At 33.2% G+C, this 144,179-nt stretch overlaps 2 pseudogenes; both read left to right on the top strand.

Annotated features, from left to right (window-relative positions):
- The first annotated feature begins 68,231 nt into the window (after positions 1 to 68,231).
- Positions 68,232 to 111,919, top strand: LOC149565654 (wax ester synthase/diacylglycerol acyltransferase 5-like; annotated as a pseudogene).
- Positions 111,920 to 131,003: 19,084 nt separating this feature from the next.
- On the top strand, positions 131,004 to 132,386 carry LOC149565653 (isoleucine--tRNA ligase, chloroplastic/mitochondrial pseudogene; annotated as a pseudogene).
- The last annotated feature ends 11,793 nt before the right edge of the window (positions 132,387 to 144,179 follow it).

Below are 144,179 nucleotides of genomic sequence, written 5' to 3'. Positions count from 1 at the left end.
CTATTTGAATGCTTCTCTATATTGAAAAATGGATTAAAATGTTCCTAAATCTATTGGAATGTGTAGTTCAATTACTTAACTTTGATTTTGATCTCATTTGGAGTTTAGTCATGGGTTGTAATGAGAGAAACAATGGATTTTCAAAAATATGCATACAAATAAAAAAGAAACAAGTCTATCATTTGTCATTTAATAATGTACAAGGTGAAATGATGCATATATACCCACTTATTCAATGATAGCCATGTTTAATCTCCACCTAATTTATCCTTATTCTAATAAATATAGAAAAATAGATTAACCATTCCCAACCTTCTCTACAAGTGGCATTACAATAGCCAAAAATAAATCACAATGTGCCCGCACAAAAACAAATGAATATATACAACTATTTGTTTAGAGATAATATCATCTAAAGTAGGTAGGTAGGTAGTCATTCTTTCTCTTCAAAATAGATAAAGAAGGAATGATATATGTCTATTCATTTTTCCATTTCCATTCCATCCAAATAAATACTTAATTCCTTTATTGAAAAATGATGCACAAAAAAATCCATGCATGTATTCATCTATTTACAACATTCATAGTGTATATTTTTTTATTGCTAAACAAGTAATGGAAAAATGGCAAATAAGTATTGATCTATTCAATATAGATCCTAGAAATAATCATTTTTCCCACTCTATCAAGCAAATAAGTAGTAAAAATAGTCAAACAAATGCACATGTTCATTCTTTCATTTGCACAAATGATCATCTGAGAGAACTTATTTTTTCCTTTATTCAAACATGGGTAGCTTAATGTAAATAAAAAGTAATCATATCTCAAACAAGATCACCACAAATCACCTCTTATTTCTTTGCTCATTCATAGGAAAGATCATCCAAAATTTGGTAAACTAGCATAAAAAAGAATCCACTATTCAACATCACATCTAGAATCAACAAATAAAAAGAAATATATCTCAATTATTCAGCTCACATACAAAAATATAAGATGTATATTCATTGACAAAGAAGATCATCTAGGTTGGATATCCCTACTTTTATGAAATTAATGCCATTAATGGAAAAATTATTAAAAAAATATATCCATGAATGTAAACTAGAACATGTACCTTGTAACACATGTCCTTCAGTGAAGTGGGCTATCTCAGCTATATAAGGACTGTAAGATGATCAATGAAAAAAATACACCTATTTCAACCTAAAATATGAAGGAAATAGTGTTCTTAAATAATACATGTGATAAAATATAACAAAAATGGTTCCATACCTACAAAGTGACATCATTTCCCATCTTCTAGTGCATGTCATTTTTCCCCTTGCATCCAAAATAAGATTCTACCACTTTGAATCAAGAATGCACATTTAGATGCATTCCATATGCATGGAAAATAGGTGTATCTGAAAAAATGCACCACATTTACATTTATTTAATATGTCTATTAACTTTTTAGAATTATAGCCCATTTTAAATGTTAGAAGTCTAGCTTATATGGCTGATAGAATGTCCTTAGCAAGCCAACACATAGAATATCTTGATTTTCTTGCACGTTGAGCACATTATTGTCACCTATAAGAGTCAGAGTTACAATGTCCATGATGGTTTGTAAATTCAAACTTGTTTCATTTTTCAACTACACTTGATGTCATATGTAGATGAATTGATATTGCATATTGAACTATGGCCTCATTCTCCATTGTCTAAAACTAAGAGATTGACATGGTTAGTTTTAATGCAGCCATAGGTTCATTTTGACCTTCAATTAGTTTCAAGAATAAATTAATATTAACTACTAATCAAGTCCAACCATGTGAAGGTGGAAGCTCATTTGGCCCCACCCCCCTTCCACCCAAGGATTAAAACATCAAATACATTCATGAATTATCACATGATAACATTCATTAACACATAAGATTCATTAGAATGTGAACATAAACATTCAATAACACATAACTAAAACACTGAGACACAAACATCACTCATTATCAAATTAGTTACATAATTGAGAATTATTTCTTTTTTGCTCCTTCCCTTTGTTGTTGCAGAGGAATATCCTATTGGAAATATGATTGAAAAGATCATTATTCAAAAAGGGAGATTGTTGCAAAGAGGGAGATTGATGATATAAAGAATGTTTTCAATCATTTTTTTGTCACTAATGTCAAACTTGCTATTTGCTAGAATGAAAATTGCTTATAAGATCCAAGTAATATCACTTAGTTGATTGATGAAGAGGATCTAATCAATAAGGTGTAACAAAAGTACCTAAGGGAAAGGTTGAGTTATGGTTTTGAAATGAAGTACAAGGATTAGTTAAGACAATGTTGAAATAATGTATTAATAATACACTTGAAGATACAAAGGTTGGTTACACTTAGAAATTCTAGAAGAATGAGTTGTAACAAAGTTGTCTACAAAGCTTGACTAGGTTCATTAGAGGGTACCGAGCAAGCTAGTTCATGTCGAGCATAATATCAGTAAGTGCAGACCAAATAAAAAATCTAGTGTGTGTCGAGTGAAATAGAAGGTGTTGAGTAAGTAATAGGTGTCGAGCATCAAAAAACCTTAGTTGATGTCAAGTGAATCTACAGTAGGTGCTGAGCATCAATAAAACATAGTTGGTGCCGAGTAACATAGTATGTGTAGAAGATCAAAATTTCAATAGTGTCGAGTTGCTACATTATTTGAAAAGTCCAAGATTCACCAGATCTGAGTCAACAAGTTGGTTACCTTGAATTTTGTAAATGGAAGATAAGGATGATGAGCTAGTGGCACAAAATTTTAGGTAAACCATTTTTGGGAAAATTTAGAAGGATTCTTCATGATGTTCCTAGAAGAAACAAGATAAGGGGTAGATTCATTGAATCCTACCTAATCTATTCAAACTAAAATTAAAATAAGGAATATTAGAGAGGGAAAAGTATTTCAAACTTATATTTAAGGAGTTACAAGTCAAGAAGCAAGAGTTATTGAGTTGCCAAGTTGTTGAAGTGGTTGGAAGGATGTTAAGGTGAAGGCATTGAGAAGGAAGAACAAAGTATACAGACTCTGCTTTGATAAGTGGCCATATAGGAGACTGAACTAGTACATTGAGCATGGAGACTCAAGAAGATGAAGCTTGAAAGGAGGACAAGTTGTTAGAGCTACAAAGATTGAAAGCTAAGAAAATTTGAGGGCTAAACTAAGATCTAAAATTTGCAAGTTAAGTTGTGAGTTGTATCAAATCAAAAGCCCTTGTTGTTACTCTAGCAATTGTATCAATTATGGTAAAATCCTATGGACTTAAGTTCGTTTAATAGCCATTTGTAAATCCTTTAATAGGTGGTATTCCAAGTGAATGTTCTAAAGTCCCCTAACTAGGCCCACTTCTAATAGGGTGGTTGAAATCCTTTAACCAGGTCACATTTAATAGTGTGTTGTAGCCTTTGATAGGGAAGGCCTTTCATAGGGCATCCCTTCACAAGAGTGAGAATTGAGTAGCATGTTACTGGTGGCTTTCCCAAATTAGGTTTCCACATAAATCACTATGTTATGTGTTGATCTTTCATGTCTTATTCTTGCATGTTGATTTTATAGTAACTTACTAAGATAAATGTTTAGCTTGGATTTATGATTAGTTTAATTGGGCTCATTATACTTGGTGAAAAAGCTCTCTCATGACATTTGGACCTTGAATAACTGATTCACCCCCCCTCTTAGTTATTCTAAAGAATTTCTAACAATTGGTATCATAGTCATCTACTGATTTAGATTAAAAGTACTAGAAGTAGGAAGATCAAGATGTCCAAGAGAGAAGTTCCCAAGCTTAATAGAGATAACTTCGCTACATGGAAAATTTTAATGAAGTTATATCTTGGATCAATAGGTGATCATGTCAAAACCTTAGTTGAAGTGGAACATGTTGATCCAGCTAGAGTCCCTACTGCAAAAGATTTAAATAAAAAGGAGCACAATCAAGCAATGCTAGAGATTGCCTCTACCATCAACTATGCTGAATTTGATGGCATCAAGGGATGTGACTCTACTTTCAAGATGCAAAAATTCTTGATTGATATCTATGGAGGAGATCAAAATGTCTAAAGAGCAAAAAGAGAAAGCCTCAAAGGAAAATTTGATGACATGAGAATGGAGGAAGGTGATAATAGTGCTCAATATGCCTCTAAAATAAAGGAAGTAGTAAGTGCAATAAGAAGTTTGGGTAGTAACTTAGAAGATGATGCTATTAATAGAAAATTCTTAAGGACCTTTCTCCCCATCTATGCTATTAGAGTTTCAGCCTTCCAAGAGTTAAGATGTATACCGAGAAACAAGCTAACTCTTGAAGGTATAGTGGGAAGACTAACTACATTTGAGTTATCCAACTTTGATAACTACAAACCTAAGAATCTTGAATCTACTTTCAAGGCCAAGATAATGTTGAAAGATACTTAAGAGGTGAAACCAAAGAAGAAGAAAGGAAAGAAAAAAGTTGCATCCAATGACAGCAGCATAGATGAAGAAGATGTGGAACAATTGGAAGCATTACTGGCAAGAAGGTTTCAAAGAGGCAAAGGTAAATTTAAAGGTAAGCTACCTATCATTTGTTTTAATTGCAATGAAGTAGGACATATTGTTGCAAGGTGTGCATAGAAGAAGAACTATAAGGAAGGCAACAAGAACAAGAATAGAAGAGAAGATGATAGTAGAGATTACAAAGATAAAGGCAAAAAGTGCTACGTTGTTGAAGAAGAGGATTCTGATGAAAATGATGATGAGGTAGTCTATGTAGCCATGAAGAATGAATTAGATGAAGATAAGGCAACAACACTGCTAAGTTGTGTGAACAAAAATGATAGGTGGATCATAGACAATGGATGCTCACATCACATGGTAGGAGATAAAAGTAAGTTTATTACCTTTACTCAATATGATGGAAATAGTGTTAGATTTGGAAATGATGCTCCATGTCTAATTAAAGGAAAAAGTTACATTAAGCTTACAAAGAAATTTTCATTTGATAATGTATATTATGTTGAAGGATTGAACTACAATCTACTAAGTCTGTCATAGTTAAGTAATGTTGTTTGCAAAGTAGAATTTCAAAACAAAACTACCAAAATCTATGACATTGATCAAAATTTGATATGAAAAGGAGACTAAACTAGGAGTCATTTATTTTAGCTAGATATGGATAATGCAACCTATCTTATTGTAAAACTTGGTGGTGTGTGGCTATGGAATAAAAGGTTATGTCATGTCAACTTTGATAATCTGACTAGCATCAGGAAAATGTAGAGAGTTAGAGGATTACCTAAACTGAAGAAGCCTAACAATACAATGTGCAAATAGTGTTAGCTAGGAAAGATGACCAAGTCAATTTTCAAAAGCAAAACCTACACTTCCAAAGAAGCATTAGAATTAGTCCATATAGACTTATGTGGCCCAATTGAAGTGCAAAGCTACAAAGGAGATAGATATATAATGTTGTTTGTGGATGACTACTCCAAGATGATGACTGCCATGTTCATAAAGAAAAAATTTGATGCATTTAAAATGTTTAAGTGGTATTTGGCCAAGGTTGAGAAGGAAAGAGGAAAGAGTCTAAAGTGCCTAAGAGCAGATAGAGGAGGAGAGTTCACATCTAAAGAATTTGAGACATTTTGCAATGAAAAAGGAATTAAGAGACAAACATCAGCACCAAGAACTCACCCAAACAATGACATTGCAAAAAGGACGAATAGATCAGTGATAGGCTATGCAAGAACATTAGTGATGGAAAAGAATGTTGCACTAAAGTACTAGAGAGAAGCTATTAGTACTACTATTTACACCCTAAATCTAGTACAAGTCAAGAAAGGTACAAATGCAACACCTTTTGAATTATGGTATGGTCACTCACCTAATGTAGAACACTTCAAAGTATTTGGTTGTAAATTCTATATTCTTAAAGATTTTAGAAATGGCAAGTTTGATGAAAAGAGTGATGAAGGCATATTCCTTGGATATTCCAATAGAAATAAAGCATATAAGTGTTTGAATAAAATAATAAAATTATTGAGAGTGCAAATGTAAATTTTTATGAGCATGTAGAAGTTCAAGTTGATGAGATTAAGAAACCAGAAGAGTAGAGATCCTTTGTATATTTCTATGAAGGAATACTTGCTGAAAAAGAAGCTACCAATCAAGTTGGGAATCAACAACAAGCTTTAGTATTAGCTGAGTCACAACCAATGAATTTCAAGTTGTATTTAGAAGCCAAGTTACAAAATGAAGAAAATGCACATTTTGATTATGAAATTAGTACACATGAAAGAGATGAAGAAATACCTGAAAGAGACATGCATAGTGACTCTAAATCTAAGAGACCAAAAATGGAAAGAAGGAAAGAACCAAGTCTATCCAAGTATGTGAGAAGACATCACCCTATAGAAAAAACCATTGGTGACAAGGAAGCTAGACCAATGACAAGGAATAGACTAAGAAATGAATCATGTCTACTAAGCAAGATTGAACCTAAAATAGTGAAAGATGCACTACAAGATGATGACTGGTATAAATCTATGGAAGAAGAAATTGAGCAGATTGAGAAGAACAAAACCTGGACCTTAGTTCCAAGACCAACTGATAAGAATGTGATTGGTACCAAGTGGGTGTTTAGGAACTTGAGCTAGATGAGAATAGCGAGTTCACAAGAAATAAGGCTAGACTAGTTGGTAAAGGTTATACACAAGAAGAAGGACTGGACTATGGGGAAACATTTTCCCCTGTTGTAAAGATTAAGAACTCTACTTGCATATGCTTCTTACAAAGGTTTCAAAGTCTACCAAATGGATGTAGAGTCTACTTTTCTGAATGGTATACTAGAAGAGGAAGTCTATATAGAAAAACTAGAGGGATTTTTTGATGACAAAGACAAGGATATGGTTTGCAAATTGCATAAAGCACTCAATGATTTGAAAAAAGCACCTAGAGCATGGTATGAGAGACTGCACAAATATCTTGTGAAGATAGGATTTGAGAGAATAGATGACAACAACAATCTATATATCAAGGCAGAAAAAGGTAAAGACATTTTGATATCTGACATCTTTGTTGATGACATAATATTTGGATAAAAAGATGCCCAATGTCAATATTTGGAGAACTAAAATTCTTTGTTGGATTTCAAGTACATCAACTAAAACATGGCATATTTGTGACTCAATCAAAATATATCAAGGAGATACTCAAGACATCTAACCTAGAGGATTCAAAACCAGTCAGTATAGCAATGGTAATAGGACATAAGTAATCCAAGAATGATGAGTTAGATGAGGTAAATCAAACAATGTATAGATCAATGATTAGAAATTTGTAGTATGTTGTGCAAAGTAGACCAAACATTACATTAGTTGTTTGAATAGTGGCAAGATTTTTTGCCAATCCAAGAGAAAATCATCTTATGGTAGTAAAAATAATATTGAGATGCCTAAAAAGAACTGATGACTTTGGATTATATTACAAGAGGACTGAAAAGTTTGAGTTGAAAGCCTATACTGATGCAAATTGGGAAGGAAATATAGATGATAGAAAAAGCATCAATAGAGGAGAACTTTTCTTAGGTAAAAGATTAGTCACTTGGACTAGTGAAAAACAAAGTTGTACCTCACAATCCACAACAAAAGTTGAATATGTTGTTGCTGCTATTAATTGCACCAATATTGCATGAATCAAACATCTGTTGCAAGGTATAAAGGAAGAGATGACTAAACCTATGATACTCTATTGCAATAATACAAGTGCCATCAACATATCAAAGAATCCTATGATGCACGCTAAAACAAAACACATTGCAATTAAGTATCACTATGTAAGAGAATTGGTGAAAGATAAGAAAGTGAGGATGGAATATGTCAGTGGAAAGGAACAATTTTCTAACATATTTACAAAAGCACTACCTAAATATGCATTTGAGTATCTTAGAGGCAAGTCAAGGATGATACCCCTATCCAAGGTTGTTTGAGAAACAACAAAATGGCTCTACATCAAATTAGTTTATTTTTTAAATCTTATAAATTGATGTAGAGGATACTTACTTTAGGTATTACCTAAAGTAATCAAAGTACTAAAATGCCAAACAAGTCACAAGCAAGGTGATAGAGGAAGAAATTGTAGTTTCTGCAAATGCTATACTTGGATGGTAAGATGCTAGAATAATGTATCTTAGGCATTGTTGTCAAAGAGGGAGAAATAGCAAAAGCTAATCAATGCATATAGAGGGAGAAATGGAACATTTAAAGGAACAAAATGCAAGAGAGAGAAATAGTAGTTAAGAGAAAGAGCCAAGAGCAAAATTGACCAAAACAAGATAAGCCATAGAAAAGAGCGAGCCATACAAAAATTGATTAGATATGTACTGGAGAAATAGAAAAAGGAAATAGTAGCTAAGAGGGAGAAGTAGAAACAAAGAAATTAGGATAGTAGATTAGAGAGGGAGTACAACAAAAAGAGAATAAAATGTATCAACAAAGAGGAAGATATGAAAGCTGATAAAATTAGCAATGGTAACACAATTTCTTTTTGGAACTTTGATAACTTGGTTGATTAGTTTCATTTGCCATCAATGCCAAGGAGGGAGATTGTTTGAAATTTGATTGAAAAGATCATTATTGGAAAAGAGAGACTGTTGATATAAAGAATGTTTTCAATCATTGTTTTGTCACTGATATCAAACCTAATATTTGCTAAAATGACAATTTCTTATAAAATCCAAGTACTACCACTTAGTTGATTGACGAAGAGGATTTAATCAATAAGATATAACAAAAGTACCTAAGGAAAAGGTTGAGTTATGATTTTGTGATGAAGTGCAAGGATCAGTTAAGACAATGGTGAAATGATGTATTAATAATACTTTTCAAGATACAAAGGTTGGCTACACTTAGAAATTCTATAAGAATGAGTTGTAACAAAGTTGTTTGCAAAGCTTGACTAGGTTCATTAGTGGGTGCCAAGCAAGCTAGTTCATGCTGAGCAAAATATCATTATGTGTTGAGAAAATGCAAAATTTGGTGTGTGCTAAGTGAAACAAAAGGTGTTGAGTAATCAATAGGTGCCAAGCATAAAAAAAACTTCATTGATGCTAAGAGAATCAATAGTAGGTGCCAAACATTAGTAAAATGTAGTTGGTGCTAGGTAAAAAGGTATGTGTAGAGCATAAAAATTTCAATAGTGTCAAGCTGCTGCATTATTTGAAAAGTCAAAAATTTCCCAGGTCTGAGCTAACAAGTTTGTTACCTTGAAATTTGTAAACCAAATGGATGATAAGGATGATGAGCTGGTGGCATAGAATTTTAGGTAAAATTTTTTTGGGAAAATTCAAAAGGATTCTTCGTGATGTTTCTAGAAGAAACAAGATAAGGGGTAGATTCATTGAATCCTACCTAATTCATTTGAATTGAAATTAAAAGCAAGAAGATTCGAGAGGGAAAAGTATTTCAGACTTCTATTTAAGGAGTTACAGGTCAAGAAGCAAGAGTTGCTAAGTCGCCAAGTAGTTGAAGTGGTTGGAAGGATGTTAAGGTAAAGGCATTGAGAAGGAAGAATAGAGTACAAAGACTCTACTTCAATAAGTGGCTATATAGGAGATTGCACTAGTACATTGAGCATGGAGACTCAAGGAGAAAAAGCTTGAAAGGAGGACAAGCTATTAGAGCTATAGAGACTGAAAGCTAGGAAAATTTGAGAGCTAAACTAAGATCTAAAATCTGCAAGTCAAGTTGTAAGATGTATCATATCAAAAGCCCTTGTTGTTACTCTTTAGCAATTGTATCAGCTAGGGTAAAATCCTGTGGAATTAGGTTGGTTTAATAGCCATTTGTAAATCCTTTAATAGGGTGGCATTCCAAGTGAATGTTCTAAAGTCCTCTAACCAGGCCCACTTCTAACAGGGTGGTTGAAATCCTTTAACCAGGTCACATTTAACAGTGTGTTGTAGCCTTTAACAGGACAAGCCTTTCACAGGGCATCACTTTAGAAGAGTGAGAATTGAGTAGCATGTTACTAGTGGTTTTTCCACAATTAGGTTTCCACATAAATCACTATGTTATGTGTTGATCTTTCATGTTTTATTCTTGCATGTTGATTTTATAGTAACTTGCTAAGATAAATGTTTAGCTTGGATGTATGATTAGTTTAATTGGGCTCACTATACTTGGTGAAAAAGTTTTATCAGGACATTCGGACCTTGAATAACTAATTCAGCCCCACCTCAATTATTCTAAAGCATTTCTAACATATCCATGTCATCATCAAAAAAAAATTTCACTTGTGGACATGATCTTAATGTCCTTTCCAAAGGTGGGTTCTTTGCAATTACAAATAAAAGGGTTAAATTAAACAAAAATAAGACTTTAAAGACTTTAAAGAACATAAGTGTAGCCCTCTTTACCTTGTCCAACCACATCATATTTCTCGATGACTTGAACCTAAACACACTTATCAAGAACAACCTCTACATCCACTTCAAGTACAATACAAGATGTTTTCTTAATCCCAACACATATTATACTTAAATTTCTATTACTAAACACAATTCAATTTAAAATGTTTACTAGTATTAATAATTCAGAAATCAAAATTCAAATAGAAAATATATATTTTGAGTACCACAATACATATTCAAATCGACACCTCCATAGTGCTCGAATGTTGTATCAAGATTGACAAGTTGCAATCTAGTCTAAATACTTAGTTTATTTATCAATGATATATACATATGAATACAAGAAAAATACTGAGAAATATTAATCATTCATTTTAATACATATTAAATATTCACTTTAAAGTCTTAAATAAATATATAATCATTGTTTTTTATTTTAAAAAAATATAATGACTTTTTTTTTTTGGAACTTAATATCAAATACAATAATTGGTAAAGTATTCAATTTGAAATAAAAATCAATTGAATTATTTACCTGATCGATAGATCCAGAAGAAGAACCCTACCCACTCATTTTTGAAAGTCAGTAAACGATGGTTGTATAGCCTTGTCTGCAGGCTATTTTCTTGTCCTCTTCAAAATGTTTTTGTTAAAAATTTGAGGCCTACATTTTTTCTTGGTATCATGATTTTTTTATAGTGAATTTTATCAAGACCAAATTGTTTACAATTTATAAATATTTTCATATGCTTTTTCATTTACTTATATTTACCATTCATGTAAAAAGTTTTGAATATCCACTCAAGTTGAGCTTGTGCTACCAACTCTTCTATTTTATTTATTTGGCTTCCTTTGATGTGTCAGGAAACCTATGTGAAGTTTGAAATATGTTAGATCGCATAAGTATTAAGAGTAATTAGTATACAATTTCATTCATGAGATTATGACATACCTTCTTTCCTCTGATGGTAGTATTTCTCCATCATTTCTTGCACTTTTCTTAGTGGCATCCTTTTTAAGATTCTCCCACTAAATAGCAGGAATATAGGGGTTGTGCTCATAATAATGGTTGCATTCCATTTGGGTCATATAGTTGTACCTAATATGCTTCAAATCTTGGTCTGTTTCTCAAGAAGCCTAAGTTTTTGAAAGATGTTGGGTCCAAAAAGTGTTTTCATAGAATTAACAAGTTTATCCTTTACCCCTTTAGCTTGTAAATTTCACCTTTCAAGAAAAAAAATTTGTTGGATCCATAAATGAATTGAAGATACCTTTTAATTTACTTGAAGAAATGGATCAAATGAAATATGACCTAGCAATGAAACAAAAATATGATACCTTGTAATAGAGTACAAAATAATAATGGGACTAGTAATTATTTCAAGGGAATGCATGGGAGATTAGTGCATTTGATTATGAATATAAGATTGTATAGTAAGAGAAAGGATAAATACTTAGAGTACCTAGAAATTGGGCTACTCTGTGGAGAAGTCCATCTTCATTTCTCATGAGAAATTGATCACAATTCTTTATTGTTCATGTACATCTAACATGGGTACATCCAAGAATATCATCATCCCCTCCTATATAAAATGAAATATTACAAAATGTCCCCTAGAAAATAATAGCTTGAGTGAAACAAGCACATGAAAAATGAGAGGGAAAAGGATCAATTTAATTACCAATAAACATTGTCATCTCATATGTGGCCATGCTACATTTTTCCAACATTATAGTAGACATCACCTCTATGGTTCTGTTCCTCATAGAAAATAGTGTACTAAATAAAGGATTAAAGTTAGGTACTAAAAAAAAAGTTTGTTAGAGCACATAAAAAAGTATTGTTAGAGCTATTAAAAAATGATCATTCAAGAAAAACACAAGTGTATAATAGAACTTGTCATGTAATTGAAACACCTAAAGTATCCACATATGGGGCATGGCCCTTTAACCTATTATGCATCCTCTATAAAAATAACACATGTGTATTTTATTTAACGACATAAATAAAAGAGAATACTATAAAAAAAATTATTGAACTTTTGTTTTAATTAAAAAATACATTAATACTTAGTCTATAAGTCTGAACTAGGTACATCAACTCATCCTCTTCCACCTGTATTTGAGGAATCTAAGGTTGAATTTATACAAATCAAGTTGTTTCTTGATAATGTATGAAAGACCCTTTGAAATGAAATCATATCATCAATGGCCAATGCATGATTGATAATGAATAGATATTGCTCATCCTGCGGATCCTTGTGGAATGCATTTTCCTTTCCCTTTTCCTAATCAACACTCATTTGTGGGGAAAATAATATTAGTGCTATATTTGAAATCAATCCAAAATATTAGTAAAGAATAAAACATAATAAAAAATGTGCATTAACATATTTGTTGTATCTAATTTGTACAAAAAGAATGAATTTTAACCATTGAGAAGAAGAAGTCCCATGCGAACTATTATCCAAGTGTGTATTTTGTGGTTATTGATCCATATTATAGCCCTGTATTTGAAAAAAAACCATTAAGAGATGTTCAAACAGATGTGTTATTATTCTAAGTTAGCAAAAAAATATAAAATTAATGGTGTGTTGGATTCATTGATTGATGCAGAAGCATCTTGGATTTACTTCGTGACTACTTTGGATTTCACAGAAGGGGGCTCAGTAGTTGCTTTGAAGGATGTTTGGACTAGTGCTTGGCATACATTGGGAGCTCGGCATGGTCTTGGGAGCTTGGCTTTTCTTAAGAATTTGGTGCCTGTTGTAGGTCACGTATCTAATTTTCTATAATGAGCTAGAGAATGAAAATTTTAGGGATGAAAGAGGGCCAAGATTTCTAACTACAATTTAAAGTTTGATTTCTAATTCATTTGGAGCTAGGAGATATCACAATTTTACTAAGACATCAATTTTGGAAATTTAATTGTTGTAGGAGGCCGACTTTGGCATTTAATTTATGTATTTGTATTTAATTTATGTTCTGGGCTGACCTATGGCTTAGATTGGTATAATTAGGGGTTGTGGGGAATTCTTTAGGAATTATTGATCCATCGTGGAGAAGTGGAGGAGCTTGGAAGAGTGAATTTTGAGAAGGGCTAGTAGTTGCAGCTTGGAAAACAAGGAGATTGCTTGGTGGGCTTGTGAGCACAAGTTGAGATCTTCCTTGGAGGTTTCTACCAGAGTGTGGATCTGGAATAGCTAGGGTTTGGGATTAGATCTTGAGGGATCTTGCAGAACTATTACTTGCTTTGTATTTAGCCATAACAAGGAAGGCCTTACAGCTCGGCACATTACATGTAATCAGTTATATTTTATGAATATATTATTGTGATTTGGTATCAAATCTTGTGTTATTGCTTCCTATTATTTTGTTTCTATTGCATAGTTTTATAGGAGGGGGATAGGACATCTCCTTTGGGGATGCTCTTGCCTTGCACTGCATTAGATGGTATCATAGCATAGTCATTCTTGAGTGTGTGGATAGATCACCGAAGTTGAGGTAGTTTGCACTAGGACTTGGGTTGGAGAAGTAGATCTAAGTTGATCTTGATTTAGTGGTGGATTTTCTTTTTGGAGTCCTAGATCTCTTGGTTGTGAGGTGGCAGATTGTGGTTCTGGCTTGCAATTGCAGAGATCTTACAGATGGATTGATGGATGATTGGTCTTGTTGAGGCATGATCATAGAGAATTTTTGGATTACAAATCCATGGTCCTAGACTTGTGATGTGGTTCCTGATTGTTCATGCAAGGTGGTAGGTTGTGATCTGACTTGCAAAAAATTCAAGGTTGTCACAAGGAGCATGGGAAGGATTTGTTGTAGAGGGTTTTTGAAGATCTTGGGAGATGGCTCTGAGAGGATTGGACCTTGAGATGATTGCGAATCTCCATGAGGTAGTGGAGAGGAATTTTTCTAAGATGTTTGCTCAGTTTGAAGCTAGCTTGGATGATCGGTTGTTTGAGATGTCTACTTAGTTTGAAGCTAGCTTGGCTAATTGAGTTAAGGATGAGGTAAGGAAGGAATGGCATAGTGAGGTTGAGTTTGGTTTTGTTGATTAGTTTGTGGAGTCTGATACAAAACTTGTAGAGTAGCTAGAGGTTGTTACTAAGGATATTCCTAACCTTGTTGCTGATGGGACAGAGGTTGGTTTTCATGATCATTTGGTTGAGTCTAATAGAGAAATTGTAGAGCTCTTGGTCATGGATGATCTGGTTACTGTTGGTGGTGAGTTGTGTGTTGTAGAGCATCTTGTTGTGAGCAATGAGATGGTTGGTGTTGAGAGTTTGGCATGTGTTGATGGAGATCTTCATATTGTCCTTGATACGGAGTTTGTTGCTACTGGTGTGGATTCACTAGTTGTTGTTGTGGATGAGGATTTGATGTTGAAGAATTATGTTCAATTTGTTCCTGGGAGTGAGCATACTAATTAGATGGTTGAGATTCTAATGTTTGACAGAATGATGTGGATGTGGATGATTTGCAGATTGGTTTTCTTATCCCTGTTGGAGTGGAAGCCTTTTGTGAAGATGAAGTTGGTTGTTGCTCTTTCTTTGGGCATCAAAGGGTGGGACACACTTTTCTATTTACCTGGGGAGTCTGATGTAGAAGCATCTTGGATTTACTTGGTGACTACTCTGGAGTTCATGGAAGGAGGCTCAGTAGTTGCTTTGAAGGATGTTTGGATTGGTGCTCGACATACACTGGGAGCTCAGCATGGTCTTGGGAGCTTGACTTTTCTTAAGAATATGGTGCCTGTTGTAGGCCATATATCTAATTTTTTACAATGAGCTAGAGGATGAAAATTTTGAGAATGAGAGAGGGCCTAGATTTATAACTACAGTTTGAAGCTCGAGTTCTAATTCATTTGGAGCTAGGAGATATCACAATTTTACTAAGACATCAATTTTGGAAATTTAATTGTTGTAGGAGGCCGACTTTGACATTTAATTTATGTATTTGTATTTAATTTGTGTTCTGGGCTGACCTTGAGAAGGGCTAGTAGCTACAACTTGGAAAAAAAGGAGATTGCTTGGTGGGCTTGCAAGCAAAAGTTGAGATCTTCCTTGGAGGTTTCTACCAGAGTGTGGATTTGGACTAGCTAGGGTTTGGGATTGGATCTTGAGGGATCTTGCAGAACTATTACTTTCTTTGTATTTGGGCATAACCAGGAAGGCTTTACAGCTCGGCACATTGCATGTAATCAGCTATATTTTATGAATATATTATTATGATTTGGTATCAGATCTTGCATTGTTGCTTCTTTTTATTATGTTTCTGTTGCATGGTTTTATAGCAGGGGGCTAGGACATCTCCTTTGGGAACTCTCCTACCTTACACTGCGTCATTGATTGGAGTTGATTTTAAATGTGCATAGTACATACCACCTTGCCCATGATAGTGGATTTTTTGTATCTATGAATTTCAATTTGTAATCAATAAGAATCTCTTTATCTCTGCATATTGATTTTATCACACATACAAATAGGTGATTTCCCTCGTGAGCCTCAAATATGCAATTTTCTTCCTTCTTAGTTGACACAGGTCATGTACTATCTATAAAACTTGCAATATCCCCTCGTGCTTTTGGCCTTCTATCTATGTATATAGCTACTATTTTATGTTTTCCATTGACTTTTTGTTGTATATAATTTTTTGTGAGTGTATACCTGCACATACTTTTTTAATGTCTAACAATCTTTACCCAACTACTGTAAGTATAACAAGGTCTGGCATACTCCATTAATTCAGCAACCTTATTGTAAGAGACCTTTATGTCATCCATAGAAAATTGGCCCAAACCATGTAATGAGGATGGTGTTATGCCATATATCCTCTCTTTAAAACAAAAATCTATGTTAAATAGAGGAAGTTCAAAGGGGACACATTGTTTCCATAGATATTTTTACCTAAAGGGCACATCAAAGTTTCCCTCTCTCTCATGATCATAAGAACATGACCCCACTTGAGCAGGGAAAAATTCCATGCGCTTGTTGAATTTCTTTTTGATCTTTTGACCTCAAGTTGGTCTTCTTGATTTAGACATACTAAATGTATAACTTTCTTCTTCCATCCCTACATTTTCTTCACTTGAGGAAGATAAATATGACAAATAACTATTTTACTATACCTACACTCCACAAAATAAGAGAGATAGTTGAAAAGGATAGAGATATTTTATAAATGGTAAAAGACATTAACCTTTATGGAGTGTACTGACATATACTTGATGATCCATGAGACTATGTGGGATGCTTGTGAAATATTTTTAGGTTTTTACATATGTAAATTAATTATCTTATGTTAGCTAAAAAATTCATGATACATATACTAAAAATTACATTGAATATTAGCATCACATATGAAATATAAACATTAAAAGGTTCATAACAAGTTAATCATATTATTTATTGATCTATAGAGAATTTATTATTGAATAACCTATGAATTGATCACATGACTATACATTTCATTCATGCCATTGATAATCAAACCTCCTTGAATCTTAACTAATCAACACCCCCACCCTTGACTTTGATATTATTACTCATCCATCTCATCATGAGGATCATCATCGTCAATGAAATCATCACCACTACTATTGTGGTTGTCATCATTTTTGTTGTCATCATCATCATCATCCTCATCATCATCATCATCATCATGGTTATGTGTAGGATCATGGTGAACTAAACTATGCTATTAAGTGGCAATAAAAAATCAAAAAATTAGGGTTATGTCAACTTGACGTGCAATTTTCTACTTGTTATTAACTTTATATCAAAAAGTTGAGAGAAAAGAATCTCTAGAAAATTGAATCTAGTTTCTAAACTACTAGGACTTATCTCAAAAAAATAAAAATTGATTGGTCAAAATTTTGAATTTTAGTGGAATATTACAAAATTTCAAAACAAAAATAAGTAGACGTATGTCTGACCACCTTAATCAAAATCAAATGATAATATTTTTTAATAATATTGTAGATATAAGTAGTAGACTTATCCCTAGATGTGACACATATTTTTGGGTATTTTTAATCTAAATAAATAATAATTAATTAATTATTTACTTTAGTATTTTGGGAATAAAAAAATCCTCGTGTCTGACCACCTTAACTAATTCAAAACTCAGCAAAATTCAATTTTTCAGTTTTTCCCTTATAGTAGAAGAAACATAGAATGTGATGTATCTTTTGGATTTAAAAAATGTTGTACAATTTGAAAGTTGTAGTTGTTTTTCAAGCAATGTGTTAGTCAGCACTTTATACACAACTCCATTAGAAAATAAGTAATAATTACTTACTAAACTCATAATTTGACAAACCTTATATTTATGAAAAGATAAGAACATTCTTAAGAAATTCTTTCCATTTCATCAAATTTTGGTGAAGAAAAAGTCATCAGCTACATGTTTGAAGTAAAAATCATAGAAAAATAGGCCAAAAGCACATTTTTAGGACGTTTTATAAAGTTGACCATATAGGTTTGGTACCAAAAGATATTCTAGAACTTATAAAGATATAAATTATTTTCATTTAGTATCAAGGTGGGTGGGAAAAAAGTTGGACTAGATTTTGAAATGGTTTGAGATATTTCAGAACTACAGATTTTTTATATTGCCACTTTTTGGCACACCATGATCCTGCACACACCCTCATCATTATCATCATCACCACCCTCATCCTTATCCTCATCCTCCTCCTCCTCCTCCTGATCATCATCCTGATTAGTAGCAACATTATTTGCATCAAGAGCATCATTGAATAACTCTCAATTATGATCCATGTTTTCCTCTTCCTCAATATCTTCTTCTTCCATTGTATTATAATTTATTTTCATTCCTCTTGGATCATGTATAACAACAAATAACCCACTCAGTTTATGTGAAACCTCTGAGTAAAATACCTTCTCGCATTGGCTTGGAAGAACATAGGGCTCATCCCCAACTAACTCAAACAACATTATATTAGTCATTTGAAATCCATTCTCATTCTTAATAACAATTTTATCGATATCATTTTGATTGAATTATAGTCTATACCATTTGAAGATGAAGATAAATAATTTGAAAGAATTAAAGTCATAGTCAAATATATCAACCAAAGTGTCATGGCATCAATTTTGAGACTCTTGAGGATATAAGTCATTTCTAGATGAAATATTTTCCACCTGGAAGATTGCACTTATCCCAGAATCACACATTCTCCTCATGTCATCAAATTTTTTGATGCAAAATTTATAATCAATGCATAAGATAGCCTTGTGGTGTTCCACCTACAATAATGTCAAACGTGTATAAATGATTACATCATGAGTTAAATATATGGTTGATTAAAAAATTTATAAGTACGTGGAGATCTCTGAAACCACATGCTAAATCTATTTCCTTTTGTGTAACATTGTAATCTCCATTTCAATAAGCTTGTATAGAGAATGAAGACATAGACTCCCATTTGAATCTATTACTAGAATGTTGACATCATTCAATCCATATCGTCATCCAATCTTGATTGTTTGCAATATACAAATATATTGCATCCCACTCCATAGAAACTATACAAAAGTAAATAGAGGACTTACAAAATATTTATTTTGAAGATTAAGAAATAATTAACTACAATAAAATATCATAATTTATTACCTTTCACTTTCATAAAACTATCATTTCCCACCATGTACTCTGCTATGATTTTTTTAATGGAGTTGAGATCCCAAATGCAATATAGATGGGTCTTTGCCATAGTATTAGGAATATATTGAATAACATAGACCATCATTTGGTACACCATCTTTGTCAAACCAAACCCTTCAAAACTTTAAAGTTCCTCTCAACCATCTCCATTGACCTAGGCTATCTAGGCCCACACAATTCAATCTCCTCAACTTGGTGTATGAGGTAGTGTTCTTGTGTGTTGAAAAAAGTTGAAGGAAATCACTTTTTCATTTCACACATTAGTTGACAAATTCATTTCTTCCAATATTTTATATCTTCTTTATAGATTTATTTAGATGAGAACCACCTACAAGGGATTCAAGATATAAAAATATATAAATACAAGATTTTATAATATACTACTTGTTTAATATTATTTTTGATCTATTGAAAAAATATCACTACTCACCTCATGTATTTTCCAAGATGATATATCACTTGTTTGAGATTATTTTTAAAGTACTCTAGGAGCAATTAGGATAGCACAAACTACAATAATTGTCAACTGATTATTTCATTCATTTCTAATGTAATACAATGAAAATTGAATGTGGTTTCACAAATATATTGTAAATACAAATTACTATGATTTACCTTGATGAAGGTATGCCAATCATTCATTTTCAGCCCTGGCCCAATTTCACTTTTCTTTGATATGAGATTGCATATATTTGTAGCTAGTCTAGTAGGAAATCAATTTTTTTTAATAATTTCTTTTATGGCATTACTTTTCTATTATGTTAATAACCAAGTAAAAGCACTTGTATTAATCTATCCTCCATTTCTATTTGATTCAATGATATTTTTCATTGCATGATTGGAATCATGAATATCTCTACACAATTTGGCAAGTTTGTCTTTATCGCACCTTCCATCCAATATTTTCCACAGTGTCTCTATTCCATTCTTTCCAATATGCATAGTATAAAACAAGTGCATAATTTTTAGCTTCTTGTAGTAGGGAAACCTAATAAATTCTCTGGGATATCATTTGAGTCCCTTTGGAAGGTGGTTAGTGATGCTTTGACAACCTTCATGATCATCAATTACATAATTAGCCATAAAAACACAATTGAAATATATATATTTCCAAACATAAACCATTAGGTGGAGTGATACTAATTTGAATTCTATTATATTCCAACTCCCATAGGTGAGGTTTAATTCTTCATGGCATTGATGTAGTCTCATCTTTCCCATTGAAAAGGTATTTTTTGACACTTCGATACTTATGATTTCTATGGAGGAATTGCATATACTCATAAAACACTTTCTTTCATAAACTTTTGGAATAAGAAGATTTTATCTTTGGTCCACACATAGGACATGAAAATATTCTCTTTGTTTAAAGACCTACAAGACAATCATACAATTGGAATAAATATGTTAATTTTTACAATTATAATTATCATGTACAATTAGAATTCACCATAACATAACACATAAATGTGTCAACCCTGGGGCATCATGAATTGTCAAGACGAGAATTGCACGGAATTAAAATTGTATTTATCCAATTGGTCTAGAGATATCATACATAGTGAAACTATTCCATAACACCAACAACTCATCAATAAGAGGTGAAACATATACATTCATATCTTTCACTTAGTACTTACCTAGTTGAATGAAAAATATCAGATAATTATTATGGTTATTTCACTCCAAAACTTATAACTACATGTAGATAGCTATAAAATAGTAAAATACCTATAAGAATCATTCCCGACATGTGCTCCCTCTTTATTAACATCCATGGAGGAAGGTTATTGTTGATAAGAAAAATATACCACACCAAGTAAATAGATCTCATATGTCCAAATGGGTTGACACTATTAATTTCTAGAGAAATCCTGAGATTTTGAGGTTCTTCTTTAAAGTGTGCCCACTTTTCCTTTATGTCCATAAATGTTGAACCATCCATGTACATTTGAATAACCTATTTCATGAATGGTAGTCAATAAATTGTGCCAAGCTACTACACCTAAATAATCATTTAATATGTAGAATAATGGGGATGTAACAAAGAACCTTACAAGGCATCTTTTTTGTTGCTTGATCATCTTGATATCTTCTCGTATGGTATTCAAGGAATTTTTCTACATGTTTGTGTTCTTTATGATAAATAAAAATATCTTTAGGAAAATAATCTATTGCTTGATACTCTATCCCAATATGTTTGATAACTTATCACAGAATTCTTAGTAAGAGTGAGGGGGAACATTTGATGGTGGTAACAAAAACTCACCTATCAATCTAAAAAAAATATAAGTTGTTAGTATAAATAATCTTAATTTTACACATTTCACCTTCTATAGACTATAATGAAACATTTTACAAAGCTTACCATACGTGCCATTTTTATGTTGGATAAACCATTGATAACCTTCAAATTTACCAACAAAAATATAATAGAGAGAAGCGTTGATTGGGTTCCTTCGTAAAGGGTTGTGTTTGCCTTCTCAAGTAGAGGTTATCATGAAAGGTGTCAATGTCATCCTCATCCTAATCATCATCATCATTGTTATGAAAAATAGCAGCAAACACCAGTACAAAATGTGTCATGGATCAATGCATTCATACCATCATCTTCAAATATGTTTTCTGGCGCATGATTGTCATCTTCCATCTGATCATGATCTTTAGGTTCAATACTCACACCTCCAAATTCCTCCATATTTACGCCTCTGTGTTCCTTCAAGATGTAATGGTCCATATCACGTACTACCCTAGAGAGATTGACCTATTTAAAATGGTGATAATCAAACCTCCCTTTAATGTGATAAATAAACCCCCCTTCCATGGTTCATATGTATATTAATTGCAAAATGATTATAACAAAAACCCTACTAGTGGATGATAATCAAACCCCCCTTCAACGCGAAAATTCTCCCTAGAATGTCTCTTATATTTTGATTTTGATTCTTCTTGTATTTAAGCCATTACAACTCTCACAAAGACAATAACATTTTTCATTTCTTTCTCTTTGAAAGTAAGATAACAATCTAGTGATTGTCTCCCTATTTTGATCAAATTCCCTTGTATTATATGACATGATCCTTCTTCGTGGGAATAACTTATTCTTTTGATATATCTATCAATGATAACCATTTCAACATACACATTGACATTAGAGAGAAAACCTCAAAAAAAAATTGGAGACAATGTTCTTAATGTTTATATCTTTGCATATGGTTTTGAAGGAATTTTTTGTTGTAGTTAACGTGTATAACTACTAAAAAATTGGGCATATTATACTTAATGTTTATATTTGCACTATGATTTTGAAGATGGTATAATTATTGAATAAATTAGTCTTTTAGAACCTACATTACATCTAGTAATTATATTAGAAATTTTTGGATTTAATTATTGATCTCAGATAGGTTTTGACAACTAAATGTCAACACACTTAAGCTATTTACTAAGTTCAAGCTGAGCTAGTAATATATGCTAAGTATAATATGTATAGATGTCACATTGTAATAAGTGTCGAGCTAGACAAAAAAAAATCAAGTGCTAAGTCACTCAAGTGCTAAGAAAATAGACAGTGTCGAGCAAGTTCAAATGCCAAGTGAACAATAGATGTTGAGAAAGATCAAGTGCAAAGTCAAACAAAATATAGTGAGTGCTGAGCATCAGTATTATCAAGTGTTGAGTAACATAGAATTGATGTAGAAGTTTGTGAGGGCACAAATAACTATGTAAACCATTTCTATGCCAACTCATGGATAGATCTCAAAGCTTAGAAGATAAAATTGAACCCATTTGATTTCCTATGTCACCAACATGCAACCAATCAAATAATTGGAATGGTTAAGTGGAAAAAAGGATGAATATCAGTCGTAGATTCATACCTAACCCTATGTCACAAAAATATTTTCAAGTAGATCAAAGCCCCATAATTTAGTAATAATTAAGAGACAAAGAGAGAGAAAGGAAGCGAAGAAAAAAAGAGAGAAAGGAGTGAATTGATTTCAATGTGACTTAGAAGGAGAGAATTGCATAATTAGTTAGTAGAATAAAGGATCAACATTACAACATCCACATATCAAATAAATAAGGATAAGATTGGATAGAATAGAGATCTAAATTCAGCAATACAAGATTGTAAGTTGTCAGATCAAACATTCTACTGTACTTTCTAACAATTGTATTAGAAAAATGAAATCCTTTGGACTAAGGTTGACTTAATAGTCATTGTGAAATCCTTTAAGCGGGTTACATTCCAAGTGAATGTTTTGTAAGTCCTTTAACTGGGCACACTTCTAGCATAGTGTTAAAACCCTTTAACAGGGTACGATCTAACAGTCCTTTGTAAGCCTTTAATAGGGTAGGCCTTTCATAGGGTAGACCATGGCTCATGCTCAAACTTTGTAACCTTAACCAGTTACATTATTGTTATAGTAGTAAAATTTGTGGGTTTCATCTCCACCCTAGTTTTACCTTCTCATTTTGGAGGGTTTCTGGGTGATCATATCTAGTGTCAAGTGTTTACATGCATGCTTTTACTTTACATGTTATTTCAATATGTTTTATGCATGTATTTATTGATATTAAAAGTTTTATTGATTAATGTTTAGAACTTTTGATTCACTCACCCTCTCAAAAGTATACTTTCCCATTTGTAAATTCCAATAATTGGTATTAGAGCTAAGTTCTCATTAGGAGAAGCCTTACAACTTAGAGAAAAAATCTTAAGATGGAGATCTACAAACTTGGAAAGATTATAGCGAACCAAGGAATTGAGATCCAACTCATTCTAAATTCATTGGAAGAAGCTAGAGAAGAATTGAGAAAATCCTTAAAGAGAAGGAAAGACATTGCCATTGCAAAAAATGACACATGGTACAAAGAGATTGAAACCACCAATTTCTTTGCAAATGGAGACTCAAATGAGTTTGATGCAACAATAGTAGATCTAATAGAGAAAAAAAATAAAAGCTCAAGCAAAAGAGATCAGAAATCTCAAGATTGAGAAAGAATCACAAGCCATGATGCTATGTGAGGTGATGGAACAAAAGAAGAGATCCATTGAAAACAAGGTCATGATAGAAGATGACAAGAGAAACCTAGCCAATAGACTAGAAGAGAACTCAACTGGGCTTGTCAAAATCTCCAACATGCAATTTGATACCCTAAGTTAGATGATGAATGCTCATCATGAGCTAAATGTCAAAGACATTGAGATCACTACACTAAAGCTATAGAATGAAAAACTACAAAATGATCTAAGAAGAGAGAGAGAGAGAGAGAGAGAGAGATTGCTGAGAGCTTCAATAAACCAAATGAAGCCATCAAATACTTTGAGCAACTATAGAAATCCCCTAGATCCAGAAATGACACATCAGGACTAGGCTATACCAATACTAAAGAAGGAGAATCATCCAAGAATGCTGAAAAAAGAAATGACAAAGGTAAGAAATCCAAACCCACTTGTCACTTTTGTGGTAAGAAAGGACATACTACTAATGTGTGCAGGAGAAAGAATGCAAATCAACATGGAAAATCTAAAAGCATGGGTCATTGTCATAAGTGTGATAAGCAAGGTCATCAAGCACATGAATGCAAGACTAGAGCCATCAAGACACCAAGATTTGAAGGTCAGTGCTACAATTGTAAGAAGTATGGACATAGGGCCTTCGAGTGAAGATCCAAGCCTATGTGGTTACTAAACAAACTAGCAAAGGCAAGAAGTCATGGACACTTCTACAATTGGGACTACAATACTTGGAAGATTTTTTACTACTATCAAGAGTATGGACACATCCCTAAGAAATTCATCAGAACACATTTTAGTGGTAACTATAGCAGATGGTTAAGTCAAACCACATGTTTTAGCTATTTGAAGACTGGTCATATCAGCAAATACTATCCAACACTGTTAAAGGCACCCAATTCTAAGTTCAACAAAGGAAAGGGCAAAGTAGATGTTGAACATATCATAGGAGAGCTGAACAAAACATCGAAGAAGAGAGATGGAAGAAACACATAAAATGGAGTGATCACTTCACCCAATAGGTCAAGTGGTCACACCTCATCAAACTAAGAAAAAAGAGGTATGTGGGACTGATATTTAAATGATTTATCATGCATCAGTTTTTGGATAAGTTAGTGCTGAAAAGGATAAATTAGCATAAATAAAGATGTAAGAAAATAAGGAATATTCAATGTTAAAAGTTCAAGATTTCACACTATTGCCGATTGTGATAGGTCCTCTTTGGGTGCTAAGTGAATGCTAGTATGTGTTGAGTTATTAGACAAAATTAGTTGGAGCCGTGTAAGTAATGGTTTCCAAGTAAAAGTAATGTCAGTAGCTACAAATTAAGGGAAATTCCTATAGATGACGAGTGAATAAGAAATTGCATAAAAGTCAAGTTTGCAACTATATATGCACTATGCATTAAATGTGATACTTTGAAGGGTATAAGGTCAATTTTTGACCATTTTTCATCCTTACAAATTCAAAGCAAGAGTGAGAAGAGAAAAGAAGCAATCCATGAACGAGAGCAAAGTAGTTGCATAGATTCCAACAATGATTTAGCATCATTCCATTGATCTAAGGTATTCTTCACGTGCTAAGTTCCGCTATTTTAAATTTGTTAAAATCCTAGCTTGCAATATGGCTTCTAGCTCAAAGAATGTTAAGGATAAAGAAACCTTTGAGGTTAATTTGGTTAGAAATGAAGTCAGACAACCCAACTTTAAGGCTATACCAAAGATAACATATAAAAATGACCCTTTAGGTGCTTTGTCAATGATTCCACCCAAGGTCATAATAGTGCAAGATGTGAGAAAATGTTACAACTGCAAGGTCAGAGGGATTGGGGATATGGAAATCTATCAAGCTTATGATAAATTATGTGAAAATAGGGCATTGAAATAAGGGTTCAAGATTGTAGAGAAAAAGGGCCTGACTGATGCCCTAGAATTCTCCACTATCTTTAAGATTAAATGGATAAAGATTGTTTTGAGTAGAATACATGATTGTTTCTTATGGTTAGAAGATGGACCTATCAAAATAACCAAGAAAATTGTACATAGGGTTATAGGCTACCCAACCCTAGATTGGCCAAAGACCTTAAGGAGAGATTCTAAAGAAGTAATTGAGAAGAATTCTAGAGCCAAATGTAACAAAAGAGGAATGACTATTGACACAATCACAGACCCTCTTATTGATTTTTCTATTAGGGTCATTTCCCACAAGTTCTATTAATCAAGTAGATTGAATAGTGTTCCTTGTATAGTAGTAGATGTAGGTTACAAAATTGTGAAGAAATATCATACCTATGATCTTGTAGAGCTTGAAATAATGGAAAATCTAGGAGCTATAATAAAATCCAAGAGTGCTCAATGCAAATTTGGTTCAATTTTGGTATGCATATTCTTTTATGTATAGAATGAGTTCCCATCCTTTGGAAAGATAGGATGGAAGGCCAATAGGTCTATAGCTATGTAGATCAATGAGTACATTGAGAAAATGGGAGACAATTTTGAGTCAGTGATGACTAGTTACTTTGAGGACTTCAAGAAGTCCATGAAATAGAGGTTGAGAATTCTTATTTCATTAGTTGAACAATATTATAATGACATCTACTTCGTAGTTGACATTGACTACACATATATTTAGGCTACAGTGCCTAGAGTCAGATGGCTAAGGCCTTTGGGTTATGAAATAAACATTGATGAAGCATCAACAGCCATCACTACACTTCTTGTAGAGGAGGTAGACAAGACATCAAAATTTTTTGGTAATTATGATATTGTTAAGTCCAACATTGAAATGCAGTTGAAAACAACATCAACTCTAAAGAAGAAAGATAAATTGGTAAGGAAGTTGAAAGCCAAATTTGGGGAAGGTGCAAGGAATGACGATGAAGATGATAATGAAGAAGATGAGGAAGAAGAAGAAGAACAAGGTTAAGGACCTCTTTCCCTATCACAAGGCATGGGTGAAGATGTAGAGGAAGAAGGTGCTAAGGAGGAACAAGCTGAGGAAGCACCTTCGAAACCTAAACCAAAGAAGAGAAAGGCCAAAACACAACTGACAACACAACCTGAAAAGAAGAAAGTAGCAAAACCAACCCCTATAAAGCCTACAACCCCAACAACAAGAGCTAGTACCAGGGCGACCATTCAATAGGCTAAGGAGAAAGAAAAGGAAAAGAAGAAGGATACTAAGCAACAAGGTCCTATGTAGAAGAAACCTAGAAGAAAATATATTTCACAACCATAAACTGATGATGAAAGGATCGAGTTCGGGGACACCAACCAGTTCAGAGTGGTAAGTCATGCTTCCAACTCTGATTAGAGAGCATGTGTGAAAATATTAGGGATAATGTAGAATTAACTAGACCAAAAAGTATAGATTTTGGTAAACTAAGTAGAGATGACCAAAATATGCTTGAAGAATCAGTGTATGTCATGATGACAAAATTCAAGAACACACCTCTTGAATTAGACAACAAAATGCCCAAGTAATTGTACACTATTGTTGAGAATAAATGGCATTATTGTTTGAATCTTGAAAAGAAAATAAGGGAATCAAAACTTGCACAAGTAATGCCAAAATTAATAAGACGAAAAATCACCAAATCCAATAAGAAACATGGTAAAAAGAAATCACCTAAATATAGGGCATTTAGCATTTTGCAGAATAACATTGAAGATGTTGTTAATAAATCCACCAAAATGTGGAAGTTGATTTATAGCTTGACTATAGTCAAGAAAGGAGAAGTAGATTCCTTTGAGGGAAGGAATGATGGAGAAAATGAGGACAATGACAAGGAGGAAGAAATATAGCAAGAAAATAAAAGAACAACAGAGGAGAAGACACATAAGAATCATGAAATGACAATAGCTGAGGACATCAAACTGAATAGAGTATGCAAGACACTCAATTTCCACCATTAAGCCCCCCACATGACACACTTGCAGGCATTGTAACTGTGAAACATGTTCTTGACAATTTAGCTTAGAACATCAACCCACTTACTATAGAGGATCTAAAGAATATCCTTGACCAATCCACACTTCAAGCCAAATTGTGTGATAATCTAGTATTGGTCAGTGTGGATGAGCTATAGAAAGTAGTACCTGATATCACTAGGGACAAGGTGAATACATAAGAACTACCTACTATCATCCCTATAGCTACAAGTGGACAACCTCAAGTGAAAACATCAATTGATACATCTACAAAGGTCGACACCATAGTTAAAGTTGTTATGTTTGAACAAAAAACTCAGACTGCCGAGGAAAGAGAGACCACAAATGATCAAGAAGGACAGATAGAGGTATCTGTGCCTGACACACAAGCTCAAGGTGTAACACATATGAGTGTGATTGAACAAGGCAAGCCAGATGATGATAAGGACATTCCAAAGGAAAAGGAGCAAGCAACTATTTAGACATTGGTTAATCTACCAACAACTAGAACTCCTACAAAAGTCCTTCAGAGGTTGAACATTAATGAAATGCCACTTCAGATCTTTGCACCAAGCTTGAGCTCAACAAAGGTTGTAAGAGTACTTCACTATGGAGACACTACATTAGATGAAGAAATAGTTATACCAAAATATGACTATGCAACCATAACACTTGAAAAGATAAACATAATGCAAGAGGCATTAGAAAGAAAGAAGAAACAAGAGATAGCTAGGAATGAGTATAATTTTAAAAAAAGCACTCCATGAGATCAAAGACATAATTTTAGATGCCTTTAGCTTGCAAACACCTAATGAATCCAAGCCTATATTGGAGTAATTATCAAAAATTATGGACTAGGTGACAAATGAAGACTAGGATACAGATGTAAAACTGATCCAATGGTCTAAAATTAATTTTCAAGCCAAGGTAACTCAGAAAATATCCAGTGAGATAACACTATCACAAGTGGAGCTAGCTACTAAAATTGAAAAAGTGAAGAAGGTACTTGAGAACATATTCTCACTGTACACTAGATTATGTAATCCCATAACCTTCACACAAGAAACAAGCCAAAAAATACTAAGTCTAGAAGGAATTTTGAAAATATCTGGCATATAATTGCCAAAAAATCGAGTTTAGAGTGAGAAGCATTTCAATACTGTGCTTTTCACACAAAAGGAAATAGTTGTATTAATAGTAGAAGAGGCTAACACAAGAGCCAAGGTAGTCCAAATTCAAGCCTCCCTAACCTCTGACATGGAAATACTACATAAATAACTAGACCATGCTAAAACTATATTAGAGAAAGATCCCAATCTTTCAACTTTAGATGGCTTAGTTCACCTTGCAACCAAGATAGCCATTCAAATCAAATCTCTAGATGTAGCAATAGAAAATTGAGATGCTACTCTCAAGATTGTAATGGAAGTCAATAAAATTTTTATGGCTAAATATGCAATTAGTGTATAGACCCTTTGATATAAGTGTCAAAAAGGGGGTGATAAACAAAAGGAGGAGATAAAAGCCAAGGCAAGACAATTATGCAAGGGCGAGTCATGTGAAAGGGGAGATAAAGAAAATAGAGAAGAAAAGGAAACAAATGATGAGCAAACAAGCACAAAGAATAGAAACAAAGCATATCAAATAAAGAGTATCTGATTGAAGAACAAAGACAAGAGGAAAATATACTGATAGGAGAAGAGATTTTGAATACAAAAGGCACATCAACTCAGGGGGAGTTACAAAATTTTGAGGTATGCAATCTATTACAAAATTTTGAACAATTTTGAATTTTTGTATATATGTTCAACCATGAATGTATTATACTCAAGGGAGATTAGATTCATCATGTATAGTTAATTTTTTTTGACACTCATGTTAAAGGGGGAGATTGTTGATCTTAGATAGGTTTTGACAATTGAATGTCAACACACTTCAGCTACTTACTAAGTTCACACCGAGCTAGTAATATATGCCGAGTATAATATGTATAGATGCTAAGTTGTAGTAAGTGTTGAGATAAACATAAATAAAGAAAGTGTTGAGTCACTTAAGTGCCAAGAAAATAAACAGTGTCAAAGAAGTTCAAATGTTGAGTGAACAATAGATGGTGAGCAAGATCAAGTGTTGAGTTAGATAGAGTATAGTGAGTGTTGAGCATTAGTATTATCAAGTGCCGAGTAACAAAAAATTGACATAGAAGTTTTTAATAGTGCAAACAACTATGTAAATCATTTTTATGCCAACTCATGGATAGATCTCAAAGCTTATAAGATAAGATTGAATCTAATTGATTTTCTATGTAATCAACATGAAACTAATCAAATAATTGGACTGGTTAAGTGACAAAAAGGATAAATATCAGCTGTAGATTCGTACCTAACCCTAGGTCACAAAAATATTTACAAGAAGATCAAAGCCTCATAATTTAGTAATGATTAAGAGACAAAGAGAGTGAGGAAGAAAATAAAATAAGAGAAAAAGGAGTAAATTGATTTCAAGGTGACTTAGAAGAAGGAGAGAATTGTAGAATCAGCTAGTAGAACATAGGATCAACACTACGACATCTACATATTAGATCAACAAGGATCAGATTAGATAGAATAGTGATCTAAATTTATCAATAAAAGATTGTAAGTTGTCAGATCAAACATTCTATTGTACTTTCTAACAATTGTATTAAAAAAATGAAATCCTTTGGACTAAGGTTGACTTAACAGTCATTATGAAATCCTTTAATAGGGTGACATTCCAAGTGAACATTTTGTAAGTCCTTTTAACTGGGCACACTTCTAGCAAGGTGTTAAAATCCTTTAACAAGGTAGGATCTAATAGTCCTTTGTAAGCCTTTAATAGGGTAGGCCTTTCACAGGGCAAACGATGGCTCATGGTCAAACTTTGTAACCTTAACTAGTTACATTATTGTTGTAGTAGTAAAAGTTGTGGGTGTCATCTTCACCCTAGTTTTACCTTCTCATTTTGGAGGGTTTCTGGGTGATCATATCTAGTGTCAAGTGTTTACATGCATGCTTTTACTTTACATGTTATTTCAATATGTTTCATGCATGTATTGATTGATATTAAAAATATTATTGATTAAAGTGTAGAACTTCTAATACACATCCCCCCCTCAAAAGTATATTTCCCATTTGTAAATTCCAACATTAGTGATCTATCATCTATAATTAAATTCCAAAAATTCATATGAAACTAATAGTTGTTGTGGTTTTAGCAAGACTTGAATATGGTGTTCAATTAAACTTATAAGTGTTTAAAAACTCAAAACAATTATGGGAAAATGCATTCCATGCTACCTCACTCAAATTCATCATTATTCCTTTTCAACATCCTACCTTTTCATTTCATCCCTATTGATCACATTTTCACCCAATGATCCCATTTCACCCCTATAAATATTCTCCATTTATATCTCCATCTACCAAATCAACACAACTCCCCTTTCATATTGATTACATATTTGGACTATCTTTGTCCCATTTATATCCCCTCACACATTTGATCATTTAATAAAATTAACTATGTTCTTAATATTCAACATTATATTCAAAATGCTCGAATTCACTTTATGTTTCATCGAATTGTCATCTTTCTAAATTATTTTTCTAACCTCTTTCCTTTGGACCCACCCCTTTTATCTATTCACCCCATATCCTTTATTCCACCCCCATCCATATCCTTGGGCCTTTGGTTTAAAATGACACCTATTATCACATAATGTATCTCTTGCATGATTTCATTTGATTATTTTCATGTTTTTTTAAAATTCCTAACTGATTTGTATTCTCCATAACACACATTCATGATCATCATAACTTTCCATGTATTGGAAACCCTTTTTTAATGTTAACTAGAACATTATTATGTTTGTAATTGTGTATTTTTACATCACTCTATATGCACGTGGTGCATGCCCTCAAGATTCATCATGTGGTTGTGCATGATTCCTATGCTATATAGAATAATATATTTATCTTTGCCTAAGATGTTACTTTGATAATATTCATTGTTTTCCATCATCAATACCCTTTCTTTCTATTCTAGTGTTTGTCTTTCTTATTCATTTATTTCCATCCTACTTAATCTCATCTAACTTTTGTTAATAGGTCATGTCATAATAGGTGTCATAACCATCATGATACGTCATCATTTAACAACCCTAAAAAATAATAGATTACCCAATCAAAATATTCAAGAAAAATAAATCAACATGTCAAATTCACATCCGTATTTAACTTTATATAAACCATTTTATGCTTATCATTTAGATCTTATAATCTAACATTGTACATCCTTTAAGATAGTACTTCTCTTTGGCATCATTCATAGCCTCCTCTAACTTTCAAGAGACCCCCTATGCACTATTCATCTTCATAGGTCAAGCGAAGGGAACCATCATCTTCAACACATAAACTCTATTCTTTAATAAAACTAAGGAAACTTACCATTTAAACCTCATCATTCCTTTTTTTTTTATTCTTCACTAAAATGACCCAATGCTTCTTGACACCAGTTTTAAGAAAGTGAAATTTAAAACCCACAACATTCATTCAAACACATCTTTAACCCACTTGTCAAACCACATACGTATGATCATTCTTATCCCCACTCCTTGCACACACATAAGTTTGAGAATACTAACTCAAAAGAATATTATCACTCCACCACAACTATTGATTTTAATTCATTGGGCCATTTCTCACTGTAATGTATGAGCACACTCTTAGCACATGCGATCTTCATGCTCATACATGTGTAAGCATGTTTGATCCTTATAAGATTTATCTTCAACTTTCTCACATATTGTTTCATTGATTCATGATTTGATAAATCATCATCTATTGATCAGGAATATTTTATTCTTTTATGAAATTTTTCAAAAGGTAGAGAGAGGATTTTAGAAGCAAGTTAATCTAAATAGCTTATGAGACCTAAGTTGTTCTACTAGGAGATCAAAAGCCTCATCTTTTAAGCATTGTTGGTAACTAAGCTTGAACCAAAGTGTTTCTCTATGTACATGACTTGTCAACTAGTCTACCCTATTTAACAAGCTACAAGGCAAGCTACACTATTGCAATTCCAAACTTAGAAGGAAAATGTATAAAATATATCAAATATTATTCATGTAATAAACATGTACGCTACAAAAAAATAAGAAAATAGAGAAAATTGACTACCTGTTCTTGTTTTCATGTATTGAACTTATGTGGATGGTTATTTATTTTTGCATGTTTTATTACAAGTGAAAGATCTTAGTTGCATATGTGTGGTGAAGGTTAAAAAAAAATGTTTGATTAGATCTAAGTTATATAGTTCACCTTCAACTCTATCAGCTTAGTAGGAGCTCACATAAGCTAGAGAGTGAGCTTACTCAAATAGTGATATTGGGGGTTGAATTCATCTTTGCTATTTTTTTATTTCAACTATTAGTTTTAAAGCTCTATTTGAAGGATGCATTTAAATGCTTTATACTAATAGTAGTGAGTGAGCATATGATATAGATTTCTAGGAAAAGTTTCATACAGACATGAAGAAGATATATTAATTTTAGGAATTAAATTAGATTATTAGTCCATATGATTCTTTCCTCATTTTATTATGAGGATTTTTTCACAACTTTGAATTTGACCTAATATCCTCGACTAGAACTTTACATGGCATAGCATATATATTGTAGGTTTTTATTGAGCAGACATTTTAAAGCTTGAGAGTCAAGATTGTAGTTGTTATTATTTTCCCTTGTATTGTAATAGATTTCCTCGTTATAACAAGTGTGGGAGAGTCTCCCAACTAAAAATATTTTCTAATACATGTTAGTAGATGGAAAGAAAATATATTTTATCCAAAGTAACTTTGACAAAAGACTATGTTGTTGTTAAGTATTACATGGATACTCCTTTTCATATTTAAACATTGAAGTGTAAAAGCTTTTGATATTTTTTGTTAATGATGGAAAATGGATACCACACTTTATTCAAAATGAAAGTGTTATATCTTTATATGATGTTTATCAAGGAAAGGAGAAATAAAAGTTCAATAAAATTTATTTTTTTGTTTTTGTTAGATATGTAAGAATCTATGCAATTATTATAGGTGTTGTTATAATGGGGTGAGTTACAGAGGAAAAAGTACATTGGTTTAAGTTCACATAAACTATGAGAAAGTATAGAAGTCTCTAGGAGATCTCTATTTTAATTTTTAATATCTATTCAACATAAGATTGTACCATTAACAAATTCCTCATTAAGTTTGAGATATAATTCTAAGGTTTGATAATATGTATGTTTCAAATATGTGCGTCATGTGATATATATGCGTACATACATACATACATACATACATACATACATACATATATATATATATATATACACACACACACACACACACACACACATACATATATATTTATATAAATATATATATATATATATATACATATACATATATACATATATATATATATACATATATGTATATATATATATATGTATGTATGTATATATATATATATATATGTGCATATGTATATATGTATATATATGTATATATGTATATATATGTATATATGTATATATGTATATATATGTATATATGTATATATGTATATATGTATATATATGTATATATGTGTATATATGTATATATGTATATATGTGTATATATGTATATATGTATATATGTGTATATATGTATATATGTATATATGTGTATATATGTATATATGTATATATGTGTATATCTATATATATGTATATATGTATATATGTATATATATATGCATTCACTAGAGACTTCAATAAAATTTCTAGAATATAATAATGGATGCTTTAGTTAGGTAAATAGTTCATATAATAAAAAGCCTTTTGTGGCAAAAAATGAGTGAAATTCAAGGCATGACAATATCTTGCAAGTACAAAGCTAGAAGAACTCAACACACATCCATATTATTTTCTCTATAGAAGATTTACAAACTACCCAAAAATGATAAATATTGCTATAGGAAACCACATCCATAATGGATCTAAAAATGGTGTCAAAAGAAAGAAGAGTGGAATGCTAGAAAACAAGAGAAGAAAAGATGTAGAGGAGAGAAGAATATGAGATTTATTCATGTGATGCCACTCATCAATCATGGAAGGTGTAGATGAGCTATTATAGGTTGCAAAAGAAAATGGAGAATATGTTGGGGAGGATCTATACATGAGCTATAGATGAACCCCATACAAACAACATTTTTATTGATTTTGTTCAAGAACTAGAGGTGCTTTTTTCTAAACAACAACCATATAATATAGAAAATAAGCTAGATGAAATACATACAAAGAAAGTCATTGATGATTTTTTTCAAGAATCAAATGTGCTCATAAATGTCACGTCACATTCCAAAGTAGTAAAATACTAAAATAAGAAATTTGAAATGTAAATAAAATACATCATTAATTATGCCCTAAGAAAATGATAATGTGGGGCGGATCTGAGCAACACAAATTGTGGCACCGAACATTTTTAGATCCTCACAAATTCAACCTCTTGGCTCAAGTTCTAGCCAAAAGCAACCTCTTGGCTCAAGTTTTGCACTTCATCCTACTCCCCTTTGTGGTCACAAACACATTTGGAGAAAATGATAAATATTATTTTTATTTTTTTATTTTTTTTATAATCACATGGTCCTCACAATAACTATGGAAATAAATGTATTATGACAATGCCAGGGTTACTTTAAAAAATATACAAATTGCACAAAAATTACACCACTATTAAAATTTGACCGCAAAAGTTGTAGTGGTCATATGAGTTAAGAATGTCCCAATTTAAGAGGTTGAGGATCATCTCAGTCATATCAGCCTACCAGTTGAAGCTAAATGCCAAATCATAAGTATCAATGAAGTTATTGTGGATATTTGTTATAAAATTTTAGTGCAAATTTTTTTGGCTCATTTTTGAAAGCTTAAATGTGTCTAGATGAGCCTAGAAAACATGATAGATGGGCACTTCAACAAATCCAACCTTGTAGATCATAAGTTGGGGATTTTGAAAAGTAGTTATAATAGCCAATCAGACTAACGGTTCAAAATTTATTGCCTTCTGAAGTTGGGTCAACTAAAACTTCTAAAATAAATATCGAAGGTTTATTTGGCCTGCTCTATATGTATTTTTAGAGTTATTCAATCTTGAGGGCTAGGGTTTGATGTCTAGAAAGTTCTTGGGTGGCATATAAATGCCATTTAAGAAATGCCCATAGAATGTCTAGGAAAACTCTAGGTGAGAGTTTGTAGAATTGTGTTGTAAATTATCATAATGAAGGCACCCATGTGGGTTTGCATATTATATTTTAAAATTTTGTAATTCTATATTTGTGGGAATAATAAGAAGCCCATATTTTGTTCTCTCCAATTGTTTTTATTTCTTTGTTCTTTTTGTGTGTTTGTGGTATTAAGGGGTTCATCCTTCACCAATCCCCAAAGTTCCCTAAAGAATATTGAGTTGGACACTTCAAAAGGCCATAACTATGATCTCATGAGAGGTATCAAAGAACTATTTGATGCTTAATAATAGAGTTTTTAATGTCTAAAATAATGTCTATAAGTTGTGGGACATTAAAATTCGTACAATGATCTTGCTTGATGCCAAAACTTCTAGTGAATTTGGTGTAGGAGCACCTAAAGTACAAGAAAATGAGAAATTTAAGATTCATTATTTGAGATATTTAAATATAATTGAGTAATTTATATTGTATTTGGGTAAATTTGTAAAGGCTATGAATCCATTTTGTCAAAAATGTAAAATTTGCATAAAAAATTGTAAAATGCAACATTGAGAAAGTTGCCAACAATACAAAAATAATGTAAAAAGGTATATGCTTGGTCTTGGGGGTAGTTAGGAAGGTTTATAACTATAAAATGGATATAAATACCATTTTATGGTTGAATCAAATCAATATTGGAGAAGAAGAAATACTTTGATACATTTTTTGTGCATTCTATTGTTGTTTTCATTGGTGTTTTAGTTTTAGTGTTATTTCTAGGCCTTGTACAACCCTATACATCTTGAAAACCATGTACTATAGTAATGATAGATATAATGATGAATCCTCCTTCTCATGATTTTGGTTTGGTTCAATTTTATAAAGAAATGAATAAGTTATGAGCATTTTGGTGAAACTGGGTATTTGCATATTTATTATTCTTTGAATATAGTCATGTTATAGCATAAGGTACGGAGATATCTTGGAGACTCAAGACCTATAATAATATTCATTGGAAAGATATATAAACTAGACTCACAAAGGATGAATTATAAATTGAGTTGGTTTCATTTTTTATTTTATTTTGAGAAAGATATCAAATTCCCTAGGTTTTACTTCTGGTTTTTTACAGCAAAATTGGGTCTTGATAAAGAGAGCATAACTTGTAGCTGGGTTGTTAGATTGGGCTCAGATTCGGACATATTTTAGAAGGACTAATTCTACATAATTATTCCAAAGGGTTTGGTAATTAAATGTTAGAAAAAAAAGTTATGAATGATATTCTATGGAATAGAAATCAGACTATGCAAATGGTGAAGTATTGGTAGACTTGTCTTGGAAGAGTTTTGTTTTGTCTCTTGAGATGTCTAACAATGGAATTTACTTAATGTATTTTCAAGGGATAAAAATTTATTCCACTATTTTTATGTTTTTTTTTAGGATGCTCTAAATCAATTTGATATCAGATCTTGAAGATCTTGAGTGTGTGGACAGAGCATCGAGGGAGGCAATTGACACTAGGACCTTAGAGATTTGGCATTTGTTTTGTTGATGAGTTTTGGTTGTAGCATTCTTATCCATAAAATTTTCAGTAAGAAAGTGTGTGTATTGAAGACCTAAGAAGGGGTATTAATATTTTCTCCATCAAGATGAAGCTAGCTAGAAGACGTAAAGAGAGAAACCACTAAGAGAGGGTGGCAGTGTATCTTCCAGGGTCTTGGATGGGTAAGATGGCAATAGGTTGGTAGTTGTGTAGTAGCAAGAGGAATGGTGCATTTATAGAACCTTTGTATTATAGTCATTAATGTTTCATTGATAGGAGTATTTGAGGCAATTTTGAGGGTAGTTCTATGTCCTTAAATGAAGATGTGATGGTGATAGAGGTATGAAGAGAAAAATAATTTGAGTGAAGAAAAATGTGAAGACTTTGGGTCTAATTTTTTTTGCAGGTTATTGGTTCCATGTATCCAAGAGACATGAAAACTTTTCAAGGTTGGGAGTATGGTGCAAGAGCACCTAAAGTACAATAACATGAGAAATTTAAGATTCCTTATTTGAGATATTTATATCTATTTGAGTCAAATATATTTTATTTGGGTCAAGTTGTAAAGGCTATGAAGCCATTTTGTCAAAAATGTAAAAGTTGCATAAAAAGTTGTAAAATGCAACATTGAAAAAGTTGCTAACAATACAAAAATGATGTAAAAAGGTATATGGTTGGTCATGGGGGTAGTTAGGATGGTTTCTAACTATAAAATGAGGTATAATTACCATTATATGGTAAAAAAAAATCAATATTGGAGAAGAGCAAATACTTTGATACATTTTTGGTGCATTCTATTGTTGTTTTCATTGGTGTTTTAGTTTTAGTGTTGTTTCTAGGACTTGTATGGACCTATATAGCCTAGAAACCATGTAATATAGTAATATGTAGATAGAATGATGAATCCTCCTTCTCATGCTTTTGGTTTGGTTCAATTTTATAAAGAAATGAATAAGTTATGAGCATTTTGGTGAAAGTGGGTATTTACAGATTTAAGATTCTCTAAATATAGTCATGTTGCAGCGTGTGGTACAGACATATCTTCGAGACTTAGGACATCTAATAATATCTATTGAAAATATATGTCAACTAAATTTCATTTATAATTTTTTGAATCTTTTTTATTTATATTTGTGAAGATTATGAAAATTTTAGTGAAAACTACTTTTTAAATGCCTTCAATGGTGTTGTGGGCAAATATTTGTGCTTATACATTGATTTAGGCATTGGATAAATTAATTCCTTGCATATTTAGAAACTAGACTCACAAAAAGATAATTTGAAATTGGTTTGGGGTTATTTGAATTTTTTTTGTGAAAGTTATGTGATTCCCTAGGAAAGGGTTATCAGTTTTATTTCTTGTTTATGACAGAGAAAATGAGTCTCAGTGCAGACAATATAATTTGCAATTGGTACATTATATTGTACTAATAATTGGATATGTTTTAAAAGACATCTAAAATTGAAGTAATGAACAATGGAATCAGATATAGAAATCAAGATATGTGAATGGAGAAGAATTGTTATTTTTGTATTAAAACATTTTGTGTTTTGCTTCATGAGATGCCTCTAACAATGGAATTTATTTAATGGATGTTGAAGGGATCAGCATGTATCCTACTAAGAATTTGGTTTTGTATGATGCACTGCATCAAAATCTCATTTCATTAGTCCACCAATGTATAACATTCAAAACATTGATCCTAGCATGAATTCATCTATATTTTTAAATATAGATAGGAATAAAATCCTTGTGATAGTCACATGTCAACCACAAAGTCACTACAAAATTGGTGAATGCCATGCACTGAAGTGTCCCCAAGGTGCACTAAGGACTATTTAGATATGATATTGAAAGGGCCATAGCTTAGAGATCGTCAAGGGTATCAATGAATTTTTAGATGCTAGATGACATGACCATGAAGTTGATTTCTAAAATAACCTCTCACTTCTAGGAGATTTCAATTGGTTTTAATTTGGCACAAAATTCTAGCTTGACACCAAAACTTGTAGTTTTCCTCAATAAATTAGTGTGAAGAATCATAGCTTTCCAATTGTTAACACATCATGATATGAATTCAACTACCCTATTAGATCTTTATGGGTAGGTGAATGCTAATGACACCCCTTTTTCAACTATAGTGTAATGCCCCACCCAGAGATCCTTGGAAGAAGAATAAAAGAAGCACCAATTTTTTTCTAAAGATATGTTACTAAATAATAACATGAAGTAACCAAGTGCAAGAGTGAAGCATCAAAACAAGGTGATAAGAATAGGGAACATGGAAAGACTCACATGTTCACCTACACCAATGGAAGTCTTACAACTACTTCCAAAGATCTCCAAGCTCAAAACCACAACTCGCAAACCAAGACCACACAAATTATGAGAATATAACTAGGGGATGTTCTCTTTCAAACCCAAAGTAAAAGCTCTTAGCATGATCATAAATAAAATTTCATATCCACTAATCATATCATAATTAGGAATCACAAGTAGAGACCCACAATGGTCTTGTAGAAGATAAGGGCTCAATGCTATAACCTCTCATCTATTAAAGACCATGTTGAAAGATAAATGTTGACTCCTAAAATTTGGCTAAGTCTAAAATCTTGAAGCCCTGAAATTTCTTAGAATGTTTATCATAACTCGGAGAGGTCTAGAACCTATCTCAAATGAATCATTAGATTTATTAAAATATATCTTAAGTATAATGAATTAAATTTACTTATACTTAAATGATATATTTTAAACCCCATAGAAAATATATTTTCATCTAGGAAGATCTGCAACCCTAAAGGGTGCCCAAAACACCCTTCAATTCTCAACCAAAAAGTTTGGAGGTACCTCCTATTTGCTCAAGAAGGTTTTTATAAGAAAATAGGTGACACTTTTCTAGTGTCATATGCCATTTCACAATAATACTAGATGATTCTTTTCAGTATCATGCGATACTTCTTACTACTACCAAGCAACACTTTCAGGGACCGCGTGATAAAGTTTACTATTATTGTGTGATAATTTACCAATGTCACATGATATAACTTATAAATATCATGTGATACTTTTTAGTATCATATGATATCTCTCATTAAGGCATGCAATAATTTTTTAGTATTGCCCAATGATGAGGCACTGTCACCTAAGATTGTAAAGAAATAACTCGATGAATAATTAGAAGGGGAAAAAACTTAGAACCTCCACACTCTAGAGTACTAGATCCAAAAAATGAAGGATCAAACACATGAAATATAAGACACCGTGCAAAGAAAAAGAGAATCATCTATCCATCCAATCCATAACATCATATGTAAGAACATCCAGAAGGAAACATCACAATATACATACATGGTTCATAAACCAAACATCATATAAATGAAATCATAATCATCTAAGCACCAACATAACTAAACTCGTGCTTAGTTCCTCCCAACCATAATAGCATCATGAGACCTCAAAGGCCCTATTCATCCCCCAAGAGTAACATCTCAAATATCAACTTGATAATCATAGTTGTGTTATGAGTGTGTTACTACTACAAACATAAATAACAACATAAGAACAAGAATATCTAACATGCTAAACCATCAAAGCATAGATACTCCAACCAGTAGTGAATCACATCATCTAACCATATGCTATAAGATCATTATAAAGGAATATTTCAAATTAAAACTAACATCATCTAAAAATGATATCCAAGCATTCCAATGAAAGCATAAATTACAAAAAAACATACTCCAGAAACCCGAATATACTGAGTGAAACATCAACCATCAATATCAACTAGAAATAAACTATCTCTATACACCAGTCCTCAATAGTAGTATAGGTAGTTACACCTCCCAACCATGTGGAACCTATAGGCTCACTTCCACCATGTTGATGGGGATAATGATCCAACCACAAGAAAACATAGAACAAACATACATGGAAAACACTCATGCTAGACAGTAAGGAGGACAAAACCCAAGATCATGAGATGATGAAAATCCAATAGGTCCTAGTCAAATAATCTATGGGTCAACTATATAGGGTCTAGGTGGAGATTAAGTCACTTGGCATCATGAAGTCCCAAGCTGAATATTGGGCAGAATCAACTCCTCAAGGAGGCCATCACATAGTAAGCTTGGATCACCGTTGGGTACTCATATTTAATTATCTTAGATTCATTATCTATTTTTTAATTTAGTTATCACTTATTTATAGGAGTCCCTCCATTTTCTACCCTACATACCCATGCTCATCACATGATGAGTTCCCATAGGTAATACATATTCCTAATGCAACCCTAATGAAGATAGCTCCATTGCAAACAATGGGGAGATCAGGCCTTGTAAACACCTACCAAATACATGCACACATGATCATGTGTGGGTAGACCAAAAATATGAATATCATAAAAATAAGGGTTGGATGAGAAACAAAAAAAGAACACAAGTATACATAATCACTCAACTAGTCTATATCCAGAAGTATGAGTTCTACACGAATCCAAATGATACAAAAAAACACTGGACATCATGAGTTCACTCAACAGGCCTAAATATTGGGGTACAAATTCTACATGAATCCTAGTGTGCATCAAATAATAGCAACAATTCAATGACATACAAAAATGCTAGGTACAAAATCAATCAATCAAACACATAGTTAAGAGTATGGGTGTGGCATACATCTCAATGCAAACATAAAAATCAAATAATAGTTTGATTGAAATCTTTTAGTTAATCAAATTTGATGACTAACATCATGCCAATAAAATCTAAGAAAACTATGTTACATGCAAATCAAGGTAAAAACCTCAAAAACCCAACATTGATAAAAATCAATGAAAATTAAACCCATTCTACCCTTGGGTGAACGAAACACAAAAATCCAATAAAAATTAGGTTTGAACATCATATGAAAAAATGACCAGCATAATAGTACAAAAACCCAATCCCAAAAAATTGAGAAATGCTCATACTGGCCCAATTGGGTAGATCTAGCACTCAGAATTGGAGGGGAACACTAGCTCACAGCCTCCTAGATAATAGCTACCAAAAAATGAAGCTGAAACAAAGCTCAAATAGTAAAATAGGAGATACCTACCTGACAGCCAAATGTGTAAATATGGAAATCTGAATAGTAAAATAAAAACATCCCGAAAACTCTCGAAAGTCATGGCAATCCAAGGTCTTTTTGAGCTGGATCCAACAAGACCAATCGCATAATGATCCCATGCCATTAGATACTAAAATGAACAAAAAAATATTTTATCTTGAAGAGGATTCATAACTTTCTCTCAAATTCCTATTTCCAAAAGTCAAAAGTGAGGAATAAAATTCCTTGTTGGATATATATTCACTTTTCTAGTGAATAACATATTATAGTTATTAACCAGACCACGTAGTTATACCCTAAATCCACCCAAATGAAAATAGGCTATTCCAAGTAATTGGAATTCAAATATGAAATTTTTTCTAGGAATCACATTAAATAAGATAAAGCTCAAAATTCCCTTTGACCAAAATCACATAATTCCTTAACAACTTTTGAGACAATTGTGAACCTCTAAACGCACAGACACGCTCATGAGTCTAGTCACATGATAGAAATGAGTCTGTATTTACTAAATCACTAGAGGGTTTAATTTAAAAAATTAAATAGGATATGTTGACCATACATGGACAACATTTGCTAAATATGAACAACTGAATCACTAACTCCATGTGTTGGAATCCAACAGGGACAATTTATTTTTAATTATTTAAGAATTTAATAATGGTTGTTTAAACAACATAAAAAGACACTTAAAACATATAAGTACACATGGTCAAATACATGAATAACCACTAATATATGAACCTATTCTAGCGTAGCAAGATAATAATACACTGTGAAATATTTGCACACATCTAAGGGTAATCATGAAACAACCTCATGATACCACATCACTCCTAGTAACCACTGGAACAAACCTTAGTGAAACCATTTAACACATCATAATCTCATTATAAGAATTTTCCTTAGAGAAAAATTCACCCAAGATCAAGGAACTCAAGCACAAGCACAACTGTAGACCAAGAGAGTATGATCAATATGAGAATATATTATCTCAAGCATATCCATACACACTAGGAGTGCCTGTATATAAAGGCCTCTAAGATGCATCTAGAATGTGTCTAGAAAGAACTAGGAGATAAGCATGACAACTAAGCACACATATCCTCCACAATGAGAGGATAAGCATGATGAGGTGTCTCATGTGTATAGATGTTGTAGACACCATGTGCTCAAATAAAGTGCTTACTCATATGTTGTATACACCATGTGCATAATTAGAGTGGTAACTCCTATGTTGTCAACATGAAAACTCACAAGAGTACGCATACTCCTAGGTGACTAATAAATAAATAATAAATAATTCATTAACCTAAGTAAACTTAAGTAAAGTGTAAATAGTAAATACTTATTTACACCAACACCCCCCCTTAAGTGCAACTTAGGGGAATGCCCTTAAGCTTACAAAATCTAGGATGAAATGTATAATGGGTCCTTGCTTCTAGGCTATGTTAGGTACCCATGTACATAATAAAATGCAATTTCTCATAAAGCAAAGAAAGAGGGAAAACCTCATAGGAAAAACCCTCCCCCAAAAAGAGAGATAAAAAAGAAATGATGTATGGATGGATGGAGTAATCAAGACCCCGCCATTAAGACATACAACAAATATATACAAAGGAGAAATATGAGAAGGAGAAGAGAGACAAGATAATCTACCCTACCCCAAAGAAGAGTGCTGACTAGTGATAGATGCTCCAATGTAGAAGTCGATCCAAGAATGCTGAATAGTGTTCCTCCCCTTTGGAAGAAACAATGCCATAGGTACAAATGAGATGCTTCCACTGTGTGTGGAAAGAATTCCATAGATAGATGTACTCTCTAAAACCTACTCAACTATCCCTATCATGGATGAATGTAGAACCTATCCCAAAGAGCTAACTTTATTCTCAAGTGATAATAAACCCTCTGCAACTACTGTTCATAAGTATACGCAATCACATCAACCTGTAGAGAATGAATAGGAGGGTCAAAGTGAACCCTCATGAAAACTGAAGAAGTGTTTACTTCATCAAAGAGAAGATGGATATAATCAATACTATCCTCCAAATCTACTAAGTGTGACTCCATGAACTAACCTGCAATGTCTACCAAGAATTCATCCACTCATGCCGAAGCTAGAAGACAAGATGTACCTTGTTGTGCTGGCCCTATCACTATGGAAATATATGCATGTGGAAGATGTTGATGTTGTGACCTCTTGCTGCAACTGGTGATAGAACCCCACATGTCCAAATCTATTGAAGCACTATCATTGGTGTCACTATTAGTTTCCACTATATATGATGTATAGAGAGGATTAGAGGACAAGCCTGGTGAACTTTCTTCAAAGTGTACATCCTTCTCCACAAAGATCTGATGTGTCTTAAGATCCATAAGTCTATATGCCTTTACATTGTCTTCATATTCGATGAAAGTACAAGGTTGAGGTGGTGGTGCCTTGCATCCCCTAAAAGATATGTTTTCCCATGCTAGACAACTGAAGACTCTAAAGTGTGTCACAACTAGTTTTCTACCATATCATGCCTCAAAAGGAGTCTTTCCATCTAAGGAAGGATGAGGAGACCTGTTAATTATGTGATTGGCACTATTGATTGCTTCAACTTTAAGTAATGAATCTAGAGACTTGGCTTGGATCATGCAACTTGCCATGAACTTCAGAGTTTGTATCCTCCGTGATGTAACATTTGTCTTGTGGAGACTGAATGTTGGTAGATTCTAAAGATCAATACCCTCAAGTTTGCAAAAGTATTTAAGTCTTCTATTCACATATTTTCTTTCATTGTTCATTGAAAGAACTTTGATGGCCTTCCTCAAATTTTGTTCAACATGAGTCTTGAAGGCTAGAAACTTCTCCAACACGTCATTCTTATTATGAAGAAAGTAGACCCAAGTGTATTGTGAAAAGTCATTAATGAAAGTAAGTATGTAGCGACCCTGGATGACTAATGTCACTGCAATAGGTCCTGCTAGTACCATGTGAACCATTTGAAGAACAATTGGTTCTCTTGAAGACTTCCCTTTATGTAACTTTTCCTTTGGATGTATAGCTACTAAACCTATTTAATATTCACCTGTGGAAAAGTTGATTGGAGGTATACCTTTGACCATTTTGTTTTGTGTAAAGTTGCTAAAGATAGTGGAGGGCAAGATGTCCATACCACTCATGCCATAAATGGATTTGAGAATTGGATTGTGTCAACAAGATTTGTGAAGGAGACTTGGGCACATAGTGAGAGAAAGAATACAACCTTCTATCATGATTAACTTTCCCCACTGCAACCATTGAATCATCTTTTAGACTATGCACCAAATTGAGTCTAGAAGGAACTCAACTTTATACCCGTCTCCAAGATGAGTGATTTGGTAAATTGAGAGGAGATTAGAACTTAGGTTTGGAACATAGAGAACATCTTTGAACTCTCCATTTTCCATTTTGACATTTCCTTTCCTTGCAACTTCCATTTTTGTATCATCTCCCGTAAAGATGTGTGGTACCTTTGATAGCTTCAATGAAGAAAAATCTTCTTGTGAAGAACACGTGTGATATGAGGCACTTGAGTCAAGAATCCATTCCATTCAAGAATTTTAATTTTCCATGAGTGCTTTCCCTTTGCCCTTTGAATTTGAAGAAGAACATTTCTCCTTATAAGCATTAGAGAATGGAACATTATGTTTCTTCATGATGTTAGTCAACTCATCAATCTTTTTATGATAACACTCATGTTCTTCATGACCAATTTCTTGCAATAGACACACTTTTTATTCTCCTTATTAGTGTCCCCCTTCTTGTTTGAATGCAAGGAAGACTTGCCCTATTCATTTGATGATGGTGTTGTCTTTTCTGCATCCTATTTTTTATTATTCTTCTATTTATTATTCTTGCCCTTTCCTTTACTTGAAGATTGACTAGCTGAATTTTGAGAACCCTCATTCTTGGCCACCAATGCCTTAGACTTAGGTGAATTGAGAATCCCCATTGATTTCAACTTCTTTTCTTCTTTATCCAATAGGTCAACATAATCATCAAAAGAGACTTTCTGATGGGCAGACTCTGATGAACTCTCTGAGGTGTTATAAGAAGAAACAAATGTGGAATACTCCAATGACAACTTATTATGAATAAGATAGACCAACATATCATCTTTAATAGGATTCCCACCATCATTAAGCTTCATTCTTAATTCATTCACCTTTATGATAAAATTGTGTTTGGAGTCAAATATCTTTGGATCTAAGGAGACAAGTTCATCTTCAATTTTGTAAATATCTTCCTTAAACACTTTACCATATAGGGTTTGGAGGGTATTCCAAGCTTCCTTGGATGTACGAGACTTCTAGATCTAATACATGATCTTGTCATCAACCCCCAAACATATATCACCTAGGGCTTTCCTATCCATTACTTCCCAAGCTAAGATATCGCTTGCAGATACATTATGACCTATTGGTTTAGGAAGGGTACCATCTACATATTGAGAAACTTCATTATGCATTAAGTGACACCATAGTTTGATGGACCTTGTAGCATAGTTATTTGGAGTTACTTTTGGAAACTTAAAATTTCTCATGATGTAGAAAATGGAAGAAAACAATAGGAAAAGGAGGAACACAACACCAAGAACACCCCCCCTTTCACTCAATCAAGAAACCCCACCTCCCCCCCCCCCCACAAAGAAGAAGAAGAAGATGCTTTTGGAAGTTTATAGGTAGTGCGTTTACAATAGCCGCTTGCTAATTTTGGCCTTTGTGAACTTCTAATTTTGCTACTTACAACCTCTTGATAGATTACAAATTTGGAATGTGCTACAATTTTGATGCAATACAAAGCAAAGAAAGTTTCTATTTCTGAAAGTGACATTTTTGTCCACTGAACACTATAATCTAATTGTAGATCTAGAAAGTAGATGAAAATTAACACACTTTCAAAAAATATAGAACCTGATTTTGAGTATAAATGTGCCTATACAAAGCAATTGAAGTTGCAAAATGTAGGATTGGATAGGTATAGTTGTCAAAATATGCAATTTTTGACAAATTTGTGCACCAAAACTAGAAAAGAACTACACCACTAAAAGTTTTAAGAATTTCTAGCCGAAAAAAAAAATTGCACCTAGTTTGGAGTCTGCATGAGTGAGATATGGCCTCCCAAAGTTGGACTGCAAAATCAAAAATCAATCTGGAGAGGATTTGGATCAGCAAAAGATGGGTCTAAATTTGATGGTCATACGGTCATACGATGATAAGACAATGTCAAATTTAGGCTTTTGAACTAATGACATCAGCATCCCTAGGCCCTCTGATGACATCCGCATACTTAGGCCCTCTGATGACTTTAGTGTGATGTGTCCTATATAGATGATGATGTCACTATATAGAACTATACAAAAAATTGACGTGTTTGACTGCCATGTCATAGTACATAAATCCTTGTTGGTGGCTGATGTGTCGCCATTTGCTAACTGGGTGGCTAAGTAAGAGGTGGATGACATAGATGCTTAGCTGGTAGGTTCCATGTGTACTAGGAGCTAAGGTGGATTGACACATGGCTAGCATGATGCATTTCAGGTCTCAGACATTGCTGGGAATGCTATTATGATTGTTGGAATGGTATTTTTCAAGTTGGAAAATTGATTATGGCAATGGGAGTTGGATTATATAATCCCACATTGGTGGGAAAGTGCAAAGAGCACTTTCTTAAAAAGAAAATGATTGGAGAGGTAAATAGCAAAGGCCATCAGGAATGGGGCCTTGGCCACCAGTGGTGTTGAGTGGTCCTACCAGCCAGACTATGTAGTCACTAAAATTATGTGAGTGGTCTCAAAAATAATGTGAGCAATGGCAAAATTTTGATTCCCTAGATAGATATTAAAGCCCATAGATGATGAAGGAATATTCTATTGGAATACTCTCTATAGGGTCAGGATGTCACTACCTAGTTGTGTAAAAAAAATTCTCTGCAAGCCCAAGTGGGCAAATTTTTTTTCAAGAATTTCCACAAAAATTGTAGAAAAATACTAATGAAAAAGCAGAAAAATTAAAATTTAGATTTGAACAATAGATTAAAAAATTGATTAAATGACCATACCCAACTTGTAAATCAATGGCTTTGAGTGCTGGTTTGCAAAAAAAATTGCCTCACAATTGACTTTAACCCACAATAGGAAAACTTATAGCCAATTTTCACCAAATCAACATTCTGGATGCAATGGTGAGGTATGATTTAGCTCTATACACTCCCAAATTCTCTAGATTCAAGTTGAGGTGTTGAAGCAACTACATTCTTGAACAGCTATGTGTAAAAAATTTACCCAAGCTCTAATACCATGAAAGAATTTTCCTTAGAGAAAAATTCACCCAAGATCAAGGAACTCAAGCAAAAGCACAATTGTAGACCAAGAGAGTATGATCAATATGAGAATATATTATCTAAAGCATGTCCATACACACTCGGAGTTCTTGTATATAAAAGCCTCTAAGATGCATCTAGAATGTGTCTAGAAAGAACTAGGAGATAAGCAGGAGATAAGCATGATAACTAATTATACATCCTCCATAATGAGAGGATAATCATTATGAGGTATCTCAGGTGTATAGATGTTGTAGACACCATGTGCTCAAATAAATTTCTTACTCCTATTTTGTAGACACCATGTGCATAATTAGAGTGGTAACTCTTGTGTTGTGAACATGACAACTCACAAGAGTACACATACTCCTAGGTTACTAATAAATAAATAATAAATAATGCATTAACCTAAGTAAACTTAAGTAAAGTGTAAATAGTAAATACTTATTTACACCAACACTCATAAATCTGCCAAAAGAATAATCAAATCAACTAAAAGTACCAATCACAATCACTTCACAAAGAAAGATCAACAAGGTTGCATCCATCTGAATGACTTACAAAACTCAAATGGGAAAGACACTACATAAAGAGTTTCTAGAAGGTTTACAACCACCACACAACAAAGTGTCCCCAAGATGCACTATGCATTATTCAATTGTCATCTTCAGAGGGCCATAACTCAGAGCTCATGAGGGGTATCAATGAATTATTAGAATAGATGTTAAAGGGCCATATTGTTGAACCCTGTAATAAAATCTCAATTCTGGGATATTAAAATTTATTTGAATTTGGCACAACATTCTTTTATGATGATGAAACTTGTAGTGTTCCTTAATGAATTGGTGCAATAGTGTGTATCTTTAAAACTATTCATCTCACATAAGTTTGACTATATTGTTAGTTCAAGATGGGTGAGTGAACCCTAGTGACATGAATGTTTCAACCATGGAGATGTATTGGGGTAGAAGCAAGAAGTTGGGTCTCAATTTCGTAGAAGTCTGTGGATTGAGATTGTGTTCTTTTAGAAACGGGTACCCATTTTTGAAAACATGAAAAAAAATTATATTTTAGAAATAGGTACCCATTTTTGAAAAGTAACAGAATGGGTACCTGGTAAATGAAAAAAAAGGGTACCCATTTTTTACTTTTAAACAATGGGTACCCGTTTCTAAAAATTCAAATCCTTTTTTTTTTTTGGGGGGGGGGGGGAGGGAATTTTATGTGCTGATTTGACTTTTTCAAAATGGCTACCCATTTTTTGAATTTCAAATTACGGGTGGCCATTTCTTAGAACATGGGGTGGGATTTTTTCCTCCTACCTCAGATTTTTGTTCGAGATAGGCTTGGTGAGACCAAGCCTATGCCTTGACCTCTCAAGATTTGGCTAAGGCATTGAATTGACAAATTCATGCCTTGCCATAATTTTTATAGGGTCTTTTAATCAAACGCTTTTATGAAACAAAAACTCATTAGAGCTATCACCGTACAAATTTCAGAAATATAAATGTTATAGTGCTATGATTTTAGTTACTATTTTTGCATTATTTTTTAATGAAAGCTGGTATCTAAATGTAAAATAGTGAAGTTCACTAAAACTTTAATAACTTGTTCATTTTATATTTTTTCTTAAATTAATTTATGTCATCAATCTACATACAATTATTTCAATGTTAAGAAAAAGAATTATTGGAAAAAGTGAAATTTTGATCAAATTATGGTGTCCATACACAAGATGTTTTAAAATTTAACTTTATGGCCAATTAATATTTAATAACAATAAAAATATTAAATAAAAATTAAGGAAAAATATTTTTATCAATCTTAGGTGTATTAGGTAACTCCCTTTAAAATAATTTATGAAAACTAATTTTTTTGTGTCAAATTATGGTGTCTATACATGAGTGTGGTATGGTCTTGAAATAGGCATTTTGAAAAAGTGGTTTTTAAAGATCCATTCCAAAAACACAGTCTATCATATGGGTACACAAATAAATTACATATTCAAAAAGTAGATTCTGAACACTAGAATATTTATTTCTAAGTTTTTTAGATTCAATTTCTAAATTCATCAAATTTTGCATCAATTAAAAAGAAATTTCAAAAATAAGAAAAACACTTCTACTTTTTTCCCAAAAGTGAAACCCAACTTCTTGCACCTACCCATTGATTCTAATAGCTAATCATATCCATGAAAAATATAAGTAAATAGTCCACACATAACACAAATATTTTGGATACCGAAAAACCCTCAAAGGTGAAAGTAAAATTGGGTTGAGGATGGAATCCACAAATCTGCATCACTGTTGCAATACAATTTGTCTATTAGGGATATAAATTATGATCACTTTTGATGATCTATACCCTATGAGGGGTCTTCCTCTTAAGATATTACAAAACTTATTAGTCTACCCTGATTAAAGGATTTAAAAGTTACAATTAAGTAAGAATTATGTTAAGAAATTTACAAAGGTTTATTAGAACCACTTTGTTAAGAGATTTACCCTTATTATACTTTCTAGACTATATGAGTACATGGTCCTTTTGTTTACACTTTAAATGATGATAACCAATCTCCTCTTTACAATCATTTATCCTTTCACTAATTTGATATGTCTTTGATTTGCACTTCACTACCTATAAACTACTCATTCACTCTATTCGATTCACCTTCAAACTTTGTCTCTAGCATCCAAATTTACAACTTCTCTTGCATGCATATAAAATTAGGATTTGGATCCTCTTATAACCAACTATAGAAGTTTCTAAATCAAACTTAATGATCTACACATATGTATTTTGTGACATTTTCCTTCCATTTTTCTAATTGGTTAATCACCTTGCACATGGATTAATGATACTTAACCAAATGAAAAATCACCTCCATGATTTACTCCTTGATAATTAAAACATGAATTTAACTTGGCTAAAATGGTTTACCTCAATGATGGTGACACTCCAAAAATATATATCAAAACTAGTAAACTTGGCACTTGTATATTGTAATGGTCAGCATAAACTATTTCTTGATGCTACCCCTCATCCTTCACTAGCTTGACATGAATTGGATTAATTGATATTTATAACACACATGTTCCATTGAACTCTGACTAACTCTACATCCATTGTGATTTTTTATTTTCTTGGTAATCATGTATGTATTCAATGACCATTAGCATGCTTGGCAATAGCTACTTCTTGACACTTGACTTAGAATATTTACATGTCTTTATTCCTTCACTTAGCATATATAGGATGACTTGGTTAGAATGATGAGCAAAAAATCATGTCTTGTGAATGACTAAGAGTTTGATACTCATAGGCCACATGACTTAGGTATGAATCTCTGATACTAATTATTGGAAGTCTAATGGGAAAGTTAGATACTAGGGGGAGGCTGAGTGAATCGAGATCTAAGAAACTTTTACTCTTAGAAATAAATATCAAATATGATAAATTCACCAATAATCCTTATCTCAACAATATCATAAATTACATAAATATTTACTATTATTATGTGTTTATCTAAAAATAAATCGTATCCATGAAACATGTAAGAAGATGATCAACACATGTAATAAAAATATTTTGGTTAACCATAAACCCTCCAAGGTGAAGGTAAAACTAGGGTGGGGATAGCATCCACAAATCTTCATTACTACAACAATAAAGTTCACCTATTAAGGTTACAAATTTTGATCACTTATGATGATGTGCCCTCTAATGGGCCTAAGTTTTTAAGAGCTTAGACAACTTATACAGTCTACCTTGATTAAAGGATTTAAATCAAAATTAAGTAATCACTTTGTTAAGAGATTCACCTTGATTACACTTACTAGAATGTACTAGTAAGAATCCTTAGGGTTGCACTTCAATTCTTGATAAAAATTCTCCTCTTTAAAATGTTTGATCCTTTCACTAATCTGATATGTCTTTTCTTTGCACCTCACTGCCTTTCAAATTTTTAGTTGCCATGTTTGATTCAGCTTCAAACCTTTTCTCTAGCATCAAAACTTAGAACCTCTACCATATACATATAAACTCAGGTTTTAGATCCTCTTCTTACAACCAATTGTAGAATTTTATAGATCAAAATCAATAATCTAGATCCATCTTTTTTTTTGCTTAGTTCTTCTATTTTTATGATTGCATAATCAACTTTCATAGGGGTTAATGATCCTTAACCAAATCCATACAATCACTTGCATGATTTACTCCTTGATCATTAAAACATGCCTTTAAGTTAGAGAAAATGGTTTACCTCAATGTTTATGTGATAGGGACACAACCCAAGAACATAATGGACACAATAGAAAAGGAAAATTGTATTAACTGAAAAATAAGCTAGTACATTCAGTACAGAGAAAATAAACTTCAAAACATGCCCTAAAGGATTACAATAGCATAAATGTGGAGATAATTTCCCCCTTTCAGTACCTCCTCTCAAACTCCACTCCGAACTGCTTTTTACAATGCCAAAAATCTCCTTAAATAGACCTTGGAGGGTTAAAGACTAGGAGTACATTCTAGAAAGTGCTAGTAGGCATCCACCGACCAAATAGAAGGTTCCAGAAGCTACATTAGAAGTCGACGCAAATCTAGAAGAATCCAAAAACGGTAATCGAACTTCCAGGAGGCATAACTTTTGAACCATAACTCCGATTGATGAATCGTTTACATTTTTGAAAAGCTCTCAAAGCGCTCTATAGCGCTATGGACCAGCTTTTCTTGTCCCCCATTTTTTGGCCCTTTTTGAGGTCATTTAATACCCCTAACCTGACTTTGAAGCATTCTTAAGAGGTCTCCACAACCTAAAAAATTGCAATAACTTTCAAACAATGGGGCCTTTTGACCTGATTCTTTTTTCTGGAATGCTCTAAATTACAATTACATTCATCTAGCCAATTTACACCTCCTAGTTCACAAAAATGATGGCTCAATTACATACTCCTATTTTTTTGGGATTTACACGAACACTGATAGTGGAACTGTGAGAGTTGGAACCTTTATTTGACCCAAATGGGTATCCAAAAATGAAAACACATGAAATAGAAACTAAGTCTAAGTATTTTTTTTGGGTGACACAAGATTGCCCTTATACCTCTAGATGCTCCTGCATCAGACACCCAGGATAGATTGAAAAGTGAGCCTGTCACTTTATGAATGGTAGAGGAAATCCCAAATGGGAAACCTCAGCTACTGAAATCCAAGTTGAGTCCTCGATCGATCGTCCTTTCCATTTGACCAAATACTCTTCATACTACCTATTTCTAGTACTCCTACCCACACGATGATCTAGAATGTCTTCTATCTCCTCCTTCTTAGAAGCAGGAATTGAACATGGCTCTAACACCAGCTCGTCATCTGCACCATCATCATGATACTCTGTTAAATCTGCAATGTTGAAAATGGGAGAAATGTGAATACCATCTGGCAGCTCCACTTCATATGCATTTCTTGAGTCATGTTTCTTCAGAATTTTGCAGGGGCCAAATTTCTTCATTTTCAGCTTGTTGTAAGTACCGGCTGGAAATCTTTCTTTTCGTAAGTGCACCATGACTAGATCCCCTACTTGGAATTCCTTATGTCTTCTCCTTTGATCAGCCCTAGCTTTATACTCTTGATTCATCTTGGTAATGTGTGCTTGAACCTCCTCATGTAGATGCTTGATATGTTTAGCAAATTCCTTAGCTTTAGCACTTGTCCTCTCCTCTTGCTCTATCTTCCTCAATTTTGGTGCAGTCCTTGGGCTATTCCCATATAAAATTTCGAATGGTGATTTTCCAGTATTCCTATTTATAGAGTTATTGTAAGAAAACTCTGCCTGTGGTAGAATCAAATCCCATCCCTTGGGCTTATCCCCAACTAAACATCTCACCAAATTGCCCAGAATTCTATTTACCACTTTTGTTTGGCCGTCAGTTTGTGGGTGATACATGGAACTGAATTTCAAGTTTGTTCTCAACTTTTTCCACAATGTCCTCCAGAAATACCCCACAAATTTAGTATCTCTGTCAAAAACTATACTCCTTGGAAGACCATGTAGTCTTACCACCTCTTTGAAAAACAAGTCTGCAATATGGACAACATCATGATTTTTGTGGCATGGAATGAAATGTGCCATTTTGGAGAACCTATCAACCACCACGAATACTGAGTCATTACCCCTTTGTGTCCTTGTCAATCCAAGAAAAAAATCCATACTTATGTCCTCCCATGGCCTTGATGGAATAGGAAATGGCTGATATAGGCCAGTATTGTGACTAAACCCCTTGGCAACTTGACAAACCTGGCAACTCTGTACAAACTTCTTCACCAAAATGTCCTGCCATCCCTCCACTGTGTTTCTCCTTAATTAGATTTTCCTAATGGAACTCCTTGAAATGCACAATTGACTACCCTTGAACAACATGCCATCTTGAATCAAATCGTCTAACCACTTGGTTCTATCTACAACAACAGGTTCTTTACAAGCTTTCCATGCTTCAACAAAATCAGGATCCTCGGGGTACAAATTCTTGAGTTCATCAAACCCAACTACTTCAACCTGCATTATTGTAAGCAACAACTGTCTCCTACTTAGTGCATCTGCAACCCTATTAGATTTTCCACTTCTATGCTTCAACACAAATGTATAACTCTGCAAGAATTCTACCCACTTCATATGCCTGTGATTCAATTTACCTTGGCTATTTAGGTACTATAATGCTTGATGATCAGTATACAAAACAAATTCCTTTGGCAATAAATAATGGCTCCATTTCTTTAAGGCCTAAACTATTGCATAGAACTCTTGATCATAAACATAATACTTCTTCTTTGCATCATTCAAATTTTCACTAAAATATGCAATAGGCTTACCTTCTTGGCTTGATACAGCCCCAATAGCACTGCCACTAGCATCACAATCCACTTGAAAAACCTTTCTAAAATCTAGAAGTGCCAACACAGGTTGTTCTGTTACCTTCTTCTTCAGCAATTCAAAACTTCTTGCAGCTGTTGCAGCCCATTTGAACTCTTTTCTATCCCCTCTTATTGTATCAGTTAGGGGTGCACATATGCCACTGAAATTCTTAATAAATTTCCTATAAAAACTAACCAGACCATGAAATGATCTTACCTCAGTAGAAGACCTTGGAGTAGGCCATTCCAAGATGGCTTTTACCTTCTCTAGATCCATTTTGAGACCTTCGGGTGATATAACAAACCCCAAATAGACTAACTCCCTTTTTGCAAAGATACACTTCTTCAGATTAATTAACAGTTTCTCTTCCCTTAGCCTTTCAAGGACACTATGAATATGCAGTAAATGTTCTTCCAAAGTCTTACTAAAAATTAAAATATCATCCAAATAGACAATAACAAATTTTCCCAAGAACTTCTTAAGTACCTCATTCATGAGCTGCATGAAGGTGCTTGGGGCATTCATCAATCCAAAGGGCATGACTAACCACTCATAAAGACCCTCTTTAGTCTTGAAAGCTATTTTCCACTCATCTCCTTCTCAAATCCATATCTGATGATAGCCACTCCTGAGATCTATCTTTGTGAAGTACTGAGCTCCACTCAAGCAGTCCATAAGATCATCCATCCTTGGTAAAGGAAACTAGTACTTGATGGTTATCCTATTTATAGCTTGAGAATTTGTACACATCCTCCACTCTCCATCCTTCTTTGGTGCGAGTACTGTAGGTACTGCACATGGACTCAAGCTCTCTCGAATCAAGCCCTTCCTCAATGGCTCCTGAACCTGTCTATTTAGCTCCTCTATTTTAGTAGGAGTCATCCTGTGAGTAGCCTTATTAGGAAAACTAGCTCCTAGAATCAGATCTATTTGATGACTGATTTGCCTTACTAGTGGCAATCCATCTGGAACATTATCAGAGATAATATCTCCAAATTCTGCTAGTAAATCTAAAACTTCAAGTGGTATTTCACTACTACCTTCTTTGTCTTTCCTAGGAATCAAAGCATAGCACATATGCTGATGTTTCATGCCATCTAAAAACTTCCCTCCATCAATAAGACAAATCCTAGCACTGCTACATACCTTTTCACCTTCCTTTTTCATGGGCTTCAATTTGTGGCAAACCCCATCCTTTGTTAGAGAGTATGTGTTTGCATGCCCATCATGTACTGCATGTCTATCAAACTGCCATGGTCTACCCAACAATAGATGGCAAACATCCATTGGAATAACATCATAGAGAACTTCATCATGGTAACTCCCAATTTTGAATTTCACTAAACATTGTTCACTTACCAAGACCTTATGATCATCTTTTACCCAAGTAATCCGATAGGGCTGGGGATGTTTCTCCCTCTTGAGCTTCCGCTTAGAGACCATCTCTTCTGATACCAAGTTATCAGTGCTACCACCATCAATGATCACGTCACAACATTTATCCTCACACTTGCATTTGGTACGGAACAAACTCCTCCATTGTCCTGGTTCAGTCTCACCACTTAGTAGGACTCTTTCATTTACCAAGGTCTCTCCTCTTTCTGCATCCTCTGAATGTGATGTTTATGCATCCTCATCCACATGAGCAACCTTAGCTTGGCCCTCAGCTCTCCTATCTGTCCTTCTTTGTCGTTGAGGGCATTCAAAGGCACGATGACCTTCTTCATTACAATGGAAATAGGCTCCTCTTCCTTGTCCATGTCCTCTACCTCTTCCTCTCTGATTTCCAAAGTCTTGATCATGGGAGTGGTTGAAACCCTCATTCCTCTGGTTCCTGCTAGTACCCACATCTTCATTTTTCTTTTGGGTCTCATTGTGCCCTCCAGATGATCTACCGCTTCCCCTTCCTCCTTTACCATGCCCTCTTTTTCTTCCTTCAAACCTTTTATTCAGCTTCTCTTCAACTTGTAGGAAAAATTGGTATGCCTCTTCAACGCTGGTCATTCTTACCAGACTTAATTCCTCCTGGATGCTAGGTCGCAACCCAGTGATATAATGAGCAACCTTCTCCTTATTTGCTTCTGCATGCCCCGCTCTAATCAAGAGTCGGTAAAATTCCTCTGTATATTCTTGGACTGATCTTCCTACTTGCTTTAACCCATGCATCTTCTTAAACAAATCAAGCTCGTAGTCCACAGGAATGAACTGCTTCTTCAATTTGTCCACCATGTGATCCCATCTTGTGATCTTCTCCTTTCCTCTTTTGTTTCTTTCCAATTGAACCTCTTCCCACCAGATTTTGGCATGGCCTTTTAGTTTGGCCTTTACAAACTTAACCCTATCTAGATCCTTGATATCCTCATACTCAAAGTATTCTTCCAATTCATTGATCCAATCGATCAACTCATCTGGTTTCAGATTTCCTGAAAATACACCCACTTCAATTGTAGGTCTTTTCCCAAACTTAGTAATGGACCTAAAAAGCATTTCGTCTACATGATTCAAAACTTCCCTGTCAAATTCCCCTTCTGGTCCCATTTCTTCTTCTTCATTGTCATCCTCACTATCATCACCTGCGGCAACATTTGCTCCTCTACGGAGCTCCTCTTGCAATGCATGTACCTACCTTTGGAGGGCTCTAACCTCCTTAGGATTAATAGCTCTGGCCCTTCCACCACACTCTCTTCATGGAGGCATCTTCTAACTCGAACCCACAACCACACAATCATAGTGTAAACTACCTCACAATCGGTGCTCTATCTACACACTCAGGAAAACCTGCTCTGATACCACTTGATGGGGACACAACCCAAGAATAGAATGGACACAAAAAAAAAGGGAAATTGCATTAACTAAAAAATAAGCTAGTAGATTCAGTACAGAGAAAATAAACTTAAAAAAATGCCCTAAGGGCTTACAATAGCATAAATGTGGAGATAATTTTCCCCTTTCAGTACCTCCTCTCAAACTCCACTCCGAACTGCCTTTTACAATGCCAAAAATCCCCTTAAATAGACCCTGGAGGGTTAAGGACTAGGAGTACATTCTAGAAAGTGCTAGTAGGCATCTACTGACCAAATAGAAGGTTCCAAAAGCTACGTTAGAAGTCAACGCAAATCTAGAAGAATCTAGAAATGGTAATCGAACTTTTGGGAGGCATAACTTTTGAATCGTAGCTCCGATTGATGAACCATTTACATTTTCGAAAAGCTCTCGAAGCACTCTATAGCCTTATGGAAAATCTTCGCTCATCCCCCATTTTTTATCCATTTTCAAGGTCAGTTAATGCCCCTAACCTAACTTTGAAGCATTCTTAGGAGGTCTCCACAACCCGAAAAATTGCAATAACTTTCAAACTGTGGGGCCTTTTGACCTGATTCTTTTTCTAGAATGCTCTAAATTACAATTAAATTCATCTAGCCAATTTACACCTCCGAGTTCACCAAAGTGATGTCTCAATTACATACTCCTATTTTTTTGAGATTTACACGAACACTGATAGTGGAACTGTGAGAGTTGGAACCTTTATTTGACCCAAATGGGTATCCAAAAATGAAAACATATGAAACAGAAACTAAATCTAAGTATATTTTTTTGGTTGACACAAGATTTCCCTTATACCTCTGGATGCTCCTACATCATTATGTCATTCCAAGCATATATATTAAAATTGGTTTACTCAGCACTTGGACATTATGATATTTGGCATAAACTATTTCTTCATGTTTCCCCTTGGCCTTCACTATCTTGGCATGAACTAGATTAATCGGTCTATATAACACCCATCTTCCACTAAAATTTGGCTAACTTGGCATCCATTATGCTTTTTCATTTTCTTGGTAATCACATGAGTACTCAATGACCATCAACATGCTTAGTAGTAACTATTACTTAGAACTTGACTTAGAATATTGATAAGTCTTCATTCATTTTCTTGACCTATACAGGATGACTCGATTATAGTGATGAATGAATAAACTTTTCTTGTGAATGACTAAATGTTTAACACTAATAGACAACATGACTTAGGGATTAACACACTATGCATTATTTGGTTACTATATTTAAAGGGTCATGGCCCATAGCTTGTGATGCATATTGAAAAAATATTAGATACTATAGAAGCATGTTGTTGAATGCTACAATAAGAACTCTTCATTTTGGGAGATTTATATTCATATGGATTTGACACAACATTCTCACTTGATGCAAAGATTTGGAGTTTTCCTTAGTAAATTGGTGCAACAATGTGTATCTTTTCAATTATTCATTAGGTCTTTCTTTTGACCATGTGATCAACTTAAGATGGGTAGGTAAACCCTATTGAAACCCATACCTTAACCATGTAGTTTCTAGAATAGTGGTGACCATCACACATCTAGGAGTACCCAAGGAGCACTAAGCTCTATTTTGTTGTGATCCTCAAAGGGCCATGAATCAAATTTTGTATGGTGTATCCATGAATTGTTAGATACTAAAGTCCTCATATTTTTAAAACCCTACAATAACCTACCTTATTTCTATGAGATTCCACTTGGTTTTAATTTGGAACAACATTCTCACTTAATGAAAAAACTTACAATGTTCCTCAGTAAAATGGTGCAACAATGCATAACTTTCCAACTATTCATATTGGCATCAATTCGTCTAATTTCTTAGATCTAGATAGGAATGTAAACCGTAGCAATATCCTTATTTTAAATATAGATTTTCTAGAATATTAGTGATCACCATGCACTGAAGTGTCCCTATGGTGTATTAAGAAATATTCAACTATAGTCTTCAGAGGGTCATAACTCAGAGATCATGAGGGGTATTGATTTTTTTGTATATTTATATCACTGTATTATCAAAGCCTACAATAACCTATCTTAGCTCTAGGATATTCCAATTGGTTTTAATTTGGCACAAAATTCTCTCTTATTTCCAAAACTTGCAGTATTCCTTATAGGATTGTTGCGACAACACATATCTTTCCAATTATTCATCATTATATCAATTAGAATATGTCATTTTCTCTTGACGGGTGGGTGAACCCTAATGATTCCCCTATTTTAACCATAGATTCACTAGAACGTTGGTGTCACCATACACCCAAGTGTCCAAAAGGTTTGCTAAGCACAATTTACCAATGATCTTTAGAGGGTCATGACTCCGAGATATTGAGGGGTATAGACACAATATTAGATTATACAAGACTGTGGTGTTGATGCTTAAAATAACCTCTCTCATTTTTGGGAGATTTGAATTAGTTTGAATTTAGAAAACTGATCTCACTTGATGCCAAAACATGTAGTGGGAATTAGTTCATTTGTACATCACTATGTAACTTTCAAACCATTCATCTTGATATGGATTTGTTTGCATTGTTATATTTAGATGGGTAGGTAAACCTTACTAACACCCCTACTTCAACCATGGAGACCAGTACACACCAACGTGTCTTTAAGGTGCACTAAGAATTATTCAGTTATGATCTTTAGAGGGCCATAACTTGAAGCTCATGAAGGATATCATAAAATTTTCAAATGATATTGGACCATTATATCAATTTCTACAACACCCTATCTCTATTATGAAAGATATAATGTTTTCAAAAGTTGGCATAATATTCTCTCGTGATATCAAAACTTGTGGTTTTATTTAGCTAATTGACATAATGATGCATATCCTTCCTTAAAATTATCATGGCATCACTTTGATTATGTCATTACTTTTGGATGGGTAGGTGAACCTAGGTGACAGCCTCTTTTGATCATTAATTCACTAGAACATTAGTAACCAACATATAATGAAGTTTCCACAAGGTGTATTAAAAATTATTTAATTTTATTCTTCAAAGGGCCAAACGCAGAGATCACGAGGGTTATTGATGAACAATTAGATTCTATAAGAATATGATATCAATGTCTATAGTAACATCTCTCACTTCTAAAAGATTGAAATTTAATTGCCACGATGATCTCACTTGATGCCAAAATTTGAAGTGGATCTCAGTTCATTGGTGCAACACTACACAACTTTCTAAGCATTCATCATGGCATCAACTTTTGTACCCTATTATATTCGAATGGAAGGTGAACCCTACTGACAACTTTTTTTTAACTATGGGGTTTCTATAGCATTTGCAACCACCACACACAAAAGAGTCCTCAAGGTGCACTAGGCACTATTTAATTAGACGACCTATTTAAATATGTTTGACTTATTTGAAGTTTCTTCACAAATAAAACTAATTGAATAAAAAATACTAAACATGATTAAAACAAATGATATTCCAAAAACATGGAAAATACACATATACAACAAATCAAAATAATGTAATTTATCAAAATGTATATCCATATACGAAATGTTGTAGATGTCATCAACTATAATGCGAAATCTTATATATACAATGTGGCATACACCATCTCAAAATGTGTCATGATGCATCTCTAAATGTGTCTTCGATGCACTCTTTGTATCAAATAGCTCATACATGAATGAAAAATGAAAACCCAAAGTTTGACTACTCAATTTATATGACTCATAAATATCAAGTACAAATTTGGGTATGTGCAAGATCATGCTCAACCAAACAGTAATCTTAATTGGCAATAAAAAATTAATGAATAAGGATTATGTCAAGTTGATGCACAATTTTCAACTTGTTATAAAATTTATATAAAAAAGATGAGACAAAAGAATCTCTATGAAATTGAATTTAGTTTCTAAACTATTAGGTCTTATCTAAAATAAATAAAAATTAATTGGTTAAAAAAACTAATTTTAATGCAATCACACAAAAATTTCAGGACAAAAATAAGAAATAGACGTATGTATGACCACCTTAATTAAAAATAAAATGATTATATTTTTTAATAATACTCTAGATATAAGAAGAATACTCATATGTGGATGTGGCATGCATTTTTGGGTATTTTTGTTCTAAATAAATAATTATATATGAATATTCTAGTATACTATTTTTGAATTAAAAAAACTCTTGTGTGTGACCACCCAAACTAATTCAAAACTCTATAAAAAATAATTTTTATTTGTTTTACTTATAGTAAAAGAAGAATAGAATGTGATGCCTCTTTTTTATTTCAAAAATATTGTACTTATTGAAAGTTATAGTTATTTTTCAATCAGTCTATCAATCAACAATTTATATGTAACTCTATTAGAAACTAAGTAATAATTACTTACTAAACTTATAACTTGAAAAAACTTATATTTTTAGAAATCTAAGAACATTCTTAAGAAAACCTTTTCATTTCATCAAATTTGATTGAAAAAAAAAATCATCAACTACATGTTTGAAGTAAAAAATACACAAGAACAACACAAAAACACATTTTCGGGACATTTTTAAAGTTGCCCATGTATAGTTGGTATCCAAAGATATTCTAGGCCTTATAAAGGTATTCAATTTTTGGTTTGATATTAGGATGAGTATGAAAAGGGTTGGAATAGATTTTGAAATGCTTTGAGGCATTTCAAAACTACACATTTTTCCATGCACTACTTTTTGGCATACCATGACCATGCACATACCTATTTACTTAAATGCATAATGATTATTAATTTTATGAAGATTGTTAATTTTCAACTCTCATCATGGACTTCTCTCTATGACTTCTTGTAGTAGTTTGGAGTCCTCTCATATATCCTAGGTAATGAAGAAAGCTTGTCAACTTTGGCCAATATATATTTGTATTGTTATGAGATTGATCTATGACTTAAACTATAACATTATCACGATAACATAATATAATTATAATATAATGGTGATTTTAAATTAAAACTTACCTTTTTTGATCTCTCGTCTGAAAGTGTTTGGTTGAGTCAACAAATGTACAAAGCTCTATTACTCTCCCTCCATCACAACTAATGCTCCTACAAGAGTAAAATATATAGTTTTTACAATCAAGTGAAAAGAGATTTATATAATCTTATTAGATAAAGAAAAATAAATGATAAATGATAAATATACATAAAATAGATCTGTAGATGCAAAATTAAATTCCTGAGGGTTGGGGCTACCAAATCTATGTTAGAACATCATCATAGGCCACCCCTTGTAAAACAAAACAATTTCATATTTAACATTTCATAAGAAAAAATAGTGACAAGTACACACACAGATGTGTGTGTGTGTGTGTGTGTGTGTGTGTGTGTGTGTACACACACACATATGGATTAAATAACTTTTAAAACCTAGTTACCTTCCCCTTGTCAGTGCTCGATGGCTCAACCCCCTCACATTGCCCACCACTGATAGGTAAAAAATGCAAGAGAAAATTAAGATGAGAAAGCATTTAAAATATATTATCAATTAGGCAAGCAATGAAAATGAAACATAATGTAATCTAGAGGCCTTGAGGCCAAATGAAATTGCTAAGGGTGTGGCATCCTCCACTTGCCCTAACTCCTCCTTAGGCATCAATTGAACATAAATGAATCACATACATGTACATAAGTGTGATGTTTTTAAAAATATTCTAATATAAATATTAATTTTAACTAAAAAACTAATGTGACAAAAAATATATACACTTATTGACACAAAAGGAGTTTATTGCTCTACACGTCCCTCCTCATCTCTCACATTAGATTCTACTGTCTTTGTAGCCATGTATTTTGTAACCTCCTTCCCAAACACAAACTAATAATCAGAATGACCCAAAGAACCCAAACATAAATTATTTCACTTAATGCAATTATGGTACACACAAACATATTGACTTCTTACTAATGAACTTGTACTACCATCACCAACATAGGAATGAAAAACTAATCTAGATTTAGTGGTCAATAGACTACTCAATCTATGGATGGCTCTAATAACATAAGATCCAACCTCTATATTGACATCAAGATGTTACACTAGAGGAGGGGGGAGACATCAATGGGGGGGAAATAAGTGCCAACTTTCTTCAATTGGGAAAATTCTTTGTCCAAGGGAGCTCCTCCTCTAACACCCATTTTGGGCCTTATGCTCAAATAGTTCAATTGGTGCCCATTAACAAATTTTGAATACAATTTTCTTGTGAAATAAAAGAAAGCCTCCAAATTTTTGTGTGGTAGTTTATCAAAAATATTCCACCAAAAATCCCAAAAGTTAGAATGCATTGCCTCATTCGTGGACCATTTAATTAACAATTTTGTATTTTTGCGATCAATTGTTTTACTATTTTTTGGGTTCACAAATAGGTGACTGATGTCATCTTTGATTATGTTAAATAGTTGCAACATCATAAGAATCCAACACATCATCAAATTGGGCATGCATATCCTCAAGCCAATGATGAGCAACATTATGCTACTCATTTCTTTCTTCAATATTACCCATAATGGTATTTGGCATTGCTAGCATAGGAGGCAACATAGGTATATTCTTATATGAATTTTGGAGACCCCCTAAGTTTAGTAAGATTGTCTTGTATGAAATCTTCAACTTGGGGAGGGTTTTGTGGATCATTTAGCAGTGGTTGGTGATCATTTGGTGATGATTTTGGAATTTTGTTAGTAAGATTGTTCTGTGGGCCAATGTCCTAAGGTTCATTTTTATCAACAATGCGTGATTCAATTGGTAATAAATACAAAGTTACAAATTAAGTTCATTAAATAATGAAAAGTGAAAAAAAAAATTACACAAAAAATCTAAATTTGAATTAAAATGTTATTGACAAAAAAATGGATATAATTCATCGTACCTTTGATAATATGGTGTAATTTAATGAAAAATAGGATGGGGTATCCAATTAAATTGATATCTTGTACCCAAAACCCAAAGAAAAAAGAATAACGAAATAATATGAAACATAACATTTTTGTTTGTGATTTTATTTTTATGCACAAATATCTAGTACTATTGGTACCCAATATAGTTAAAGGTTTTATTTTTTGGGTTTGGTATTAGGATGGGTGGGAAAGAAGCCAACGTAGATTTTTAAACAGTTTTTGGATGTTTGAGAACTACATTTATTTCATCTTTCCACTTTTTGGCACATAATGATCGTGCACATACCTCGATCCTATATACAATTATCATTTTTAGACTTTTTAAAATGCACTCTTTGTTAGGAATATTTTCTTTGAAAGAGGAGCCATGTCACACAACTAGAGGATGGATGTCTAACCATGTTTTTGACATACATTCAATAGTATTAAGATGTAACATATAATTTAATGAGGTAGAAGCAAGAACTTGGATCTTAAAACTATGAAAGTCTAGGGATTGAGATCTTACTCCATTAGAAATGGGCATCCATTTTGAAGAGATGAGCACCTGTATTAGGCTCAGAGGCTTGATGCAAATTTCAAAAAATGGGTGTCTTTTTCCAAAAAGTAAAAAAAATTAAAAATTAAATTAAAAATGGGTGAATTTTTTGAAAATATTGAATTATTTTATTTTCGACCATTTAAAAAGCATTTTTAAACGCTGATTTTACTTTTTAAAAATGGGCACCCATTTTTTTAATTTCAAATAATAGATGCCCATTTCTTACAGCATGGGGCAACAATTTTTCTCCTACTTTATTTTTTGTTCAAGATAAGCATGGTGGGAACAGGCCTATGTCTTGACCTCTCAAGATTTTGCTAAGGCTTTGACCTGATTAGTTTAGGTATTTTTCATAATTTTAAGAGGGTCTTTTTGATCAATTTTTTGATGAAACAAAAAATCATTAACATTTTGATTGTCCTAATTCTTAAAATATAATTTTAGTTGCGCTACAATTTATTTTTCTATTTCTACATTATTTTTAATCAAAGGTTGTACCTAAAATGTAAAATAGTCAAGTTCACTAAAAAATTAATAACTTTTTTAGTTTATGGTGTCTCTTAAACTAATTAATATGTCATCAATCTAAATAATTTTCTTTTGTTCAAGTCTTCTTTTTTTTTCAAAAAAGTAAAATTTCGATCAAATTATGGTGTCTATACACAAGAGGTTATAAAAATGATCTTAATAGACAATTAAAACATAATAAATAATTAAGAAACAATATGATTATCTATCTTTGGTGTGTTAGGTAACTTCTTTTAAAAGGATGTAGAAAAAATTATTAATTTGTGTCAAATTATGGTGTTCGTACACAAGTGTGGTATGGTCCTAAAATAAACATTTTGAAAAGGTGAATTTTTTAAAGATTTATACAAAATAAAAAATTTTATCATATGGGTATATACAAATATACTATATATTAAAAAAGAAGACTATGAGCACTACAATTTGTGTTACTGAAAAAATTTTGCCCAAAACTAAGACCCAACTTCTTGCACTTATCCTTTGTGTACTATAATTAAAGTATAACAAAAACTAGTATACTATCATACTAATAATATACAAATAATTTTAAAATATAAATACATTTCTATGTTCATTTTTTTAAATCATAGGAAAGTTTCCTCAGATATGATATTTAAAATTTGAATAAGATGAAAATTTTATGGTTTATAATCAATTTATGTGTGTGTGTGTGTGGATGTATGTATGTATGTATGTACGTATGTATATAAAACTTTGTGGAAATAGATTTACAGGAATCTCAATCTAATTTGTGGAAACACAAACACACACACACACAACTTGTTAAAAAATAATACTTCTAATGAAAATGAGGCATCCTAATAAAGATCTTAGAGAGATTCATATTTGAAGATGTACTTTTGTAACTCTTTAGATTTGATTTAATGACCTATGAAAATAGAATAAGGTATATAATTAATGTTGTAGATGATTTCTGAAAACTTGTAAATAATAGAGATTCAATAAAGAATTAAGGTATGGAAGTGTGAGAAAGAAGTGAATCAACTAAAGAATACTATAACTCTATGAAAAAAAAAAATGGATAAGAATCTTGATTTTGGGACAAATATAAAATTATTAATTGTGAACAAAAAAAAAGATCGTTAAGAATAGGGGAAGAAACGCAAAAGTGGAGAAAATTTCCTGACCAACATAAGAATGGAGGCCGAGAGGGGGAAGGAGTATTTTTCAGAAGGAATTAGCAAATCTTATAATGGAGACAGGGGATCCGATCGACATTGAAGTTTCTGAAGAGATTGAGTTGGATATTGATCTTTGGAGGAAGATGGTAATTATTGGTAGATTTATTGGTGCGAGGTTTAACAGATTATAAATCAGAGAATGGGACTCTAAGTATTGGTGTGAAGACAATGTTTTGAAATTCATTCCAAACAGTTTCTTCATTGTTGTTTTTCGAGAAGAGTCAATAAAATAAAAAAATTCTTAGAGCAATAGAATTGGTTCTTTGACTCTTCCCCTTTATATTTTCAGTCATGGTAAACAAATTTGGATCTAGTCACGTTAGTAGTATACAAGGAAGTGATTTGGATCAGGTTGTATAATCTTCCTATTGAGTATTGGGGGCGATGAGTGTTTGGAGCATATTCGACATTCAATGTGTACTATGTTGGAAGTGGATGAAGAAATCATCAATAGCGATTCATATCTCTATGCAAGGATTAAGATTGCAGCAGTCAAGAGAATCCCATTAGTTATCAATCTCGAATCAAAGAGCAAAATTTGGAAACAGAAAGTAGAAATTGAATTGCCTATTTTCAATGATAGGAAAGAGGGAAATAATCTCCTTGTGGGTAATTGTTGGCCAAAGGAAAAGCCAGAAAAGTTTTGGGTTCCCAAGAAAACAGTTACAAAAATAGTTTTTGTGAAATAGAAGATAGTATCTAAAAAGAAAAATCCAATTCTGGAAGAGGGGGAATGTTCTATAATGAAATAAAATTTGGTGGATAGGAGAAAGCCGTTCGTGGAGAAAAACCTCATACAAGCTCATGTGCAAGTAGATAAAAAAGTGGATTATGATCGGGTATCTGATGATAGTTTCTTCACTTTGAATGAATTAGAAAATGTTGATCCAGGAAATGTGAGTCAATCAGGCAAATTTCTTCTTGGTAAAACCAAAGATGGTAGGGGAAAGAGATCAAAGAGGCAGAAAAGAGAGGTGAGGGCTAATGAGAAAGGGATCATCAATGTTTTTGACTATTTAAGGAAAGCCAAGGTAATAGGATGCTCCCTTGGTGAGAAATGAAAATATCTATATGGAATGTCAAGGGATTATTGGCCCCTAACAAGAAATGCTTGGTAAAACAAGCGTTAAATAGAATGGAAGGGGATTTGGTTTTCTTATAGGTGACAAAAATAAATCTGGTAAAGCTCTTAGTTTCTTGCAATTTTTTCACAAGTGGGAAGGTTTTTTAAAGGAAGTGCTTGGGGCTTCGAGAGGTTTGGGTATATTGTGGAATCCAAATCTTATAAAGGTCTTAGAATTAGAAAGATCTTCCCATTGGATCTTTCGAAGAGTAATTTGTCAGAGGAATAACTTGGACTTCCCTTTTTTAATGTCTATGGCCCCACAAAATTTGGTGACAAACTTAAGGTCTAGATAGAGATTTTAGAGAGGCTTGCCTTGATTGATAGCAACAAGGTGATTATAGCATGGGATTTTAATGCCTTACTAGATCAAGAGGATAAGTCTTCGGGTTTAAGGTTGTCTTCTCAAACCAGTGAGGATTTTAGAATGTCTATGCATCAAAATCATTTATTTGATGTAGTCCCAACAAATGGTAAGTTCACATGGAATAACCATAGGGAGAAATTCACTAGAATCTTGGAGAGATTGGATAGATTTTTGGTTGGTTCTTTTTGGGTGGAATCTTCTTTTAACATGGATTGTAGTATTCTTCAGTTCTCTCTATTAGAACATTTCCCAATACAACTTTCTGTAAAAGAATATCCTCAAAGGGGTAAAGGAAGCTTCAGATTTCAAAACCTGTGGTGGAGAAATAAGGACTTTTTGCCAAAGTTGGAATCTTGGTGGTAGGAGAGTAATACTTTTGTTGGGACACCAAGTTATTGCATCTCAAAAAGATTGAAAATGCTAAAAAATAATAATTAAAGGATTGAATAAGGATTCATTCAAAAACATATTACCAGAGAAATAAGGATTGAAGTAGAATTGGATATTCTTAACAACCACATCATAGCAGACAATATTTCCAATGAAGATTTCCTACAAGAAAAAATGTTGAAAATCTATCTAGCAAAAATCTTACATAGAGACAAGGTGTTTTGGAGGGATAAGTCTAGAGATAGCTAGATTTGTGCTGACGATCTCAATAAAATGTTCTTTCATGCTTCTATTAAATCAAGGAGAGCTAGCAATAGGATCAGTCATATTCAAAAGGATTAGGGAGTTGGGTTAGAAGATGAAGCCATAATAGAAAATGAAGTAGTTGGTCATGTTAAATCTCTATTAGAGGAATCTATTAACTCTATTTTTTTGGACCCTCAACATTTGCTTGATGTGATTCTGAAAGTGGTTTTGGAAGAGGAAAATTTCGACTTGATGCATCCCTTTTCAATTTTGGAGGTTAAAAAATCTGCCTTTGACAATCTACTAGATAAGATGCCAGGCCCAAACAATTTTGCTTCAGAATTTTTTCACAAATGTTGTATTTTTATGGTGGAAGACATTTTAAAAGTGGTCAAGGGTTTTAGGAAGAAAGGGAATTTTGTGAAAGATCAACAATACAGTCATTGTCCCGATTCCAAGAAATGGGAGTGGTTGTACATATCAGACTTTAGGAAATTTTCCCTCTACAATTATATCTATAAAATCATCTCTAAGGAAATGGTTAATAAATTTAAGAAAAAGCTTGACAAGTATATTTTGGTTGAACAACATGGTTTTATCTGTCAAAGTGAAATTTCATACATTATTCTAAAGGCAGGGGAAGTTATTCATTTTATGAATTCAAGCAAGAGACCAGGTATGATTATCAAATTAGATGTTAATAAAGTATATGATAAAGCGAGATGGTCTTTTCTGTCTAAATTTCTTTCCAGATTCAGCTTTTGTCCAGAGTGGATTAGACGTATCATCCACTATTTATCCTCTGTCCACTTCTCAGTTTTGGTCAACAATTTTCTTAGTGGTTTTTTTCAAGAAACCAATGAATTGAGGCAAAGAAATCCTTTGTCTCCATTCCTTTTTTTTTTGATGGTAGAAGTGCATGGTAGGAACATTAGAAAACAAACAAATTTGGGTCGGTGGAAAGGGAGTCTTATCCATTATTTTTTTGAACCAGTTTCACACTCACAATTTTCTGATGATACTATTCTTTTTGGGGAGGCTTCATTGGGGAGGCATTGGACATCGAGGAGGTGTTGGATAGTTATGAAAGGGGTTTAGGACAATGCATTTATAGGTTGAAGTCTAGGATTTATTTTATCATTTCCAGCACTTGATCCTATAGAATAATATTATTAAAGTATTGGGATTTGTAGTAGGTGAATTCCCCATTGTGTATTTGGGGGTCCCTCTATTCACACGTAGTTTTGACCCAAAGATATGGGTGGATATATCAAATTGATGTTAGCAAAAAGCTTTAGGGTGGAATAATCAATGTTTACCTTAGGCAGGTAGAATACAAATGATAAATTCGGTGCTATTTGTCATTCCTATATACTACATGTCGATTTATCAAATGACTAACAAATCAACAACATCCATTGATGGTTTGTTAAAAAAATTCTTGTGGGAAGGATCAAAGGAAGTGAAAAAGATCTCGCTCATAAGTTGGGACGTGGCCAAAAAATCCAAAAAATATGGTGGTATTGGTATGAGAAAGATGAGACTATAGAATCATGCTCTGGGGCTAAATTGGCATGGAAGGTGTATAAATATCTAGAGAAACCATGGTCTAAAGATATGCTAGCTAAATACTTGGACTCTGCGTACCCTGACAATTTTTTTATAGTGGCCAATGTGAACAAAGGATCTCATATGTGGCACTTCCTTTGGAATAGTCGAAATCTCATTACTAAACATCTTACTTGGGAAATAGGAAATGGGTGTAGCATGAATTTTTGACATAATTTTTGGAATGATGATCCTTTGCTAATAAGTTGTTTCGAGAATATTAATTGGGTGATTGAAACAAAAGTAGTAATGGGGGACAAAGTAGCTGATTATTTTAGTAGTCAAGAGAGTTATCTTTCAGTAAGCTAGAAATTAGTGGGATCAGGCTCCAAAGAGTATTAGAGGAAATTATCTAATGTTCTTCCAACTAGAATTGTGATTCCCTTGAATCTTGAAGATCAACTATTATGGAGTGCATCTAAATTAGGGGATTATAAGGCCAATATCGGTTATGAGTAACAGAGGTTTAAAACCAGTGATGTTGAGTGGCCTTTGATTCTTTATTGGGGAAAATGGCTGCTTCCAAAAGCAAGAGCATTTCTAAGGACTAATCTTCACGGTAGTATTCTCACATGTAATTATTTGAAGAGCATTGGTATTGATGGACCAAGCTAGTGCATTTTGTGTAAAAATGATGAGGAGATGGTGGACCATCTCCTTCTTTGGTGTCCTTTTGCACATAATGTTGGGAGTGTTTAATAGGTAGATTGAATTGGAATAAGATCAAGAATAAATTGTTTAGAGATTTTTTCTATTAGGGCCATCAGATAGGAGATTTTCTAAATGGGAAATTCTCTGGATAGTAAGTCCATCTATGCTAGTATGGCATGTCTAGAAGGAGAGAAATCATAGGATTTTTGAATAGAAAGAGATGGGAGTTGAAGTTCTATAGGAAAAGATAAAAGATGTCATTGAAGAATTTTTTAACATCAAGATCCAAGGTGTGAAGTATAGATACCATCTAAATGGGATCATGATATGGAAGTTTTATAGTCATTCATATCCAAAGGGGATCACCTCATGAGAGGTAAGAAAGCAGTCATAAATTCGGTTACTTAGTGGCCTTCATAATAGGGGTGGTTGAAATTAAATTTTGATGGAGCTAGTTGAGGTAATCCAGGTAGAAGTAGGATTGACATAATCATTCCAAATGAAGAAGGGTGGTTGGTCAAAACAATTGGAGGTCCCATTGGCATCACTTCAGACAATGTTGTAGAGATCTCTACATTGGAAACTGGTCTTAGATGGTGTGCATCAAATAGAATATTCAACTTGGTCATTGAGGGAGATTCAAAGGTCATCATCGACAGAGTAGTGAAGAGGGATTTATAATTGTGGAGAACGATAGATTGGATTTTAATTTTTTTGGAACATTTGAGATCAATGGGAAAATTTCAACTTCAGATGTTTACCAAGAAGGTAACAGGGCAGTAGACCTACTGGTGAATTTGTAGATTGATTGTAATGAAGTGATGGGATTTGAGTATGGCGATCACATGCCACTGTATTTGAAGGAGATTCTTTTGGAGGAAATTTGGTCATTCATGAGTAAAGGCATTGGATAATGATAGAAGGTGGCACTTCACATACTACAAGTCGAGTTTCTCGCGAGTTCAGGATTTATAGTAGAGATCAGTCAGATCGAATGGCTTGGTAAAAGATTATTAGGTGGGCCTTCTACATCCTATGTCAAACCGTATTTGTATACATTTCAGTCCCAAATCCATGATAGTAATTATTTTTAAGGAGAAGCATCTTCATCCATTTGCCTCATATAGATGGAAAGTGTGTTGGGTATCGGTTGTAGGTGTATGTAGGAAGTGGCATTAGTGGATACGCTAGAGGAACAAGTATCTATAATTTTCAAGCATGCCAATGATCGAGAAAAGGCAACCATGATCGATTTGTTGGGTGTGGACTATTGAACAGGAGGTCATGTGCAAGATGGGAAGATGGTGTTCAATCTTTTTCAGCCCATTATCCAAGTATTGGAACATTTGATGACTGCAAATTGAATGATACGAAGAATGGTTGGAGAATAGATTTATTTGGAGGTGAGTATTGCCCTGGATTTGATTGACACGAACCTCTTTGTTGGACGTATGTTGAGTCTATTTTGTCTGGAAGCCGAAAGTAAGAAGAAACTGATGAAGAAGGCCTAGGAGCTGTTTAAGACTTCCGTCATGAAGGAGTATGACATGATTAAGGATTAAGTTCGAGGGCTTTTGTCAAGCTAATGATAACCTATTCCCAGCAGAAGTAATAACAAGGCTGCTCTCTATTAGTAAAGGGATTGGGTATCTCTTTCATTGAAGTGGATAGCATAGTTTGTTTGTAATTGGCTTTGTAAATAGAGAGATAGCTCCTACATACTATATAATCTTTTTTTTTTCACTACTACAAAAGGTACTGCCCCTATAACAAAAGAAAATAAATAAATAAATAACTTGATTTTGAATTATAGATACTAATGGTTGTGAACATAATGTAGATTTCCTCGATTCTATGAATATATACCACCAATGTAATATGTCTGGAACCATAAATGAACTTTTAATTCATGTCATTATGATGACTAAATGCATGAAGCTCTTAGTTCTAATTCATTTTAGTACCTTTGCACTCACTAGAAAGAGGATTCGTTACTAGTTTTACAATAAAAGTACTATGATTTTTCTCTAATTGCACACCATCGTTTTTAGAATTATCACGGAACATTCGTTAGAATTTTTGTGAGTAAAGAAAGCCTCTTATATGTCACGTGACTTAGCATGAATGATATCTGTTTGGTTAGAAAGGCATTGAAGGGCGTATAATTTTTCTAACTACTATTTTTGGTGAATTCGTTTTAAAGCTGGATTGTTTGTTGATTCAATTCACCGATAATCATCTTGTAGCAAAAACATATAGTTTTCCACATGTCTAACAAATCATCTTGGTGGCAGACATTGAATGAGATCATTATGGGAGCTCTTTCTGCTGGATAACAGACTAGTGTGCATAACAATACTATTGTATAATATGTTAAGAAAGTACTAACAATTTTAATACAAGTAAGCTAATATTAAAATTTTATATATTAAATAGACATATAACAATTATTAAAATATAATCTAATACTCTATCCCTTCTACTGCTTAACCAAGATAATTTCTTTCATATTTTTAGATTGCCTTAGCATTCAAGCATCTGCAGAGAAAAAAAAATGAAGACGGTCATCAGAAATTCACAGGTAGAAGGCAAACTTATTTGAAAGGAAAATAGCCATGATCTTGGTAATGGTTTGGAAGAGACCAAGATACATCTTAGGGAGATCGTAGTGAAGAAAGCAGATGATGTAAATCACACGGTTAACATTTGCAAACATGAAGAACCGTTGAGTCCAGTGGCATGCATCGCCTCAAATACATTATTAGATAGTTGCATCTTGACCATTGTGGGATTCAAAAAGACAAATCGACATCACTTGCTTGAAATTGTCACTGCAAAATCATGTAGCAGAGCACCAAAGATTCTCTAGTATTGTGGTTACTATTCTCTTCCTTTTCTCTTTTATTTATAATGCAAAATACTACTTTCCTCCTTTTCTTTTTTTAATTTATAATGCAAACTTCTCGGTAATACAGTTGTTTTTAGAAGCTTCTCCATATTTTCTATTAGAACGATCGTAAGCTCAATGTTTTTTAATAAATTAAAAGGGTTGTCTTCATTAAGTTAATTTGTAATATTTTTATTATTATTTAATTCTTTAATTTTGGAGTCATACTTGTTAGTTCATATTTCAAAAATCTATCTGTTATGAGAATGAATGTTACATTTAGTATACATTGCATTCTAATGCTCCTAGAGATGAAAAGTTATATCTTTTTAGAATATCAGTCTCATCTCAGTACTGGACCATATTAAAATCATACTAAAAAAAATAAAGCTATCAGATTTCTACAATTTATATATATGTTTATCTTTTTAATTAGATTCAATTGTGTGATAATTTTCTTGGTGATCCATCATGAAGATGCAATGCAAGAGAGGAAGAAAGAAAAACTTTCATTGCATTCTGATGATAGGTCATGATTTGAAAGGTTGATACTAAAAAATTATGACACAATCGAATCCAAAAAAGATAACCAACATACTAAAAAGTAAAACACTAAATATATATAATCAAAAATATTAATCTATGTCACAAACTAATATAGAGTTTTTCATCTTATAATTGAGACTCCCAAACCAATTAAGACTTGGTTCTCTTGTGTAATTGAAATACTATTCTATGTAACAATTTTTAAAAAAATTCGTATTGTCTCAATCATTAAAACTGTTTAGGTGTACATAAAAGTATTTTAAAATGATTGCAGGTAAAAGACAAGCACAACAATCTGAAGTGGTGTTTGAAGGAGATAGTGATAGATGATCATGTGATTGTTCCTAGTCTGAGCCCCTCGCTTCTCGAAAATCACAACATTGTGAATGAATATGCAAGCTCTTTGGTGACTGCTCCACCTATGAATCCATGCAGACCTTTGTGGGAAGTTCATGTATTTAATGTTCCTTCTGAGGATGCAGCAGCTAGCCTTGTTTTCAGAATCCATCACTCATTAGGAGATTGGGTCTCATTGCTATCCCTAATTCTCAATTCCTCAAGAAAAACCAATGATTCTCAAGGGCAATCAATCATTCCACAAAGTACAACGGTTGACAAGAACTGCAAAAGATTTCTGCAAATTATGTACAATATGATTATAACGCTATGGATTACATTCATTTTTCTACTTGAGGTTTGTTGGAATATTCATTTTTTTACTATAAGTTTGTTGGAATATTATGTACAATATGATTTTAGTGCTATGGATTAAATTCATTTTTCTACTTGAGGTTTGTTGGAATATTCACTTTTTCACTTTAGGTTTGTTGGAATATTATGTACAATATGATTATAGCACTATGGGTTATATTCATTTTTCTACTTGAGATTTGTTGGAATATTCATTTTTCTACTTGAGATTTATTGGAATATTATGTTATGATTATAGCACTATGGATTACATTCTTTTTTCTACTTGAAATTTGTTGGAATATTCATTTTTGTACTAGAGATTTGTTGGAATATTTAGTGTACTTTACATGTTTTCAGTACTTTAATTTTAATTATTTTTCCAAGTTTAATCTTTATTATAGTAAAAAAATTTAAATATATTTGAAACTTTTAATAATTCATTCATTATCTCTTATTCTTTTATCATTTCATTAACAATAGCATATACTCTCTATAGCATGTACTCTCTTGACTTAATAGAACAACTGGGGCATATAATGTCTTTGACTAGTAGAGTAATTCGTCCTTATTTCAATTAGATGGTAATCATTGTGCTATAGAAACACGATAAGAAATTATATGTGTTGTGACCAGGAGGCACCATCGCCCATGTCTGGGACCTCCGCTTTCAAACTAAGTCAGCTCTGGATTTGCTTTTTTCGGCCATGGAATGATTCACACAAATTCTGGAGCGCAAGTCAACCTCACCCAGGAAATGGTCAAATCCAAAATCCCTGACCGCCTAAAAAATGCGCTTTCTGCATAGCTTGGAATATTTTTATGTGACGGCGGGGAATGTTTTGAGAAGGACAAAATCCTTCATTCCGAGAAAAAACCCCGCTCCGTGGAGTGCATAATTCCTTCATTCCGAAAAAACCCGCTTCCGCAAATTGTCGAGTGCATAATTGAGTTGGTTGTGGGAAGTTTCTCCTGGAAATTCAATCCATGACCGCTTTTAAACTACAACGCACACCTTTTGTTGAGTGCACTTTTCACATAATGGGAATTATTTATTTATTTATTAAAACATGGATAAAATCCATATGAGTTTGGAAGATTCTGCTCTCCACTTTTTTTATCTTTTTTTTTAAAATTTTTTTTGGAGTGGAATCTATGACAAACTCAAATCTAAAGGGCAAGAAAAAAATCATTGAAATTTGGAAAACTTGAAATAATTTTAAATTTCAAATAAATAATAAAAAATCACTCAAGTTTCCAAAAATTCAAAAATTGAAAAATGTGAAAAATCGTTAAATATGGGAAGTATGAAAATACAAGACATCCCAAAAAAAATTTCAAAGGGAAGGAAAAAGAATTTTGGAATCCAAAATCTCGTGGCAATTCAAAATTCTTGAAGATGAAAATATGAAATTTCACAAAAAATCTCAAAAGTATAAAAAATTGGGAAATTTGAGAAAAATACCAAATTTGAAGAGAAAATTGATCGAAAAAAAGAGAGCAAAAGAATTGAAAATTCTTCATGAATGGAAAAGTTGGATCCAGGAATTTTTTTTTATAAAAACGATTTTCTTTCAAAGACTTTTTTTTTTACATAAAAAATTAAATATCAGTTTTACTGATATTTAATTTGGCTTTTTAAACAATAATCTAAAAAATAAATATTGAAGAAAAGTTGGAAAGAAATTTGATTTTTCATTAAAATATGGAAATTAATTAAATATTGATTCTAATTGATATTTAATTAATAAAAAAAATAAAAATCAAAATGGGATAGAGGAATACTTAGCTTCATCTTGAAGCTAAAAGAATCAATAATGGTAGCTTTTTGAAACAAACAGCAAAAAGCGACAAGTGGCACAAAAGATGGAAACCTTGATGGCTAAGTAAAGAAACTACCTAATTTTAGCCTACAGCTTTAAAGGCATCCTTTTGGGGGATGATTTATATAAGAAACCCTCTCATTCATTCCTTCTCACATAGAAATTTGAAGAGCAAATTGAGAATAGGAGTGAAATTCAAGGAGGTCAGAAAGAAGATTTGTGAAGCAATTTTTGAAATCATTGAGGAGTTTTCTAGAAATTTGTAACAAAGGATTTTGAATCCTATCAGAAAGGAATTTTTTTGCAGTGAGTTGTGGGAAATTGCATATTTCTTACTGAAACATTGAAAAGTGAATCTCGAAAGGAGTATGGAAGTTTTGGGAAAAATCTAGAATCATTGTCTTATGGACAGGTTGTATCTATTTTTTGCATAGTCTTATGTGTGGATGTTTTCTATTTTGTAGGAAATGAGAATGACATAACCTAGGGGAACAGGAGAAATGCGTGGACATCTGATAAAGAATGAAAGGAGAGGATTCTATCCTGAATCCAAAATTGTGTCAAAGTGGGTAGAAATCGGAGATACAAGCCTTGGTGGCCTTGATTTGAAAGATTTTAACCAGAGAATGCTTGGATACAATGACCATCACCCAAGACACCTAGCCACAAGACTTGTGAGAAGTGGAATTGTTGCTGTGGCTAGTTTCCCTCCTTCTTTTCAGCATCTAGGGTTAATTGTGGAATGTACCAAACACTATAGTCCTAGGGATAAAACCATTAGGGATTTTGAATGAAATATTTTAGCAGATTTTTCTCTAACATCCATTTTTGAAACATTTGAGATTCCTTCTCACCCAAGAATGGTCACAAAAACACAGGAGCAAGCACTGGAAATCTACACATCTAGAGTCCATTTCTATGAAGATATAATCAACAAAAGATGGTTGAAAAAGAATAGATTGCATCATTTCAAGATTCCTAAGGAAATAGTATGGTTAGACTTGCAGAGGGAATATAGTGACATGGTCATGATGTTAAGTCACATACTTGGCATGCCTTATTCTTATAGATTTGAATCTTGCATGTGGTATTTTGTTGAGTAGGTGATGGAGGAAGGCGACATAATAGATTGGGGTGGGCTCATAAGTGATAATCTGAATGAATAGTTGATGAATCTAGAGCATACAAGGAAATTTTACATGAGTTCATATGTCATCTACATGCTAGCATGAAGGACAAATTATGTTAGACTATGATGCAAAGGACCAATTAGAAGCGGAACCCAACACCTCAATGTCCATGAATGTTACCCGTAGTTGCATTGATATTCAAGGATGATTACAAGAGGGTCAATGATATATTTACCATGTGTATAGTAAGAACACTACAAAAGAGGCTACATATAAGAATGTCAGTGGGTGCAATGAAGTTGGTTGAAGAATATGGCACCTTGTTCATTTAGTTTCCCACCTTCTCATACATCATTGTTCATGGTTTCTCCATGGAGCCATACAAACTTCATAGGTACCCAATGGACAAGATGGTCTTGTTAGAGCTTACTCGACAAATTACAACCTATGATAAGATTTACAAAGGGAAGAAGAAGCTGGGATTGTAGTTTCCAATTTACATAGGAGAAGGGAAAACTGAGGTATGCCCATGTCTAAAAGCTGCAGAAAGATCATCAAATGAGCTCCACTTCTTTGGTCTTCTACTATATCCAAAGAGGAATGATTTTGATCCTTACAACAAGATCTCATCAATAGGAGGATCAAAGTACCAACACAAGGTTCACCTTGAAGATTTTTGGGCAAATGTGGCAGATGAGAATAAGATTGGAAAGAAGATGCATTCAGGACTACCGTTGAACATTATTAGAACATGCAACATATTCAAGGTTCCTAATCAAATGGAGGAGGACCCAAATTTGGTCTGGAAGGGATTCAATCCAGAAATGATGGCTCAACCATATGATTGTAAGAGGAAAGAAATTACAAATCTAGAAGCTCTTTCAAAGCTAGTCGTAGAGTTTCCAAAGTGGTGGATTGAGCGTAAGCTTGAAAAATTAGTTTCACTAGCTAATGGATTCACATATAGGTTTCTTGGTCATAGACCACTTAGGGATGAAAGATTAGGACAAATATCTGAGGGGACTGTTGAGGAAAGAGGAACTCCATACGAGGATGTAGGAACTAAGAAAGTGAAAGAGGTACCTCGAGAAAAGCATCCTAGGATTGAGGAAGTCATCTAGGAACCTCAAAATAAGAATTGGAAACATGGAAATGCTCCCTCTTCTCCAAGTCACACTCCAAGTGTTCAAGAGATAGAAACATTTGAAAGGTAGGATACAGGGACAAGTATAAGGAGATTTGAGTGAGAAGAAAATTTGGATAGGCCAATTCACGATAGACTAAGCATAAATACTTATGAAAATTCCATGGAAGAAAGAGGTAGAGATCAAGATATCGCTACAGAGGAAAGTCTTGCTATAATCTTAGAGTAGGAAATGATTAATGATGAAGATGGTCCACTAGAGGAAGAAAATCTAGCAGAAGCAATACATCCTCCAAATATTGAAGCCATAGTTCCTAAGGTTATAGTGAATAGTTTAGGAGGTGAAGAGGAGATTGACATTCGAGTAGTCCAAAGGAAAGAACAATTGATGATTCTGGGAGACCAAAGTATATCCATTCTAGATTGTTTGAGGCAATGAATTCAATTGCATCAACAAAAGGAGGTTGATCTGACAATTGAATTATAGGAAATTTTGGACCGATCAAACTGACTGAAAGTACAAGGGAAAGGAAGAAGATATACTAAATTCATTAGAGGAGAATCAGGATCTAGAATCTTGTAGATTGTGACTACCACAGTTGACAAAGGAAAAAATTAGATTGCTCTAGACGAATATCATGTTACAGAAATAAATCTTGGTCGGGCCTACTAAGAGAAAATATTAGAAGAATTTGATGACTCTACACAAGCTTTGAAGGATAGGCTAAAGAAAGTGGAAGAAGTGTATGAAAAATAGAAAAGAGAAATTAGGGCCTTATGTTAGTAAATCAATAACTTGCCTTATCCAGTAAGAGAGGAAGGTCCATCATTTGTCCCTCCAAAAGGTGTTTTCATTGAAGTTGTAGGTGATATTGATAGAATCAAGTAGATTACTCAAGGTGCAAAGGTTTGGGTTGAAGGAATCCAGGAAGTAGCCTTCAAACATGCAAAAGAACTAGTGTAAGTGTAGAATAAGGCATTAGCTACACTCTCTAGGATCTAGTGCATGGAGGAATCATGGGTGGATTCACATATTTACCAAGAAGAGGTGATTGCTGACATTCAGAATTTGATGGAGACCCCAAAGCAAGAATTGATTGATGGTAAAGTTATCAGTGAGGGAGATGTCTATGATTTTATTCGATGGTATAGCGCAGTGATCATAGCTAAGGAAATGTTTGAGAGCTTCACCAAAGAATCCACTCGATGGAAGAAGATTGTTGAAAACATCAAGCAATGAATATCCAACACAGTTGCATTGTTGTTATCATAGAGATTGGTGGAAGAATAAATGACAACTGATAATCTAAAAGTCAACTTAGAGGAATTCTTTCAACTAAATGTCTACGAAAGAGATGATTTTGAGAATTTCTCCATCTTCTCGAATATAATACACACTACTAAGGACTTAGTACCTGATTGGGATGAAAGCTTAGGAAAAGCAGAAAGAGCAATTGTAGTTCTAGAATTCAAGTAGGAATCTGCACCAAGCATTAGTATAGAGGAGTTGGAAACAGTGTTAGATTGATTTTGCTCCTTCAGGGGAGGAAATCAAAGATAAATGCATTTAATGCATAGTGGGCATTCTTAGGGCTCATTTATTACACCCCAATCCTTCCTAAATGAGCATGCATAGTGGGCATTTATTACCCACTTTAGTAGTGGATTCCTTGCTACATTAATGTAGATTCCTTTCCTTTGCCGTAACCCTGATTAGGGCTGATGCAGCATGATCTTGGCTATCAGTTATTGTGATCATCTGGGCCACTTTTTGTAATCAAGGACCTATATAAAGGCCTCATTTCTCATTTGTAAGGGGAGATTTTTATGATATTGTTTCTATGAGCTACTAAGGTAATAAAGTTTTCATTGGAGCTTGGTGAATACTTGATATGTCTTAGTGCTTGCATGTTCTCTTAAATTTCTTTGATTAGATTAAGTTTGGCCTAGTTAATGTGTGGTGATTACAATGAAGAATAAGATGATGTGTTGATGAATTCCTTTGGTTCATACTTTTGACATTTTAGTGATTCTAACTTGTGTAAAGTTGGCCTGAACCCCTTTCATGCATATGCTAAACTTCTATTATTCATATACATTGTTCTTTATGATGGTGTATGCAGTGATATGAAAATCTTTGGCATAACCCTTGAAGATTGCACTGATTCATGCGTAGTTGTAGTATAACTTGGCGAAGCAAAATTTGGTAAATTGAAATTTTTTTCCACTACAGTACTATTTGTTGTTATCACTACCCTTAGGATTAGAATATAATTCCTGAACACTATCTTATTAAATTTCTGCATATTTTGTGAAAACTCCAAAAAAGTACTTCATTGCAAAACCTTGAGATAGCTCCCACATCTAGTATGGCTTGAAATGAATCTGAATAAACACATAAGGCCCCTTTTGATCATTAGCAAATCACATCAACCATCGATCTTATCCATAGTCAAGACTTGACATTAAAGGAACCTTGAAGTCATTGTATGATCTTCTAGCAATCTTAGCATACACGAGACTTTATTCAAGAGAGGATAAGATATTTTGATATTTTGTTCTAGTATTTGGTGGATCATAAAACACACATCAAAAGAAACTAGTGCTAGAAGGAGGGCCTTGACTAGAAAATTTTATAGTAGTTTCACATACTAGAGAGCATTAATTCATCCTCGCCTGAGGTACATCGAAGATCCTTGAGATTCACCCCAGGAGCACATGAACTATGAGAGTTGAGTTTTGATCCAAAGCCTAGGCAAAGAAATAAAGAAGAATATACAAGTCAGAATTCACCAAGTATAGTCAATCTCACAAGGATATTCCAAACTCCACCACCTCAACATCAAGCACAACAATCAAGCCATGGAGCAGTTTTAGCAGGAGCTATACAAATTCAACAGTTATTTGTGAAAATACCTATACAAGTTGTTTCACTTGCAATTTTCCAACAACAACTTCCAGCAATGGCCCAACAATGGCATCTATAGAATGCATCAACCCTCGCAACGTTTTCCGCATACAACAATATGCCAAAGAAACCTAAACACTTTTGTTCTATATTCTTTGTGAATGATGTGAACCACACTACGGATGAGCATATTAAGATTTTTGAGGATGCCCTCCAGAATAGAAATATGCAAGATGAGGATGTTGCATATGTAGAGTATTCTCTTATTCATTAGGTGAAGAATAATTTTACTAGTATATCAACCTACCTTCAAATTCAATATAGACTTGGCAACAATTGAAGGATGCATTCCTTGAGAAGTTTAGATTTCCTATCACCCCTGCAGAATTGTACAGGCAGTTTATCGAGATAGGGAGACAAGAACATGAACCAATTGGTGCCTTCAATAACCAATTTTAGAAGGGTTATTCAAGATTGCATGATCCATTTTGCATAGGAGATGATGCAGCATGACTTGTCTACTATGCAGCCCTGGACTATTTCACATCTATGTTCATTCAAAAAACTCATCCGACTCCTACAAGTTTGATTCAAGTATATGTTGAGGCAAAGAAAGTTAGTTTACAATCACCTACAACTAAAAATGGAGCACTCAACTATTTTGGAAATGCAAATAGATTAAATTAAGGGGCTTTGAATTATGCTTCGACTATCAATCCAATTCTTGCCCCTTTGAACCAGTTGGCGTTGCATTCTAGAGCACCTATGTTACAAGCAATGCCCACATAGCCAATTTATCTCCAAAAAATGACAAACTCTACAAGGACCCAAGAGGAAAAGCATGAGATAAGAGATTTTATTAAACAAGTGAAAAAGATGTCCATTGAGGTCACTTAGAGTAGAAATCAGAATAATTAGTTGCAAAATGCACAGAGGAATTATCAGTCATATCAAGGTGGCAACCGAGGTTATCAAGGGAATCCCCCTCCACATCATGATAGTAATCAAGGACACAATCAAGGATTCAATGAAGGTAATCAAGGATATCATAATAGTAACCAATGTCATCAAAGAATATCATGGAACACTAATCCAAATAATGGGGGTGTACTATCACCATTGGACAACCCTCCATCTAAGAATCGCGCAGCTGATAAAGTTTTCTTAGCAGAAGCCGCACTATCTAGATGGTGTAGATTACATGAGACTAGTCAACATTTTGAATTACAATGTCATGAATTTCAAAGAGTAGTAGATATTTTTAAGGGAGAAGTGAGGAACACTACCACATCTGAGAATCCTCCTCCTGCGGGATATGAGATAGTATCTACACCAAGATATGACCAACCATTGGTTTTTGATGATTTTAAGTTTCCTCCTCCTGATTCTCAGGATTACATGCCAATACAAGCTAATAAAAAATTCCCACCGACTTCAGCAAATGGTCCTGTAGAGACGCCATGTTATCAAGTTCCACTAGAAAATCAACCACCACCAGTATCCCCAAATGAATCAATACATAAGGATGGATTTTTGTTTTCTCCTCTATACAATAGTGTCTTGGTGGAAGCGACAAGTGAAGTGAAAGCTTTTCAACAAACATCTGGTAATACTCTCATAAAGACATACCAAAGGAATTATAGGAACCATGATCCATTAACATTGTTAGTTCCTTCAAATAACTTTTCAACTCCTCCACATCAGAATGCGAACAATAATCTTGAGCCTCTTAGAGACTCACCTAAATATCAACAACTCATGAGCTCTCAAGGCGATAGAGGCCAATCTTCCGTGATGAATTCTTCACAAAGTGATAAGGGAAAGAATAATCTTCAATCTTTCACTCAACAAGGAGAACAAAGGCAATGTGAAAATCCAAGACAAAAATAGAAAGGAAGTCCTCCTAGAGAGAAATTGAAGAGATTGAGTTCTTATGTATTAGAGGAATTCAAGAAAATTAAAGTGAGTCTTCCACTATATGAATTGATGAAAATTTTAGAAATTAGAGATACAATGTTGGGAAGTTTCAATGACCCCACGAAGACTATTTCTCAAAATATATCACATCTTCCAAGAGGGGTATCCAATGTCCAACAATACAATTTTTCACAAAACACCAATGTTGAAGATGATGTATCGCCATATTCATCTAAGCTTTCTCAAAACCGTTCAAGTTTCATTGGAATGGTGTAAAACTCTCAAGATGATTAGAAGGTTACATCAAATGGACAAATATCCTCAAAAAATCCACCATTGAAAATGATTAGAGATAATTCTCTTATAGTGGAAAGTTCTACGACAACACAAAATGGGAGAAATTTTGTACATAACAATGAGACATTTGATTCAAAAGTGTAGAAGCCAGTGGTTTTACATCAAGGGAAGCAGGAACCTACACCTTTCCTAGTATCTATTAGAATTTTTGGGAAAATTTTACATAATTGTTTAATTGACTCTGGTGCATCAAGAAATGTAATGCCTTTGGAAATATGTAGAAAGTTGGGATTGATTCCACTTTAGACTGACATTAAGGTTACACAATTGGATAAAACTAAGGTCCCAGTCGTGGGAGAGTTGAATAATATTCATGTGCAATTAGCCTTTAATCCATGTGTTCAAAGTTGTATTGACATACCTATTGTGGATATTCCTGAAGGATATGGCATGCTTCCTAGTAGAGATTGGGCAAGAAAATTGAATGGTTATATTGCAATAGACTTTTTCACACATGTCGCTTCCATGGAAGGGAATTCCCAATTAGATAAGGATAGAGAGCACTCCAAGGCTCCGATTGTTAATCACTAAGTATGGCAAACATAATGAGATCTTATTCATGGAAACGACTTTGGGATCATATGTTCCAAAAACTAGAGAGGTTCTAATGTTGCAAGGTTACAATCAAGGGGGATGTCTTGCTGTGACTCCAACTTTCACTAAGGTACATGTTATGGATGATTCAAAACCATCACTGAATGAAGGTATGTTTGAGAATTTTAGGAATTTTGTCCTAAAAAGCATTAAGCAGGAAGTTGAATTAGGAAAAAGATGCATCCATTCAAAATTTGTTGTTGCCCAACTGGTGTAGAATACATAATGCTTTTCATTCTAAGATATCATGCACTATGTGCAAAGATGCAATTGCAAAAGTATCCAAAATGGTTCCACAAGCATGGACAGAAAAAAATGTGGCCAAAGTGAATTCATCCTATATGAAAATTTTAGAGCCACAGTAGGAAAGAATTCGAGAAAGGCCACTCCTAACAGGGTGATTAAATCCTCTAATAAGGTCACACCTAACCATGTGTATTGTAACCTTTAATAGGGTTGGCTCCTAATAGGGCTCACTTCAAAAAAGTAAAAAATTGGTGACTAGGTACTTGGTGGTTTTTTCCATATTGGGTTTCCACGTTAAATCTGGTGTCTCTTGTGTTCATTTATTTAACCTTTGCATGCATATTAATAACTATGACTGCTAGATGATCAGTAACTAATTAATCTACCAAGTTACAGTATTCCTGCACTGTTTACTAAGTATCAATAAGTAAGTAAGCATTATAGACATCTAAGGGATTTTTGGAATTAATTATATTTTTGGATAACTGATTCACACCCTCTTCTTAGTTACTTCGTCTATAATTCCAACAATTGGTATTAGAGCTCTTGGTGCTTGCAGGATAAGATTTCAAGGATCTAAGCCAAAGATCAGGATGTCTTATAAGAGAGAAATTCCAAGACTTAATAGGGACAACTTCTCAAAATGGCAAGGATTGATGAGACTTCATCTAGCTTCTATTGGAGATATAGGACTAAAATAGCTTGATGAAAAATATGGAGAACTAGCCGGTACACTATCTGTCAATGATATTGCTGAAAAGAAGACGCACAACATTATGATGATAGATACAACATCTAATCTGAGTTATGAAGAATTTGATGACATCAAAGACTAGAAATCTACCTTTGAAATGTGGGAAAAGATAAAAGAAATCTATGGAGGAGATGATAATGTAAGAAGAGCCAAAGTAGAAAGTCTGAGAGGACAATTTGATCAGATGAGGATGAGAGAGGATGAAAACATTGCAAAATATATTGAAAGAGTCAAAGCATGTGTTAGTGCAATCAAAGCATCTGGAGGAGATATCAAGGAGGAGACAGTTATAAGAAAAGTTCTCAGAACATTACTACCCATTTATGCAATCAGAGTTTCTATAATTCAAGAAAGAAGATGTGAAGCAAATTATAAGATAAATCTAGAAGCTATAGTTGGAAGATTGACTGCATTTGAGCTAGACAACTTTGACAATTATGTGCCAGCTACCAAAAACATTGAATCAACATTTGAAGCCAAGCTTTCACTCAAAGAAAAATGGAAAAAGATGAAGGATCTACAATCAGACAGTGATGAAGAATCTAAATCGAGTTCAGATAGTGATCTTGAAGTGGTTGAAGCTCTGCTAGCAAGGAAATATTCTAGAGGCAAAGTAAAATACAAAGGTAAGGTTCCTCTGATCTATTTTTCTTGTGAAGAAATTGGACATATTTCTACCAAGTGCCCAAATAAGCAGAATAAGGATGAAAAGAAAGGTAACAAGTACAATGGCAAAAGAGACTTCAAATCACTCAAGGACAAAGGTAAGAAAACATGTTTTATAGCTAAAGATTCTAATGATTCTGATGATGAAGAAGAAGATGAAATTGTTTACATTGTTGTGAAAGATGAGTTTGATAATGATGAGGAAATGGCACTAATTTCCAATATGAGAATAAATGATACATGGATCATAGATAGTGGTTGTTCTCATCACATGACTGGTGATAAAACTAAGTTTCAACACTTTGAAGACTATGATGGTGGCAGTGTAATATTTGGTAATAATGAACTTTGTTGTATAAGACGAAAAGGAATAACCTCTCTAACCAAGGAACTTTTGTGTGATAATGCATATTAGGTAGATGGACTAAAGCACAATTTGTTGAGTGTGGCACAACTACTCAATAATAGATTCAAGGTAGAATTCATGCATGGAAAAGCAATATTGCTAGATGGTAAAGGAAAACTGATTGGATCAGGCACTCAAACAAAAGGTAACTTATTTTATCTTAAACTTGGTGAATGTTCATGTTTCATTGCTCAAGTTGAAGAAATTTGGTTAGGGAATAGAAGGTTGTGTCATGTAAATTTTGACAACTTGGTCAAAATAATTAAATTCAAGAAAGTAAGAGGCATTCCTAACATCAAGAAACTTGAGGTTGGTCTATGCAAAAACTGTCAAATTGGAAAAATGGGAAAAAAAAGTTTCAAAAGCAAGAACTATCAGATTGAAGAAGTTCTAGAAATTATGCATACTGATTTATGTGGACCCATTGGAATTGAAAGCTATATTGGAGAAAAGTTCTTCATTCTTTTTGTTGATGATTACTCAAGAATGATGACTGTCATGTATCTGAGAAAGAAATCAGAAGCATTTGAAAAATTCAAATGGTATTTGGCCATAGTAGAAAAGGAAACAGGGAAAAGATTGAAACGCTTGAGGTAAAACAGAGGTGGAGAATTCATTTCACATGAGTTCAATAACTTTTGCATTGAAAGAGGAATCAAAAGATAGGTATCAGCCCTTGGAACTCCTAAGCAAAATGGAATAGCTGAAACGAGGAATAGATCTATCATGGATTGTGCAAGAACCTTAATGATTGAAAAGAGCATTGCTATCAAATACTGGAAGGAAGCTCTTAGCACTGCAGTTCATACCTTGAACTGAGTATAGCTAAAAAAGGACTCATTCAAAAATCCCTATGAGTTATGCTATGGCTATAAACCTAATGTAAGTTATCTAAAAGTATTTGGAAGTAAATGTTACATTTTCAAAGAATCTAGAAAAGGAAAATTTGATGTGAAAAGTGATGAAAGAATATTTTTGGGGTATTCTTGCAAAAGTAAAGCATATAAATGTTTGAACTTGTCTACTTACAAAGTTATAGAAAGTGCACATGTGAAAGTTGATGAGTTTGTAGAAAGGACTGAAGAAGAAAGCAAAAGGGAACCAAAAGATTATAGAAGGTTTGTTTTCATTGAACCTAATATAGTACCAATCAATGAAGAATCTTCTACTCCTAAGTCATCAGTAACCGAGTTATAGGAAGTTCAAACCGAGCTACAGCAACCCGAGTTACATTCAGATTCTACCAAGCAAGTGTCTACCAAGTCTGAAGGACCCAAGCCAGAACCTGAAGTTGAAGTGCAAGAGGATAACAATGAAATTCATTCAAAAGGAAAGGAACCTGTATTAGCAAAATATGTCAAGGGACATCATTCAACAGATCAGATCATTGGAGATAAATCTGAAGGAACCATGACAAGAAGTAAGTTCAAAGGTACTTGTTTACTTGCATTGGGAAATGATAGTTGGATTGAGGCTATGAATGAAGAGATAGAGGAGATAGAGAAAAGAAAGACATGGACTCTTGTACCCAGGCCTAAAGATAAAAATGTGATTGGAACTAAGTGGGTATTCAGAAACAAGTTGACTAGAGATGGTAAGGTATCAAGAAACAAAGCTAGACTAGTATGCAAAAGATATGCTCAAGAAGAAGGAATAGACTATGGAGAAACTTTTGCTCCTGCTGCAAGATTAGAAGGAGTCAGAACCTTACTTGCATATGCTGCTCACAAAGGATTCAAAGTTTATCAGATGGATGTCAAGTCAGCATTCCTCAATGGTATACTAGATGAAGAAGTTTACATTGAACAACCTAAAGGTTTTGTTGATCCAGATAAGAAGAACATGGTCTGTAAATTACAAAAGGCACTGTATGGTGTGAAACAAGCCCCTAGAGCATGGTATGAAAGATTGCATAACTATCTTATTTAGATTGGTTTTTAAAGAACTAATGATAATAGTAGCTTGTATATAAAGGAAGGACATGATAATAAGATTGTCTTGGCAAAAATATTTGTAGATGATACTATTTTCACAGGGAATGATGATATTTGCAAAGAATTTTCATAGCAAATGAACAAGGAATTTGAAATGTCTATGTTTGGTGAGATCAAATTCTTTTTTGGTCTTCAAATTCAGCAGAATAAAAATGGTATCTACATCACTCAATCAAAATACATCAAAGAGATATTGAAAAAGTTTGGTATGGAAGACTATAAACTAGTTGGGACTCCTATGTTTACTAGATTAAAACTTACCAAGGAAGATGAATCAAAAGAAGTAGATCAAACATTTTATAGATCTATGATTGGAAAGTTGCAGTATGTAGTTCATACTATGCCAGATATTGCCCTTGTAGTTGGTATTGTAGCAAGATTTTCAGCAAAACCAAGAGAAAATCACATGATGGCAATCAAAAAAATAATGAGATATTTGAAAGGAACTGAAGATTATGGTTTATGGTACAAATTTGGAGGTAATCTGGATTTGAAAGTGTTTACTGATGCTGATTAGGCAGGAAACCTTGATGACAAAAAAAGTACAAGTGGAGGAGCATTTTTTCTTGGAAAGAGGTTGATTTTTTGGACAAGCAAAAAGCAGAATTGTACATCCCAATCTACAATAGAGGCAGAGTATGTTGCTGTAGCAGTAAACTGTTCTAATATTGTTTGGTTTAAATAGTTGTTGGAAGGCATGAAGGTGGAAATCAAAGAACTAGTTGTTATGTTCTATGATAATACAAGTGCAATCAACATATCTAAGAATCTAGTGATGCATTCCAAAACTAAGCATATTGCAATAAAATATCATTTTGTTAGAGAATTGGTGCAAGATAAGGAGATCATATTAGAATATGTCCATATAAAGGAATAAATTGCTGACATATTCACAAAGACATTACCTAAGGATGCATTCTTGTATCTGAGAGGTAAGTTAGGGGTCACTCCCCTATCTGAAGTTCACTAAAATGAAGTTTTAGTGATGCATCAATGCATACCAAGTTGAAGATCTATTAGTTGATGCAGCATAATCAGGAAATATTGCATATGAATCAGTACTAAAGGTACATTAAAATTCATTTGAGTTGTGTTGTCTTTGGCATGTGTTGTCAAAGAGGGAGAGTTTTAGTGTCATATCTTTTTGAAATTTATTTGAGAGGAAGAGTTTGCTATGTAATTCCTTCACAGAGCAAGATTACTGAAAGAGGGAGAGTTTTCTATCTAATAGAGAAAGTTGTTCTGATAGAAAAAGACTTGTTTTCAAATTTCATTCTACTATGACATGTTGTGTTGCCGTCAATGCCAAAGAGAGAGATTGTTGGATACAACTATTAATTGTGTATTGTCTTTGATGTTACACAAATGTCATATCAGTCATCAGACAGAGTCTACCGAGCTCAGATGATCAGCAAAGCAATTTACAGTGTCTACTAAACATTCCTAAACATTACATAGTAAAGTCCGTTCTTACTGAGCTCACTCAGGCATCAAAGGATTGTGTAGCAAAAAGTTAGTGTTAACCGAGCTCCCAAGGTTAACAAAGAAAAGTTAATGTCTATTGATCTCACTCCGTCATCAAAGAAAATGTGGCAGAAAGTTAGCTTCTACCGAGCTCACAAGGTCAGCAAAGGAAGGTCAGTGCTAATCGAGTTCACTCAGTCTCCAAAGGATTTTTGTAAGGTTTGCAGTGTTTACCAAGCTTCACTTGGTTAACACTAGAAAACCATTCTGGAGCAATGGTTACCAAATTGGGTTAGCCAGTGAAGGATTTTATTATTTTGATATTAAGTTCAATTGTTTCGTGCAATAAATGTAGTAGACTGATGTAATGATTTTTTAGTTGTTGTAACTTATATTTGAGCCAACTTCATAATCTAAAAGGTATATATAGATGTTCAAGTTGTGAATTCAAGTGTGAGAGTGAATATAGGGATGAGGATGGAATAAGTGAATATTGAGCAAATTTTGATGAAGGATTAGATATCCTAGAGGAGCTGCAATGTTGTATTCGATCAGTAAGGATCCAGTAAAGCATAACAGAGATCTATAATCAGCAAAAGATAAGTTGCATATCATTTAGGTCACTTCATTGTTGCTTTCTAATCATTGTAACAGTAAATCTAGAAACTCTTTACAGAGTTGGTTTACCAGCCATTTTGTAAATCCTCTAACAAGGTGATAGTTTAGTTGAATAGTTCTAAAGACCTCTAGCAAGGCCACTCCTAATAGGGTGATTAAATCCTCTAACAAGGTCACTCCTAATAGTGTGTATTGTAACCTTTAACAGGGTTGGCTCCTAACAGGGCTCACTTCAAAAGAGTGAAAAATTGGTGACTAGTTACTTGGAGGATTTTTCCATATTCGGTTTCCACGTTAAATTTGGTGTCTCTTATGTTCATTTATTTAACCTTTGCATGCATATTAATAACTATGACTACTAGATGATCAATAACTAGTTAATCTACCGAGCTACAGTATTCCTGTACTATTTACCGAGTATCAGCAAGTAAGTAAGCATTATAGACATCTAAGAGATTTTTGGAATTAATTATATTTTTGGATAACTGATTCACCCCCGCTTCTCAGTCACTTTATCTATAATTGCAACAATTTTTAGTACTTTCGCTCCCACGATTGTCTAGAATTTATTCAACCTCTTCCTTCTCAAAAGTAGGAATTGGACATGGCCCCCACATCAACTCCTCCTCATCACTATCATCATGACATGTTGTTAAGTTTGCAATATTGAAAATAGGAGAAATGAGAATCCCATTTAGAATATCCACCTCATATGCATTCCTTGAATCATGTTTCTTCAAAATTTTGCAAGGACCAAATTTATTCATCTTCAGCTTGTTGTAGGTACCCACGAGAAATCATTCCTTCCTCAAGTATACCATAACCAAATCCCCAACTTAGAACTCCTTATGTCTCCTCTTTTGATCTACTCTAGCCTTATACTATAGGTTCACCTTGGCAATATGTGCATATACATCCTCATGTAGGTTCTTGACATGTTTAGAAAAGTCTTACGCCTCTACTACTCCCATACATAATTTGGAATGGAGATCTACCAGTACTCCTATTCATAGAACTGTTTTAAGGAAAGTCTGCTTGTAGAATCAAATCCCATCCCTTGGGTTTATCTCTTATTAAACACATCAAAAAATTTCCTAAACTTCTATTTACTACTTATGTTTGTCTATTAGTCTATGGATGATGTGCAGAACTAAACTTCAATTCTATCTTCAACTTCTTCCACAAAGTCATCCAGAAATAACCAAGAAATTTAGTATCTCTTTTAGAAACAATACCTTTTGGGAGACCATGTAGCCTCACCACTTCTCTGAAAAACAAATATGCAATATGCACTACATGATGAATCTTGTGGCATGGAATGAAGTATGCCTTTTTGGTGAACCTATCCACCACCACAAATACTGAGTCATTACCCCTTTGTGTCCTCAACAACCCAAGAACAAAATCCATACTTATGTTCTCCCAAGGCTTTGATGGGATAGGAAATGGCTAATAAAGTCTAATATTTTGACTAAATCCTTTGGTTGTTTGATATACTCGGTAACTTTGCACAAATTTCTTTACATCCTATGATAGTTGAGGCCAAAAGTAATGTTCAAGAATAATGGAAATCGTCTTATCTTGACCAAAGTGTCCTGCCATTTCTCCATTGTGTTTCTCCTTGATCAAGTTTTCCCTCATGGAACTCCTTAGAATACACAGTTGACTTCCTTTAAATAACATACCATCCTAGATCATGTATTCTAGCCACCTAGTCCTATCTAGAGTAACAAGTTCTTTACAAGCCTTCCAAGCATCTACAAAGTTAGGATCCTCAAGGTTTAGATTCTTGAGTTCATCAAACCTAACCACTTCAACCTGCATGTCTATCAACAACAACTGTCTCCTAATTAATGCATCTACAGCCCTATTAGACCTTCCACTTCCAAATGTATAGCTTTGCATAAACTCTACCCATTTCAAATGTCTGTGATCTAATTTACCTTGGTTATCTAGGTACTACAATGCCTGATGATTAGTATACAAGAAAAATAATTTTGGCAACAATTAATGCCTCCATTTCTTTAAGGCCTGAACTATTGCATAGAACACTTGATCATAAATAGAATACTTCTTCTTTGCATCATTCAATTTTTCACTAAAATAGGCAATAAGCTTATGTTCTTATCTCAACACAGCCCCGATAGCACTACGGCTAGCATCGTAATTCACCTAGAACACTTTGTTAAAATTAGGAACTATGAATACAGGTCTCTTTGTCACCTTCCCCTTCAGCAATTCAAAACTCCTTGTAGCTCCTATAGTCCACTTGAACTCTTTTCTATCCCACCTCATTATTCTAGTTAGGGGTGCACATATACTAATAAAATTCCTAACGAACTTCCTGTAAAAACTAGCTAGACAATGGAATGACCTCACCTCAATGGCAGACTTGTTGGATACAATTGACTAATTGTGTGTTATCTTTGATGTTAAAAAAATGTCATATTAGTTGTCAGTCACTGCTTACCGAGCTCAATTGGTCAATAAGATAGTTTTCCTTGTCTACCGAGCATTCCTAAAAGATTACTCTACAAAGACAGTGTCTACCAAGCTCACTTGGGCATCGAAAGGATTCTAGCAGGAATCAGTGTTCACCAAGTTCTCATGGTTAGCAAAGGAAAGTTGGACAGAGTTAGTACTCACCAAGTTCACTTAGTTGCCAAAGGATTTTTCAAGTTCACAGTGTTAACCAAGCTTATATTGGTTAACATAGGAAATTGTCTTAGAACTAGTGTTTACCGAGTAGGGTCAGTCAATGAAGGATTTTGTTGTTTTGACATAAGAAGCTTAATTATTTTAACTATTGTTTCTAGCTAACTATGGTTATGATTATTGGCTATTGTAATTTGTAATTGAACTAACTTGACAATCTAGATGGTATAAATGAAAGGTCAAATTGAGATTTTAGTGTGTATGTGCAAGTGTGCTAATTGAATTAAGAAAGTAAGAGTGAGAGAAAACTTGAAGGATAAGTAGGTATCCTTGTGGAGAAGAAAAGATTTATTCAATCAAGAAGGATTAGTATGAAGCAGAATAGAGATCTATAATCAAAAAATTCAGTTGCATCACAATTAGGTCATTTCATTGTTACTTTCTTACCATAGTAGCAATGATCTAAAATCTCTAAACAGAGTTGGTTTAATAGCCAGTTGTAAATCCTCTAACAAGGTGATAGTTTCATTGAATTATTTTAAAACCTCTTGCAAAGCCACTCCTTATAGGGTGATCAAATCCTCTAACAAGGTCATACCTAACAGTGTATTTTGTAACTTTTAATTAGGTTGGCTTGTAATAGGGCTCACTTCAGAAGAGTAAAAATAGTAACTAGTTACATTGGTGGTTTTTCCTATATTGGGTTTTCATATTAAATCCTAGTGTCTCATGTGTTCATGTTATTTCTCTTATGTTTGCAAATTAATCATTGTTAATGTTTTAAGATTAGTTAAAAGTAAATCACACTGTGCATTTACCAAGTTACAACATTTTCTATGTGTTTACCAAATAACAGTAGCAATAAGTTTTTTTGTTAACATCCAAGGGATTTAAAATATTTTAGAGGTATCTGATTCACCTCCCCCTCTCAGTTACTTCTTCAATATTTCCAAAAATTGGTATCAGAGCTTTTGGTGCTTGCAAGAAAGGTTTCAAGGACCTAAGCTAAGAATTAGGATGTCTTATAAGAGAGAGATTCCAAAGCTTAATAGAATAAACTTTTCAGAATGGAAGGGACTCATGAGACTTCATCTGGCTTTTGTTAGTGATTCAAGCTTAAAATATATTGATGAAGAATAAACAACTCCTATTAGTATATTATCTATTGGAGATATTGCTGAGAAAAATAACCATAACACGAGGATGATTGATATTGCATCTGCTCTTACCTATTATGAAATTGATGAGATCAAGGACTGCAAAACTACTTTTGATATGTGGAACAAGTTAAAGGACATTTATGGTGGTGATGACAATGTGAGGAGAACCAAAATAGAAAGCCTTCGAGGATAGTTTGATCAAATGAGAATTGATGAGTTTGCGAAAAAGACTGAAGAAGAAAGCAAAAAGGAACCAAAATATTATAGAAGATTTGTTTACATCGAACCTGATACATTGCCAAAAATAGCTATCAATAAGGAGACTTCTACTCCCATCTTCCTCAGTTATTGAGTTGTAAGAAGTTCAAGCTAAGTCACAAGGACTTGAGTCCCATTTTGAAGCTATTGAGCCAATGCCTACCGAGTCTGAGCAACCACAACCATAAGTTGAAATTCAAAATGAAGACAATACAATTCATTCAAAGGCAAAGAACCTGTTTTGGCAAAGTATGTCAAAAGGCATCATGCAACTGATCAGATTATTGGAGATAAATCAGAAGATACTATGACAAGAAGTAAGCTAAAAGGTACATGTTTACTTGTTGATTTTGAACTTAGAAATGTTAAAGATGCATTGGAAAATGAAAGTTGGATTGAGGCTATGAATGAAGAAATAGAACAAATAGAGGAGAACAAAACCTGGACTCTTGTTCCTAGGCCTAAAGATAAAAATGTGATTATAACAAAATGGGTATTTAGAAATAAGCTAAATGAAGATAGACAAGTATCAAGAAACAAAGAAAGATTGGTGTGTAAAAGATATTCTCAAGAAGAAGGAATTGATTATGGTGAGACTTTTCTCCTATTGCAAGATTCAAAGGTATTAGGACTCTACATGTGTGTTTTTCTCATAGAGGATTCAAAGTATATTAGATGGATGTTAAATCTATATTTCTCAATGGTATTCTTGATGAAGAAGTCTACATTGAGCAACCATAAGGTTTTGTTGATCTAGACAGAAGGGACATGGTCTACAAATTACACAAAGCATTAAATGGTCTAAAATAAGCTCCTAGAGCATGTTATGAAAGGTTGTACAACTATCTTATACATATTGCTTTTCAAAGAAATAATAATAACAGTAGTTTGTACATCAAAGAAGGACTAGTTAACAAGATTGTATTGGCAGAAATATTTGTGGATGACATTCTATTTATAGGAAATGATGATCTATGCAAAGAATTTTCAGAAAAAATGACCAAAGAGATTGAAATGTCCATGTTTGATAAGATAAAATTCTTTGTTGGACTTAAGATACAATAGAACAAGAATGGTATCTACATTACTCAATCTAAGTATGTCAAAGAGATACTCAATAAATTTGGAATGGAAGATTCTAAACTAGTTGGAACCCCCATGTGTATTGGACTAAAGCTTACCAAAGATGATGATTATAAAGAGGTCGATCAGACCTTATACAGATTAATGATTGGAAAATTATAGCATGTAGTTCATACAAGGCCTAATATTACTTTAGCAGTTGGGATAGTCGCAAGATTCTTAGCTAAACCTAGAGAAAATCATATAATGGCAATCAAAATAATTTTTAAATATTTGAAAGGTACTAAGACTATGGCTTATGGTACAAACTTGGAGAAAACTTAGACCTAAAGGTATTCAATCATGCTAATTGTGCAAGAAATCTTGATGATAGAAAGAGTACAAGTGGTGGAGCATTCTTTCTTGGTAAAAGATTGGTATCCTGGACAAGCAAAAAGAAAAATTGCACATCCCAATCTACAACAAAAGCAGAATATGTTGTAGCAACAGTGAACTATTCTAAAATTCTTTGGTTTAAATAGTGTTGGAGGGAATAAAAGTTGAGATCAAAGAACTAGTTGTCATGTATTGTGATAACATCAGCTCAATTAACATATCAAAGGACCCAGTGATGCATTCCAAAACTAAGCACATTGCTATAAAATATCATTTTGTTAGAAAATTGGTGCAGGATAAAGAAATCAGACTAGAATATGTTTACACAAAAGAACAGATTGTAGACATGTTCACCAAGAAATTACCTAAGGATGCACTCATGTATCTAAGTGGTAAGTTAGGGGTAATTCTCCTATTTGAAGCTCACTAAATAAATTTTTAGTGATGCATCAATAGGAACCAAGTTGAAGATCAATCGGTTGATGCACCATAAAAAAATATTGCATATGAATCAGTACTTAAGGTACATTAATACTAATTTGATATGCGTTGTCTTTGGCATATGTTGTCAAAGAGGGAGAAGTTTACTGTCATATCTTTCTAAAAAAAAATTTGAGAGAGAAGTATAGTATCAAAGAAGTTATGTAATTCTTTCACAGAAGGAGATTACTACATGAAAGAAAAGAAGTTTTTGTTACAAATCTAAGAGGGAGAAACTTTTTTTTCAAATAAAGTCTTGTTCTCAAATTTTATTGTGCTATGACATGTTGTGTTGCCATCAATGCCAAAGAGGGAGATTGTTGGATACAATTGTCTAACTGTGTGTTGTCTTTGATGTTACACAAATGTCATATTAGTTGTCAGTCAATGCTTACTAAGCTCACTTGGTCAACAAGACAATTTTTATTGTCTACCGAGTGTTCCTAAAAGATTACTCTACGAAGATAGTGTCTACCAAGTTCACTCAAGCATTAAAAGAATTTTGGAAGGAATCAGTGTTAATCGAGTTCTCCTGGTTAGCAAAGGAAAGTTGGATAGAGTTAGTGCTCACTAAGTTCACTTGGTTGCCAAAGGATTTTGCAAGTTTTCATGTTAACCAAGCTTCTATTGATTAACACATGAAATCATCTTAGAACCAGTGTTTACCAAGGAGAGTCAGGCAATGAAGGATTTTGTTGTTTTGACATAAGAAGCTTAATTATTTTAAGTACTATTTCTAGCCCACTATGGTGATGATTATTGGCTATTTTAATTTGTAATTGAGATGACTTAACAATCTAGATGGTATAAATGAAAAGTCAAATTGAGATTTGTGTGTGTGTGTGTGTGTGTGCACCTGCGCAAGTATGCTAATTGAATTATGAAAGTAAGAGTGAGAGAAAACTTGAAGGATAAACAAGTATCCTTTGTGAGAAGAAAAGATTTATACAATCAAGAAGGATCTTGCATGAAGCAGAATAGAGATCTATAATCATAAAATTCAGTTGCATCACAATCAGGTCATTTCATTGTTACTTTCTTACTATAGTAGAAGTGATCTAAAATCTCTTAATAGAGTTGGTTTAACAGCCAATTGTAAATCCTCTAACAAGGTGATAGTTCCATTGAATTTCTTTAAGACCTCTTGCAAGGCCACTCCTTACAGGGTGATCAAATCCCCTAACAAGGTCACACCTAATAGTGTGTTTTGTAACCTTTAACCTGGTTGGCTCCTAATAGGGCTCACTTCAGAAGAGTGAAAACAATAACTATTTATATTGGTGATTTTTCCCATATTGGGTTTCCACATTAAATCCTAGTGTCTCATGTGTTCATGTTATTTCTTTTATTTTTGCAAATTAATCACTATTAATGTTTTAAGATCAATTAAAAGTAAATCACACACTACATTTACCAAGTTACAATATTTTCTATGTATTTACCGAATAACAATAGCAATAATTTTATTGTTAACATCCAAGGGATCTGAAACATTTTTGTGGTAATTGATTCACTCTAGCCCCCACCCCCGCTCTCAGTTACTTCTTCTATATTTCCAACAAGACCTTGGAGTAGACCATTCCAATATTACCTTCACCTTCTCTGGGTCCATTTTAAGACCTTCAACTAACACAAAAAATCCCAAATAGACTAACTCCCTTTTGAAAAAGCTACACTTCGTCAAATTAATCAACAATTTGTCTTCCCTAAACCTTTGAAGGACACTATGAATGTGAAATAAATGTTCATCCAAAGACTTACTTAAAATCAAAATATTATCCAGATAGACAGTAAAAAAATTTCCCAATATTTTTTTTATTACCTCATTCATAAGTCACATGAAGGTGCTTGGTGCATTGGTCAATCCGCAGGGAATGACTAACCACTCATATAGACCATCCTTAGTCTTGAATGTAGTCTTACACTCATCTCCCTCTCATATCCATAACTAGTGATAGCCACTCTTGAGATCTAAGTACTGAGCTCTACTCAAGCTATCCATAAGATTATCCATCCTTAGCAAAGGAAACTAGTACTTGATGGTTATTTTATTTATAGCCTAAGAGTCTATACACATTCTCCACTCTCCATCCTTCTTTGGTGCTAGCACTGTAGGTACTCCACATGGATTCAAACTCTCTCAAATTAAACCTTCCCTCAACAACTCCTGAACTTGTCTGTTTAGCTCCTCAGTCTCAGTAGGAGTCAACATATGATTAGCCTTGTTAGAAAAACTAGCTCTAGGGACTAAATCTATTTGATGATTGATTTTCCTTATTGGCGGCAACCCTTCTAGAACATTATTAGAGATGACATCTCCATAATCACTTAATAGACCTTAAAATTCAAGTGGAACTTCACTACTACCTTCCTTATCCTTTCTAGGAATTAAAGTATAACACATATTCTAATGCTTCATGCTATCCAAAAAATTTCTTCCATCAACAAGACATACCCTAGCCCTACTTTATACCTTTTCACCCTCCTTTATCAAGGGCTTCAATTTGTGGAAAACTCCATCCTTTGTTAGAGAGTATGTATTTTCATGACCATCATGTATAGCATGCCTATCAAACTACCATGACTCTCCCAACAATAAATGATAGACATCCATTAGGATGATATCACATAGAGCCTCATCATGGTAACTCCCAATCTTGAACTCTACCAAACATTTCTCACTAACCAAGACCTTATGATCATCCTACACCCAAGAAATATAATAGGGGTGGGGGTGTTTCTCTCTCTTGAGCTTTAGCTTTGAGACCATCTCCTCTAACACCAAGTTGTTAGTGCTTCCACCATCAACAATCACATCACAACATTTACTCTCACACTTGCACTCGGTATGAAAAAAACTCATCCTTTGTCCAAGTTTAGTCTCACTATTTAGTAAGACCCTTTCATTAACTAGAACCTCTCCTCTTTCTGTATCCTCTAAATGCAATTATTGTGCATCAACATCCACATGAGCAACCCTTGCTTAACCATCAGCTCTCCTATCTTTCCTTCCTTAGTGTTGAGGGCATTCATAGGAGCGATGACCTTCTTCATTGCAATGAAAACATGTACCATGGAAGCCTCCTCTTCCTAAACCTTGTCCATGTCCTCCATCTCTTCCTCTCTAATCTCCAAATTTTTTATCATAGGAGAGGTTGAAACCCTTGTTCCTCTAGTTTTGGCTAGTACCCACATCTTCATTTTTCTTCTAGTTCTCATTTTGGCCTCCAAATGACCTACCAGTGTCCCTTCCTCCTTCACTATTCCCTCTTTTCCTTCCATCAAACTTTTTGTTTATCTTCTCCTCAAGTTGAGGCAAACATGTATGCCTCTTCGATGCTAGTCAAGGAAAACTGGTATGCCTCTTTAATGCTAATCATTCTAACTAGACTTAACTCCTGTTGAATGCTAGGTCTTAACCTATTAAGGTAATGGAAAACTTTCTCCTTGTTTTCTTTTGCATGCCTTGCCCTAATAAGGACTCGGTAAAATTCCTCTGTGTATTCCAGGACAAATTATCCCACTTTCTTTATCCCTTGCATCTTCTTAAACAAATCAAGCTCATAATCAACAGGAATGAATTGCTTCTTTAGTTTGTCCACAGTGCAATTCCATCTTGTGGTTTTCTCTTTCCCTCTTTTATTTATTTCCAATTAAATCTCTTGCCACTAGATTTTAGTATGGTATATCAACTTGGCCTTCAAAAACTTAAACTAGTTAGGGTCCCCAATATCATCATACTCAAAATATTCCTCTAGCTCATTGATCTAGTTGATCACTCATCCACGTTTAGATTTCCCAAAACACGATGATGTCAATTTTTGGTCTTTTTCCAAACTTGGAAATGGCCATAAAAAGCTTCTCCTCTACCTATTTTAGGACTTCTCCATCTCCTTCCCCTTCTTGCACAATATTTTCTTCCTCTTCATTTTCCTCCTCACTTTCATTGCCTATTGTATTATTCATCCCTCTACGGATCCCCTCTTACAATGCTTGAACTTGTCTCTAGAGGGATCTAGCCTCAGGAGGAACAACTTTAGCCCTTCCACCATGATCCCTTTGTGAAGGAATCTTCTCACTATATCAAAACCCATAACAACACAGTCTTGGTGCAAATTGCCTCACATTAGGTGCTATGTCTACACACCAAAGGAAACCTACTCTGATACCACTAGATAAGGGCACAACCCAAGAAAAAATGAACACAACAAGAAAAGAAGAATATTATTATCAGAATTCATATGCTATTACATTCAGTAAAATGAAAAAAAACTCAATGACATGCTCTATGGGCTTACAATGTTGTCTAATTCTGGAGAAAAACCCTCATCATAGTACCTTCTCCCAAACTCCACTGCCAAAAATGACCTTAAGTAACTCAAATTAGGTTGAGGGTTAGGAATACATTTTAGAACATGTCATTTAGCATCCACCACCAAAATAGAAGGTTCTACAAAATATGTCAGAATCTGGTGTAAAATTAGAAGAATCTAAAAATGGTAGTCCAACTTTCAGGAGGCATATCTTTCGATTTGAGACTCTAATTGACGAATGGTTTACATTTTGAGAAAAATCTCCAAGTTCTCTATAGCCATATGAACAAGTTTTTCTAGTTCACCATTTGTAGGGTCAGTACGAGGCCATTAATGCCTCAAATCTAACTTTGAAGCACTCTTAGGAGGTCTCTAGGCAACTTAAAATTGTAATAACCTTCAAACTATAAATCCTTTTGACTAGATTATTTTTTTGGAGTTCTTTAAGTATAATCATCCCTCCAAATTACACCCTCTAATGCATCATAATTTTGGCTCAATTATAAAATAAACTATTTTCTACATTGGCACATTTCCCGAGTTGCTCTAAAACTCTAACATGGAAAAATCAATAGTGGAACTATGATATTTGGAATCTCTATTTAACTCAAATGGGTATCTAGAAAGGAAAACACATTAAACAGAAACTAACACTATGTATATTGTTGGGTGGTATGGGATTGCCCTTACACCACTGGATGCTCTTGCATCAATCCCTTTGTGTTATTCCATGTTATTTTTTCATTTCCTTTTATTTTTCTTCTTTTGGGGGCATCTCATATTGGAAATTTGCTTTGATGATTTTAGATATACTTAGTTAAATCAATGGTGTTTTGAAAGTATTAGAAATGACTTTAACATCAGGGTATACACTCTACTCATTTTTTCATTCCAATCATGGCATACTTTACACTTGATTTCTTAGTGTTCTTCCTAAATTAGCATCAAATATATGCATTACTACTTGGGTATGTACAGGATCATGGTGTGCCAAAAAGTGGTAATCTCAAAAATATGTAGTTCTAAGATACCTCAAAGAATTTCAAAATCTATTCCAACTTTTTCCCCACCCATCCTGATACCAAACCAAAAAATTAATACCCTTATAAGGCCTAGTGTATCTTTGGATACAAACCTTGTCAACTTTTAAAATGTCTTGAAAACATGTTTTTGGCCTTGTGTACTTTTTACTTCGAACATGTACAGCTGATGACTTTTTTCACCCAAATTAGATTAAACAAAGAGGGTTTCTTAAGAATGTTTTTAGATGCACATAATTGTAATGTCTATCAAATAACGAGTATAGTAAGAAATAATTACTTATTTTTTTAATTTAGTTACTTATTTGAGATACTCGAATGTATCCTTATGAATTCTCTTTGTTCAGGGTAAGTGCAAGAAGTTGGGTCTCACTTTTGGGTAAAAAATGGAAGTGTCTCCTTATTTTGAAATTTCTTGTCAATTAATGTCAAAATTTGGGGCATTTAGAGATCAAACATTTAAAAACTTCAAAAATAAAGATCTTATTTCTCAAAATCTACTTTTTGAATATGTAATTTATTTATGTACCAATATGATAGAATTTTTTGGGTATGGATCTTTAAAAACCACTTTTTCAAAATGGTTTCGAGACCATATGACACTCCTGTATGCACACCATAATTTGACACAAATATATATATATATATATTGTTTAAATCCTTTTAAAGGAAGTTACCTAACACACCAAAGATTGATGAAAATATTTTTCCTTAATTTTTAATTGAATAATTTTATTAATATTAATTTTTAATTGGCTATAAAGGTAAGTTATAAAACCTCTTGTGTAAGGACATCATAATTTGATAAAAAATTCACTCTTTCCAAAAAATCCTCTTTTTTTTAAGCATCAAAGGAATTGTATGTAGATTGATGAAATATAAATTAATTTTAAAAAAAACACAAAATAAAGAAGTTATTAAAGTTTTAGTGAACCTCACTATTTTACATTTAGGTCAAGGCCTTAATTTGTCAGTTCAATGTCTTAGCCAAATCTTGAGAGGTCAACGCATAGACTTGGACTCACCAAGCCTATCCTAAACCGAAGTCTGAGGTGGGATAAAAAAACTCCTACCCCATGTGTAAGAAATGGGTGCCCATTTTGAAAAAGTATTTTCAACATTTTAAATCCCAAAAAATAAAAATAAAAATTGATTTTTAAGGTGGCCATTTTTTAAAAATTCAATTCTTATTTTATTTTTTCAAAAATGGGCACCCAATTTGTAAAAAAATGGGTGCCTACTTTTTTAAATTCAGATCGAGCATCCAAGCCTAATACGAGTGGCCATTTTTAAAAAAAAGGTGCCCATTTCTAGAGGAGCATGATCTCAATCCATAGACTTCCATGGAATTGAGACTTATCTTTGTGCACTTACCCTTCAAATAGGCAAGTTATCTATTCCTTGGTAGGTACTTACTCTAATCTAATTTCCTTTTCATTCACCTTTACTCTTAAAAAATGGCACTTCATTAACATATTCTTTGTCTATATATTTTTTATTAGATAAATAGTTTTTACAGGGACCCTAAAACCTAAGAGTTAAAAAACAAACAAGATTGATAATAAGCATTAAAAGCCCAGCCAAAAAAGAGTAAGTCTAAATGCTGATAATAAGCACAAGGCCTAGCCGAACAACAAAGACCATAGGAAAGGCCATACTATTTTTTGAAAAAATGAAACAGAAAAAAGCTAGGACAAAAAGTCAGATGAAAAAGGAATAGCTAGAAACAAAAGGATAGAAAAGAGCTAATCCTCGTTCTTTCTTTCCAGCTCTTGCATGACCTATGTAGCCTTGTAGGCCATCTAGTTCTCCTCAGCCTCCTACTGATGAGTCTTGTGAACATCCTAGTCCAGACAAGTGTAAGTGATACCTATGGCAGTTTCATCATCAGATCTATTTTTCCCCCTGTCTTTTCCTTCCTCATCCCCCAACACTTGTCTATCTTTAAGAAAACTAGTTAAAGACAGGATATTGTCATTTATCGAGTTGAGTAGTGAGATCATCTGGCTTGACAAATTATGGTTGTAATTTTCTAGGTTGAGAATCCTCCTTTTCGCCAAGCTAATTCTATCATCCTGGTCTATCCCTTTCTCAAGACCCTTCAGATTCTTGGCTCCTTCCATTTGACCCACCTTCTCCTTAACCTCCTCTAGCTCGTTAAAAAGCCACTTGATTGACCTAAAATTGTCAATCATGTTGTTGCGGGTGTTGTTCAGAAGGTTCATCCCAATTTCCCTAGCATTATTAGAGATTGCCACAATTGTAGGGTTAATTAGCTCTTTAAGCCGTAGCTCCTAATTCTCCACCAGAATCTAGGGATTCATCACTTCTTTGAAAGTACCCATTTTCATTGTCCTCACATTATAATTCCTCCAAGCTTTCCTCATGTCTTTGGCCAACACTTCCATCCTCTGCCTCATCTCCAATACTGTCCTTTTTTTGCTCATCTAGATGGGCATGAGGATGGACAAGGGAGAGAGGTAGCGTGGACATATCTGGTTCTTGATGCATCCTCTCATCCTCCAAACCCACCCGCTTGTGTTTCTTCCCACCCTGGTCTTCCTTTTTTCCATTTTGCTTCTCCTTATCCTCATCTTCAATCTCTGTGTCCTCCTCTTCATCATTGTAGTCCTTCTCCTCATTCCCAAGCATTTTTTGACCATGACCCCTAAGGCTTTTTCTACTAGGGGTAATGGGAGAGAGCAACTTCTTATCATGTGGTGTACTTTTTTACCAGACAAAGCTAAATCCCCTTCCTTAGAACTAATGCTTTGAATATCATCCAAGTCAGAGGAGTAGCTTGAGCTACCATTTTCCTCTTTTGGAGCCTATGAGGGGATGTTACTTATCGTCTAAGCCTTAAAGTGCTCGTAGATAAGCAATAACAGCCCCTCATGCAAAGTGGGGTTAATAGTGGGCTTCTTTTTGAAGCTAGACAGTACCTTGCTCATGGAAGTCAACAAATAGAAAGGAAATGAAACTTTACTATCATGCCAAAAATGATTCAAAAGAACAAAATGGTGGGTGCGAACACGATCAAACCTAGGGTTAAGAGTAATGTACTCAATGACAGTGTGTAGAATATACCTCCATAGTTTCATTATGGAATCTAGATCATAGAACATATCACTCTTTTTCAGGGCATTCAGCTCCTTAGTGTTCTCAATGAAGTCCTTCACTGCATTGGTCGAGAGCTTTTTGTCCCTAAAGAACTTAAAACCCTCCATTGGAATCTCAGTTATAGTCAAAATCACCTCGTCCGTTATCAGAAATGAAACCCCATTCACCTTGACTCTACCGTCCTTCCATGAGTTGACCATGCTGTCGGTCACATCTTGATCAAAACCATGCAGCTTCATGATATATCTTGTAATCCCACCCTGTTCCAGCTTCTCCCACACTTTGTCCCTACTTCTCCATTTTTCCATCTTTCCCACCATTTCTTTTCAGCTCCTTTCACCCACCATTTCAACACTTTGCACTCGCACAATTCTCATAAGCACAACACACTATAACTTCACCACCTGATGGGGACCTCTGTGTTTAAGAAAAAAGCTGAAGAAATTAACCTTACAATAGCATAGGTTGCATATGGAAAAAATGACCCAAAAAATGTGTCAAATAAACTGTAATCAATTCCACCTCTTGCGCTTTCCAATACAACCTTTATGGATTGTACCCTTTCCCCAAAAACCATTCCTAGTCATAATTGCAAATTGATCTCCTCCATACTCCCTTGGATCTTATCTAGCTCAATCATGCTCTTAACATCCACTGGAAAACTCTTTCCCAGTTGCCAGGTCATCTTTTGGTTAGATTCGATACCTTTATTTGGGAACCAATTTGCCACTGAGTTTGCTTCTTGGAAAACGTGAGTGACATGGACTCTATTAAATTTAGCAAGAGTCTTATGTGTCTCTTCAATTAGATTTTCAATTGACCACAAATAATGAGAATTACCATTAATACATTTAATAATGGTATTCAAATCCCCTTCAAGCCAGAGATTAGTAACTCCAACTTCAAAAACCAGTTTCACCACATGGCAAGCAGTACTTGCTTCCACAAAGTGATTAGTTTGGAAGCCCAGTGGGAGAGAGAAGGTCGCTACTCCCTCACCAAATTCATTCCTTATTATGCCTCCACTTCTCGATGAGCCAAGATTTCCCTTGGAGGCCCCATCAAAGTTGGCTTTATACCATCCTTCTGGGGGGAGAAGCCACTTGGCTTCCTATCTTTTGTCCTTTTCCTTCTCAATTTTTCTACCACTCGCTTTGATATCTCCCCCCTCCCTTACTAGTTAGTTTTCCTTTATATTTTTATAAATCTTCTTCTCGAGCACTATGGTCGGCTCCTCTCTATCTCTGAAGATTCTATTGTTCCTCTCCTTCCATATGCTCCAGCAGTAATGAGGTAAGATCCAAGTACTTAATTCCTACAAAACAGATAGATTGAACAAATTTTTCCATTGGCTGAAAAAATCCAGGAGATTATCTAGCATGCACCAGCTAATCCCTAAGTCTCGGGTAAGGAAATCCCAAACCTCCCTTTGTTTATATATGTTGTTTTAGATTCTTAGAGATGTTTGAAGCACATGAATTATCATAGTAGATTACAATGCATTCATCAAAATAGAACTCATCTAAACTCTAACAGAACATAAACTATTACTAGACAACCCCAAGATTTGAATAGGGTTACAAAATAGGTAACACAAAATATAATAACTCAAAGTGTGAGTTTACAAGATAGACAGACCCAACTCAAAATTTGAAGAGAAACTAATAAATACAAGAACCCTCATAAATATTATTTAATGTACAACAAAAACTAGAATATAATAAACATATGAAAGAATAATACAATTTCTTCTTCAAAAGATCAAAACCTTAACTAGGGTTTCAAATACTTGTACCAATTAAAATTATATCACATAAGTCTTGATCTTTGAAAAATCAAAATCCATGTTGATGAAACCGTAGGCATAACAATAATAACTTTGAAAGGGAATGCTAACACTATGACTAGGGTTGACCATAAAGAATAACAACATAATCAATTAATAAAGACATAACCACAAAATGTAAAATTAATTGGGAGGATCCCACTAATCAATAGCCCATTGGACCCCACTAATTAATGGAGAAAATCAAATGACTAGAACCCCCATTTGCCTCCCTTTATTTTAAATAATTTATTATTATGATTATTTTGTCTCTTTTCTTATTGGGATCTCAACATTTCACTTATGTTTCTTTCTGTAGGTGTAACTTCAAGGAGTGACCCGATGCCCTTTTTTGTGAAAGCATATATATTTTTATAAATTTATAGAAATCGATGAATGAATTCATATAAAAAGTAGCTAGAAAGAGTATACATCTTATAATAAAAAATCAAGTGAATTTGGACAACATTTCAAAGCATGACCAATAACTTATATTTATCAAAGAATTTTTTATTTTTATAATTCAATAAACATACGTATAATTTTTTGAGGACCAAACAATCACATGCAAAGTGTGTTAGGTCATATATTTCTAAGAAAACTTCTCTGCTTGAAATTATCTATTTAATAATTAAACCAACTTGAATTTCATTAGTCTTGAGAGATACTAATATTCTTGGTTATTTCATTTTGTTTTTTGTATTTAGTAATTTAATGTTCAGATTTACTTATGCCAAGGGGACAATTTAGTCTCTTGAGCATTACCTCATGAATTGTGATGATAAAATAAAATTTCACTAATTGTTGCACTCAAATAATATTTTATTGATCTGTCAATATGTTACCACATAATTTATTAATTTTTTATGACCACGTGTATATTTTACAAGTGTAAACTTATAAAGTACAATGTATCTATGTATACACACATACATACATGCACACATACATACATACATATGTATGTATGTACACACATATATCTCACTACAAACAGCTTTAATATCATAACAATAGGTAATATTATATAAGAAATAGAACATAATAACTATCAAAATATAATCTGATATTGTATCTTTTCCCTTACTTAAACAAGCTATCTTCTTTATATTTTCCACTGGCGTAACATTCCAGCATCTGCAGGAAAAAAACATGAAGACAACCAACGGTTACTTACTGGAATAAGGTAAACATTTTTGTAAGGGAAATACTCATGATTATGATAATGGTTCGGACGAAGCCAAGATACACCTTAGGGAGATTGTCTCTCACTGCTATCCCTAATTCTTAATTCCACAAACAATGCCAATGATTCTCAAGTCCCACCAACCATTCCACAACGTACAATGGTCAACCAAAAGCCCAAAGGCTTTCTGCAAATTGTCTACAATATGATTGTTCCACATTGCATTACATTCATTTTTTTACTTGAGGTTTGTTGTTTCTCATTTGTATGGTTTTATGTTCTAGTATTTTAGTTTTTCTTCTATTATAATTGTTTTTTTAACTAATTTTTTCTTTTTTTCTTTTTTTCTTTTTCCATTATACAAAAGAATTGTAGTTCATTCTTAATCATTTCATCAACAATAGCTTTCAACTTAATAGAACAATTTATCCTTATTTCAATTAGATGGCAATCACTCTGCTATGGAAACATGATAAGACAAAGCCCCTATTTGTTCAAAGTGTCTACCTTACGTGACTCTGAACATGGATGATATCAATTTGATTAGAAGGGCACCGCATGGGGTAGGTTAAAGTTTTTCCTACCATTTTATGGCGAATTGATTATCATAGAGTTGGCTTTGTCAGATGTTCAATTTTCTGGGATACGATGATCCTGAGCATACATTAATTTTGGTGGCAGACATTGAACAGGGTTATTATGGGAGCACTTTCCACTGGACTTGTACGTTATATGGGCAGACATCAAAATGGTATGCATAGCAATTGAATATCACAGAATTCATAGATATATTGGGTACATGTATTTATTTAATGACTTTAAGATCTATATTGAATAAGTGTACCTATAAGGTTTTAACAAATATTATGAGAGAGGATCTACTAGTTGAACACCCAGAACTAATATTTAAAAAACACATCATCAAATATTTATATTACAAAATAGTAATCAATTATCTATATTACAAATTTATTAACATTTTAATCATTTAATTTATTTTTTAAATAAACTAATATTAATTTCATAAATAATTTATTTTTTAAACAAACATTTCATAATTTTTTCTCTTGACATAAGTACATCCATGTTGTCTAAAAGCTGATTCTAATTCCAACTTTTTTCCCCCACTAAGAGATCAAGCTGAAGATATATCTTTCCCACATAAAGCAATGAAACAAAATAATTCAAGACTGCGAGCAGCGGTTGTAGTAAATATGAGGCAGTAATATAAGGCAGACATTCATACTTTACTCCTATGCAAAACAATATGGCAATTTTGTTTAAAGTCTAACATTAAATTTTTTTCAGGATCTGGATAGGAACATGAAGATCCCATCAAAATATACGTGGGGTAATACACTAGTTTTTTGGATTATTCGACTTCCAATGGTCCACTATGAAGATAGTCTTCAATACTGTCGTAGTACAAAGAGGATTTCCAGACTCAAGAAGTAGTCTTTCGAGACCAAACTGACGTACCCTATAGCCAGCCACCTGCCAACTAAGGTAAATATTTCAGGTTAGATATATGGTAGCAAAACATTTCCATTGACTCGGATATTCATCCAGATAAGTTTTCAAAATGCACTTCACTTCACTGGTATGTCTCTTTATATAGAAAATGATCTGGATGAATTATTTTTGAATGGATGAGCAGAGGCACAAGCAAATGTAAACACTAAACATAATGTGTTGGGGTACAATAAAAATAGATTGTATTTCATTCACAGTGATTGTTCAAATGAAGACATAGTGCCTCTCTTATAGGCAAGTGTACAATATTCTACAAATATCTAGCATTAGGCGACAAGAAAAAATATCTACATAGTTCTGGAAAGTACTACAGCCAACACAACCAAAATACATAAACCTAAAAACCTAAAAACATCTAATGATGAACATGAGAAAATTAATTCCAAGTAGAAATTAATATTTCTAACACCACCCCCCCCCCCAATTTCTACTATCTACTATTACAAAACTCATTAAGGAGATATTAAAAGGTGGAGACATTACTTATTACCAATAGAGTTCCTTGTGTACATATGAACAACCAAGCACTTAGTTTCCTTAATACCCAACATAAAATAAGTCATAGGGATATGAAATAGGTTGAGGCTTTTTAGGTTTATACCTTTACCATCAAGCACAAGAAGGACATAGCCAACAAAGTAGTTGATGAACTTAGTAGAAGATACATGATTACTTCTCATTTTCAACTAGAAAGTGTGAGAATTGAAGCACTCAAAGACATGTATGGAGTATATCCTAATTTTGGAGAAACTTATAAGGTATGTATGGATTTTGGTGATAAGTATCGTGTTGAATTCTATGATTTTTTGACTCAAACAAACTTTTCTTCAAAGGAAGGAAACTTTAGAATAATGTCACAAAATGTGTGGAAACATGCATGATTTGTTAAAGAGCTAAATGGAGAACTACATATACAGGGATCTATAAATATTTTCGAATAGGTCATAGGCCATAGGAAAGCACAACAATGGATTTTTTCATAGGATTTCCATGAACACATTTGTGGTAGTTGATAGGTTCATAAAAAAGACTCACTTATTTCCATGCAAAGCAACCAATGATGCTTTTCATATAACATTTTTTTTCAAAGAATTTATAAAGATTCATGAGCTAACTCTCAACATAGTTTTACAATATGATGTGGTGTTCATAGGACAATTTTATAGGTTTAGAATAAATGCTTAAGAGATTGAATTTCCACTTGAGATTGGGATCTCTCCCATCTTAAATATAGAAGACCTCACACCATTCAAAGGAGGTAATGGAGAAGTACATTCAGGGAAGATTGTAGATGTAAGCAATACTTGGTACAACATTTTTGAAGAAGTGCATCAAGGAACTACCATTAAGGAAGCTCCAAAACTAGAGAAGATACTTGACACAAAATTTCTGAAAAATACCAAATAAAAGGAGTATAAGCAATACTTGGTCAAAATTAGAGGCTATGTAGATGTGGATGATATGTGGAGGATGACATAAAGAAGCTCATATCAAGTGGGCTTGAGGTAAATTTACTTGGGATCTATGGTTTTGGCGCACCTACATGAAGAACTTTTCTTTTCATTTTACCTCCATATGTAAATAAATCTATCATGCATATTATAATAGGTTACTACATATTTTCAAGTAATTTTATTTCTTTAAGTTGTAATAAAGGCTTATTTTGTAAGGCATTAACATGACTTGGCACACCTATAAGCCATAACGATCTCTTTGCAAATTGGCCTATGTGCATGTAATGAGATTAATTAGCTTGTAATTAAGATAATTTAAATTTGTTATGAGGGTAACAAAAATAGGAATTCATATTAAATTGATAATGTGGACATATTGAAAATGTTGCACTTTTGCAACTATGCAACTTTGGCAACAAAACCAGACTAAGAGTCTTTTGACTTTACAAGAACATGAAAAGCCATGAGATGCATGTATTTATTTCATGAATGATATAACTATAGAAGTTTTTTAGATAAATTGTATTTTGAGGAATGCAGAAACCCAAAGAATTATATTTTGCCTATGTATTTTTGCTAATAAAGGTATACAAACTGTAACAAAGCTGGAACCACTGTGCATGTTTAAAGCATCATGGTATCTATGATTTTTAATAAATTTACCATCGTCAAATGTTAGAATGGGAGAAAAAGCAGAATGCTGACATGATGTATAGAGGAAAGGTGGAAAATAATCTTGGAAAGAAAGATGGTGTTAGTGTGATTTTAGTAGAGGGTTGACAAGATTTAGAATAGTTGGATGTATTATATTATTGAGCTTCATTCATTCTTTCATCTAACATTAATTTGTTCTTTAACATTAATTAACACTATCATTCATTCATTCTTTAACTTTCTTTAGCATAACACATAACACACAATAACAATCATTAATTCAATTACATTTAAAAAAGGTAGAAAATTATTACCTCTACTCCCCAAGGATTAGCATGGGTTCCTTTCCTTTTCCCAAAGTATCCATCTATGACAATAATATTTTTAACACTATCAAACTTAATTCAATACACTAAAGAGAAGAACATAATAAAATAACATTTTTCTTCTATGTAATTTGGATAATTACAATGAGGTTTAATCCTATCGAGAAGAAATTTGTGAGTATCAATATCCTTGTCTTGTCCATGTTGTTGTCGATCCTTGCACCTATGAGACAATGATCAAATATAAAAATGTTAGCAAAAAATTACTATTCATAACTATATTAGATAAACTATCTCCATATGGTGTATTGAATTATACCTGTTGATCCATGAGACTTTGAGAGATGCCTTGGATAGAGGATGGGGCTCCTGCATATGTTAGCTAAAAATAAGAAGCATTCAAACATGGAGCACACATACAAATTTATATAACTTCATTATCTTTGTGCAATTTCAGTATGTAAATATACATGCACATATATATCCAAAAGAATTTGAAGGTATGTGCAGGATCATGGTATGCCAAAAAGTGGTGATCTAAAAAATATGTAGTTCTAAAATTCCTCAAAGCATTTCAAAATACATTCCAACTTTTTTCCTAAAATGCCTCCAAGCATTTCAAAATGTATTCCAACTTTTTTCCCACCTATCCTAATAATGAACGAAAACAATTAAAATTTTTATAATGCTTACTATATATTTGATACCAACCCTGTATTGTCAACTTTTAAAAGTCCTCAAAATATGTTTTTGGCTTGTTGTTGTGTTGTTTTTACTTCAAACATATAGCTCACAACTATTTTTCACCAAAATTTGATGAAATGAAAAGTGTTTCTTAAGAATGATTTTGGTTTTCCATAAATGAAATGTTTATCAAATTATGAGTTTAGTAAGTAATTATTACTTATTTTCTAATAGAGTTACGTATAAAGTGTCGATTGACACACTGCTTAAAAAAATAACTATAACTTTCAGATGGTACAACATTTTTGAAATTCAAAAGATGCATCACATTCCATGCTTCTTCTACTATAAGGAAAAATAAATAATAAATAAATTTTGTAGGGTTTTGAATTATTTAAGGTGGTCAAACACAAGATTTTTTATTCCAAAAATACTAAAGCAAAAAATTAATAATTAATTATTTATTTAGAATTAAAATACCGAAAAATATGTGTCACATCTAGGAATGAGTCTATTTCTATTTAGAATATTATCTAGAATTATTTACATTTGGTTTTGATTAACATGGTTAGACAAATGTTTATTTCTTAATTTTGTCCTAAATTTTTTGTACCATTGTAGTAAAATTCAAAAATTTGACCAATCAAATTTTATGTTTTTTTAGATAGGGCCTGATCGTTTAGAAACTAAATTCAATCTACTAGATTTTTTTTTCTCTCAACTTTTTGATATAAAGTTTATAAATGGTAGAAAATTGCACGTCAAGTTGACATAACCCTTATTTGTTAATTTTTTATTGTCACTTAAGAGCATAGTATGGTTGAGCATGATCTTACACATATCTATGAGTGTGTAAAAGTTAAATACCTTTTCATCTCCAAAAATCTAATATGACACATAAAAAGTTCCAGTGCTTATAAACAATATGTAGTAAAATATGAGCTATACTTACTTCACTATTCAACCTATTAATGGAAGGGGAAGAATATTCACGAGCTTTGTTTAGAAGAAAGAGCTTTTCCACACTTGGTTGCATCCTTAAAATGCATTCTATCAGTACTAAAATAGGAAAAGGATTTCTTTTAATGGAAAATAAATAAATTTATTAGAAATATCATAAAAGTATAAAGATAGAGTGTCATGTACCTTTTGCACCAAATTGTTTCTCCTATGATAAGGAAGTTCTTAGTATTTTGATTATTGATGTTGTTAGTCAAATAAAAGAATAAGTTATTTAATGCTACTCTACACAAATGTGAATGTATGTATATTATTTCAATCTTGTGAATTTCTATACATACACTCACATACATGTCATTATTATATTCTATCACTATGATCCTTTACATTAAGTAGAATTAAAGACATATTAAGGACTTACAAATTAACTAATCAAACTTGATTAGGGTTAGGTTACTTAAAGAGCTATTACATGAACTAAATTCATGTCTCTTCATCAAGAGACATATGGTTACTAGACATGTCTTCCCATCTTATGTCCTTTGCATTTTATATATATGTGAATCGATGCCAAGAGAATAATCATCAAAATTGCTAAATGCATTGATCTCTTCTAATTTGCAATATTAAAAATTATGTTTCATACATTCAAAATAGTTATATATTAGGAAAAAACTTTATGAATTTAGATCTACATTGGCTAGATCATAATCTAAAAAATAAAAATCAAGTGTTAATGTATAAATCCTTTCATGGGTTGCATTAAATCTACAAAATACTCATTTTTTCATGATCAGTTTGATCATTTTATGGGAGGTTGAATGACATGTTGTGTGCCCAATTTTATATCTATTATTTCACCATATTTCATTAAAAATAATGACTAATAGAAAAATAAATCTTGGTGTTGATACATGTTGATTGTTTAATCATAAATGAATTATTTGAAACTTGATTCTTCTCTATGTTAAAATGGTGCAAGCTTTTTAGGGCACTATTAGGAGCCATAGGTATTCCTTAGTTATAATAAAAAATTTGAAACTTCCCATTCTACTTACTTAAAATATTATTCACATTTTTGAACAACCTTATACATAGTGTTAGGTTGTAACATAGAAAATAATGAGTCAACATTTATTAAAATATGGTTTCAATATGAATTTGTTGTAATAAAATGATCTCCTACACCACTATATCTATATAAATTTGAATGTGATGTAATTATAAAAAATAAATTCTTAGCTACAAATATTATTCCATAGGAGTTTACCTCAACAAATCATGGCCAGTTGTGTAGTGTTCAAAACCTGAATTTGTTCAAAACTCAAGTTGTCAAACAGGTATCTAAAAGTGCATTTCATTTTGGAAGTTCTTTGGAAATTTTTTGAGAAAGGAATTTAATTTAATTTTTAGAGGCTTGATTGGGATATTATAATAAGTCCATTTTAATGAAGCTTACGGAAATATTTAATGCGAGATCATCAACATGCTCCTCTCTTTCATCTCTTCTTCCCTTTTCCATCCTTTCTCCTAGGTGAAACTAGAGTAAAACCTAAAAGTTCCTCTTCAAATATCCTATTTATATTTTGTTAAGATCAAAGTAGGATATATTTATCCTAGGTCCTTCCTTTCATTCACTTATCCACTTGGAATCTACTCCTTGAATGGAAATGAGATTTCCTCAAAATCTAGACCTAGATTATGGATCTCAAGACTATTTTGGAGCTCTGACAACTAAGTCGGTCAGGTTGTGGGAGTTAGTCAATTCTGAGATATATATTATTGCTTCCATTCACTCCATTTTTCATATCACAATGTCTCATTCTCAAGCACTTCAAAATTCACAAGATGTAGCTCTTAAGCATTCAAGTCATCAAGTCTTCAGGCATTCCTCCATTAAAGATCAAGGACTCAAACATTCAAGAAATTGAAGTTTTATCTTCAAGATCTTCTTCAATCCATCCAATATCCTTTTTTAATCTTCTTATATCCACTCATCTTCATCCTCTTGTTCCAAATCCATTGATAAAGAAACCACATTGCATTTGATTCAAGATATCTAGCTTTTGTACAATGAGTTTGTACACTTACTTTATATGTTATTTTAATTATTTCAATTCAAGGTTAATTCCTAAACTAGGGATTGATCAAAGTAAACTCCCCATAAACAAAAAGGAAATAATTTGCATGTTGAAAATATCAAATAGATGAATAGGTTGTAGATTGGAGTACCCTTTTTTGCTTTCTTTCAAATTGCAAAATCAGAATCAACATCACACACCATCATTAGGGTTTCACTGCACTCTTGAAGATTCCACTTTCACCCTAAAAATTTAGTTTTCCTATGATAGGTCTTTAAAATATTTTTAGGTTTCATTTGTTGCATAGTTTTAGGCTTGAATCGGCTAACTTCCATTCATTTTAATTAGAACAAGAAGGACAAACCAAATTTCAAAGGTGGGTTCCTTCTCTTGCTTTATAGTTTTAGCATATCTACATTACAGACACACATTAAAGGTTTTAAGGAATTTGATATCTTTCCTCTATTCTTCCTAGATTTAGTTTGCATTAGTGCTCCTTGTTCATTCAGTTAGCACTGATATCTCTAGACCTAGTTCTCTAGAATTAGGATTGAAATGATTCTTTTTCCTTATCTTCCTCTTTCAATATCATATAATTTCATATGTGATTTGGTTATGTTATGAACTGAAGTCATGTATCCTTGATTCATATTTCCTCCACTACATTTATTGGTGAACCCGACTTATGACATTTCCACTTTTAATTTGGTGTTAGATTTTTCATTCAAAGTTAGCTCTTTATCTTGTGTACTTTCTATCTTTCTTTATATTAGTTGGTTTGGAGTTCATATTATAAGGTTAGATATCTTATTGTCTTCTTGCCTTATTTTGTGTATGATCTTTACTACTTTTAATCTTACTTCTAGCATTCCTATTAGGATACATCATAGGCTTATGGCTCTTTCTTGATCCAGATTCCTCATCTCCTCTTATTCAAAACCTTAGTCACCCTTTGGTTTCTCTTGATTCTAATCCTTCTATGTATCATGACTCTTCCTACTTATCTCATGATGAGGATGAGGATTTTAGAATTCCTCTTGAACAAGTTGATAAGCTACTAAAGAGATTGATAAAATATGTGATTGGCTTTTGTATAAGAAAATCAAAATACTTAGATTATTGATGCTTTCAATTCTCTTTAAAAATAATTTGTAATCATGCAAATGGTGTTAATATTTTGCATGGTCTTACTCACCTTGTCCATACTCATGTTAAGCCTTTGAATCAAGTTTCTTCTAAAGTAGGGATGGGTCCTCTTATTTCTACTCTTGAGCCTATTTTACCTATTTATATGCCTATCTTTAGCATTTCAACTTATGTTCCTCTTAATATGACTACTTCTTTTTAGGTATCTAATCCTATTAGTAGTCTTCCTATCCCTTGTTTCCCCATGAGTGTTCCTCCTTCATTTACAACTTCACAACCTTAATAGAAAAATGTTCCTTTCATTTATCCCAATCCTCCTACTATGGCTTCGAGTGGTCCAATTGTGGTTTCTTATATTATGGCTAATTCATAGAGTCTACCTAGTGTGTCAATTATGTTTATTTCATCTCTTCCTTCGAAGAATTCAACTATCCTTACTCCTTCTCGTATGGTGTCTTGTTTGCAACAACAACTTATTTCCTTCACTCAGTTTAAGTTTAATGTTCTTACAAGTGAGATGAATAGTCTTGTATCTTTTGACATTATTCATATTGCTACTCCTTTACAAGTTGATATGCCTCACCTTGACACTCATAATGGTAAGGGTGGTCCTATGGCACATCTTAAGACTTTCCAAGTTCTTTATACTGACTATTCCCATGATCATAGGATTTTAGCTAAGTTGTTTTCTCATACTTTTTTGTGACAAATATTTATAATGGTATTGTTCATTTCCAATTTATTCTATTGATACTTTTCATAAACTTGCTAATTCCATCATACAAAAATTTCATAATACTATTCGTCCCTCTATTTTTTTGACTGATTTGATGCACTGTAAACAAATTCCTAAAGAGAAAATGATTCATTTTATTGTTAGATTTATGCATTTGCATGCTCAGCTTTCTTATCATGTGTTTGATATTAATATTCATCATATGTTTACTGAAAATTTACAAAGAGATATTCAAGATAGGATTATATTTAATGAGTTTACCTCTTTTTCACACTTTGTGGAGAGCTTCATCATTATCAATTACAAGCGAGTGAGTTGAGAGAACTAGTTCAATGGCTCATGTACTATTTAATAAGAGATATGCCACACCTAATTCTAAAAAATTCCACATAGCTTATAGTTATGTCAAGATCAATAAAGCCATGAATATAGTAAATGATCAAGTAGTTGATGGATCTAAAAATGTCACTACTTCTTACTCTACTTTTTAGATGAATCATAACTTTAATCCTCTTGATGGTTCTTTACATTCTATTATGATTAGGTTTCTTAGTGCTAATATTATTACACTTCCTCCTATTAAACCACTTTTTCCTTTTACTACATTAGGTCCAAATTTTAATCTTCAATATTTTGCCAATTTCATCACTAGCCTAGACATGATATCAAGATCTATTATTCTTTGAAACATAAGATTCATTATTTAATTGATAGTAATGCTTTATCAATTGAGGTTCAAGATAATAGAAAAAAATGTGGCACATCCTAATCAAAACCCTTAAATATACACTAATATTTTGCCATAGTACACAACTAATACTATTGTTCAGTTTCCTTCTTCTTTTGTTCCTCCCAAAGTGAATGTTGATTATAATACCTTATGACAAGAGAATGATAATATTGTTAATGCTATAGAAAATGTAGTTTAACCTCCACCTCCACCTAAGGAAGGCATTTCATTTGCTTCTAATGCTCAATGCTAAACCTAAACCAGATCATAAGCATTTTAGAGCCCTTACTATCTCATTCACTAATGTTGGTAAATTTAAGGTTCTAGACATTCCTCTTTATATTAATACTCATAATGATAAATATCCTTGTTATGGGTGTCTTGTTGATACTAATTTTATGGTATATATCATCACTGACGAACATATTTACAATAAGAGGAAACATCATGACTTATATGACTCAATTGATACCTAGATTCATATTTGTAATGGTTTCTTGTATCTTGCTAGAGGTTACATCTCTTTTCCTATTGAGATTCATGTTAAAGTAGTGAATATTATCTTTGTTCTCATTTCTGCTTCCAATTAGTTCCAAGAAAGCTTGGTTTACCTTTGTTGACTATCATGCAAACTATTTCTTCTTCTATTCACAATGTATTAAATTTCCTTATGATGGTGAGAGTATGATGATCAATCAAAGTCTTTATTATCCTTCTAAACCTCAACCTTGTGCTACTCCTAACTTATTTTGGCCTTCTCTTCCTACTACTACTCCTATTCATGATGACTATATATTCTATTCATATAAAGAATATAATGTGAAAACATTTCTAAGTTAAGTATGCCTTGTCATCTTTTCCCTACAACTTCTATGGTTATCTCTTCTGGTTCTTTTATTTCTAATGCTCAATAGCCTCTTGGATCTCCTAATATTCTTAACATGGTTCCTTTTACTAGTATGGACCCTTCTCCTCGTGTGTCTCCTCTTAGTGTGATTCCTCCTTCTACATTGAATATTTCTATTATTTCTCCTCTCATGTCATCAAAAGGCAAGGAACATATGATTTTTCATGCTCCTTCATTTTCTCAAAAAATTTATAGTAAAACTAAGAGTAACCAACATGCTCATGAATGTCAAGAGAATTTTTGAGCTCATGTTAAAACTTGTATGCATCTGTTTCACTGGCCCATAACTATTGAGGAAGTTAATGATATGAATATTCTTGTTTTAGAATCTATTACCATATATTTAGATGAATATGATAATTTAGATGACAAACAACATGAGATTACTAATATTAATGTGGATTTACCTAACATGCTTTCTATGTAGCTTATGCTTACATAAATACCTAATCATAGTGAATCTCTCGAGTGTCCTTATTTACATCTAGCTATTGTTCCTACTTCGTTGGAAATAGATCATATTGCAAGTTATCCACCTTCTCTTATTACTACTGACCAATATAGGGTAGGAGGGAAGTGTGTTGCAAGTGAGTTCTCTACCATAGTAGTTTTTTGTGTGTTTTATTGTTGTTATGTGCTTCCCCCATATTGTATTTGCTAAATTTATATTTAGATTTATTTAAATGTCCTGTGTTTTTCTATTGGCACAAGATGATTAGAAAAAAAAAAGGATTATAACACTCTATTATTTGTATCTTAGTTCTTCTATTTATTGGTCTATGGTGTGTTTTACATGTCCTATTGTTCGTAGATGTATCCTTGTATTATCTCTTGGATTGGTGACTTGTTAGAACCAATTTTTTTTGTCTCCATGGTGATGGTCCAAAAAGATTCTTCTTTGTAACTCTTATGTGTATTCCTCTTCCATTATGTTGTAGTTTGGATTTCTTTGGGAGATGATGACATGTCATATTTGATATAATACTTACATATTATCATATGATCATATTGACCCTTGAGTTAGTAGATCCCTTTGTTCTATTGCATGTTATTTTTTCATTTCTTTTTATTTGTCTTCTTCTAGGGGCATCTTGTAGTGGAAATTTCCTTTAATGATTGTACATATACTTAGTTAAAATCATTGGTGTTGTTAAAGTATTAGCAATGACTTTAACATCGAGGTATACACTCTACCCATTTTTGCATTCCACTTATGGGGTAGTTAATATGGATTTTGAGTCTAGCTTGGGCTACTTTACCCTTGATTGCTTAGTGTGCTTCCTAAGTTAGCATCAAATCTATATGCATTACTACTTGGGTATGTGTAGGATCATGGTGTGCCAAAAAGTAGAAATCTCAAGAACATGTAGTTTTGAAATGCTTCAAAGAATTTCAAAATATATTCCTATTTTTTTCCCACCCATCCTGATACTAAACCAAAAAATTAATACCTTTATATAAGGCCCAGTATATCTTTGGATACAAACCCTATATGGTCAACTTTGAAAATGTCTTGAAAATATGTTTTTGGCCTATTCTTGCATTTTTTTTACTTCGAACATGTAGCTTATGACATTTTTCCACCCAAATTAAGTGAAACATAAAGGGTTCATGAAGAATGTTCTTAGATTTTCATAAATGTAATGTCTATCAAATTACAAGATCAATAAGAAATTATTACTTATTTTCTAATGGAGTTACATATTTGACATACTCAAATGTGTCCTTATGAGTTGGCTTTGTTTAGGGTAAGTACAAGAATTTGGGTTTCACTTTTGGGTAAAAAGTCGAAGTATTTTTCATACTTTTGAAATTTCTTGTCAATTGATGTCAAAATTTAAGGCATTTAGAGATTGAATATTTGAAAACTTCACATATAAATATTGTACTGCTTGAAATCTACTTTTTGAATATGTAATTAATTTTTGTACCCATTTGATAAATTTTTTTTGGTATTGATCGTTAAAAACCACTTTTTCAAAATGCAGGTTTTAGGACCATACCACACTCGTGTACGCACACCATAATTTGACACAAATAAATGTTTTTTTATAAATACTTTTAAACGAAGTTACCTAACACATCAAAGATTCATGAAAATATTTTTCATTAATTTTTAATTGAATAATTTTATTATTATTAATTATTAATTGGCTATAAAGGCAATTTTTAAAATCTCTCATGTATGAACACCATAATTTGATCAAAATTTCACTTTTTCTGAATTTTTTTTTTTTTTTTTTTAACTTCAAAATAATTGTATGTAGATTGACGATAGATAAATTAATTTAAGAAAAATCATAAAATAATTTGGAATGTGCCCTCATCAAGGTGTGTCATCTTTTCTAGATAACTTGTGACCAATTACGATTGGTGTACTAATAGGCTTACAAATTTCCAAGGCAAATCTTTTCAACAAGTCTTTTAGATAGTTAGCTTTTGAAATAAAAATAAAATCATTGTTTTTCAAAATCTGTAAACCTAGGAAAAACTTCATCTCACCAATCATACTCATCTCAAATTCATTCTTTATTTCTTCAACAAAATTATCACTTGCTTCATCATTACCTTAAAAGATTATGTAATCAGAAAATATCATATTAATCAACAAATAATTCTCAATTTATTTCAAATATAAATTAGCATATGTTGTACCTTTAGAAAATCCAAGCTTTGCTAAATACTTATCCAATAGTGCGTACCATGTTCTAGGTACTTGATTTAAATCATGTAGAGATTTCTTCAACTTGCATACCATATCCTTGTCTTTTGTTAAGGGAAATCCCCTAGGATGCTTAATGTAAACCTCTTCTTCCAGATCTCCATTCAGAAAGGTTGATTTGACATCTATCTAATATACTTTGAACTTCTTACTTGCTGCATCAATTAAAAACATTTTGAATTCTTCCATTCTGGCTACAGGGGCATATGTAAATTTTCATAATCTATTTTTTCTCACTAAGAATAATCTTTGCACACTAGTTTAGCTTTATTTATCACAACTTCATCTTGTTCATTCATCTTGTTTTTTAATACCCATTTAGTTCCTATAGCATTCTTTTTTTTAGGTCTAGAAACCAATTCCCATATCTCATTCTTCACAATTTGATCTAGTTTCTCCTTCATTGCTTGAATCCAATGATCATATTTACATGTTTCATCTATACTCTTAGCTTCTACTTGAGAAATCAGTCATCATTTCTCATTTACTCTATTTCTTGTCATTACTCCTTTGTCTTCATTTTTGAGGGAAATGATGAAGCTAGTGATAAATTTGCTAAGGAAATGAATAATGAATTTGAAATGAGCATGATAGGAGAAATGAAGTTTCTCCTAGGATTATAGATTGTGCAAAATAATGATGGTATATTCATTTCACAAACTAAGTACCTAGAAGATTTGTAAAAAAGGGTTGGTTTGGAAAGTTTTAAACCTATTAACACACCCATGATAACTAGTCACAAGTTATCCAACAATGATGAAACACCTGTAGTAGAATAGAAGAAGTACATATCAATGATTGGAGGTTTGTAGTATCTGACTCACACTAGACTAGATATAGAAAATGTAGTTGGGATTGTAGCTAGATTTCAAGATTATCCTAACGAATATCATTTTGTAGCAGTAAAGAGAATATTTAGGTACTGAAAGGGACATATGATTATAGAATTTGGTCTATGATAGGTTAAGTAATTTCACACTTTGTGCATATACTGATGTTGATTGGGAAGGCAGTATGGATGATAGAAAGAGCAGTAGTGGTGGAGCATTCTTTCTTGGAGGCAGATTAGTTTCTTGGTTAAGCAAGAAGCAAGATTGCATTTCATAGAGCACTACTGAGATAGAGTATGTTGCATGAGCAAACAACTATAATCAAGTTTTGTGGATGAAGAAGATGTTGAAGTATATTGATCTCCTTTTCTATTATACTTTATTGTGATAAAAAAAGTACAATAAGTATGTCTAATAACCATGTATTACTTTCTAAGACAAAGCATATATCTATTAAGTATCATGTGTTGAGAGAGAAATCAATAGAAAAGGAGATCAAATTGGAGTATGTCAGTACTAAGGATCAAATTGCAGCTATCTTTATGAAGCGTTTTCCTAAAGATACTTTTGATTACTTGAGATGTATGATTGGGGTTATGCCCCTATCAACTTCTAAGTAGATGATGCATAGAGTGTATCAGTCTAGTGGTATAGAGAACTATTATTTGACTGAACTAAATGATGATGCTTCTTGTATGGGGGAATATTTGGTATATACTGATTCATTGAGGACATTTGGTATTTGATATTTGGTATTAAATAGTGTCTTTGGACACTCAAGTTGGTTGATGACTTAGAGCAACTAATTAACAATTAGTATGTAACAATTGGTATTGAGATTTAAACCTTTGACATTGATGTCAATGAGGGAGAGAATATGCATGAAAAAAATCTCCAAAAGCATGAGTTAGCATATGTATGAGAAGAACCCCTATGTAATTGGGGAGTGGTATTTCTTTAGAGAGATTTAGAAAGATTCATGTAAAGAAGAAAGAATGTGTATCTAATGTATTACAAATTATTTAGTGTGAAGTAAAAAATTGATGTCTAAGAAGAAGGAGAGTGCACATATTGTTTTGAGATTTTTTTTTAGCATGTGAACAACTAATGTTAGTCAGAATTAGCAACAAAACATTGTTTGGTATTCTTGGAACTTGGATATTTTTCATCTATGTTCTCATCAATTCCAAAGGGAGAGATTGTTAGCATGAATTCTAATGATACTATGTTGTGGGAGTATCCTGAGCATTCGAGAGTATTGATATGCTATATTCATGATTGTTTTTGTCATTGATGTCAATATAGCACTATTTCTATAAATACTAGTAAACTACCAGATAGAAATATTGATGGTACATATAGTATTTTGATTGTTTGGTCATGTACAATTATAGAAATGTACATCACAATATCCTGATGATGTAGCTAAGTGCACAAAGCTTGAGCCAAAGACATATAAAAGTTGTACCTAATTTACAAAGAATAGTTTATAGACAAAATATTGGGAAAGTAATTCTTGACATTTGTTGGCTATCTTTCATCTAAAATGTAATTAAGAGATGCATAGTTTGGTAGTGATAGAGGACAGCCAAGTGTTGACATCAATGAGTGTGGTAGCATCAGTATCACACAACTGAAGTATTGCATAGACTCTTAGCCAATAGTGCTATTGTAATTGTAATTAATTAATTATCTTATTTTAATTAATTAGGAAAACCTCAAGGGCAACTAAAGGAATTATTATAAAGATTTGGTATAAAGGAAAGATGTTTTCCTTGATTGTAAATAAATTATTGAGAGTGTCTATTTATGTAAGAAGTGAGAAGTGCAAAAAGGAGAAGAGTGCTTACTAAATGAGTGTAAGCAAACCAAGCGATTATTAGATGCATAGTTCATGATCTGGTTACAAGATATGAAGGAGCAAAAATTGATTGACAGGACAGAGATAGAGGAAGGAAGTTTAATTTAGTTCTATTATTCTATAAGGAATAATACAGAGATCATTTGGATAGTGGGTTCATTGATCTTTCCCTTGAATTTGTTTGGCTAGAGGGTCTAGCTATCTTCCATAACTCCTAACAGGGTTGCCTCAACTACTATTAGGGTTGGAATCTCCTAATAGAGATTGAAAGTCTCCTAATAGGGACTCATATGTATTGAATGTTGTAACAAACTCCTCATAGCGTCTATCCTCTAACAAGGAATTTTTATATTAGTACATCATCTTGTGGGTATCATGCCCGCCAGTGTTTTCCCTTTGATAAAGGGTTCCCTAGTTAACATATCTAGTGTTATTGTGTATGAGTATCTTGTTGTGGTTTTACTTCATATTACTCATATGGTTAAGATTAATTAAAGTTTTTATTTTGTGATATTGGTTAGATAAATGATTCAACCCCCCTCTCCCCCTAGTTATATTAGTGAACTATATATTCTAACAACAACTTCAAGACTTGTCTGAATCTTCATGCCTGGGACTTCATACTTGAGGTAATATTCAATGAAGCTAATGAGAATTCTAATGGACTTTATAATCTATATTTTTATATCAGGTCAACACTACAAGAATAGGAGCTTTAAAATAGAAATAAAACTATCATGTACAAACATTAAAAGTGATATTCAATGGAAGGGTGCAGAAGAACAAAACTATTTGAATTGAAATTTTTAAAATAATGTGTATGTTTAACTTGGGACATTTATCAAGACCATCAATATTTTTTCCATCAAGTTCTTTGATTGCTTTATCAAGATCATGTTTCAAAAAAGATGATACCCATTCAAAAAAGAACCATTCAAAAGAAAAGGCAGGGAAAAATATGGGAGATTTGTTGAGCTTAATTACCTTTGCTACAAGAGATCAAGTTCCTACATGTTTATAGTCCCATATGAATATATTCACATTTTCCTCAACACTCGACATATGGCCATTTACTTGAATGTAGTTTAGGTAAGATTCATTTGTAGTGGCTCTGTGCAATCATGCTACTCCCCAAAGTAAGTTGTCTTGCATAAATTTAATGAATATATCTCAGGCCTATTCCCTTTTTTTTTCTATTAGTTAATTTAGAAGGTTTATGGTAGGATATACTTACATGACATCCAAAATAAGAACAATAAAATGGGCAAATGTTAAACTATAATGAATCACTATATCTGCATCTATATTTGTCAACAAACTTGAAAACCTGGCCACCCACATATAGTAAGAACTGAGAAAATCAATCAGTATTGAGATAGTTTCTTTAGAAATCAATTGTATATAATTTACTATAGGATATTTTAACATGGATAAGTATTCTATACAATGGTTGTTGTAACAAAATATAAAGAAAACCTATATATATATATAAATACTAGAGTATAAATAAAAGTCTCTTTAATAATCATATCTATCACCATACATACTTTCTTCTTAATTAAAATGATACTAGTATTATGGGTGTTTCCTATCACACTCAATATAATCATTAGAAAGTGGCCAATGTGCAAAATATTGATTGAAAACTTGATCATAAGGCATGAAACATGTTATTGATTTAAAAGATGACCTCTTGAATAACAACACAAAAGATTATAAAGAATAGCTAGTTGGACTTCATCATCACACACATACATTGTATGAACATATGATGAAAACATACAATCTGTAGATAACATATAAAGTTATGATTTTCATTTTTGTTTTACTATGTTACTTCCATGGAAATAATTTTGTGACAAAAAAAATTACACAATTTTCTTCCCACAAATAGAAAAGTGGAATGATTCAATAGTAGAAGGGGATTTTCATAAATCCAAGAGGAGGTATATCAAGGTTCTCATCATCATCATCATTAGATGCATGACTATCATTATCTTCATCATATTCATCAGTTGTGCTAGTAAAATCTTCTTCAATCCTATTCTCCAGTACATTATCAATTGCACCAATACCAACAAATATAATTTTGTTCTCTACCTTGGGATCATCTTCTTCCATGGGAGCATCACCTTCTCCTTCAATATTCACACCTCCATGTTCCTCTAGTTCAAAATCCACATTCACCAAAGGGCAAAAATCCTTTCCCCCTTCAATGTGATCATGTTGCCTACAATGTCTCTAACCTATTGCGATTATAATTCTTTGATTCTTTAAGCCCTTTCATTTTTCTCAAAGACAATAACATTTTCCATCACTATTTGTTTTGAAACAAGACCACAATCTAGAAATTGTCACCTTATTTTGTTTTGAGTTCATATTGTTAGGCATGCACTTTCTTCACAAGTGAATATACGGGCTATAAAATTATATCAAATATAAATAATATACAAGCATTAGTAGTATCTTGTATATAATTGATAATAATAAAATAATTAAATATTACTATCTCTTTAGTAGAGATGACATCTAAACAAATCAAATAAATTATGCAATATAAATATGGATCACAAATAACACTCAACAATAGATGTAATAAACCATTTAAGGAACTCATATGCCTCTGAATTTTGGATTACAATGTTCCTCTTCTCGGACATAAGAAAAATTGAATATGTATGGAAGGTTTATTTGCATGCCAAATAGTAAACTAATGAAGAAAATTATAATGTATGATGTCTCTAAACTCTTATCAAATATTACACAAAATTCTCAAAACATGAAATGAAAACATGTAATATTGGAACCTATATAGTGTAAAAGTGGGCCCATATTTTGCAAAATATCCAAAGTTGGTGCAGGGGCCCAAGGTCCTAATTAAGGTGGTCAAACAACAATGTTGTATAGTGTAGGAGGTTAATAAGTGTCCAAGATACACTAGTACATTTGACCTCATTTTCGTCAAATATCGGTCAAAATTTTGACACAGGTTGGTCGAAATGTTGACCAACCAGTTCATCAAAAAATTTCTTGTCAAAATTTTGACCAACTCATTGGTTGGTTGAAATTTCAAATAATCCATTGGTCAAAATCTTTCAAAAGCCCTGGCACAATTTCTACTAGGCATTGGTCAAAATTTTGACTAAAGCTTGGTAAAAAAAATACCCGGCATTGGTCAAAGTTTTGACCAATACTTGGTAGAAAACTACCAGGAATTGGTTAAAATTTTGACCAATGTTTGGTCGAAAACTACAAAGCATTGGTTGAAATTTTGACTAGTGCTAGGTCAAATATTTTTTGAGACATTCTATAAAATAGTTCACATGCCTTCCCTATGATTTGACATTTTGCATGCATCCTACACTCTCTCATCTTGATGATGGATTATAGAGAGTGATTTGAAACAATAATGCTAAGAAACACACACAATCAAATCCAAAATGAACTTTCATTAAAAATGGATTACGAAAATCTCATATTGTCAATTTTGCATGCATGACTACCAGGACAATGACAACTTAAACATATATATATCTATAATAGAATTCATGAGATCATATATAATCTCATCAAATCTATTATAGACTATATATATATATATATATATATATATATATATATATATATATATATATATATATATATATATATATATATATATATATATATATATATATATATATATATATAGTCCTGGTAGACATGCATGCAAAATTAACAATATTAGATTTCCACAATCCATTTGTAATGCAATTTCATTTTGGATTTGATTATGTTTTTTTTTTAGTAGCATCATTTTAGATCACTCTCTGTAATCCATCATTAGGATGAGAGAGTGTAGGATGCATGCAAAATTTTGAATCATAGGGAAGGCATGTGAACTATTTTATAGAATGCCTCAAAGAAATGTGGTCTCTTTGCAAGCCATGATTTCAAAATACACAAAAAATGGATTAAGAACTCTTCCTCCTCCTCACTGATTAACTTGCACCACTGACCAATAGTCTTCATCTTTGTTGTAGGCTCCTATCCACTATGTGAGTGTTGATGTAGAATTCAAAGTAGAAAAATACATGACAGTGTGTAAAATAAGGTTTCTAATCTCAACCTGGTCAACATTTTTTATTTAAGGGCTATGGATTGGGCAATTCTTCAATGTCCAATTAGGGGTAGCATTGCATCCTCTTTAACTATTACATGTATAGCCCTAGGAGGAAATAGGTTGTTGGCTGATTCTTCTAGCCTTGCACTTTCTTCTTTGAGAGTTTTTCTTAAACATAGCTCTACACCCATCCCTAGTTTCAAGTGATTTGGCAATGCATCCATTTTCTGCAAAAAACAATACCCATTTCTTGTTTTAGTTTCTAATAGGTCTTGCTCAACTCTTTCATTTGGAGAGAAGGTTTTTGTCATGGCAATAGTACATAAAACATCTCAAGGCAAAACTAAAGATGAAAATGAGTACAAGCATATGGTTGACATACCTTAGACAAGCTTCACCCTTAGAGCCAATTCAACAACACATGAACTATAAATATAGAAGCTATGGGATGAGAAATAGATATTAAATAGGGTTGCAAACAAGAACACGAGAGATATTTTTACTCTTCATGATGGTCCCCCTTATGCTAATGGAAATTTTCATATTGGGCATGTGTTGAACAAGATACTAAAAGATTTTATCAATAGATATAAGCTACTTGAAGAGTATAAGGTGCACCATGTGCCTAGTCCCCCTATTTGATACTTTCTCTAGAGTATATATGAAGCTACATAGATTGAAGTATTTGGGAAAATCGGAGTCCCTCATCTAGCATGGCTTTGGTTGAGGCTGAGTTGGAGTATCTAGAGGGACCCATATCAAGAAGTGTTTATGTTATTTTCAAAGTGGTTAACATAGCAAACACAACTTCCAATTTTCTCAAAGGACTTTTACCCAATTTGCTTTGGTTATCTAGACTACAACAGCATGGACAATTCCTACAAATTTTGTTATTGTAGTCAATAGTCATGTTCTTTATGCAATGGTCAAGGTAAGAACAAAATAATATGTAGATACTACTACAAAAGGTGTTTAAAAGCCTATTTTTGAAAGAAGCCAACATATTGTTGTTGCGAAAGATTTAGTTAGTACTCTACAATTGAAGTGGGGGGTACTTAAGCTTGATGTGTTGGGAACATTTTGTGGTTTAGATCTTGAAAATTCTAGTTATATCCATCCCTTAGAAATAGGGAATTCCTTGTTGTTGTGGGTGGAGATTATATAATGATAGAATCTAGAATAGGGTTGGTTCATACTACCCTAGGCCATGGCCAAAATTTTTTTTTGATTGACATGAAATATAATCTTCTAGTGTCATCTCCTGTAGATGATAATGGAAAGTTTACTAAAGAAAGTGGGGAGTTTTCTGGTTTGGATGTCTTGGGTGATGAAAATGTGGCAATTTTCAAGAGCTTAGATGAACACTCATGTCTTATCATGGAAGAAGCATACAATCATAAATATCCTTATCATTAGAGGAAAAAAAAGATTGGAAAAATAAATTACGAACTACTAAGATTAAAAAAAATAGGAAAGGATTAAAGATCCTATTAATGAAAAAGAAACCTAAATTATGCTCAGGAATAGGAATCTTCTTTGTTATGTATTCACATACAAAATCAATGTTATACTTTAGTTGTGTAGATATTGGTACAACTGCAACTCCATCAACAACGGTACCCTAATACAACCAAAACATTTACAACACCTTATGGTCACAAGGAAAAACAAATGCTGATATTAGAATTGGTAACAATCATCAATGCATTTAGCATTGAGATTAAATATATTTAAAATGCACAAAATGAAATTCAACTTACAAGAATAAATTTCTGAATTGTCTCGTGTTGGTTATTTGCTACACTATCCTGGATCAGGTCAATTTTGTTTTGTAGAGTAATAATATGCTGAAGATTTGCATAAAAATTTACAAATAACTAAACTAAGTTATTATTATACACATTGGGAAATCAACAAATGAAACATATCGTAAAAGCTTCATGTGCACATTTTCAAATATAGGGACTATTGGAAATTATTGAAAAGATCATGAATGAAAAGAAATGGAATTGGTAAATAATGTTTCAATCATTGTTTTGTCATTGATGTCAAACTTGCTACTTGCAGGAATGACAATTGCTCAAGTGATCCAAATACTATCAATTGGTTGATCGACAAGGAGGTGGCAATCAATAAGATGTAACTAGAGTACCTAGAGAAAGGTTGAAGTTATGATGTTGTAATGAAGTACAAGGATCAGCTAAGACATTGATAAAATAGTGTATTGATGACATACTCTAAGACACAAAGGATGGACACACTAAGACATATCAAAGATGTAAGGATTAACTAAGTTCTAGTTAGGTGCCGAAAAGATTCGTAGTTGAAGCTGAGCAAGATACAGGTGTCGAGTGATCTTCAGATGTCGAGTGAAGATCAAGCACCGAGTAGTCTTTAGGTGCCAAGCAAGATACATGTGTCAAGCACCAATAAATAATATTAAGAAGCCAAGTAACACATAAGGTACCAAGCATTAGTAAACCAATGATGCCAAGTTGCTGCATTATTTTGAAAAGTTGAAGATTCACCAAATCTGAGCTAACATGGTAGTTATCTAGAATTTTGTGAACTAGATAGAAGATAAGAATGATGAGCTGGTGGCACAGAACACTATGTAAAACATTTTTGGCAAATGCTAATCGATTTACGAGATATGGGACAGATACATTGTATCCTACCTAATCCATTGAAACCCTAAAGTTAAAAAGAGATATTTGAGTGGGAAATCAAGAACAAAACTTCTTTATAAGGAGTTACATGTCAAAGATCAAGAGCCCATGCATGAGATGGAGTTGATCATAAGTGTAATCATGCGAAGAAGCCTAGAGGAGTAAGAACAGAGCATCAAGACTCTGAATTGATCGAGTGACGAGAGAGAGCATTGGCATAACAAGTAGAAGAACTTAAGGAGACAGATCTTGAAGGGTGAAAAAGCTGTTAGCACTATAAGGGAGGAAAGCCAAGCAATGAAAAGGACTAGAGTGATCTAAAATTTGCAAGGTTGAAGTTACATTTTGTATTAGGTCAAAACCCTTCTAATACTTTCTTACAATTGTATTAGACATTGAAACCCTACATTGCTAGGTTAGCTTAACAGTTAGGTGAATAAGCCTCAGGAAAAGGATAAAGATATCCCCAAGAGAAGGAAAAAGAGATCCTCAAGAGAAGGATAAAGAGATCCTTTCGAGAAGGATAGGAGATCCTTAGAGAGGGATGAAAGATTCTTTTGAGAAGGTGACTGAAAATCCCATGGACTTGGGTGAGCCTAACAGCTCTATGTAAATCCTTTAATAGGGTGACATTCCAAGTTGAATGTTCTTAAATCCTTTAACAAGGTCACATTTAACAATGTGATGTAGCCTTTAATAGGTAACACCTTTAACAGGGAAAGCCATCAGAAGTGGTTGAAATCAATTGTGCAGTTATTTTGTGGGTATCGTCCCCACTCCAATTTTACCTTCTTATTCCTGGAGAGTTTCTGGGTTATCAAATTCTTAGTGTTATGGTGTGATGCATGTTTACTTTTCATGATTTTCTAATGTTCAAGTACATGCATGATAATTTCAGTTATGTGCAATTAAGGATTTGTAGAAAAAATTTGTATTGGACATCATTGGACCTTGGATAACTAATTCACCCCCCCCCCCCCCTCACCCCCCCCCTCCCCCACCTCTTAGTTATTCTAAAGAATTCTAACAATTGGTATCAGAGAAATCTACTGAGTTGTTTCAAGGTACTAGCAGTAGGGAGATCAAGATGTCCAAGAGAGAAGTTCCCAAGCTAAACAAAGACAACTTTGTTGCATGGCAATGTCTGATGAAGCTACACCTCAGATCAATTGGTGACTATGCATAGACCTCAATCATAGTTGACCATGTAGACCTTGTAGGACCCCTCACTACAGATGACATGAGCAAGAAGAAGGAGCATAATCAAGCAATGTTAGATATTGCTTCAGCATTAAGCTATGCCAAGTATGATGACATCAAAGGATGTGATACTTCACATCAGATGTGGAATACATTATCAAGAATCTATGGAGGAGATGATAATGTCAAGAGAGCCAAAAGAGAAAGCCTAAGAGGAAAATTTGATGATATGAAAATGGAAGAAGGAGAGAATGTTGCTTAATATGTTGCAAGAATGAAGGAAGTAGTTAGTGCCATAAGAAGCCTAGGAGGATAGTTAGCAGAAGAAACTGTATGCAGCAAATACTTGAGAACTTTGCTTCTCATCTATGCTATAAGAGTTTCTGCCATCCAAGAGCTAAGGTGTGTACCAGGAAACACAGTGACATTTGAAGGAATAATTGGAAGACTCACTGCCTTTGAGCTATCCAACTTTGACAACTACAAGCCAAAAAAATTTGAATCTGCATTCAAAGCTAAGATGACAATGAAAGACAATGAGGAGGTTCAAACAAAGAAAAAGAATGGAAAAGGAAAGTATTTATCCAATGATAGCAACACTGATGAAGATGATGTAGACCAGTTGGAGGCATTACTAGCAAGATGATTTCATAGAGGAAAGGGTAAATTCAAAGGTAAGCTACCAATCATTTGTTACAATTGTAATGAAGTTGGTCACATTGCAACCAGATGCACATAAAAGAAAAATTACAAGGATGGTGGCAACTTCAAGAACAAGAAAGAGGAAAACAATGACTACAAAGGTAAAGGCAAAAGATGCTATATTGTTGAAGAAGAATCTAATGAGAATGATGATGAAGTAGTCTATGTGGCTATGGAAGATGAATTAGATGAAGATGAAGCAACTGCTCTGGTAACCTACATGAACAAAAATAATAGATGGATCATAGACAGGGGATGCTCTCATCACATGACTGGAGACAAAAGTAAGTTCATTACCTTTATTCAATATGAAAGAAATAGTGTTAGATTTGGTAACAATGCACCATGTCAGATCAAAGGGAAAGGTAGTATCAAGCTTACTGAAAAGATATCATGTGATCATGCATACTATGTTCAAGGACTAAATTATAAAACTTGTTAAGTGTCTCAAAGTTAGGAAAAATAGGATGTAAGGTTGAATTTGAAAATGAAGTTGCTAAGATTTATGATTCTCAAGGAAGTCTATTAGGAAAAGGTGATCAGACTAAGAGTAATTTGTTTTACCTTTACATGGAAGATGCTTCTTGTCTTATTGTTCAAACTAATGATGTATGGTTATGGCACAAGAGGTTATGTCATGTAAATTTTGACAATTTGATAAGCATCAGCAAAATGAAGAAAGTCAGAGGTCTACCAAAGTTGAAGAAGCCTGATAACATCATGTACAAACAATGCCAACTAGGAAAGATAACCAATTCAACTTTCAAAAGCAAGACTTATACTTCAAAAGAAGTATTAGAGCTAGTTCACACTGACTTGTGTGGTCCTATTGAAGTACAAAGCTACAAAGGTGATAGATACATAATGTTATTTGTAGATGACTATTCAAGAATGATAACAGTCATGTTCCTGAAAAAAAAATCAGATGCATTCCAAATGTTCAAATGGTACTTGGGTAGAGTTGAGAAAGAAACTAGAAAGAGCCTAAAATTTCTCAGATCTGATAGAGGAGGTGAATTCACATCAAGAGAATATGAAGAGTTCTACAATGAAAGAGGAATTAAAAGGCATACATCAGCACCCAAAACTCCACCTTAGAATGGTATAGCAGAGAGAAGGAATAGATCAGTTATTGACTATACCAAGACCTTAATGATGGAGAAAAATGTTGCACTCAAGTACTGGAGAGAAGCTGTAAGTACTACAGTCTACACACTGAACAGAGTTCAAGTCAAGAAAGGTACAAGTACAACACCTTTTGAATTATGGTATGGGAATTCTCCTAATGTAAAATATTTCAAAATATTTGGATGCAAATGCTATATATAAAGAGTCTAGGAATGGAAAGTTTGATGTAAAGAGTGAGGAAGGCACATTCTTGGTTATTCTACTAGTAGCAAAGCTTATAAATGCCTGAATGTTAACACTAACAAAGTAGTAGAAAGCAAAAATGTGAAATTTGATGAGCTTGCAGAAGTTTAAAGTGCTGAAAACACCAAGAAAGCAGAAGAATAAAAGACCTTTGTATATTTTTATGAAGGTATACCTAATAATGGTGAAGTTGCAACTCAGAATGACAATCAGCAATAGAATCCAGTATCTGTCAAGTCACAGACAGTGAATGTCAAACAATAGATACATTTAGAAGTTGAGCTATAGAATATAGAAAACATTCGTTCAGATTTTGAGAACAGCCAACAAGAAGAAAATGAACAAATACCCGATGAAAATATGCATGAGGATATAGATTCTCAAAGAGACAACATGCAAACAAGGAAAGAACCTATATTGGTAAAGAATGTGAAAAGACATCATCCTACAGATCCAATTATTGGAAACAAAGAGGCAGGACCAATGACAAGGAATAGACTCAGAAATGAAACATGTCTACTCAGCAAAATGGAACCAAAAACAATAAGTGAAGCCAGAACAAATGATGACTGGTATAATGCTATGAAAGAAGAAATAGAACAAATTGAGAAGAAGAAGACATGGACCTTAGTCTCAAGACCAGTTGATAAGAATGTGATTGGAACCAAGTGGGTGTTCAAAAACAAGGCAAGATTAGTCTGCAAAGGATATGCACAAGAAGGACTAGATTATGGAGAAACTTTTGCTCCAGTTTCCAGAATGGAAGGAGTAAGGACCTTACTAGCATATGTAGCCTTTAAAAGATTTAAAGTCTATCAGATGGATGTAAAGTCTACATTTCTGAATGGTATACTTGAAGAGGAAGTCTACATAGAGCAACCAGAAGGTTTTGTTGATGAAAAGAATAAAAATAAGGTATGTAAACTACATAAGGCTCTATATGGATTGAAGCAAGCCCCTAGAGCTTGGCATGAAAGAATTCACAAGTATTTGGTGCAAATAGGATTTGAAAGAACTAATGATAACAACAACATGTACATCAAATCAGAAGAAGGTAAGGATATTCTTGTATCTGAAATATTTGTGGATAATATAGTTTTTGGAGGGAAGGAAGTATTCTGAAAAAATTTTGCTAACAAAATGACACATGAGTTTGAAATGTCTATGTTTGGAGAAATCAATTTCTTTGTAGGATTGCAAGTGCATCAACTAAAACATGGTATATTTGTGACACAATCAAAATACATCAAGGAGATACTCAAGAAGTTTAGATTGGAAGACTCCAAACCTGTCAGCACACCAATGGAAACAAGACATAAGCTATCTAAAAATGATGAATCAACTGAATTCAATCAAGCAATGTATAGATCCATGATTGGAAAACTACAATATGTTGTACATAGCAGACCAAACATCGCACTAAAAGTTGGAATAGTGGCTAGATTCTTTGCCAATCCTAGAGAAAATCATCTCATGGCAGTAAAAAGGATAATGAGGTATCTCAAAGGAACTAATGATTTTGGCCTATATTACAAAAAGAATGAGAAGTTTGAGATCAATGCATACACATATGTAGATTGGGGAGGCAATATTGATGATAGCAAAAGCACAAGTGGAGGAACATTATTCTTAGGTAAAAAGCTAGTTACTTGGACTAGCAAGAAACAAACATGCACATCTTAGTCCACTACAAAAGCATAATATGTGGCAGTAGTAGTCAATTGCACAAACATTGTGTGGCTTAAAAATCTATTGAAAGGAATGAAAGAAGAGGTAATGAAACTTGTAATACTATATTGCGATAATACAAGTGCTATAAACATATCCAAGAATCTAGTAATGCATGCAAAAACCAAGCATATTGCAATCAAGTATCATTATGTCAGAGAATTGGTGGAAGACAAACAAGTGAAGATGGAGTACATTCACACAAAGGAACAAATTGCAAATATCTTCACCAAACCATTACCCAAAGATGCTTATGAATATCTTAGAGGCAAGTTGGGGGTAATGCCCCTAACTCAAGCAGTCTAAAGCAACATAGAAGTTGCCCTGCATCAACAAGAGTAGATCATTGAAACATCAAAAGTATGTTGTAGAGGATGATAACAGGAGAAAAAACTCTATATCAGTCACAAGCATGGTGACAGAGGGAGAAAAACATGAAGCTGGAAAGCCTATATTTAGCATGTTAAAGATGCTACATCTTTGGCATTTATGTCAAAGAGGAAGATATAGGATAAACTGATGAAAAGAAAGTAAGAGGGAGATATATATGAAGGATTAGGAATATAGAGTAAGGATGCAGTAGCCCAAAGGAGAAGCAAAACAAAGGATTCTAATCTTGGTGGTAACTAAGTTGATCAGCTTAATCATTTGATCAGTTTGATTTGCCATCAATGCCAAAGAGGGAGATTGTTGGAAATGATTGAAAAGATCATGAATAAAGAGAAATGGAATTGTTAAAGAATGTTTCAATCATTGTTTTGTCATTGAGGTCAAACTTGCTACTTGCAGGAATGACAATTACTTAAGTGATCCAAATACTATCAATTGGTTGATTGACAAGGAGGTGGCAATCAATAAGATGTAACTAGAGTACTTAGAGAATTTTTGAAGTTATGATGTTGTAATGAAGTATAAATATTAGCTAAGCCATTGATGAAATAATGTATTGATGACATACTCTAAGACACAGAGGATAGACACACTAAGACATATCAAAGATATAAGGATTAACTAAGTTCTAGTTAGGTGCCGAACAGATTTGTAGGTTAAGCCAAGCAAGATACATGTGCCGAGTGATCTTCAGGTGCCGAGTGAAGATCAAGTGTTGAGCAGTCTTTAGGTGCCGACCACTAGTAAATAATATTAAGAAGCCAAGTAACACAGAAGGTGTCGAGCATCAGTAAACCAATGATGCTGAGTTGCTGCATTATTTTAAAAAGTCAAAGATTCGCCAGATCTGAGTTGACATGGTAGTTATCTAGAATTTTGTGAACTAGATAGAAGATAAGAATGATGAGCTAGTGGCACAGAACACTATGTAAAAAATTTTTGGCGAATGCTAATGGATTTACCAAATATGGGACAGATACATTGTATACTACCTAATCCATTAAAACCCTAAAGTTGGAAAGGGAGATTTGAGCGAGAAATCAAGAATATAACTTCTTTATAAGGAGTTATAGGTTAGAGATCAAGAGTGCATGCATGAGAGGGAGTTGGTCATAAGTGTAATCATGCGAAGAAGCCTAGAGGAGTAAGAACAAAGCATCAAGTCTCTTTATTGATCGAGCGGCCAGACAGAGAATTGGCATAATGAGTAGAAGAACTCAAGGAGATAAATCTTGAAGGGTGAACAAGCTATCAGCACTGTATGGGAGGAAAGCTAAGAAAAGAAAAGGACTAGAGAGCGATCTGAAATCTACAAGGTTGAAGTTGCAATTTGTATCAAGTCAAAACCCTTCTAATACTTTCTTACCATTGTATTAGATATTGAAACCCTACATTGCTAGGTTAGCTTAACAACTAGGTGAATAAGCCTCAGGAAAAGGATAAAAAGATCCCTAGGAGAAGGACAAAGAGATCCTCAAGAGAAGGATAAAGTGATCCTTAGGAGAAGGATAGGAGATCCTTAGAGAGGGATGAAAGATTCTTTTGAGAAGGTGACTGAAAAATCCTATGGACTTGGGTGAGCCTAACAGCTCTATGTAAATCCTTTAACAGGGTGATATTCCAAGTTGAATATTCTTAAATCCTTTAACAAGGTCACATTTAACAATGTGTTGTAGCCTTTAATAGGGCAGGCCTTTAACAAGGCAGACCATTAGAAGTGGTTGAAATCAATTGCATAGTTATTTTATGGGTATCATCCCCACTCTAGTTTTACCTTCTTATTCTTGGAGGGTTAATGGGTTATCAAATTCTTAGTGTTATGGTGTGATGCATGTTTACTTTTCATGATTGTCTAATGTTGAAGTACATGCATGATAATTTCAATTATGTGCAATTAAGGATTTGTAGAAAAAAGTTGTATTGGACATCAATGGACCTTGGATAACTGATTCACCCTCCCCTCTCAATTATTCTAAAGAATTCTAATAGGGACATCACACAAAGGACTATCTTCCTTTCCACTACCATATGCCCTGCAATGTGAATTGAATGACATTAGTTATTTACCATGCTCCAAACCAAAGAGAAAAGCACCATTCCACTTTCATAAACCTTTCAATCATCCATTATGAATAAGAAATAATACTTATCCAAACCATCCTTATTCACAATGTCCTCTATACATTTACATGAGAGCCTAAAAATTTAGCAAATTTTAGATAGAACCGAAGTAGGAAACAATAACTTATTGGAACAAAAAGATGTGTCAATTTTAGCATATGGTTGACTTACCTCAAACAAGCTTCACCCTTAGAGAGAATTGAAGCTGAAGATGATAATTTCTATTTCATACAAAATTAAGAGAACAACTAAAAAAAAATTAATAATAAAGGAAATAAGGTATGTTAGTTTGAGCTTCACTTCGTTTCAAGACTACTTTAATATTCTCTACTTAACAAGGCCAACCATGTAAAGGTGGAAGCTCATCTGGCCCCACCCCCCTCCCCCTAACATCAATCTAAATTCCCCATTAACATCTAATTACATACTTCATTCATTTCATTCATCCATTTATGAACTATAACATTCAATCAATACAATCACATAACATTCATTAATATGGTATAAAATTCATTAATACGCAATAGTAATCAAGACTTTAAGCTATATTATCAAAAAAAATTACAAAAGCTTTTCCCTATTCAACTACAGGCACTGGGGGAAAAAGAACACAGAAAAGAAAACCCCCAATATAGCTTGGGACCAGAGTCCTGTATACATTACAGATGCCCTTTATAAGGGTCTTTAAGAAGGCATACCTCTTTTTATACAAGGGGAGAATTTATGATAGAAGAACCTTCAAAAACAAATGCAAGGTTGGATCAAAAAATTTCTCAGCTAGATTCCCTTCCCAACATATTGGGGATTACAAATAATAGTGGTTGAGAGGGTTACAAATATTAATGTTGGAGGAAATTGGAGCAACCAAATTTTGAGGAGATCTATGGTATAGTTAAAGAATGGTGGACATTGGAGGTAAATGTTGGAATCCTTGAATAATATGTAATAACAAAACAATATTCCATGGCAATGAAAAGAAAGAGGGTAAGGTTTAATTGGTCTTACCCCCTTAAAACAAATATCTGACAAGTCACTTGTTCTCAAAATAGGAATCCGTAAAACTATTTAGCACCTTACACTTCTAGCTTTGGTCACAAATAGAAATATACATATATAGAGAAGAGCATATGAATGATTCAGATCTGCATATGTATACATATACATGTATATATACTTATCGAAGATAGTTTGTATATATATATATATATATATATATATATATACATACATACATATATACATATATGGAAACATACATTTAAACATATATATCTACATAAATACAATTGTAAATATATATAAAAATATACATTTATATATATAATGTATATATACATATATAGATCTCTATACATACATACATATACATATATATATATATATATATATATATATATATATACATACACACACACACATATGTATATACACACATACACACACACACACACACACACACACACATATTTGAGATTAACTTGCACCAGTGATTAGATAGTGGTTAACTTGCACCAGACAATTACAATAGACTGTGCATGATTTTGCATTAGAAAATACTAGTTTTTGTTTTATTTGGAAGCAATTTGCAATATGGTTGTCACAATTATGGATTCAGATAGTTTGTACATAGTGACTTTTTCATTGTATTGGCATTAGATTACTTTAGTTTTAGTGCATTAGAGTTTCTTTTCCAACTTTCAAGTTTTGTTTATAAATTCCTAGTTTTGAGGTGTGAAAATGGAAAATGGGCTATAATTCTTGTTTCCACCATGTGAAAATATTAGTCCTTTGGATTATAAGACTATAGACCCTAAATTGTAACATTATGCAAGCAAGGGCCTAGCTAGAAAGTGCAGGTGATCATTTGACAAAGCCCCAAGCGAGCTAGGTGATGCTTGGTTAGGAGCAAGCAGCAAAGAATTTATTCTCATGAGCAATGGGAGTAAAATCAAGACTTTTCCTTTGGATAGAATGAAGGGAAGTATGTAAAGGTGTTGTGTTCAAGAGGAGAAGTTTGTGTGATTTGTGGAATGCATTCAAAACAAGAGGACAATAAGTAGTCCTTCAAAACCCTCCTAAACATTCATTTTACAAAATCTATTATATGGCCTTTTTGGAGCCTAAGACCCTAATAATCTTGTAGAAGGTATCTAGGGGAAAAAATGCCCTTATTACCAGAGATTTTGAATCCTTAAGGGTAAGATGTTATAAGCCCTACAAATCCATGTGGAGGCCTAATTTGGGTCTCTTTTGTAGGAGTTGATGAAATCCAACTCCATAACTCACCAAGATAACCTGCATACAAATAATCTATCAAAGGGAAACCAAGAAGGAAGAGGTGGAGAGTGGAAAAATCCTAAACGGACATGAGAGAGAACATATTGCAAAATAATGAAAATGTATTTACAATGAGAATGGAATGCAAGTTGTGAGATACAAATGAGAGAGCCCGAATATAAAGGCCTCATGGAAGCTTGTAGAACAAGTAGGAAAGTGGTAGAAGATAAGGTTGACAACTAAGCACCCTTCCACAAAAAGGTAAAACATGTTAGAAGGGAACAAACTCCCATGTTGTCAACAACTAACTAATACAACTAATATATACTAAATGTTAAATAAATGCATTAACCTAAGTAAGCTTAAGTAAATAGAATAAATACTAATTAATTACTTAATTATTTACTCTAACATCCTCCCTTAAGTGCAACTTAGGGGAATGTCTTAAGACCACAAAACTAAGATGAAATGCAAAATGGGTCTTGAAAATGATGCCATGTTAGGTACCCATGTACAATGCAATGAGATGCAACCTCTGAAAATGGAGAAAGAGAGAAAATCACTTGGGAAAGACCCTCCCCCAAAAAGAGGTAAGAACCTAGTGAAGAACTGAAGAAGCCTCCAACTAGAGGAATGTCCCCTATGTAGTGCCTACCCTCATTCACATCTTTTCTAGACTTATTGTTGCTATTATTATCAGACTATGTAGACTAGTTTTATGTTGATGGTTTAGTGGTGTTGTTTTGACACT

Source organism: Cupressus sempervirens, chromosome 3, assembly GCF_028749045.1.
Source record: "Cupressus sempervirens isolate cs-2001-9-10 chromosome 3, ASM2874904v1, whole genome shotgun sequence".
In the NCBI taxonomy this organism is placed as follows: Eukaryota; Viridiplantae; Streptophyta; class Pinopsida; order Cupressales; family Cupressaceae; genus Cupressus; species Cupressus sempervirens.
Note: the sequence above shows the minus strand (reverse complement) of the source record. Positions and strands in the feature narration are given on the sequence as shown.